At 43.3% G+C, this 144,179-nt stretch overlaps 3 protein-coding genes and 2 long non-coding RNA genes across 7 annotated transcripts; 3 read left to right on the forward strand and 2 right to left on the reverse strand.

Moving 5' to 3' along the window:
* The first annotated feature begins 7,395 nt into the window (after positions 1 to 7,395).
* On the forward strand, positions 7,396 to 25,664 carry LOC142931896 (NXPE family member 3-like). The gene is made up of 6 exons (XM_076076025.1): positions 7,396 to 7,523; positions 8,321 to 8,764; positions 9,002 to 9,300; positions 23,674 to 23,744; positions 24,735 to 24,941; positions 25,024 to 25,664. The coding sequence occupies exons 1-6, from the start codon at positions 7,422 to 7,424 to the stop codon at positions 25,575 to 25,577; spliced, it is 1,677 nt and encodes a 558-aa protein (XP_075932140.1). The 5' UTR covers positions 7,396 to 7,421; the 3' UTR covers positions 25,578 to 25,664.
* Positions 18,929 to 19,888, forward strand: LOC142931942 (uncharacterized). The gene is made up of 3 exons (XR_012947433.1): positions 18,929 to 19,058; positions 19,175 to 19,289; positions 19,818 to 19,888. It is a non-coding gene; the product is annotated as an uncharacterized LOC142931942 (long non-coding RNA).
* Positions 25,665 to 42,721: 17,057 nt separating the features above from the next.
* On the forward strand, positions 42,722 to 62,668 carry podxl (podocalyxin-like). Of its 2 annotated transcripts, none has more exons than XM_076076024.1 (8): positions 42,722 to 43,216; positions 55,769 to 56,326; positions 57,345 to 57,631; positions 57,756 to 57,779; positions 59,868 to 60,000; positions 60,103 to 60,146; positions 60,256 to 60,375; positions 61,445 to 62,668. In XM_076076024.1, exons 1-8 carry the CDS (start codon positions 43,174 to 43,176, stop codon positions 61,634 to 61,636), a joined length of 1,401 nt encoding a protein of 466 aa, XP_075932139.1. In that variant the 5' UTR covers positions 42,722 to 43,173; the 3' UTR covers positions 61,637 to 62,668. The 2 variants fall into 2 exon arrangements, with proteins under 2 accessions (XP_075932139.1, XP_075932137.1); XM_076076022.1 differs by having other exon boundaries at positions 42,727 to 43,216; positions 61,442 to 62,668.
* A 1,329-nt stretch (positions 62,669 to 63,997) lies between these two features.
* On the reverse strand, positions 63,998 to 86,305 carry mkln1 (muskelin 1, intracellular mediator containing kelch motifs). 2 transcript variants are annotated; one of them, XM_076075997.1, is made up of 18 exons: positions 86,186 to 86,305; positions 85,064 to 85,133; positions 81,827 to 81,969; positions 80,707 to 80,795; positions 79,633 to 79,742; positions 78,046 to 78,238; positions 77,816 to 77,893; positions 77,496 to 77,561; positions 75,314 to 75,426; positions 75,006 to 75,218; positions 74,143 to 74,364; positions 73,885 to 74,014; positions 71,867 to 72,014; positions 71,068 to 71,182; positions 70,247 to 70,386; positions 68,914 to 69,016; positions 68,579 to 68,633; positions 63,998 to 67,789 (listed from the first exon to the last, which is right to left on the reverse strand). In XM_076075997.1, the coding sequence occupies exons 1-18, from the start codon at positions 86,263 to 86,265 to the stop codon at positions 67,668 to 67,670; spliced, it is 2,190 nt and encodes a 729-aa protein (XP_075932112.1). In that variant the 5' UTR covers positions 86,266 to 86,305; the 3' UTR covers positions 63,998 to 67,667. The 2 variants fall into 2 exon arrangements, with proteins under 2 accessions (XP_075932112.1, XP_075932111.1); XM_076075996.1 differs by having other exon boundaries at positions 77,777 to 77,893.
* A 1,383-nt stretch (positions 86,306 to 87,688) lies between these two features.
* LOC142931925 (uncharacterized) lies at positions 87,689 to 91,665 on the reverse strand. The gene is made up of 2 exons (XR_012947431.1): positions 89,797 to 91,665; positions 87,689 to 89,416 (listed from the first exon to the last, which is right to left on the reverse strand). It is a non-coding gene; the product is annotated as an uncharacterized LOC142931925 (long non-coding RNA).
* Positions 91,666 to 144,179: the final 52,514 nt, after the last annotated feature.

Here is a 144,179-nt window from a genome sequence, read left to right on the forward strand (position 1 = left end):
GAGGTTCTCCAAAGGCCAGACGGGTTCCCATGAACTGTTCATACCAGTCGGGGAGACGACACTCCATACCGTGGTCTGCTGAGTCCATCTTGGGCCAGATCATTCTGTCACGGGGCATGATGAGGACTCAAACGCAGACAGTCAGGTGTAGTGAAAAAGGTTTTAATGAACCAAAAACAAACAGGGAATCCAGGGACAAGACAAAAGACGAGGGGGAAAATCCGGCAGGAAAAGGCAGAACAGGCAGACAAAACGGGTGGGTAGGTCGGAAAACAAACAATGATCTGGCAGTGGGTGTGTGCGGCAGGGGTTTAAATAGTGAAGGAGGCAGAGTGAGCAGGTGAGAGTAATGAGCTGAGTGTGACTGGCAGGTGCACTGAATGAACTGATTAGGTGAGTGAGGAGCTACAGAAAGACACAAAACACACAGGGCAAAGCCTGATCGTGACAGCAAGGGTCTCTTTCCATAGAAGGATTGGAAAGATATTGATGAGTGACCGGGTGTTTCTGTCAGCTATCTTGGTTTTGAGAAATGTATCTTGCACTTACAACGGCTTGCCACTGAGTAGCAGTGTATGGGATGATGCAATAGCATTCACTGTAGTTGCTGATGTGCAACTATGCCATCAAAACCCATGCATATACAAGAAAACGACATTTGAATAGCTGTCCACTGTAGTGACCTCTATGCATAAAAGGGTTAAGCTGCTGACTCTCCAGCGTGTCCTCTCCTCTGCCAACTCAAACACACACCGGGAGGAGACAGAGAGATAGCAGAGGATCCTGGATCCTGACAGTAAATTGTTGTACAGTGACTTTACCTTGGCTGGATGCTCTCCATGGAAATTCCCACCAGATGTCATCTCCTCGGTTTCTCCAAATACCAGCTGGAGATGAGTTAAGCGTTCATAAAGCACCAGTCAGTCGTTTAGGGGACACTGCCACCTTGTGTACAACTTGTGTAACATGGCAGAGGGGGAAACCTTAAATACAATGTGTCAGGAGTGTCAGGAAGAAAACTATTTAAACGTAAATATTCTACTCTTAATAATCAATACTTGCAGTAATCTGACTTCTGACTGTCATTATTGTTTACAAATTAAAAGTAATTTTGTTAAATCCAGCACATTTTTATGTGATTTTGTGGTTTATAATGCACGCTGTCCTGCCTCCTCGTCTCTCTTTTTCTCTTCTTCTTGTTTCTTCCTCGTGTTGCTTTCTTTCCTCTTTCTAAAAGACAAATGGCAGACAAAGCAGGTCATAGTCGACAAACACCTTCAACAGCCAGAGGAACATGATAAGATCAAAATGTGTTCTTATCTTTTTTTAGTGAGAGGGCTCACAATGTATGCTGTATGCTGTCTCCTGTCCTCGTCTCGGCTGGACTCCTCTTCTCTCTCTGAAAGACAGACTGCAGAAAAGGGATACTTCACCATGAACACTGTTAAATTGTCAGTAAAGGACTACTTAGCCATTTGTTAACTCTTCCTGTGTTGTCTTCTCTGTCCACAGCGGCTGCTCTGGTTAGCAGAGAGAGAAGCGCTGCTGGAGTTAATGTCTTCTCTGGCCTCTGTCTCGTTTGTTCCTGTCTTCTCCTGCTTCTTCTATCAGCCTGTTGTTCCTCGTCGACCTGCCTGTCTTTGGTGGATCAGTAGTGTTGTTGGCTCTGACTCTGCTCCTGCAGCTGTAGTAGTAGGTCTTCTCATTCCTAGCTCCAACTGAAGTCTTGAACTAGCTCCTGTTTAGCTCTAGTCGTATATTTACAAATGTTTTGTATCCAGCCATGTTCTCTTGAAGGAGAATGTCTTTGTTTGTTTGTTTCTTACATGAATTAATGGCTGAGAGGTTTGTATTTAACAGTATATTGTTTGCATCTTGCAATAAATATTAATATGGTTTTGATCACTTTGTGTTGTGTCTATTTGCCTGTTCTGTTCAAAAACTATGTGTTTTGAGACACTGCTGGCCTTTCAATGTCATTTATAAATGCTTTGTAAGGCATAAATAGTCCTCACTTTAAAAAGGTCACATAAAACACTTTACTAACGAGTAGTAACTACCTTAATAAATCATGAATTGCAGTATTAATATGCGTTTATAAAGCATATATTAACATAGTCCCTAACCATTATATATATAAATGCATGAATAATGTACATCTAAATAAGTTATTAATCATTTACTAACACTTTATAAATTATCTTATTAATCATCTACAACTCCTTAATAATTGGTTTGTAAAATATATAATACTTCATTTACAAATGGGGAATCCATCATTTATAAAGTATGAAAACACAATCATGAAACACATAATAGACGAGCTTATTAATCAAGAATAAAACATTTATAACTGTTGTTATGAACTGCATACTAATGAATTATTAATGTAGGAACAATGCTTTAAAAATGATGAATTAGGTGTTTACTCATACTTAACTAATGCTTCATAGTGTGTAGTTATTATAAAGTGTTACCAAGGGTTTTACTGCGCAGATAGACAACATTCTATCTGGCTAAATGTGAAACCAAGGCCTGAGCCTTATTTGCAATATTTTGAATTTGAATTGTGGGTAATTCCCTTGGGCAAAGTCTGCATCTAATGCCGACTGACGGGAAAGGGTTCATAAAGGGCTCAAAATGTCTGCGAGAGACTCAAACACTGTGATTTGACAGTGGGACAGAACTAAACCCTCACGGACTTTACAGGAGCTCGCCTCAAAGTCCGTCAGTAGAGATTGGGATTGGGCCGTAGACAGCATTATTTTTTTTTTGTTACATATAATAACGAATTTTTGTTTTGTTTTTTGTTTTTTCATGAATTTCATCAAGTGACTTAAACTTTACAGTTAAAATGTTTCTTATTTGTATTTTATTTTGTATTAACAGCCTGTAAAAGACACTCTCTATATTGGGGCAGCTCTTTCGTCACATGGGAATGTTGAAGAAAATAAGGCAGTCAACATCTTGAGTCACTGTTTATTTGATTCAAGCTGCGACGGAGATTGAGGATACAGTGCTGTGGGTGGTAACCAGCCTTAAATACAAAACCTGGAAGTCAAGCAAAGAGAACAAAGACTCCAGTAAACCAGCGAGGGACAAAGTTACGGATCACTGTATCACTGTGATAAAATGAATCTCTTGTGAGGTAAGACACTTCAACTACGTTTATTTGAATTTGAATTTTATAATGAAAACTAAATGTTGCCAGTAACCATTCGAATATACTGTACAGTACATGTGGGAAATTTTGAGGTACTTGTATTATACTTCTCCTACTTCTGCTTCATGCTATACTCCATTACTACTTTGTACTCCATCACATTTACTCGACTTCATACTTTGTCGATAACATAAAGTTAAAAACATATGATCAGTCTATAAAAGGCAAGTAAACGTGCAAAAGTATCAGTGTGATGATATACTTCAAGTACGTAAAGTAGAAGTACGCATTGTGCAGAAGAATTATATATTACTGTGTTATATTTTCCCAAAGGTCAATACTGCAGTATCTGAAGGCTGAACTAAACTGAACTTCTGTCTGTTTGTTCTTGGCACATCCTGTCGTAACAGTTTAACAGGACATTTCAGTGCAAACACTGAACAGTCTTTTCACAAGATTTGGGACTTACAAAGGAATTGTATATATATATATATGTGTATGTATACGTATATATATATATATGTATGTACTGTACTGTATATATGTGTATGTATATACTGTATGTATATATATCAGGCAATGAGATTATGCACTGGTGCCTTTAAAACGGCTGCATTACAGGTGGAAATGGGAGAAATGCCTCTCGAAATAAGAACTCAGTTAGTATTGAGTTATTGGGCTAATCATCTATAGGGCCACAGGGCCACAACAAAGAGCACCTAACACAGGACACTTTAAAACCTTGCTGGGAAAAGGAGAGGAGGGAGACAAGAGACAAAAAAAGCAACAGAACTTAACATAGCTGAATTAAATGCCAGTCCAACAGTTCCATTGGCAGCGATAGCACCGTGGATACTTCATGATGCAACATAAGACTTTGCAATATTAATAAAGAAAAACATATGTAGAGGGGTTATTTCCGCTTGCATGCAATACAGGCACACATTGACATTCACCACAGTTATGTCCGGATTTTCACAGACCCGTCCAAGAGTTCAGCAAACAAGGTAGGAGTAGCATTTATTGTTCCAGAATATAATGTCAAAATAGGTAAAATGATCAATGAGGGACTATATGTGTACATTACATTACAATCATTTAGCAGACGCTTTTATCCAAAGCGACTTACAATAAGTGTATTCAACATAGGTATTCAAGAGAACTACTAGTCACCAGAAGTCATAAGTGCATCTCCTTTTTCAAACAAGCATCTAAGAGCATAAACCAGAGCAACTGCACAGTGCAGAAACAAACTAATGTAATAAGTGCAACAAACTAATACGAATACAGTACCCAATAATGTTAGCACTACAGTGGATAGAAGACACAAGACCATTGAGGGCAATCATTTGATCAGACTCAAGTTCATCATTAGCCAGCTTACAGAAAAGCCATTCAGACGGTAGACCAGACATCCTTATAGAAACACGACAAACATACAGAATTCAAATGATGGGTCTGCCAGTCGTGCTCCTATGGGAACCGGCACATATTGGTGTCAAAGGGAATGAAATGGGAGATAAAGCTGCAAAAGATTCCGCAGGAAATAGCTGCACTAATGTTGCAGTCAGCTTCAGTGAATCATAGACCAAAAGCATTATTTGACAGAGGTCGAAAGGAAAGGTGGCGGAAGCAATTGAAGGAAGAAAGAAAAGGACGATTGTTTTACCGACTTCAGAGGAAACGAGGAAAATGAGTATTGGGCGAAGTTAAACGATAACGTTATCATGATGTGTTCACATGTAATCTCGTAAAATGTAATGTTGGTGAGAAACTTGACTAAATCCAGTTGTATGAAGGAGATGTTTCCACAACAACATAAATAGATATTAGAGATGAATTATGAGCTATTTGACTTCCCTCTAGGCAGCGTATAATACATCATTAAAATTGCTAATGACAACATTTGTTTGAATCAAACTGAAAAGGTGTACAGCCTAGCTGCGTAACCGATACACCCTCCCAGTGCGAGTGAAGCGCTGGAAGACGGCTTGTTCAATAACCTCTGACCTAGGTATCGAACGCACCCCCCAAAATCTACATGCGAGACCGTCTTAGCTTGCTTAGGGAGGCAAAAACCAAGATAACTTAATACCACTAGCCACCGTCGCATCACTTATTTCAGGCTAAAAACGTCGGCCTCCCCGACTGCCGGATATCAACTGATTTAGGTGTGTGTGTGCAATAGGTGTGGGAGGACTGGATGTACTCCAGGATGGACCCGCTCTAAAGGGCCACCGCTGGAGGAGGAACCCCGTGTGGTTGGGAACCTGGCTCGGTTATCAAGGGCAGCTTCAGGACCCTGGCCCTAACACCCCTAATTTAAATACCAATATAACCCCTGTTGTTTCCTAATACACAACAGCTAATGTATAAACATTATTAACTAACACTGCAACATCACATGTGATACATTAGCAGAGCTTCAAAATCAATCTGAGCCAACTAAGTTAGTCAATCACAGCAATACTTGAACAACACCATTTTAAGAGAAAAGAGTTTCCCCACTGGGGATTAATAAAGTTTTCTAATCTAATCTAATCTAATCTTTACCCTTAGCTAGTAGCAGGTATGTCATTTAGATCACCTGCTTAATTTATTTACTACTGTCTATCCCAGGGGAAGAGCTCTCTTACCTTGAGGAGACGAGGGCCCCTCCAGAGACGAGCAACACTGGACTTTGGTTGGAATGCACAAAATACAAACCAGTTTTATTTGTTTTTTACAAAAAGTAAGGTAAAAGCTTACAAAAATGAATAATAAAAAATGATGTCGAAGATAATACAGAATGTCAAATGTACCAAGCTCACAAAGAACCAAGTTTCCCAAAGAGCAAGAAACCTCCAGAAGCCTCGATCCTTTGTTGTCTCCTCTGATACACTTCTCTTTGGTGCTTTCTGCCACCTCCGGGTCCATATAAGGTAGATAACAGAACATTCTTAAATCATTGGACGAAACAGCTTTATATATCGGTAGAGTTTCTGATTTTAAAACCTTTCTCCTCTGCTGACTGTCAATCATCAATTCAGAGTGAGTTTAACTCAAAGTTCACTTATTTCATTAGCTTTATCATTCAGTACATTATAAGCACGTGATAAAAAATAGATCGTAACTCATCAAAGACAATGGAAAGTTAAAAGAGGATAAACCATATGCATAAAAAGGTAAGTACCAGCTTAAGATAGGACTCCCTGTCTGGCTAGAGGTCACAGGAGCCATGTTTCATATATGCCAGTTAGGCGTGAAAACCACAACACACCTAAAAGTTTTGTTGTGGAATATTTCTATGACTATTCGGGAGAAGGAAGTGAAGGTTTTCAATCAATATCAAATAAGCAGGGTCTGATGAATGATCAAAGTTGTAAAATCAATTTATTGCGTTGCAAGCAAGGAGAACAGATTCACAGACACGCATTGCAGAGTCTGATGAGAATGCCCCCCTGAATCATCTTTTGCGGTCACAGCAGGTGCTTCCTGTTGCACATCTTACAGAGAAATATGCTGAGGACATGTTAAAACATTTTTTACCGTTAGAGTTTCCATTGTTTCAGTGTCAGCCAGATGCTCAAACCAGGATGCTGCCTTTATGCTTTTTAGGGTCTCACCTCTCGCTCCTCAGACATAAAGGTGTTGGATAGCATCACAGTTCATCTGCAGTATGCAGCAAAACTACAGTTTCACCTTGTTGCAAGTATTTGTTTGATCCACAATTTCAATAAGTCGATTAATCTTTTGGTGTATCAATTATTTTATAGAAAAATAGAGGTATAGGTTTTTGGGGTGTAGTGTGTCTCGGACGTTCTTGGTGGATACCTCAACAAAACATACAATCTTTTATTTCCTTATCATTTGAATTCTGTGTTTTTATGAAGAAAAAAAACCCCACTATAAATGACTACAACAGAGTAAAAGGATAACATTTAGAATCTCTGATGGTTTACACTGACTTCAGTTGTTGAAATTAACTTCCCTCTCTGTGCACCTTGGAGGTATGCAAAGTAGGGTTTAAAATCCCTACTCTGCTACTTTAATAAAAGTGAAACATATATTTTTTCAGTAATAATTGGAAAACTGGCGGTGTCACAATATTTGTATGGAAAGGATCTCACAATGGAGTTCAAGTTTTAACAAATAATATTCTTTAGCATAACAAGGTGCCAGCTACCCCTTTGTTTTTTGACTTTATGTTATAATTCTGTACCAGATAAAGTGGTGAAAGTGATATGCTGCAGCCACAGATGAGGACTGATCACCAATCATGAAGGCCAAAGCTTGTTTAAGAAGGGAGAACGCCGCCATCTTCCTCTTTCTGGCTGTCTTTGTCTTAATCTTTGTGCGACGTCACATGTACGATCTGGAGGTGAGAACTTTTACGTTTTAGTGGGAGTGGGGTTTTAGTGAAGGTGGACCCTGTTTAAAATGTTTGATATTAGTCTGTTTCTGGATATTTTCAAATCCAATGGAGCGCAGCTACGGTAATGGTCTATGTTGTAATTTCATGCAGTTAAATGGTGTTATCACTCTTAATCCTGCACCTTGACTTGTTGACAGCAGCATCTCCTCCAGTTAAAAGATAAAGCTAACAGTATTCTATACTTTAGACAACCTACTGGCTTCCCATTCGTTCTTACTGAAGACCTAAATCTTAAGAAAGGGGTCGCAAATATATAGTTTATAAAAAGCCATGAGATGCCCCAAAACAGCTGGGCACTAAAGGGAGGACTTTGAGGTTTAATGGCTTGAATTCTCTCATCAGTGGAGTTTTTGAAACGAATAATAGTCCCTTTTGTACCGTTAGTGATTCAATCCATTGTATATGCATTAAAAATTCAATGCATCTTTCAGCTATGAAAGTCTTCCACTGTCACGTTAAACCATCGGGTATGAAACATCCTCTGTAGTGCTTCTTGGCCAATGGCATAACATATCCCAAAATATGAATTTCATTTAAAAAGACCTTGAAAAACTTGAACATTTGACCATGGCGGAAGTTGAGAAGGGCGGAAAACATACATTCTTATCCACTCCCCAAAGTCATTTTGAGTTTTGGGGAGGGATAAATCTTCCCTCTTTGCACTTTTACTGCATTTGGTTCATTATTTGTTGCATCTTTGACACCATCTCTCTCTCTCGCTCTCTCTCTTGACCAACTGCCAGTTTCAGCCTAAAGTCAAATCCACCATCATCATGCCGAGAGTCTCCACTGACCCTGACATGAATCGCAGCTTCTGCACCTTCCAGCTACTGTCCCCTAAGGACGCTCTGGAGGAACGCCGCATACTAGACTACACTGCTTGGCCTGAAACTCCACTTTTGCCAGCTCCTATTTCCCTGGAACAGACCAGTGATCCAGCTCACAGCACCTTCACCATTCTCCCAGGGAGGAAAAGGGGACAGTGGCATGTAGGGGATCAGCTGGAGGTCATGATACAAACCTCTGACTCCCAGGGTCGTCCCAAGACGTCTGGGGGGGACTACCTACTCGCCCGGCTGCACAACCGGAAGCTTGAAGCAGGTGTGGCTGGGCAAGTGGTGGATCATCTGAATGGGAGGTACTCTGCTGTATTCTCTTTACTCTGGGAAGGAGACGCACAGGTTGAGGTACCGAGATGTTTTGAATTTTGTTTTTAATGATTGTCCGTGAAGCCCCGCCCACCTTTAGTTAGTTCAGAGGAGGGTTTAAGTGAATAGACAATTCTCCAGAGATTACTGTCTGAGATTAATCTGCTTCACGACTTGAAGACGTGAACCTTTATAAGTGTGGAGCTTCAAGTAGTATTACTGATATGACTGAACATGATTGGACTTGGTGAAAACTCTGGTTCTCTTTCCAATCAGGTGACTCTGGTTCACCCTAGTGAGGCCATCTCAGTGCTGAACAGGCTGAACAGAGAACAGCCCGACAGGATTTACTTCAAGAGCCTCTTCCGCTCAGGCTCACTCTCTGAAACCAGCCTCTGCAACATCTGCCTAAGGCCAACCCAGCAGCCGCTGTGCAACTACACTGACCCCCGTACAGGCGAGCCGTGGTTCTGCTACAAGCCAAAGAGCCTGAGCTGTGATGCCAGGATCAACCACTACATGGGAGGATATAAACAAAACCTACTCAATGCCAATGAGGAGAAGCTCTTTCAAAGGTGAGGGAGCAGAGAGACTGGTATTTTGTGTGACTTCTAATATGTACATCCAGTGTTACCTTTGTATCTGCTTAGTGGAATGTTTCAGAAGTTCGTAACCACAGGCAGTAAGATTGAATATAAAGATGCTTTAAAGGTGATGCAAATCAAACAAACCAGTCTGAATCATACTTTCATTTGCAACATTAGATAGTATTTGCCATGATTCATTTGTGTTTTATTGTAAATTCATTGTGATGTCATATTATTTTGGATGTAGTCTTTTCCTAAATTTTAAGATGCACACTTATTATATTATTATTTATGTTAATAGCTATTTTTGTCAAGCTATTAACATATGATCACCTTGTAAAGTGGATATGGCTAAAATGTGATTAAACACTGGCCTATTCCTTTGGAATTGTGTCCAATATCTCTTCTCCTTTTAACTGTATTTTGGTCTTCACCAACTTCAGAGGGAAAAATCTGCCTTAATCTATATGTGGCTCTATGTTCAACCTGCTGTGGCTAAGTGGATAGCAGGGCCGTCCTTCAATCAGAGGATCGCATGTCGATGTGTCCTTGAGCAAGACACTTAACCCCAAAAATTGTTCCCGTAGCTGTGCCTACGGTGTAGAAATCTGAATTGTAAGTCGCTTTGGATAAAAGCGTCTGCTAAATGACTGTAATGTAATGCTAGACGCTAACATTGTCAATCTGCTGTTTAGTGGTTGGTAATGCGCAATTGACCTTTCAGTTAGCCCCGCCCCCCGCTGAGCTACCATGGAGCCCACACTGTCACTGGGCAAAACTGGCCCAATGTCCCCCCTTACGGACTTTGAGGCGAAGTCCGTGAGGGTTTAGGGATGTCCCACTGTCAAATCGTCAAGTGTTTGAGGGCTCTCTTGCAGACATTTTGAGCCCTTTATGAACCCTTTCCGTAAGTCAGCATGGTATGCTGAGTTAGCCTAAGGGAATTACCCACAAATCATTGCAATGTGACATTAAACACGGGGTAACCAGTGGACGCATGGAGACATAAAAAAAAAGGTAAACAAAGAGGATGGCTCACGTGGGTTCAGCCTGTCATATTAAATTTACACAGAAACATTAAGGGTTAAAGATGGAACAAAAAATAAACATGAAAACAAAAACGAGTAAATAGATTATATGAAGTTCTCATCTTGTGAGGAAAGAGCCTGGAAGACTTTCAAATCAGGGAGTACAAAGTATAAAATAAATACACACAATCATACATCATATTTTTTGTCGTTTTCGTGGTAATGTGATATGTTGCAGCAAAGTGCTGTCCCATTCCTATTTACACCATCTCAAGCCCTCACAGTCTCTCACACTCAACCACTTACCAGGTGACGTCAGTAAGTCCTTGAGGGTTCAGGGCTCAGGGTTTAGGGGGGACATTGGAATTTGGCCACTAACTGCACTCACTGAATACATATCTAATTTTCACAATATATCAGGATGCAAAGTGCATCAGCAGTGAAAACAGGTTAAAAAGATAAATATATAAGCTAAAGCCTACAGATCACAGTGTAGATGTGGAAATTAAGGACATTAAGGTACACCACTGCTCCTGTATAGCCAGGTATGTTGGTATTCAAAGTTGCAATCATTAAAAAGCAAAAGCAGCATGTGTATACATTCAGTTAACCTTTAGTAGCCAGCATAGCATATGTGTACTTGCGGGACAGTAATTAGTTTATATTGACTACCATGTGTTTGCATCCTATTTCTGTCCGTTCCTCTGTCCGGTGGTCACGTAGACATTGCGCCACTCCCAGCTGCCGTGACTCCACTAACCTAATCTATCCTTCTCTCTCAGCTCATGGCGAGCAAGTGGTGGCGGGGGGGCTTTGGAATTGCCAATCGGCAGTGCCGAAAGCTGAGTTCATCTCAGGCTACGCTTCCTTGCTCTCCCTCAACTTCCTTGCTCTAACTGAGACCTGGATCACACCAGAAAACACTACCACACTCACAGCTCTGTCAGATGTGTACTCTTTCTCTCACACTCCCAGAGCTGCGAGGCGAGGTGGTGGTACTGGCCTGCTAATTTCCCCAAAATGGAAATACTCTCCTGTCTCTGTTCCACAGTTCTCCCCGTCCTCTTTCAAAATCCATGCTGTCACTGTCACTTATCCAGTGAAGCTCACCATTGCTGTTGTGTATCGCCCACCAGGCCCTCTTGGTGAGTTCCTGGATGAGCTTGACACATTAGTCTTGCACTTCCATGACGATGGCTCAGCACTCATCCTGCTCGGCAACTTCAACATCCAGACTGATAAGTTAAAACCTCTTCTTTCCTTCCTCTCCTCCTTTGACCTTTACCACTCCTCTTCTCCTCCTACCCACAAGGCCGGGAACCAGCTGGATCTTATCTTCACTAGACACTGTTCTACTGCTAACCTCTCTGTCACTCCCCTCCAGCTCTCTGACCACTATTTCATGTCCTCTCCCTCTCCTCTCCCCCGCTGATCTTTCCTCTGCCCTCCCTGACCCTGAATCCTTCTCTCTCCTATCCCCTGATACTGCTACTGATCTTCTCCTCTCCATCCTTTTCTCTTCTTTGGACAACCTCTGTCCCTTCACCTCCAGGCCTGCACGGCCAACTCCACCTGCCCCATGGCTGTGCATACTGATAGACGGAGCCAAAGACAGGAGAATGGAGAAAATGCAAACTCCCGGAGTATGGAGCCAAATCCAGGTCAATAGTTTTGATCATTTGAAAAATAAATTTTAGCCTGAAAGTTCAAGTTGTGGTCTTGAACATTGAAAAATACAGCAATGTATTCAAAATAAAAATAAGTGAATGAAAAGTTTTTTTGGGTTGGAAGTGGATGACGACACACCACCTGAAGCTCAACCTGGACAAAACCGAGCTACTGTTCCTCCCAGGGAAGGGTTGCCCGCACCGAGACTTGTCCATCACCATTGATGATACCGTGGTGACGCCAACTCGGACTGCGAGGAACCTGGGTGTGACCCTGGACGACCAACTGTCGTTCTCAGCAAACATCAGGAGGATTCGCCCCTTTCTCACTGACGAGAGGTGCTCATCAGGGCTCTTGTCATCTCCCGCCTGGACTACTGCAACTCACTACTTGCCGGAGCCCCGGCGTCAGCCATCAGACCTCTGGAGCTTGGTCCAGAAAGCTGCAGCTTGTTTGGTGTTCAATCGCCCCAAGTTCTCCCACACAACTTCCCTTCTCCGTTCTCTACACTGCCTCCCTGTAAGAGCTTGCATCCAGTTTAAGACTCTGGTGCTAGCCTACAGGGCAGTGAAAGGAACAGCTCCTTCCCAGGTAGCCAGCGGACTCGGCCGTATTGCGGCTGAGTGTCGGCTGACTCGGCTGTGTTCCGGCTCGATGCGGCCAAATGTGAGCCAGCTTTGGCCCATTTCATTTTTGCCATATCTGGCCCAGATTTGGCTGTTACAGACATGGGCCTATTCTGGCTGAGACATGGCAGCCGGGTTTATCGGCAGCCATCACTGAAACAGGTTCTGGCCCGTTGATGGCTGCCAAATCTGGGCCGAATCTGGCATTATAGACGCGGGCCTATTCTGGCTGAGACATGGCAGCCGGGTTAATCAGCAGCCAGCACTGAAACAGTTTCTGGCCCGTTGATGGCTGCCAAATCTGGGCCGAATCTGACATTATAGACGCGGGCCTATTCTGGCTGAGACATGGCAGCCGGGTTTATCGGCAGCCATCACTGAAACAGGTTCTGGCCCGTTGATGGCTGCCAAATCTGGGCCAAATCTGGCATTACGAACACGGGCCTATTCTGGCTGAGACATGGCAGCCGGGTTAATCGGCAGCCAGCACTGAAACAGGTTCTGGCCCGTTGATGGCTGCCAAATCTGGGCCAAATCTGGCATTACGAACACGGGCCTATTCTGGCTGAGACATGGCAGCCGGGTTAATCGGCAGCCAGCACTGAAACAGGTTCTGGCCCGTTGATGGCTGCCAAATCTTGGCCGAATCTGGCATTATAGACTCGGGCCTATTCTGGCTGAGACATGGCAGCCAGGTTTATCGGCAGCCAGCACTGAAACAGGTTCTGGCCCGTTGATGGCTGCCAAATCTGGGCCGAATCTGGCATTATAGACGCGGGCCTATTCTGGCTGAGACATGGCAGCCGGGTTAATCAGCAGCCAGCACTGAAACAGTTTCTGGCCCGTTGATGGCTGCCAAATCTGGGCCGAATCTGACATTATAGACGCGGGCCTATTCTGGCTGAGACATGGCAGCCGGGTTTATCGGCAGCCATCACTGAAACAGGTTCTGGCCCGTTGATGGCTGCCAAATCTGGGCCAAATCTGGCATTACGAACACGGGCCTATTCTGGCTGAGACATGGCAGCCGGGTTAATCGGCAGCCAGCACTGAAACAGGTTCTGGCCCGTTGATGGCTGCCAAATCTGGGCCAAATCTGGCATTACGAACACGGGCCTATTCTGGCTGAGACATGGCAGCCGGGTTAATCGGCAGCCAGCACTGAAACAGGTTCTGGCCCGTTGATGGCTGCCAAATCTTGGCCGAATCTGACATTATAGACTCGGACCTATTCTGGCTGAGACATGGCAGCCGGGTTTATCGGCAGCCAGTACTGAAAAAGGTTCTGGCCCGTTGATGGCTGCCAAATCTGGGCCAAATCTGGCATTACGAACACGGGCCTATTCTGGCTGAGACATGGCAGCCGGGTTTATCGGCAGCCAGCACTGAAACAGGCTCTGGCCCATTGATGGCTGCCAAATCTGGGCCAAATCTGGCATTACGAACATGGGCCTATTCTGGCTGAGACATGGCAGCCGGGTTTATCGGCAGCCAGCACTGAAACAGGTTCTGGCCCATTGATGGCTGCCAAATCTGGGCCCAATCTGGCATTATGAACGCGGGCCTATTCTGGCTGAGACATGGCAGCCGGGTTTATCGGCAGCCATCACTGAAACAGGTTCTGGCCCGTTGATGGCTGCCAAATCTGGGCCAAATCTGGCATTACGAACACGGGCCTATTCTGGCTGAGACATGGCAGCCGGGTTAATCGGCAGCCAGCACTGAAACAGGTTCTGGCCCGTTGATGGCTGCCAAATCTGGGCCAAATCTGGCATTACGAACACCTGCCTATTCTGGCTGAGACATGGCAGCCGGGTTAATCGGCAGCCAGCACTGAAACAGGTTCTGGCCCGTTGATGGCTGCCAAATCTTGGCCGAATCTGGCATTATAGACTCGGACCTATTCTGGCTGAGACATGGCAGCCGGGTTTATCGGCAGCCAGCACTGAAACAGGTTCTGGCCCGTTGATGGCTGCCAAATCTGGGCCGACTCTGGCATTACGAACACGGGCCTATTCTGGCTGAGACATGGCAGCCGGGTTTATCGGCAGCCAGTACTGAAACAGGTTCTGGCCCGTTGATGGCTGCCAAATCTGGGCCGAATCTGGCATTACGAACACGGGCCTATTCTGGCTGAGACATGGCAGCCGGGTTTATCGGCAGCCATCACTGAAAAAGGTTCTGGCCCGTTGATGGCTGCCAAATCTGGGCCAAATCTGGCATTACGAACACGGGCCTATTCTGGCTGAGACATGGCAGCCGGGTTTATCGGCAGCCAGTACTGAAAAAGGTTCTGGCCCGTTGATGGCTGCCAAATCTGGGCCAAATCTGGCATTACGAACACGGGCCTATTCTGGCTGAGACATGGCAGCCGGGTTTATCGGCAGCCAGTACTGAAAAAGGTTCTGGCCCGTTGATGGCTGCCAAATCTTGGCCAAATCTGTCATTATAGAAATGGGCCGAACTGGCTAATTGATGAAATATTGTAATGTAGCCAAACAATCATCATATTGTAGGAGCGCAGGGATTAACCATGTCGACAAGTGTCTCTTTTTGGCTGCTCACCTCTGTCGTCGGTTATTTCAACTCTCACAAACATTTCAACCCGAACACTGCCATCACCTCCTTTAAACCCAACATGACGTCATGTTCCCATGGTTATGCCACTCCCCTAGTCTTGCTGAATTATGTCCTCAAGTGTCTTCAAAGAGTCCACTACATACGCCCCCCCAGAATTCACCAAGACTAGAGAAAACATAAAAAATAACAAGAATCAATGTCTCAGGGCCCAAATCAATCGACCGGGAGCAGTAGCCAGGGCGGCCGTCGGAGGAAGCTTCTGGGTCTTGTAGCGGTGTGCTGGAAGGGTAGGAGGACTCCCCCGCCGTGGGGGTTTGGCCACCCTTACCGGTTGCTCCAGGTCCAGATGTGCTGGTTTCAGGCGATCCACCGACACATGCTCCAGTTTCCCGCCAATGTCCACTTTGAAGGTTTTGTCCCCGGTCTCTAGTACGCGAAACGGGCCCTCGTAGGGAGCTTTTAAAGGGTCCATGGTGGCCATCCTAGCGAATGAACACATATTCAGCTGCCTTGAGGCTGGACAGGATATGCGACTGTGGGAGGCCGTGTTGCAACGTAGGCACAGGTGTGAACACTCTGGCTTTTTCCAGGAGAGTGGCCCGCTGCTGTGTCGCAGACCAAGGGTCTGTGATCTTGGGGATGAACTCCCCAGGGACCCGCAGCGGCTGGCCATAAACCAACTCGGCGGATGAAGCTTGAAGGTCCTCCTTGGGGGCTGTCCTGAGCCCCATTACAACCCACGGGAGCCTGTCCACCCAGCCGCCGTCCTTGAGGCTGGCCCGGAGAGCAGCTTTCATTGAGCGATGGAACCGCTCACACAACCCATTAGCCTAGGGGTGATAGACAGTAGTCCGGTGGAGCCTCACCCCTAGGCTTTCTGCCACTGCGTTTCAGAGCTCTGACGTAAACTGTGGGCCTCGGTCCGAGGAAACATCAGCTGGGGCACCAAACCTGGCGACCCAAGTCCAATGAATGCCCGAGCCACCTCATCCGATGTCGTTGATGACAGCGGGACGACCTCCGGCCAACAAGTGCTTCGGTCTACCAGGAGATGTGTGAAACGCGCTGCTGGCGTGCGGACCATGGTTCGGCCCTCTTACTCATAGCAAATGTCAATGGCTTGTGATCCACAAAAGCTGTGAATTTCCGAGCATCTAGCAGGAACCGGAAATGATGAATGGCAAGAAAGAGGCCAAGGAGTTCTCGATCAAAGGTGCTGTGCTTCCGCTCGTTAGGCTGTCGACTGAAAAAAGCGAGTGGCTGCCATGCACCTTTCACCCACTGCTCGTAAACTGCGCCAACCGCTAGTCTGAAGCGTCCGTGGTGATGGCTATCGGAGCCTTGGGTGATGGATGTGCCAGCATTGTTGCATTTGCCAGAGCTGTCCTGGCATCCACAAATGCCTGGTTCCTCTCCTCGGTCCAGTCAACAGCCTGTTTGACAGCCTTGCCTTTCAGGACTTCGAAAAGGGGCCGGGGGATAAAGCGATGGTAAAAGTTCACCACGCTACCTGACAAGAGGGCAGAAAAGTCCTGAATGTGCGAAACTGGATAGCGGTCCGGGATTGTTGCATCGTTGAGCCGACGATATCACCGCACAGGCGCCACCCGCCACCTTTGGGGCAATGTGCAGGGGTGAACACGGGCTGTTGGAGAGGTGAATGATGCCCAGGCACTCCATGTTGTCAAACTTCTATTGTTTCTGTTTTGATCATATACTGTACAAATAAAAATTATTATTATTATTATTGTAATTAGTAATAGTAACATGGGGGACTACATTTAATAAATTTGCTGTTAATCAGACCACAAAATTAGCTAGCTAGCACACCCTTTTGTCCGTCAGCCTCACTCCCAACTGCTAGATGAAACTATACAGTATATCTGCTCTACGGGACTGTTTGGAATACAGACTGGAACATGTTCAGGGATGGTGCCATCCAGCAGAACAACATTAATCTGAATTAATATACATCACACATCTGCTGTGTCAAGGGCACTTTTGTGTCATTTCTGTATCCTTTCAACACACATGTGTAATATGACAATGGATCAGCCCACACATGAGTGTGTTGTTGAGCTTGGCAAAATATGTTTTTGGGAATTCAGTTTATATAATTTTAAATATTTAGCGTATGAATAAGTCATCTGAAAATGGACTTGAAATAAAATTATTGCTTTCCAAATAAACGCAAATATAAAACGTGTATCCTCCTGAGACTCGGTAAAGCGGGTACAGTGGACTGCCTTGACCAATCACGGTTGAGCTATTTCAAATGTTTCAACTTGCAACCGTCAAACTGCCCTTATCGCTGCTGGCTGCCAAAGAAGATGGACGTCTCAGAGGAGGACATTCCAACACTACCGGTGAGTTGTTGGCGTTGATTATATTACAAAAACAGTGGCTCAATATTTTAATGGAAGTGTGTGTAACGTGGTGTGTGCAGTCCAGCGGCGCCCGGTGAAACTCTTCGCCCCGTGCCGCAGCGCTCGGAGCTCCCCGCCCGCTTGCCGCCTGTGCAGCTGATGGGGGGGAGAGAGCTCCCGGCGCTGCGGTATGGAGCGAACGACTGCACACACTGTGATGACACAGAGCTGGTTGGATATCGGTAAAGATTAATTTAAGTGAGTAACGTTAACATTATATCTCTTAAAATAGTTTGCCAACAGTATCTAGCCATCTGGCTAACATTAGCTATCAGCTATATTAAGCTAGCTAGTTAGCTGAATAACTGAGTTAGTGGTTGAATGAATGACTCTGCTAGCTGATGTTGGATAGCTAACGTTAGCTTGCTTCTTTAACTGCCTGGGTTCTTATGTTCTGGCCATCATGATGAGCGTTATGTCATGTCAAGTTAGTTCATGTTAGCATTTGTGAGCTAGCAAACACTCGGTTGGTCAAGTCTAGCTAGCTTTCTTTGTTATATTTAATTCATTGTTCCGTCAGAAGTGGCGCGAAAGTGCGTAACGTTAACATCAGTGTGTAGCTAAGTGTTGAGGTGTAGATAGACTTAGATGCACTTAGAGCAGACAGGTGTCAGCGATGGGGCAGAGGAAAAGTAAGTATCGTTAAGTGGTTAAGCTGTAACGTTATTAAATGTAAAGCTTGGGTTAACTGTGTTTGATTTGTTAAAGAAACTAAGTGTGCCATTACCTACATGGAACTAATATTAATTAGCTGTTTATAATTGGCTTGAACAGGGACTAGAACAGGTTTTTTAATCACAGTTGACTTTGTAGCAGGGCTTTCCCTGCCGTTATATGGCTATAGGGCGAAGGACCTTTAAGCACATGAATATAAAATCTATGTGGAGAGCTTCAGGGCTGCGAATGTCCTCGCAACCACATTTAAGGATGATAGATGGTAAAGAATTGAAAAGAAAAATGTACAGTGTCCAAAGCAAAAACCAACTTCTGGAAAAGACGAGCAAATTGGGATTTGTCCTTGAAAGGATTTTAAAATTGAACACAGATTACCAAGAGTTTACTGATGTTGATAGTAGCGTACAGATAAGGAACCTTGACACATTCCAAGTGCCCATTTTCAACCTGTTGCAAGAAAAGTCTGTCTAACTCGGGTACATTTTCATATATATTTTTTGGGGTTATGTGTACATCTTGTCAAATTTAGTTCCAAAGAATCTCATGGAAGTTGGTCTAAATTTCTGCTTTCTGCGGCTTTGCTCTTAGTTCTCTTTTCAGCCTACAAAGGAGCTGGATGTACAGGATGGATTGAGGCCTCTCCTCGAAAAGAAAGGAACTCCAAACTCAGGGCATTGTTACAGAAAAAACAGGCTGAAACTCGTCAAAGTTTGCGTCTCTGTCTTGGTGGAGAGGCACGGATTGTAAGTTTTGCAGTCTATAATAAGAGTGATTAAACAAATGTGCTCACTTACCACGATTGGACTTTTAAAATCATGTACAGCACATGTTTATTGTATGTATGTATATCTGCGAACAGGTGGATGCTGTCCATAGAAGGCCGTGTGGTAATCACATATTTACCTCCCATGCCAGATTTCACAACTGCCCTGTCCCTTGAGTATCGGGTGGAAGCAGCCACAACGTATAAAAAGGTATTGTTAAAAATTCTTATGTACATCACGTTTCTTTGCATTTGCATTACCTGCATTTCTCCATTAAAGTCTGCTTGTAGCATTGACCAGGTAAAAATCACCGTACTTGCATTTAGGTGGCATTTGCGGACAATAGAAGAATAGGACTTCTTACAATCAGCATCCATTTGATTTTTTTTTGATGTTTGCCCAATTATTATCTAAAAAGAGTTTGCCACTGTATAGGCTATTTGTCTAAATTCTCAGAAACAGTTAAAGTTATTCCATGCTCATCTGCAACACCACAGTGTTGCATTTTATTCATAAATTATGTCTCCTATCCTGCTTATGGAGTTAAGAAAGAAAATAAAAGATGATAAGCCTGCCCCCACACTGGTGACTCCACCCCATGAATGCCATATTGCCTTCACACCACTAAAGATTCATGTGGGACATTGATCTCCCACAGGTCAAACAATATGCCTTAATCCCTGATCTTCATCCACTCAAATGAAGTTAATTTCTTATTTGCTTTTGTTGTTTTTTCAGGGATCTGCTATTCATTTTGCACTGTGGAGCTGATGGACTGAATAGTGATGGACTCACTAAGAAACAAGGAGCCACAGACCACTTTGCTCAGTGAAGTCACCTCAGTTCGTCCGTGGAACAGGGTGAGCTCTCTTTGTATGTAAAGGGGAAACAGTATTATTAAGATGTTACTATCATTGTTATAAGTTTTAAAGGGAACTGTTACGGATACATATGCTTGGTCCAATTTCCATAAAATATACCAATTGTTAAGTATGAACTGTACTGTATACTAATGTGTATAGTACACTGTTTTTGCAGTTAGCATTAAGGTTTCCATGGAGATGTAATACTTTTTTGTGTGATATTTGTGTATTATATCTACCCAGAAGTAAATGCACAAAAGACTCAAAAAGAGATTTAATACAAGTTGAGACAGCTAGTTACTTTTTAAGCTGTCTACCTCAAATTCCTCCTGTAGAGTAATAATGTTAACTAGGGGTGTGAATCACCAGAGGTCCCGCGATACGATATTATCACGATGTATTACTTTTTAAAACTTCAAATTATGTTCCCAAAGGAAAACTTTGTCAACATGTTTCATCTAATAAGATAAAGTTTTCAGTCTGTTCATCTCACTTCAATCATTTTTATTGCAGCAAAATAGGATTGTCAAGCAGACAACTTAACTGAATGCAAACGTGTCTATAACTTATATAAGAGTTATATAACTCGGTATAACTTGCGATGCGTGGACGTCAAGGGCAGAGAGCCAGTTATGCGCTGCACTCTCCCCATGAGCCTGGCTGCTGGTGGCAGATTTAACCCCCGTTGTGAGACCAGATTGAGCGTGTGAGCGAAACACTTCACATCCAGGAATCCCGCTAACTGAACGGCAACGCCCAATGTTAGAAACGTTGTCGGTTACAACCACCAGGTTTTTGTCGGCAATCCCCCATTCTCGTGCTGCATTTTGCAGGAAGTCTGTAATGTTTGCCCCGGTGTGACTTACGTGTACTGCTCTAGTTTGGAGAAAACGTGAGACAGCAGTCGCCTGAGATATTGTGCTGTTATAGTCGCATAGGAATCCACTGCGCTTGACGTCCACGCATCGCAAGTTAATGCAACCCTTACGGCTGTACTCAAAGATTCCACAACTTTAAGCTTCACTTCTCTGTAGGGCTTGGGCACGGATGTGTCGGTGAAAAAACGCCACGACGGAGTCATATCCATGTGTCATATCCATATCCTTCTTCCCTTCCTTCTTAAAAAATCCAAAATAAGTCCAGACGTCTGATTTAAACGCGGACGGTGCATTTCTGATTTCTTTCTCCGATGTCTCCATCTTTGTTTTGACCAATCACGCTGACCCGGGACCTCTGCTGACCTCACCAGAAAACAACTCCGCACCATCTAGTGGACTGAAAAAGCAATTGATTTTATTTTTCTAGTAGCCTACCAAAAGGTTTATAGTTTATATATTAAAAGATCGATACTTGGCGTCCGTGTATCGATACAATATCGTCACGCAAAATATCGCGATACTATGCTGTATCGATTTTTTCCCCCACCCCTAGTGTTAACTGTGTCACAGCACGTAGTTTATTGGCCCCTTCTTACTATGGCAATTCCTCTACAATCTTAATGTTTAGTAAGATTGGTGGATTTCAGGGGAATTAATTAGTTTGGCACCATTTTTGCATTTGGTTGTGTGTATTCAAAGTGTTTTTAAATGTGTTTTATGCAAGAATAATGTGTGTAATATATTTACCAAACAGTGCATTTTCAATAACAGAATATATCTAAAATTGGCAGAAGAAAAGGCCTCATATTTTTGTGTTGATTTGTTATCACCACGGTTTCAAATATTGCAATATTCATGTTTTTGGATATTAATATCCATCGTTTTGTGATTGCTAATACTGTAAATGTTTAGAGATTACAGCTGCTTGTCAGTTAAGCACATTTCAGAAGATAATTGTCATTGGGTTATCAAAAGAAAACAAAATTCCTAGTCCATTGTTTGTTGAAGCCACTCACAAGCACAGGAATAATGTTATCCTTGCTACTGTTCAACAACTAATAATAAATTGTTAAAAATGTATTGTTTGCTGTCTCCCTGCAGTTATTGTTGAAGCCTAAAAATGTGTGTATTTTAAAATACAGTAATATTAATCAGTACTTTGATATTACTGTTTTATTTTACAGTTTAAACACTAACCGTCAAAACAATTACACTATCAGTACAATTACTGTTATTTATATTACGGTTATAACAACCAAAACTACAGTAAATGCTTTAATTACTTTGTTTGATTTCACAATCAAAACACTGCTAGTGTATTAAAAAATACAATACATGGTAACAATTACTGTTACTTGTCAATAGCTGCCAGTTAATAACTGAATTTCACGGTACGTTTCTTACAGTGCTTACTTAGCATTCGTTGGACTGCTTGTGTCCCCTCTGGTTGCAAAAATGACCAAAATGTTCATTTTAATAACTTGCAAAAAATAAATGTGAATATGAGATGTACCTTTCTTTATTTGGCTAATGGTTTTCACTTAACATTCTTCGGCCCGATTTTGGGGCGTCATTCATCCCGAATCTCAGCCGAGTCGGCAACCGAACCAGACCCGGCCCGACGCGTTTCTTCTGGCGGGCCGATGCTGGCCCTGGTTATTTTCGATTATGGCCCAGTGACGGCAGTGTCGGCATCCGGAATCGGGCCGGTGTATTCGGCCCGATTCTGGGGCGTCATTCATGCCGAGACTCAGCCGTGTCGGCAACCGGACCCGGCCCGACGCGTTTCTTCTGGCGAGCCGAGCTCGGGCCGATGCTGGCCCTGGTTATTTTCGATTATGGCCCAGTGACGGCAGTGTCGGCATCCGGAATCGGGCCGGTGTATTCGGCCCGATTCTGGGGCGTCATTCATGCCGGGTCTCAGCCGAGCCGGCCCGATGCGTTTCTTCTGGCGAGCCGAGTTCGGGCCGATGCTGGCCCCGGTCAGTTTCGATTACGGCCCAGAGACGGCAGTGTCGGCATCCGGAATCGGGCCAGTGTATTCGGCCCGATTCTGGGGCGTCATTCATGCCGAGTCTCAGACGAGTCGGCAACCGGACTCGGCCCGATGCGTTTCTTCCGGCGTGCCGAGCTTATGCCGGATCTGGGCCAGGTCATTTTGGCTACCTGGGTTCCTATCTCCAGACCATGGTCAAGCCCTACACCCCTGCTCAACCACTTCGCTCTGCTGCCTCGCGGCGATTGGTTGCCCCGTAGCTCAGAGGTCCCTGCGGCCGATCGACCCAGTCACAGCTTTTTTCTGTCCTGGCGTGGTGCCCTAGGTGGTGGAATGAACTCCCCCTGAAGTCAGGACAGCAGAGGCCCATCTTTCGGCAGAGGCTGAACATTCACCTCTTCAAGATTGGCAGGACTAACCAACAAGTCAATTGGTTAATCAGCTTTCTGGCATGAAGCAGTTGCCTGCTGCATCTAATAGAATATGTTGATGAGAACGGTGAGACTCAATTTAAAACAGTTTAGTTTGCTGGCCGCAAAACCAAAACTATGAAGTGAAAGATGGTAAAACGTTTTGTAGATAGTAATCATTATCTCTGGGTTCATCACTGCGAGTAGCACCTTGCACATCACACAGGCGCAATTGGAACCATTGCTTATATGACTATTTGAATTAGTGCCATTGAATTTACAAAGTAAGTTTTGTGTGATCTTGAATGAACTTTCTAACAGTTGTTTCCCATTTTCGTGCTTGATTTTTCTAATTTGATTAAATTATTTAAAATGTTTGTCCTCTTGTATCTATGTCCTTAATGTTGTAGTGTTTTTAAGAGATATATTATGTGTACTTTTCTTCAGTGGTGTTAACTTGAAAGTCTACATTCGGGCTTCAGGACCTGCTAAGGTCACCGTGTTGCCACAGAAAGAAGGTAAAGCATGCTATTTAATTTGCTATTTAATACTGTTACTGCCACCACTGTCTATACCAATAATTCAAAACAGAATGTGCTACAAACAATGGTATTCATGCAAGAACCACTTGTACAAACAGTTTTGGTCTTTAGTGGCTTGTATGAGTGATTTAGGAGAACTTTCTTCTAATTTCATTTTTTTTTTCCAACAGTTTTTCCAACAGTTACCTGTCGTAACAGTCAATATTGAGTCTGAAATACCTGTATAAATTACACTTAATAATTATGTTAGCATTTTACTCTGCGATTTCAAAATATAGACTAATATAGTTCTAAATGTATTCATACAGCCTAACTATATCATCATTCATTTGCACAGGCTTTTGATGCTATTGTATAACTCTCCATCATCAATATGACCATCTCATACTGCAAAACAACTTTAACTATTTGACCCCTTTCCGTTGCAGTCATCGATGGCCTCGCTGTGGCGGGACGTTTATCATATGGAACCATTTTTTCTTTATTTCAGTGACAGCGGCAGGTGACACAGCAAAAACATTAATCGTTATTGTTCCCCATCCCTTGACTATAGAGAATTTTCTTTATGGATCTCTAAATGCAGGGCTTCAATATAGGACAAATGAGGCAGGACACAGCCTCATATGGTATTATTGGGGTTACTTATGCTAATTCTTAATTCTCATGAGTGCACACTCATTTATGCATAGGTGGCATTCATCATGTTTACGCTGGTCATTGACACGGTTATCTCAAGTTAAGAGCGTTTGCTGAATCTGTTGTGGCACGAGTTTACCCTACGAAGAAAAGTAAGAAAAAGTTTAGAAAAAGTGTACTACATTCTTCTGGGTAGCATTCTCCTGAAGAGAGATTCACCTTAGCAGTCTTTCTAGTCTCTCAGGAGTAAGGATAGTACTTAAGAGGTTCATTCAATCACTTTACAGCTTGGTTTTGTTTTTTCACCCTTATTCTTTAACTTCCTCTCAGGTCAGCTAAAGGTGAAGAGCAGTACTGTGACATCCGGACCTTCTGGTTATTACTACCAGGGTGTGTGGCGAGCACTAGGGGGCACCACAGTTTGCAAATTCAACACCTCCTCTGCCATCAGTCAGTGTCTGAAAGGCAAGGCGGTCCACATGTATGGAGACTCTACCGTCAGGCAGTGGTTTGAATTCCTGAACGCAGCTCTACCAGGTAGCTGATCCACAGGGATTTCTGGCAACAGATGATTTTGATCCCACTGCAGCTTAACGTGTTCCCCCTGTCATACCTTCAGGTCTTAAGGAGTTTGACCTGCACAGCCCGAAGCAAACTGGACCTTACATCTCCTTGGACTATGCAAACAACATCTTGGTGACATTCAGCTGCCACGGTCCTCCTATCCGTTTTGCCCCCATCCCAACTAGAGAGCTTCATTACATTGCCAATAAACTAGATGGCTTAAATGGAGACCACAACACTGTCGTAGTCCTTGGCATCTGGTCTCACTTCAGCACTTTTCCCATGGAGATCTACATCAGGAGGCTACAGAGCATCCGCAGGGCGGTGGTGCGGCTGCTGAACACAGCTCCAGGCACGCTGGTCGTCATCCGGACCGCAAACCCCAAAGCTTTGACGTTATATGAGACGATGAGCAATAGCGACTGGTACTCGCTGCAGCGTGATAAGGTGCTCAGAGCCATGTTCAAAGGACTGAATGTTCATCTGATCGATGCCTGGGAAATGACCCTGGCCCACCACCTGCCGCATAACCTCCACCCTCCACCTCCCATTATTAAGAATATGGTAAACCATCTATTGTCCTACATATGTCCTCAAAATGGCGGCTAGATATTTGTGTCTTGGGGAGAGGAATGTGGATTTACATGTTATCTCTGTGTTTCCACCAAGTGCTGCATTTTTCCTTCAGCAATCCATGCTCAGACCAGACTAAAAACTGTTGTGATGTGATCTATATGTTAGGATCCCTGTCTGCTCCTAGTGTGTGCTCCTCTGTTTGTGTGCTCCTCTGTTTTTCCCCCTGTCTGTTTTGTTATTGTGGGCCACGTGCTTATGTTTTGTTTTTGTGTCAGCCTACAGCAGGGGTCACCAACCTTTTTTAAACTGGGAGCTACTTCAAAGGTACCGAGTAGTACGAAGGGCTACTTATTTGATACAAACTTCCTGAATAACAAAGTTGTCTTCCTCCTCAGAAACCTGCTCATCCGTCTCGCTATGCTGCTCTATGTCCTCTCCCTCATTTTCACCAAAAATATGATCCAGAACTTGTCTCACTGAAAATCTTTTCATTTTTGCATGCTGCAAATTGGAGATGTGCACTCTGCAAGTCACCAACTCTATACTGAATTGACCTCACATGTCTGGACATGCCCGTCTTTGTTTGTTTTGTTTTTGTGCAGGTATACTGGATAACAAGGCAAAATGAGAATCCCCTAAAGCTCACGTGATTGGGAGAGGAGCTGGCTGTCAGTGTGTTGGCTGACGGTGCACTTATGATTTCAGTTTTGGCTCTAATTATTGCTTTATAATCTTATTTTTATAACTGGGTCGAAACCGACCCTAACAACACAAAGGTCATAATTTCAACCAGAGCATTTTATAATTTAGTGAAAAAAAAATGTTCAGTCAAAAAGCCTTGATGCAATAAACAAATTTTGTTGTGGTTCTTTTATGCATTTAAAACCTAAAATGGGTTGGTGCCGACCCTAACACAAGAGGAAGGTTAAAACACTTCCCGTTGGGTTGCAACTTCAGTTCGCCGTCTCTTCTCGTCATTTTGCCACAACAAGGATCCAAAAGAACTGTCCATTGTTCGTCCAGCAAAATTAAGACTATGACCTAGGTTTTTTTAAAAGCAACAAACGTTTGTCTTGCCTCCTCGCACCAACGCGAGTCAGACGGAACGGCAGTGCGTTAGAGGTTACGCTGGTTTTTATATATTATGCTGTGACGTCAGGCCGTAGAACAGGAAGTCAGCTCCGGTCCCTATGGCCCTCGTCCAATGAGCTCTCAGTGTTGAGTTTTGGATGAAATTCACACGTAGGTGATACTTAATGTCTCCTGGAGCTTGGTGTTATCTTAAACTCAAATCAGGCTTTTGACTGCTCTGCAGGACAAGTAGTCCCAACTCTCTTTGTTCAGGCCACATGGTGAAATCCCAACACGATCGATTTCTAAAAAAAACGACCTTGAACCGTCAGATGGTTTGTTACACAGAACCATCTGAGAAGCTGTCATTGAAAACTTTTTAGAAAAGGGCAGGCACTTTAAAAAAATACTTGGCAGGAGATTGGCTGAACCATCTGTCAATGAAACTCTCACCAAAGTTAATTGGGAGAAAAGCAAAAAGATCTTTTCCATCGAGAATACCTCCAGGGCCGTTCTTTGCTTTTCTCTCAATAAAGAAATACTCTCCAGCTCTGAAATAACTGATGCCATTGCAGCATCTACGCTAACCTCTTTGGGAGCCGCCATTGTTGTTTAGATCTAAAAGTCCCCTCTACGTGTCATCTAACACACCTAAGCCATAGCTGCCAATAGCTCCAAACAGGATGCTGATTGGTTTGTGGTCTGGCACACAAACACCTTAACATTAATCTCTACCCTTACCTTAACAGCCATATATTTATGAAAGTCTCCCTCAAGATAAATGAATGTGTCTTATGGATCAAAAGAACAGAAACCAAGATTATTTTCATCATGTAACAATAATATTTTTAATTGATGTCAACTTTTGATGTGAAGTTTATAAGGGTATTGATGCCAAACATTGTTGACAGAAAAGTCCTCGTGTAGCCTAGTAATGAAGTGTACTCATTGTTAGTCAAATGGTGTGATTTTCTATCAGGAATATAAAAAGAATAGACAAATCAGGGGTTCTGCAAACAAATATATTTAATGAATATGTATGTATACTCAGGTGTTTCATAATGGAATGAATGCACTTAGCCTTTGCAAACTGTGCTCTGTATGTGGACTTTCATTAAAATCAGTCAAAAAATCAGTCAAACCTCAATGATGATGTCATAGACCAGTTAACATGTCTTCCTCTCAACAACTGCGTGTTCTGATGTGTTGACATGAAGAAATTTGAAAACCATCAAGAATTAAAGCTGCGAGCCCTCGCATCCTCCCGCATGCCGGGTGTGCCAGCGGGACACTTCCGTAACGGCAGTTCAGTAGTTATTTAAACCCAAACGATGATCTTTCCTAAAACTAACTCATTCGTTTTGTTGCCTAAACCTAACTCAGTATTTCACAATCTTTTCCTAAACCGAACCAAGTAGTTTAGTGTCCTAAACTTAACTGTTGTTTCCTGTGAAAACAGAGGCTTTCGTAGGAAAACACAGAGCATGTTTACATGCTTTAATGCTCAGAGAACATTCTTTTTCTCATACTGTCTGCCTGAAATGCTCTATTTTGCACCTGCATGAGACATGACAAAGGGAGCCAAACTGAATCGCATGTTTTCTTATCTGGGCAGTAGGGATATTATGAGTTCAATCTACCAAAGCAGTTTATAGTCACATGATTTTACCCAACTGCCAGTTTGCCACCATCATATTCGACGTACTTGTGATACCTCAAAGCCGTCTAGAACTGGGCCTGATGGTAACGGGTCACACAGACCAGCTAACACACAAAACAACCCTTCTACTTAATAAATGATTCAGTCATTGTTTGGCTTGGTTTGCCTCTCTCCTCTCAGAAAATCCACTAGAGGGCGATAAAGGCCAGTGAACGTGAGAACGTCTATTTACAGTGAGTTAATGTATGCTGATGTTTGAATACTTTCTCTAGAAGCATTTTAAAAATAGTAAATATATGGCTTGTGTAAAATATATATTCTACTTTAATTCTTTAAAAGTTACTCTGAGTTGTGTTATTAACCTGCAACTTGTAATATGTCGTTACTATGGATGAACTATACAGGATGTGATCAGGTTTTTTTTCACTTTGTTTGAACACCTCTGACTATAAATGCTAACACACACAGTAACTTGTCTTATGCATACTGGTTTATTAGAGACTAAAAGCAGTTTAAACACAAATCTTTTTCAACATTCAAAGGAGGCGTTATATAACATTAATATTTAGCTATCAGTTATTACATGACACTTGTTATTATCCCTAAAGAGACTGAAACCAATAGTGAATTTACTACAGCCAAGTATTTCCTGTGTTCTGTGGTCTTAAACAACTCCTTGAGAATAACATACAATACTACGATGTAACTACCAAACATGACAAATGCAGCTGTAACACGGATCATCTTCAGCTCAGTCAAATGTCTGATGTTCCTGCTGCAGCAGCTTCACAGAGCATGCTCTGTCCACTCTTCACTGCTTGTGTCGTCTGCTCTTTGTCTCGTCTTCTCTTCGTGCTGTTTCCTCTCGGCTCTCTGAAAGACAAATGGCAGAAAAGGAGAGACACTAAAAAACAGCAACCAAAAAGAATCTGTATTAGAAATTCCGGATAATTAAATTTAAAATAGAGGTTTCACAAAGCATGCTGGCTCCTCTAAAGACATCCCAGTTTTGTTTGTAGAAAAATGATCTTTTCACCCCTTTATTCTCTGTGTCTCCAGGTGGGCTCTGTTTAGGTGGTTTGTCTCATTTTGAAGCTTCCATTGGAGGCCCTCAAAGTGAGAAATTTCCAAATTCATCACATAAGGCTTTGGAGCGCCATTGATTTTGGATATTAAAAGGTGCTAAATTTGAAATTCAGAGAGTATCTATTGCCTCCACACAGCTCGTAACATGGTGCTAACAGTGCAAACAATGGCAACAGTGCTGACAGAATTAACAATGTTAACCCAGCCTATCATAGCAGTTTGTAAAATAGTCACAAAATGCAATCTACTGGTTTCATGTACAGGTACACAAATTGTAAATGTTTTGTGTGTTGCTCAGCAGAAAAACAACACGGTGGACACACGAATCAAACACATCCATGTGACGGTAAGAGCTGGCTACGTATTAATAAATATTAAGAAAGACCGCCCTAATTAAGTGGTTTTGTTGCCGAAACAACTTTAGTTCTGTGGCCTAATGTCGTCCAGACTGACAGTGAAAGGGTTAAAGTTCTTGGACGAAATCCAGCAGAACCTGAGGTTGCTGCCTCGGGGACCAGGGGAGGGTCAAACGGCACTTCGTTTCAAACAGCTGATCAGAGTTTAATGTTCGCAGTCAGAATTTATTCTATAATTAATGTAGCGCATCGACTCTTTTTTCCGATAAAGGCAAAACACTTGAAGCGAGCGTAAAAACTTTTTTGCAAACTTTTGCTCAAATTTATTTTGTAATATGCTTTACGTAAAATGTAACATGCGTCCATTCTGCTTTAAATACATTTTTGGTCTTCGAAAAATTGTTTAGTCTGCTAATCGTTGACATTATGCTTTATTGTACTCAGTCACTCTTGATCAACTAAATACCTCAATGTACACGTAATGTAAATGTAAATGGCATATTTCCTGTGGGTGGCCCCACCTCGGGGGCCCCTAGGCTGGAAATAGTCTCCGCTAAGCCCACGCCCACGACGCTCATTTCCTCCTATAGAACCAAGGGTGCTCCTCCTGGCTGTTTCCTGAGACACTCTGGTGTCCCACATCCCTCCATAGACAAACAGACACACGCTCTCACAACAGACCGGCAGCACATCGATCTTCTGTCTGAGGAGCTGCTCCCAAACAAAGACACAAACACACAGCCCAGCCTCCTCCTTTCCTTTTCCTCCTTGTCTACAGTTGAACCCATTTGACTGTTCATCCTCCCCATCCACCGCTCCCTTTGTTGTATTTAACAAATGTGAGCTATTTTATTGAGTTCCCTTTTAGCGAAATAATCGGAATGAATTTGAATTCCCTCTGGTCAACAGTTACTCAGTGTAAATGTCTAGGGCTTTTATTGTTAAAGGTAAGAACAGAGGGAGTGAATCTGGCAGTGGTGGGCCGTCAGGGCCGGCTTAGCCTTCTCTGCTGGCCTAAACAGAATCACAAAGTTATAGCTATTTTATAATTTTTCACAAATACACTACATGTATTATAATTATTTTCTCATTTGCTTATTTTCTCATTGCACAGCTCCTGTCTTCCTCAGTTGCTCTGCTTCCAGCACAGCTTGTTTTAAGAGCTTTTATCCAATCAGATTCAGCCCCTATGTCTCTATGTAAGGAGAGAGGCCCGAGGTCCTCTAGGTAGACTTTGCAGTTTAAATAAATGGGGACGATATTGTTGATTGTCATAGTCTTCAACCAATCAGATCTTTAGTTTGACATGTTGGGCGTATTCCTTGACGTGCCGGTGGTACCGAGGTAGCCTGCTAAGTACGTCTGCATTAACGTGCGCTGTGATTGGTCAGTGGGCCAGCGTGACTTTTGTCAAACAGAAAGCTAGCTAGCAGATGTTAGTGTTTAGTAAGAGTTCAGGTTGAAACATATGTAAGAGAAGTTATGACATTTTTAGTGTTTTGCTTGGTGTAGATTCTTTTTTTTTCTTTGTTTTTTAACACTCAATGGCTGAAGGAGGAGAAATGGATTTGGGAGTTATAGACTTTGTTAACAAAGAAAGGAGGATGGACTTTGTCTTTAAGTGAACAGCAGCTTTGGTAAAATAACTGCTTTTGTTTTTACATCTGCAGTAGCGTTTCTACTGTGTTCATTTGTCTATGGTGTAGTTTTTATGAATAGTATGAATGGCTCGTGCTCTAGCGCTGCAGTGTTGCTGGATTGATTTGTCATGCTTTGTTGTCATATGAATATATGTGACTGGTTCTTGTGAGTTTGTTCTTGTCATTGTGTTAATTACATTGATTCTGACTTGTCCGTTAATGACTCAGCTGTTTTTTGTTTTTGTTCCGGGTTCAAAAGGTCACACAGCCCGTTGTCTGTGACGTGAGCTCAGTCCAACGAAAACATTATATTTCCCACAATTTAAGCTTCTGCATTTTCCAAATGCACTAATATTATTCAAAGGTATTGTTCGGTTCGTAAGCCTCGTACCGAACGGTTTAATACGAATACGTGTATTGTTACAGCCCTAGAAACAAATAACCGTAGCTCAGTAGGACAGCACAGAAAGCCCAGCTATAAAATGCACGGCCCGCCACTGGAATCTGGTCTGCACTGCCTTTGTCAAGGTTGAAAGAGTAATAAAGTTTATCGTCATGGTCCGGACTATGGAGCCTCTTTGTTCGTTGTCCGTTCCACACAAAATTATGCTTTTATTTGTGGTGTGATAGCTTAGAAAAATGGACCTTTCTTTAATATTCACATTCTGTGAAGCACACTATAAATACACTGTGAAAGGATTAAAGTTCTAAGACTAAAACACGGACAACTCCTAGACCGGGTAACGCCGACTTCCACGTTGGCTTCACTTTTTAGACTCTGAGGTTGCAGCCTGGTTGAGATGCAAATTAATCAAATGGAAAAAAACGCCCCAGGTGTGTAAGGGGCTGATCCCACCGAGATGTGTCGCTGCATGCATGGCCGCTTCAAAAATGCCTTGGCAAAGCAGGTCAGGCAAAACAGCTTGGTGCCCGCCTCTTGCTTGATTTGATTGGCTGCCTGAGTGACTTTGACGAGTGATGCAACGCCAAGGCTGGCGCCGAAAAGTTGAGAATATTTTAGTTTTTAGGTGCATCTAAAATCCGCTAGAAGAACTCAACGCACGGCGTAAGACAGGGGTGTCAAACTCAAGGCTCGCGGGCCGAATCCGGCCCCCCACGTCATTTTATGTGGCCCGCGAATCTGCCAGCAAAAAAAATAAAAATAAGTTTAAAATTAGACTTGATAATAAAAATATCCCATAGTCGAAATGATGAGATAGAAAGTCGAAGTTATGAGATAGAAAGTCATAATTATGAGATACTTAAACACACAGTCATAGAAGCAGCTCTTTGGCTGGTTATTGTACACTTGACATGGAAATGTATTGTGAGTACATTGAAGACTACTTTAAACGTGGCTTTACAACACATGAAATACTTCACGTGGGATTGTGCAAACGCACCCTTGAAAGGATTTTAAGCTTTGAACAAAGTTATTGTAATAACTTGTGTTTGATATTTGTCTTTGCTATTTTCTTTAAAAGTTTGATCTTTGATAGAGTAATGTGGGTTTCTTAACCCTAAATTAAAACGATTTAAGTCATAATAACAGAAATGTGCTGCAATATATTTTTACATTTATATAACTGCATGTACAATATTTTTACATTTCAATAAACAATAATCAAATGCAGAGACAGTTATTTAACAATATGTTAGGAGTAGTTACATTTACACAGTCTTACATTTACAACCGGCCCTTTGAGGGCGACCGTGATGCTGATGTGGCCCAGAGTGAAAATCAGTTTGAGACCCCTGCCGTAAGAGAAGACCATAGGAAAATGATGGGCGTCACATTTGTGGCCTAGTGTGATCGGGGCCTTTCGTTCACAGTTCTAGCACGAGTGAGAAAGAAGACCTTGAGCATAGATTAATTTGTCAGATATACCACATGGTGAGAAGACAGGTATCGGTTTTTGAGCCTTTGCTTCATGTGAAAGTAAATGCTCTGGTTCATTAAGCAAAACGTAATGCCCTACCACACCGTAGAGACGTGACACTGATGGAACACCCATCCATCCATCCATTTTCCTCCACTTATCCAGGGTCGGGTCGCGGTGGCAACAGGCCAAGCAGGCTGACCCAGACCTCCCTCTCACCGGCAACATGTTCCAGCTCATTCTGGGGGATCCCGAGGCGTTCCCAGGCCAGCTGGGAGATGTAATCCCTCCAGCGTGTTCTGGGTCTTCCCCGGGGTCTCTTCCCAGTTGGACGTGCCTGGAAAACCTCCAGTGGGAGGCGTCCAGGAGGCATCCTAATTAGATGCCCGAACCACCTCAGCTGACTCCTTTCGACGCGAAGGAGTAGCGGCTCGACTCCAAGTTCCCTCCTGATGACCGAGCTCCTTACCCTATCTCTAAGGCTGAGCCCGGCCACCCTACGGAGGAAGCTCATTTCGGCCGCTTGTAGCCGCGACCTTGTCCTTTCGGTCACGACCCAGAGTTCGTGACCATAGGTGAGGGTAGGAACGTAGACCGAGTGGTAAATTGAGCGCTTTGCCTTCCGGCTCAGCTCCCTCTTCACCAAGACGGTCCGGGGCAGCGCCTGCTTTACTGCTGCAGCCGCACCGATCCGCCTGTCGATCTTCCGCTCCATCTTACCCTCACTCGTGAACAACACCCCGAGATACTTGAACTCCTTCGCTTGAGGTAGGCACTCCGTCCCCACCTGGAGGGAGCAATCCACCGGTTTCCGGCAGAGCACCATGGCCTCAGATTTGGAGGTGCTAACTCTCATCCCCGCCGCTTCACACTCGGCTGCAAACCGCCCCAGTGAATGCTGGAGGTCACGATCCGAGGAGGCTAGCAGGACCACATCATCTGTAAACAGCAGAGAGGCGATCCCGAGACCCCCGAACCTGACGTTCTCCGCCCCCCGACTGCGCCTCGATATCCTGTCCATGAAAGTCACGAACAGGACCGCTGATGGAACACGGTGAAGGGAAAACGTTCCTCTCACAGAAGGAGGCAGAGCTTTGACATCAATGCACCTGTTCAAAATGAAGCGTCACTGACGTTTGCCAGAAAAAAGGGTGAGTTGGAAATGACCTCGGGAGATTTCTTATCCCAAAAACAGAGCTGTATTTGTCAGGTGGGTGTCTGCTGTGGATCTGGCCGACAGTTTGCGGTGTCAGTCAGAGATGTAGCCACATAGTAGCGCCTCCAGATAAGTCAGTGCTCTGTGCGTCCTATCGCTGGCAGATAGAGATATCTGCCTGTCGGCTCGACCCCTGCTGTCACTGATTTCTCCGAGGCTCCTCGGCCCCGATAGCTTCCTCTCTTTGCGTCTGGAGAATGTTCCTCCAGGGCACGCTCACGCACACACACACACACACACACACACACACACACCATCCTTCCACTCCTTTCTTGGGCTATCCCACTTCACCTCCTTCCTCCCTTTTAACCTTTGACCCCTCGTCCTCCCCATCCATCGCAGTGGCGGTGCATTTGAGCCGAAGGAAGGAGGGGTCAACAACAAAGCTTTTCACGGTCAAAGTAGAGGAAAGAACAGAATCTCCTTACACTGAACCTTTTCCAAAATCCCCTTCAGAAACACACACACTCATACACATACTGTACTCCAGATGCAGTTCCACTTGGTACCAGGCTTCTGATAACAAGGTGCGTTCTGCATCCTATCATTACTCTCATGTCAGGCCTCTCCTCCCACACCACACGTGCTGTGCAGAGTAGAAAACATCGGCAGACCCTTCTTCTGATAAAGGATTTGAAATTCTCACTTCAGCCATCAGCCTTTTAGCACATCCGGGAGTCCTGAGCGGCAGAGACAGAAACATGGGCAAAAGGCAGTGTTCTTGTGTTCACACAACAAAGCTGTGTTTATACATAGCCTTGACAGGTTAGAGCGCATGGCAGCTTAGAATCGGCCCCAGTTTGCCCTGATCGGGTCCAGAGGTGGAATTTGAGTGAGGGAATTTATTGTTTGTGTAAATAACTGGCTGAAAGTATCCAAAAAGCCGTTGAGCCTCCTCAACACCACTGTGCGATACCTCCTGGTGAATCATGTATATTTGAATAGCTCAACTTTAATAATTGCAATAAAAAAACTGAAATCAGATCACATAATTTGAAATTTGTGGTGACACTTTCTATGAAGACACATTATAAGAGCAGTCATAGTGATAGTTTATATCGCTACACTCATAAACACATAATGCTCTCTGATGCACTATATCATAGTCATAAAACATCACAGATGTGACTTTTATTCATTTTGAATCAACTATAATTAATTGCTAGTTCCATGCTCTTGACTAGTTGTTAACTAGAGGTTGACTGATGGGCTTATAATACATGATGACTAACTTTACTCACTTCAACAATCAACTGTACTAAGGACTCAGAGTATAATGAGTATCATTGTAAAGCATGCTGTCTCATTGTTGGTGGTTCATGCATTTAAAGGAATCTATGCTTCATCATAAGTAATTACTACGCAAGACATCAAAATGCAGAGAATCACAAGTAGAATGTGTCTGCTTTAAGAACGGAACCTTTAGTTCTCTGTATATTCAAAGTAGGAAAAAGACAAAACGCAGTATTCATTTTCACTGTGGGATGAATGTTGTGAGTTGTAGCTGCCTGTGTGTGTTTTCATGGTTTGACTCAAATTTGTTTACATTTTATTATGGAACTGAATTCCAGGAGACTTGACACTGAATGTAACATTATGGAAATTGAATCAGTTACCCCTCACTGGAAATTCAACTCTCTCTAAACTTCCACATTCTGTTTTCCCGATTCAAGATTACCTTCAATTTCAGTTTACTGAGACACACATCCGGTTGTTGAGGAAGAGCAATCAAGTGCAGGTTCACAGAGCTCCAGTCCGCGTTTTGGTGTGTTTATTGGATTAAATCAAAAGTTGGCAACAAGAAGAAAATGAGTTTGTCGGGAGCAGTTTGCTCAGCAAACTTTCAAAGTTTGTTCATATAAGGAAACTTCCTGAAGCGGCGCTGGTAAATGTGAAGTTTCTGTTGCTGCGGTTACACAGTCTGTGTACCCATCTGCCCAAGAGCTGTGTCCAACTTCTTCGCAGACTGGCCAATCACAGCGTACCGCAGCCAGCCACTATCCGGCTCTGCTCCATACACTCTCGTGCAATGGTTTCAGATGTTCTTCATGTTCATGCTGCTTTTGTGGATTTGGAGCTCGTCATGGTTAAATGTTGTGTAATAGTGATACTCGTTATCCTGAGAGGTTGTGAGGAGATTTAGACGTGGAGCTAACATTGGTACGTGAGTACACCATTAACTAGTTAGCTCTTCCATGCTGCGCCAGCTACTAAAGGTATACTGAATGTATACACATTCTGCTTCTGCTTTTAAATGATCGTAACAGTGACTTAAATAAAGGGTCCCTACAGAGATAGAACTTTTTGTTAAAGAGTTAAATCGTTTTTGTTTAACCAGCAGCTATCTCTCTCTAGCTAAATACACCAGACTTTATTGACAAAAAACAGCAATCTTACCACATCGTAATTGTTTATTGTTATGCACCACTCACCAAGTCACATTCCTTGTGTGTGTATTTAGCAATAAATGGTTTTGATTCTGATCTGATTACACATAACTCAAACTTGACAAAAACAAAATAGAACTCACCAAAACTGGCCTTGGTTCATATTTTCCAATTCACCTAATCTGGTTTGGTGGAAGTAAACCCTTAATTCACTGCGCTAGGTATACAAAATATTGGGAGAGGAGCAAGATTTAATGCAGGGAATAAAGGATTTATTTTGACCAAACCAGAGCTGGCGATTGACTAACCAAGACGCTTGGTGAGTTTTTTGTTGGTTTTTTAGGTCGACTTTGAATAAAAAATTATTGTTTTTGTCAATGGAGTCTTGTGTATTTGGCAAGAGCAATTTAGCTGCTGTTCTTGCTTCAACAGAAAGAATTTTAGTAATTTACAAACCTTTCAATAATTTTGTCAGTCACATAACAGTCTGCGCCTGTCAGTGGCAAGAACCCACTTGTGATGTGTAACGGAGACATGCTCACTGGGATCCATCAACTCTCAACAATGAGATGAGAACACTTTCACCCATGCACAGACCTGATAACAAGAAATGCACTAAATAATGGGGAGGATTTGAATCTTATCTCTGTGTGATTGGTACTACATCTTAAGAGAATTTCAGAAAGCTGTGACGGTCTGGGAGAGAAGCAGCGAGGAGCACCGAGGTGGGAGGTTTGAGCCGGGAGGGGAATCACATGGGGAGAGGGGAGATGTGTAAGAGGGATGCCATGTCAGATGTGGAGGAGTGTGCGTGAGGGTGGTGCAGAAGATCGAGAAGGTGCTGAAGAGGTTACTGGTGGGGAGTTGGGGGGGTACAAGGAAGAATGCAATCTCACATTCCTGACATTCCCGCCTTATTGTAGAGGGCTAATGAGGCGAGGGAGGGGTGCGATGGCTGCCGCGGGCCCAGAGAGAGAGAGAGGGGACAAAACCACCGAGCTGAGCTCACGGCTGAGGAATTTCAAATCCCCGGACATGAGAGGGCCCGGCTCGGTGCCAGTGGTTTTCTATCAGCACACACACACACACACACACACACACACACACACACACACACACACACGTATACATGTATATCAGTGTGACCCATGTTGGGCTGGTGTGAAAAGTCAAACATTTTTGACACATATCACTGTTCAATTTGTGTACAATAAACCTGAGAGGAAATGCCAGGAATTTAAAGAAGAGCTAAAATATTGCCACAGACCAAGGAGGCAACCTCCGGTTCTGCCGAGTTCAGCCAATGCGGAAATGTTTTAAAACTTGCATTCTCTCTACTGACCAGCAGGGGGCGACTCCACAAAAGGAAGTATGATTGTATAGAAGTCTATGATAAAATGACACTACTTCTCTCTTGATTTATTCCCTCAGTAAACATTGTAAACATGAGTTTATGGTCTCAATCTCTAGTTTCAAGTCTTCTTCAATACAGCATGATGTTCATTTAGAGTCTAATAGACCATAAAGCATAATGCTTTAGGGCGGGCTTACTGTGATCAACAGGTCGCTGCTGCTACCAGAGCCGTATACGGCATCTCTACATGGTAACGTACATTCATTGGTTGCAAAAAAGCCAAGATGGCGGCGGCCGTATTCCAAGATGGCGACAGCCAAATTGCCGCACTCAAGGCTTCAAAACAGCAGTCCACACACCAATGGGTGATGTCACGATGACTACGTCCACTCCATATATACAGTCTATGCCACTAAATTAATAAATAACACTTGGCTGAGGTAGAAGTTGAAATATCATAAAAGAGACAATGAGATTAAAGACTACCGGTGAACAGTTAAAAAAAATAAAAAATACACCTTATGGTTCCTGCTGCTGCCTCTGCAACAAAATTCGAATTCATTTATAAAAACATTAACCAAACAAATGGCATGTTGGACCACTGATATAGTGTAGCACTTACATCTAAGAACACGTCCACTCTTGATGGCTATCCCTAATGTTCTGCGTTCCTTTGGAGTGTTTTAAGCAGAAACTAAATGATACCTCTATAGATTAACAGGGATCTCACATTAACAGTTCAAGTTTCAACGAATTAGAACTGACACATTTTCAAACACAACTCATGTTGCCTGACATGAGTAGAAGTGATTTATTTTTTCTGTTCATTCATGGTGCCTCTTAGGGATGCCTCGATACGGCTATCGGACCGATACTTACTCTAATAGCTGATAATGGACAATCCTCTTTCAATTTATTGCTGCATTAAAAAAGGTTTACACTTGAAATATATATATTTTTTATTTTGTACCAAGTTGCTGTTGCACAACTTATTATTTTAATGTTAAATAACATTTCAGTAATCTATATTTGTTACATTTTGTTAGTTACATTTTGTGGCCCCTTGAGGCCAGTGCAAACAAGCTGTGAACACAACATTGACATATCATCACAATCCAAGTTGATAAGATGAACTTGTTAGCAAACAGTTGCTTATTTACACATCCAGCTGTTTCAGAGCAACATTGAGTTTAAGTGCAACAATCGCTCTCTTTTAGCTCAGTTTTGATCTCCACCAATTAATGCTCCACTATGTACACCTCCAACTATCTGCCCCAATGTTCAAATGGCAGTTAGAAATTCAAACAAAATGGAATACAGACTGGAATTGCAGGGAGAGGTTGGGAGAGGCTGTGCACTTGTACTTCTACAAGACACCCCCTGAAAAATTTGAAAGGAAACAAAACTACCGGTACATTTTGTTTTTTTCTTTCACCATCAATGAGAGGCTGGGCTTCATGATTTCGCATGGCATAAAAGTTTTAAGAAATGGCAGTTAGAGAAATTGATTGGTGTTGAATAATCCAGAATCCATAGCAAAGGTGTTGATATTTTCCTCCAGGCAGGATTGGTGTCGGCCTTTAGATACTAAACACTGGTACGTCCCGCCAACAAGCATCCCGGACACAAAGTGGTTGTGATCAGCAGTCTGTGAGCGGCACAAAGTCAACATCAAAGTGGATGAAGAACATCCTTCCTACGATCCAATGACAAAGGACACAAATTCAGTCCCATTCAGGAAGCTCCCTGACACATCCTTCCCTCTCATCCCTCCTCTCCAGCTGTCATTCTCTCACTGATCTTGGATCCAGCTGGCCTGATGAGGTGCATCGTCCAGGCCACACGGATGTAATGGAGGGGAAAATCTATGAGTCCGACCACACTGTAAGCGCTAGAGCCAACATGACATTCCTCTGACCGGCTGCAAGGATTGGGATGGCTGCTGGCAGTCATGTGTGGAGGCACACTCAGTGTGTTCATCAGTGCTGATCTGACTGTGAGAGTGCAAACACAGCTGACATAACTCCTTCACCTCGCCCCGGCCAGGACCAGCTGGGCCAGGACCAGCTGAACGACACAGTGCTAAAAAAATCAGGCACCTTCTTCTCATGTGTCCATAAAATGATTGTGCCATGAAGAGAAAAAAAGCAAACGAATACATTTAACTCTAATACATTTTAAGCATTTTGCTTCATTTAATGCTCATCATCACGCAAGGACACATGGTCACAGTTTTAAGCAGGCGGTTTGAATACAAACAAAACGACTTGGTCAAAGATCATGGTTTGGGTGATAATAAATAAATAATGTTTCATTGATTGTATTTGTTCACAAATAATAATAAAAAAAACATTGTAACGATAATTTACAGCACCCCGTTCTTGTCCCCCGTGCCGTGCATTTGCTCCCTCACATGCTCTCCACATTGATGAACAAATGAACAAATGAACTTTGCGTAGCATATCCTACAACTTTGTAGGATACGTAGATTTGTTTAACACATCCACTCCGTCCTCCTCCCTACTCCAACTTTCCCGCTCTTTTAGACCTGAAGTCGGCGTGTTATTCATATTCCATTTGAAGAGACCAGGGTGCCTCCAGCTAAATTCAAGCTTAAACGTCACACGGTGACCACAATGAACCTCTACAAGCCAGTCAGTCCAAGAGTTTTAGCCGTGTCCAAATAGGAAGTGAATCATGTTTCATGCGAATGGTCAGCGTGCAGGTGAGAAAGGAGCTACGGGGTTTGAACTCCTCTAAAATACGTAGACACAAAACTCGAAATGTCCTTAAAAGTAGACAGCTATTTATGAGATCACGTTACATGACTGCACAACAACATGTAAGTTGTAGCACCTTCACACTACACATAGAACATGTACAGTATGTGCAATGTCAGTGTAATATGATTATTGTAAATTAGAGTTCTTTGGTGATTGTGGGAATGGGGTAGTGGTATCGAATGTTATGATCCAACGCGTCTGTTAGCAAGAAATGGCACAATGGCACAATGGCACTTAGATGATTACAAAGTCTCTTTTTTTATATAGTTTGTTGTTTTTGGTGCATTTTGCATTCACAGAAGGATCGAGATTAAGTCCACCCGTCAGTCAAGGGAGATCTGGAGCTAATTGAATGGAGGCATAGTAGAAGAGCCCTGAAAAGCCATTCCTGGGACGTTTGTGAATATCTGTCGTCATGGCTACAAGTGACTGAGGCAACTCCGAGGTTCCCGCAGGGCAGAAGTCTGGCCAAACGTCCAGACTTTAATCCAAAAGTTAAACACAACGCCAGCTGGACCAATGTGCCCGTTTCTGGAGTAAATTAAACCGTCATTGTGGGCTAATGGAGAAGGAATGAATTTTGAACTCCCAGCAATAGAAAAGAAACAACAAGGATTGGTTCTGTTAACGTGTCCGTTACTCATGCAGGTGCGACACTTTTAAAATAAGGGATTTTAGAGGAATGTTTCACCCCCAAAATGATCACTTGTATTTCAATTACTTACTCTGTGTTATTTTGAATTCTTGAAGAAAACAGCCATGGGACCTTTGTTGCATGTCGAACCCGCCTCTCTCTCCCAGTTTTTCAATTTGCCACTACACTCTTTATCTGTCCAATAAAAATAATAATAGTAATCTTTAAAAGAAAAAATGTCTCTCAGAAAAAGCCTCAAATCGACATCCTCACATGTGAATCCACACTAAAAACACCTGAACAGCTGGACCACAGCTACGTCTTTTCATCCTCGTCCTATACTTCAGATTATTTAATGTCATTCAAAACAAGATTAGGGAGATGCATTCCACAGCAGTCAAGCCCAAGTTCTACTTGACGAGCCCGTGAGGGTCCACAGGACGTAAATATCATCGTTAGAGGGTGTCCTCCTACCGGTGCTTTGGTGTGACCGCTCGGACCAACCAAACCACCAGGAAGAGTGGCAGGCTTTGAAGTTCATTTGACACGTTCACGTCAAGTTCACATAGTAGCCAAATGGTGGAAATATAACCGTCACGTGATGCTATCGCGCCCAAAAATATGTTTCCCTATAGACTTACATTGGGAAACAGCCGTCTGAATGTCAGCGGATACTTTTTCCTTTTTTAGGTGAATCAACTTCCCAGTACAATGTATGAATATAACTGAGGCTTTATTTTGTGTTTTATATTGTGACGGAAGTCCAAGCTCCAGGTTTTAGATCTGAAGTTCACCCAGCAGCCACATGTTGAACTGTAGCCTGTGGTTTACGTGAAGACACGCTGACTGTGTGAAACAGGCCTTTCCCGTGATCAAACAAATAAAACAAAATCAAACAAAATCCCGTGATCAGTGCCGATTGTGACTTCACCCCTGCGTCCTTGAGTCATGGACCGTTTTAGAAAACGAATCAAAACCGAGGGAGGTGAACACATTGTCTCGCGGCTTCCTTTGTTATTCAAAAATGTCCCGGCAGCAGTGAGTCCAGAGCTCTGGGATTGGACCGGACTGGGTCTGCCCCTGGTTCCTCTTGATAAGGGGAGGCAGGGGCAGGGCTCCGGGGCTGCTGCACTGGCTGCTAACAGCAGAAGACTTTGGCTGAGCACAGCACAGCATCAAGCCACTGTGGGAGACAAGACAGACAGAGAGAGAGCGGTAGAGAGACACTGAGCTACAACGCTACAGCCAAGGAGACTGCAGAAACACTCTCTCCCCCCAAATCCCCAAGTCTGCACAGCGAGGAGAGAAAGAAGCAGTGGAGACAAACAAAAGCATTCTTGGCTTTCAGTTTAAGAGAAGAAAAAGAAGAAGCAGAGAAAAAAAGAAGAAGAAGTGAACAATACATTGGGCGAGATCATTTACTTGAGAGAGAAAGTGAAGGAGAAAGGCGTGACAGGACGGCGTCAGTCAGCGGTTGGGCTCGAGCTAATCATCATCCGCCTCCAGTTACGAAGTAACGGATTGTCGCGCTGCATGAAGGATAAGAAGTGGGCAGAAACAGGATGAGAGCGACTATGAGGATCACGTGGCCGCTGCTTTCACTCAGTGAGTAGAACTTGACTTAAATCTACACCTGGGAGTGATGGGTCTGTGGGTGTCATGATGCTGGAACGTGGCCTTTTCTCTGATAGTTGTAAAATGTCTCATAGGATGTCCATGATTGTTGCTGGGGGAGTGAAAGCAGTTGAAGTGTCTCTGTGCAGCAGCATCATTTAAACGCTGCAGGGCAATACGTCTGCTTTTAAAACAAACAGGTGCGCACTGACTGTTAGAATGATCGATAAAACAGTAGTGATGTATTAATGTAGAATTACTCCATTACCTTTAAAATTATGCATTTTAAATTGTCAATTTATTTTCTAAATAATAATTTAGAAGTATTCTAACAATAATTACTTCACATATCAACAGTAAAATTATACTTTATTTAAGTTAAGTAGCAATACAACAATTTTTTTAAAGAGCCCCTCACCCCCCCAGAAAATATAAAGTATCAAAATAAAAGTAATTATTCTAAAGATAAATGGCCCTGTGACTAATTTTATTAAGTAATATATTACTTTAGATGTTTTATGCTGAACATTCTATACAATGAGGTTAAAAAGTATCCCTTTAATGGAGTAGAAGTATGAAGGAGCGGGAAATTGAAGTATCTCTTAACTGTGCTCGAGTACATGTACTTTCTGTCATTAGGCAAGTGATCGGCCCCTTGCTGTGTTATCTCATCGTATTGTTGGACTTGCTGGTGAACGTGTGAGCGTCATGTCGTAGCTGCTGGAGCTGGAACTAGTTTGAACTACTTTCAATGCCGTTGAGTTTTAATCCAGTGGTTGTTGTTGGGTTGTGGGCTGTCTGCTAGTTTGACCTGAGAGGGAGGTTTTTATTTCTATTCATGTATATGCAGTATTTCACAAGGAGAAATACAAAAACTAAAACTGAATTTTGCGTGACAGAAATATCATTCTTTCCTTTTAATCATCTGGTAGTGACTCCCAGCTTGGGAACCACTGGTTAAAGTCATATTCAAATAGGCTAAATTCAAACTATAGAAGACTTTGTGACTTATGTTTTTTACTGAAAGCAGGATTACATCACCTTTAAAGTGTTTTACAATAACTACCCAAATAATTCAGCTGTTTTTATTAACTTCACAGCTCCACAGATTTCATTAGATATTTTACTGTACAATGTAGGCCTATACTTTACTACCCCATACACTGTTTGTTTTTTGTTTTTTACTTGTAGTTTACGTCATCGTGTACAGCCATTTCATCTCAATTTTGATTATGAAGCATAATACCAGATAAAAGATACACGTTAGTATGTAATACTTAATATAAAATCTCTTGAGGGGGGAAGACGGGAGGGGTGTTGAATGCAGAAAAGCTTCGATGGCTCAGTTTGTGGACACGTTCAGTCTCTAAGAAGCAAAGAGAACACAGAAACCCGTCGGTGGACGCTGACAGAGGAACACTGCCAAACTTGAAACGTGCTGCAAACCAGGGTCGCTGCCAGTAGCCTTTTTGTCTTCATCTTGCTTCTTTGTGCACAAATTGAGGAGAGTGAAATCCTCTGCATTGAACAGCAAACCCCCTACTTTTGTTTTTTTTACCCTCCTATGCGCTACTGTTGACCAGTTTGGGAAGCAGACTGTTGCTGTGTGGACTGTATTGAATCTGTAAGAAAGTAGTAATCGCACAGTAGGAGTGAGAGCTGAAACATCTGCCCCTCCCACCATCCCACCGTTAGGTCCCATCAAAGCCCCCCCCCCCCATCTTCCTCAACATACACACACACTCACACACACTCAGAGAAAGTCCTCCAATAGCTGTGGACACAAGGACCCTGAATAATGAAGCGCACCCCTGACCTCACTCCCTGGCTGAGAGGCGAGGAAAGTGTTTTTCTTTAATTATGCACCTGCCGCTCTCGCCACTACAGTAGGTGGATTCAGATGGGAGGCCTTCACTATATTTTTTTTGATTGTGTGAAGAAAACATGTGACACAGGCCCCAAAAAACTCAATCTGAAGGCTTGTCAGCACTTTTTCCTAAAAATAAAAAAGCCTGACACGGTTTTTGTGCGTTTGTGTGTTTAACGGCCTGTTATCACAAGAAGGGCTCGGAAACCTAGACATTGCAATTTTTTAGCTGAAGAGTAACTTTGTAACTGACCCTTTGTCAGACCTATCTTACCATGGAGCCCACACTGTCACTAACTGCATTCCCTGAATAAGTGTTATTTAGTTTTTGTAAAAATGAAAAAGCGATTTCAGAGAGAAACAGACAGAAGGGTCTAAAATATGTGTTTGAAGTTTATATCCAGGATCAAAACCCTTTAAAAAAAAATCACCTGGAGATCCAGACAGAAGACAATGAAACAGGAACATCACTGTTCCTGTAGAGGTCTTAATTCACAAACACAGATGAAGAGTTGAGGAGGCAGCAAGTAGAGTACAACGATTCAAGGAAGAAATTAACTTACAGCTGCTGGAAGTCCAAAAATCGAATCACAGGTGTGGTAGAAAACAGGCGGGAAAAAGTCAAAGACAGGAAGTAAAAACAAATGGTCAGATGAAGACCTCCAAACCAGGATCATTCCGTGATGATTTTTCCCGACGCACACTATCTAGTAAAGGAGCAGCTTCAGAAATGTGAATCCATTTTTTCAGAGCACCAAAAACCAGCTGAAGTGACTCCAGAATCCACCATATTTGAATGTGCCATATCCAGCTCTCCTAGACAGGGCCCTAGATGTGCAGGCCTCCTTCTTCTCTGGGCGCAGTTACTTCCTGAAGTTTCAGCTGGTTGTCACGGTGACGACAAGACTTCAGGAAGTTTCTGCGCCCAGCCAAGAAAAAGTCCCGCACACATTTGGCTTGTGTTTCCCGGACAGACATGAGATTGGTATCGATCTTCTCATAACTATAGGCAAGAAAGCAAATAGCCAAAATGTTGATATTACTCAATACGATGTAAGATTACTTGGGTTCAAAACTACTCATAAAAGTACAAAAGCGGCAGCATATTTCCCAAAATGTCAAACTATTCCTCCAGCAGCACAAGTTCTGAAAACTCACATTTCTGTATTAATGGGAGAATTGACCTATTTGTAACCAAGTCTTTCAGCATGAGTCCGTTGTTATCTTTAAGTTCTGGGGACAAAATTGTCCAATATAAAGGCTTCGATGTCATCACAATGACTATTGTTTCACTGCAAATTGGTATCATGCTTCCTGCCGGTAGAATGAACATGTATTTCTACTTCTGTCTGCTTATAAACACAGTTTTCAGTGAACATGCCATTTCGCTTTCTCAACTCAGGCTTCTGTAGCGCAGAGAATCTTCATGCTAACTGCAGCTACTTGCATCTGAAAGTTAAAAATATAGCCGGGATGCTCAAATCAAAGATTCAAAACGGTGCAGCCGAATTGAATCATCAAACGCCTGGAGGGGGTTTAAATAAACCATTTGGATCCTGTAGGAAGAAGGCAGGATCATCAGTTATCAGTCCTCTCCAGGACTTCCTAACCCCTACACAGACCGTCTTTCTGGTGCGTTTGCGGGTTCATGACTTGTCCGTTTCCTACAAGATAACAGCAGCCGGGGTTCCCGGCCTGTCTGCACACCAGCGGCCCGGGGAGACACTGCCCATTTGGCACACTCGTCTGGTGTCTGCGCTGGCTGGCGTACATGGAAGAGAATGTAGAACAATAGATGGGGGTGGAAAAAAAACATGATCAACATCCCAGTTCCCAAGGAGGGCGTGGCGGCCGGAGACGGCCTCTCCCACTCAGCCACCGCGAGGCTTTCAATCCAGCCACATGGTGGAAAAACAGGCAGAGGAGAAGTGGGAGAATATGATATTTACAGAGCAGGGTCGGTCAGATTTTTTTCAATATGCCTTTCATGACATGAAAAACAATGTGCAATGACATTATTTGGTATAAATAAGTTATGAGTTATTATGATTAGAATATAAATCATCTGCAGAAAAAGAGTTGTGTTGCTTAAAAAAACCCAAATGAGTCCTGGTAGTTCAGAATCTTTAGGTGTGATTCACAGCAAAAAATATTTTTACATTTTTTTGGTGATTGATAACCATGGATTCAGTCTCATAATTAAAGGACAAGTTTACTAATAGTCAATGGATTGCTCACTTAGCTAATCAAATGTAGTTTTATATCGTTAGCTTGCTAGCATTTACGTTTGGGTCAAAAGGCGTTTTCCTTTCTAATTTGATGAAAGTTACATGATGGAGGCTCGTGTCTTACGATTATCGTGTCTCAGATGAGACTTTTTCCGTTAAATTTTGGAAATTCCTAAACTTTTTTTTTCACCGTGTTTCAACTCACAGTTTTTAATGAGCGGTGCTCAGTTGTTATGGCCATGGTGTAGTTTAATTGTAATTTGGAAAGGTTTTTCTTCATTTTTTACATCATCAACCATCGGGTACAAGAGGTTAATGTTTGTCTGCAGATAATTATCAAATGTTTGATGTCCACGAGTCCTTGAACACCCCATTAAATCAGTCCCTGCTCGCAAAAACAATACTGTTTATTGTAATGGATAAGCTATCTCAACTCTCTGCTAATAAATCTTTACAGCATACTGATGTGTGATGAAAGCAGTCAAATCTAAATCCTGGTATGTTTTGGAAAATGGATGGCAATAAGAAGGATTTGTAGTTGGCGTGACTCTTTATGATTTATAGCAGAATTGATGCTATAAAGAAAGAAAACTTTGTCAGTTATTGTTTTGGTTTACTGTTCAAACCCCTTGGAAATACAACTCACATTCCTGACCTCCCTCGAGGACTCCTGAAGGTCCGAGGCAGCCTTTTTTTTAGGATCTGTGTGCTGTTTAGAATCCAGATGCAGTGGGTCTTGTTTTTAAAGGCCAGGCATGGCTGGCATGTGGAAGTTTCCTTCAGGGAGGAACCTCTGCTCTCTGTAAAGCTGAGCATTTCATCACTGTCTGACGCCGCAGATAAAGAGCCGCTCGCCTTCACCTCTACTGTAACCTCGCACTCCCTGCCTCTACCCAGCATGCCGCGCTGCACACCCAGGTGTCCATTAATCAGGCCCGCGGCTGGTACCGTGGCGGACCTTCGCTCGCCCTCCTCCTCTCCGTCATCCCGGGCCTCCTCATTCCTCTCCTCCCCTCATCTGTTGCTCCGTACTTTCTCAGCACTCTTTTTCATCTGCCTCATCACTTTGTGTGAACTCCCCTCACTTCTCAGGTTTTAGGAAAACAGAAAACGGCTGCTGCTCCATTAGCGGTGAGCAAAGTGTGTGTGTGTGTGTTTGTGAAATGAAACATGCCTACACACACTGAGCCTCTCCGAAAGGATTGGTTCACCAAAAGAACAAAAAACAAACCTTTTATGGTATCTATCCATGAAGATAGTTTTGTTAATTTGGGAGACTTGAACCGTTAACCGTTAGATGCATAGGTGGGTTAAAGATAACGTTGTTGTTTCTGCTATTTTGTGATGAGATATTTCATATTTTATATTCCAGGTGTTTCTCAAACATATTTTTTGAAATCCCCACCAGCCAAATACTCCATTTTAATTTCCTATGTCATTTATAGGAGCCTGTCATCCTTATCAGTTTTCTGTTTATAGATATATGCTACAGTATATATCTACTGTGAACCACACCTCAACTGTCACTGGGCTACTTTATCTTACACAGCAAGACAATTTTATATTTGCTACAATATAACAATATTTTGCAACAATATGTTTTATTTCCTTACATTTTTTAATTGTCTTTCATTCTGTTCACGCATTACAACTATGTAAAAGAGTGTCTGCTCCAGTCATATTTAGCTATAGCTAACATTACTGGTAGTTGCATGTATTTATTACAATGTGGCTTAGTGTATAGAATAGAATATTAGCTAAATAGAGATCTCTAAAATATGCTACTTAAGATAAGTAGCGTATCTTAGAGATCTCTACTTAGCTAGACTTCTTAGGCTACATTGAATATTTGAGACACTCACTCCAACTATAATATTTGCTCTTGTAACAATTTGATCATTCGATAAACCTTCAACCTCAAGGAGCCGCTTGGTTCCTTTTTGCCGACTTTCTTTGCTTTCGATGTTCGTCTTTGTTTAGCACCTTTTCAACTGTCCTTATCTGAAATGCATGATGTCATTTTCCAACACAAACACAGCTGTAAAAAAAAAAAAAAAAGTGGCAACCAAAAAATACAAGAAAAATTACACATGAGCCTATAAATATGTACAAATCATCACAAATCAAATGACGATCGCTCAAACAAAATACATGAGAAAAATATAAGAAATCATATTATAGTCTATTTAGCCTATGTGTAAAGCAATTGTTTTCCAGCTCATTTTTTACACAAAAGAAATCACAAAAAAATTAATATTTCAAGGTTTTAAACATTTCAAAAAGTGTTACAGTCAACAGACATACATTAGATTGTGTGTGAAAGCCCCACATCATCATGTCTCTATTTGATGTGTAAGTAAAAGCTATGTTGCCATAAAATAAAACATGCTCAGAGACTGATCGATAGATGACACACTGTTCATCTGTATATATGAATATAGCACATAGCTGTTAAATACACCGCTGTAGTGGGTTCAGAGACTGTCCTGCTCATTGTAGCTCATTTATCTCAGCGGAGGTGTGTGTGTGTACGCATGTGTGTGTCATGGGGGGGGTTGTTACGGAGCTCTAACATTGAACTTTTACCATCGGCTCACCCCACAGCTCGTATAAACACACATACCAGTCTGGTCTCCAAGGACAGGGAGTGTGTTATTTGTGGATAATGTGTGCAAGGGTGAGAGTGTGTGTGTGTGGTCAGTCATTTCCAGTAACATCCCCCCCCCCCCCGGTCTCTCCTCCCTTTCTCTCGTCTTCTTCTATTCCCACCGAGTGTTTTTACATTCACAGCTCATCACCTCCCTTCACAGGAGCGCACAATGTAAAGCGAGGACCCCTCCCTTCCCCACCGTTCTCCTTCCCTCACCCCCAGTCCCACAGAGAGCTGAATTACCTCTCTCAATGGGACGAGGATGGGGGCAGTCGAAACCCTGAAAAGGACCTCGGCTGCAGTGGGGTGGGGGTGGGAGTAGCCCGTTCTTGCATGGTCGCACGTGGGGGCCGGAGGGGCCTTTGTGTGGGCTGTCACCAAGCTAACGGGGCAGCTTTGTCCCGCCGGAGCTTTGGAGCGACAGCTACATTTATTTATTTACTCTCCTCCGTTTGGCGGGACCAGCGCATGTTCATGCTCAAACGCACATCAATCCGAGGGTTACAGTCAGGGTGGCTGGAAGGATAGCTGGCACGCACACACACACACACACACTGTGTCATACAGCTTAGTAACTCATATGCCCGTTTTACAACATAATACAATCCTATTACAATTATCTCTCAGTAGATTCTACCGTCATGTTACTTATGTTCAGGTGTTCCTGTTATTTTGTCCACCCCATTTAGTTTTTATGATGTGGCCTGTCGATGTTTTTTTGCAGCTATATGGATGTGATGTAATGTGTGTATTAGGGGTGTCGCGTTACCGTGGTGTTAAAAAATTTAATATTGATATCATATTCATAACACACGTTTGATGATATTGTCTAAGTAATCCAGCACCTAAGAAAAATAATTTCATATAGACAATATAAACAATGAAAGATGGGTTTGACTGTATCATGTCGTGATAATATGGCGAATTATTTTGGCCACGATAATGATGTAGTGATAAATCTGATCTCGTGACAGCGCCATTGTGCGACACGTGGTTCTACAGAATCTACACCACGAGGCCAGAAGTATGTAGACGTAGACCAGAGCGGCTCTTCGTCTCTTCGTCCTCTGTTTCTTAAACATCGGACACCGAGAACAATTTTGTCCAGATTATGTACAATTTTACTTTTTTTTTAAAAACGATCTGAACTGAAAATATATAATCTGAAACTGAAAAATATAAGAACTCAAATATCAAAATATATATGAAAGTGAAAAATGAAAAAAAAAAATGTATTCGAAAACAATCCAGAACTGAATCAAAATTATATTCAACCCAAAAAAACTTTTCATTCACTTATTTTTATTTTGAATACATTGCTGTATTTTTCAATGTTCAAGACCACAACTTGAACTTTCAGGTTCACATTTTTTTTTCAAATGAACAAAACTTTTGACCTGGATTTAGCTCCATACACCCAGAACACGGACTGTGAGCCAGACCGGATCACCCAACGGCGGTGTCGGACCTCACTGACGCTCCCGTGGCTGAATGGGGACAAACGATACCACTGACATGAACAGTATTTGCTCAGACAGAGAGCTATAAAACTGTCCCCTCTGTCTCTTCAGTCTTATCCCTTCCATGTTGCGGCCTGTGTGGGGCCTTGTTCCTGCATTGGGGGGCATTTATTTACAACATGGCAGCCAGGGGAAGGGAGGACAATTCAACCAGTCTCCACCCTCTGGCCACACTGTCAGCAGGTTCGCACCGACAGCGGGCCCTCCTACGGGGAGGTCAGGGAGGCAGAGAGCACCCTTTGACCTGCTCTGGACCTCCACTTAGTCTCAGGGAATAATGATCATTTTCGGTCTAATGCTGCAGACAAACTTCCCTATGGCACTAATGATGTCGTACACCTAAACGAAAGTGAGAACAATAGAAACAACTGGCAGAAGACCAACGACAGTCCCTTTAGTCAATGCTTATTACAGATAATCAACAGAAGTGTTTCCTGTCACTGAAGTGAGCCAAGAAGTAGAAGGAAGAGCCAGGGAAAGGAAGGCCCGTCGGTTCTCACACCCTCTGCTGTCTGACCCTCACACCGGGGCAGGTCACACGATGCGACAAACAGCGTAGCAACAGAGACTAGGCTCTAAAGTAAAGGTGTAGCGAAATAGGAATGAGCTCCACACACTCTGTGCAGACTGAGGTCACAGGGTTCAGGGCCCGGAGAGGACGTTCACAAAGCATGGATAGAAAGTAGACAACTTGTTCTTGGACTCTATCTGGGAGTGATACGCAGTGTTATGCTTCTTTTTAGAGTAACTTGGGACTTCTCAAGTATCTACTTTTGCTACTTTAGTTCTGTGATTTGAGTAGAATGAAGTTACTTTTATTGTTATTGATATTTTTAAAGCAGAATATGAGACAAAAAAAAAAAAAGAGGACACAATCTTTCAGTTTTGGTCAAAAGGTTTTTCTTATGTCTCGGATCTTGAGTGGATAACATGATGCTTTTTGAAAAAAAGCATCATGTTTGCTTATTATTATTTGCTTATTATTTTTTGCTTTTCGCTTATTATTATTTGCTTATTATTTTTGCTTTTCGCTTATTATTCAAATACCTCTTTATACTACTGAAAGAAGTATTAGTTGATTTTGGGCCACTTGGGGGCAGTGAAACAACCTGTGAACACAATATTGTTGCATGTCCCCTTGTTTCCTGTCATTTCTACTGTTTCTATCAAAATTAAAAATGCCCCGAAAAATACGTTCTTATACAACTAAACTGTATTCTCAGTTAAGTTTTGAGAGAAATGTATTTTCTCCCTGATTACAGGCGCAGTTTTTTTTAACACGTGGTTAACGTTGAAGAAAAGAAAGAAAACATCACAGTTTGGCTTAAAATGTGTTACATTATCTAAGTTATGGCTGTAAAGTCAAATTAATCAACATTGACTTCCAGTTTCATACAGGACACAAACGGCGAACTCCTGGGTGAAAGTCCTGTGTTTGTTTGGAAACGTACTTGTCATAACTCAAATACAAACCCTGAAAACATATTTGGCAATGCAGTTTCACTGTATGGAAACTTAATGTTTTGGAAACCAGGCTGGCTAGATAGGTTGCTTGCAGTTTGTCCATCCAAGCTTTTTTTTTTGCTGCCTGCTGCCACCGCTAACTTTCACATTACACATAATCATTTCATGGATTGGTCATTTTAAACTGACTAGTGCAGCTAAACTTAACCCGAGAAACTACTAATAATATGTCACTGCACTAATTCCAACAAGAATGATGTTATTGTCAAAGTCATTGTGAGTCACTAAAGTAAACCTCTTTAGATGGCAACAAGAGGGAGGTAGTGTGTGTGTGTGTGTGTGTGTGTGTGTGTGTGTGTGTGTGTGTGTGTGTGTGTGTGTGTGTGTGTGTGTGTGTGTGTTTCCAGAGGTGGTGAGGAATGAGTGGGCGAGTCAAAAACAATCTATGACACTGATAGCAGTCGCTGTTGCCCGCTAAGAAACAGACGCGTCAGTGACAGCTCGGGGTCAGCGGGGGTCGCACCAAAACAAGACGCTTCACCTGGGGGAGGGAGAGCGTGAGATGAGAGACAGCAGGCTGGAATGAGACGATGACTGACTGACTGCGAAGACATCTCACCAGAAAAACAAACTCCTGGCAGATAAAGTGTAGTTAGCAGGAAAGATTTGGTCACTGCAATAACTCAATGTGTCAATCTGCAGCCCTGCGTCATCTTTGGAAAACACACACTTAACTCCAACTTCCGTGGACTGAACTGGGCTCAATCAGTGGAGTCCTCTGAGCGGAGGACTCCGGCAGCCGTACTCTCTTAGTAACGGCGTTTGCGGCAGCAGGCCGAGGGCTGATAAGTCCATGCTTTTTAGAGACAGGACAGCCCCGGCTCCACCGGCCTCCACTTGAATTTATCTGCTTACACCTGACAGCGTCCCTAACGCTGCCTTCACACGCTGTGGGAATTGCGGGCGAGAGGAGCTTGCGAGAATCTCCTGAAACGTTTTCGGGAAACGTTTGTTTATGTTACAGCGACAAAGCCTGACAAGCTGAACATTTGATTCAACCCTAGATTATGAGCTTTATGTGCATTAAGATTTATAGGGATTAAAGGGATTATTCTTGCTGACTGAGGAATTTGCTGCCCTGAATTTAGTTTGTTGTAGGTGATTTGGTGACTAGATGGAGAAGATGCTGTGTTTTCCCAGTTTTCAACATGTAAACTTGAAGATTAATTAAGTGATGTTCTTTATTTTTCTTAATGTCCACAAATCCCATTAAAAGACCAAAACCATACCTGTATACCATCTTCTTCCTTGCGTGCCGTAGACCTCCATTAAAAACAATGGTAAAACTAGAGCACCGAAGGTGGATTAATCCGCCGCTGAAAATAGTCCCCAACAAATGCACATCTGGGAAAATGAAAGCCACCCATCGCCATCCTCCATTCAATGTAACCTAAACACACCATCTTGTTTTCCATGACCACTTGTGTAGCGCAGATTCGTAGGATATCCACTAGCACTTTGAATACGAAGTATTTTGAAAGTCAACATTCAGTCTTAACTATGCAATCAGAAGTTGACAAAACAGTCTCACCTCAAGGTCCATTGAGTAGCTGTTCCGGAGCTTTCAGCCGTGTCACATCGGCAGATTCAGCTCGCTCTGTGACCAACGGAACTGTAGGTGTTAACACATTTTGTAATATGAGAATTGGCAGTCACGGTCCATGAACTGTGTTATCATACATAGTGATAGTAAACGGTACTGTATGTAGGTCATAAGGGACAGGGACTGATGGCAACACTAAATGAACATGGTTACTCATCTGTTGTATATTTGCACCACACTTGTGTTTTTGCATGGTTTAACGTTTTCATCCCAAAGATTGCACACAAACACAGCAAGCAGGTGGATTTCCTATAAGTTGATTTTCATTGTCATCGGCTGCCTAAATGTCAGGCATTCAAGAATCTAAAATAACACCGTGTGGTTTATAAAATGACTGTCAATGAGGGGAAATACATGTGAGTTGCAATAAATAGAATCCAACATGTTAAAAAAAGAAAAATTACATAATGTACATACCATTTAGAATGACTACGTGTAACCGCATGTGTCACCACACATGTATGCTGACGATCCAGCGGGGGGGGGGGGGGGGGGGGGGGGGGGTAAGGCCATTGTTTTCTGGCCGTGGAGCCAGGCGACGATTGTTCACGGGGCACTCCAAGCGGGGCCGTGGTCGCGGGTGTGGTGCTTCCAAGTTTATTGTGTGCAGCATCCTGTGCTGGTCGATATAAATAGAGCAACAGAGGAAGACGAAGAGCTGCGACAGAAGCTTACAGCTCTTTGAAAAAAAAATGCAGGACATGCAGGAGCAGAGGTCGACGTAGCTCAGACTTCAGAGGACTCCGCTAGATTTGACTTTGACTATTTAAAAAAAGGCCATTATTCTAAATTAAAGCTGCACCAATCTGTGTTTTCTATATATCCAATGGTTAGTTAGCAGCTAAAGAGACACATTTTTCTCAGAAGTTGGTGGAGAACAAAACAGAGGAATAAATATCAGACTTGCATTCTTCAGGTAGACAGAAACACTTCTCCAAATAAATGTCACTGCTCCCATGTCTGCTGGACGTGTAAATAGTCAACATATTCATACCAACTTTATGAAGCGATAGTATGTCAATGTTGTGTTTTGTAGCTTGTTGTGCTGCCCCTAAGTAGCCACAAAATCTGTCAATGCAGGTTTCCGTAAACCACTGCTACTGACTGGTTTGTTATAATAAAATAACAGTTATGTTTTGTTCACTCCTTAGGCTTCCTATTTCTCAGCGTCTGTTCAAAAGCAGATAGCGAGAGTACTACTTCTGTGACATCGGCCAGGCCAACTAGTGGCAGTAAGAACGTAACTGTAACGGCTCTAATATCCACAAGGCCAGCTGCTGTGGTCACCACGCCCGCTATGACTGCGACATCCAAGCCTACAGACAAGCCAACCTCTGCCGGACAACAAACGCCCACTGTCACAAACAACACACTAGCACCTCCCATGTCCTCTGGGCCCCCCACTACTATGAGGATTGCCACTGCTGCTGCTACTGTGACCCCGGCCCCCAGCTCACCAAAGAACGTGGTCCCAACCACAATAGCTGACAGCAGCAGCGTTTCAGCTGTAACCACCAAGGCCACCACAATGCAGACACCTGAAGCCTCCGCACCCGGTAACACATCTGGGACTGGAGTGCCCACCACCGGGCTGCCTGGCAACGTGGGGACAATCGAAATCACAAAGGTCTTGACGGTTGCCCCTACGTCGGGGCAACAGTCTGTGACTCACACCATCATCGCCACCAAGACCAGCCAGGACAGCAAAGGTAAATCCCTCTATATGCCAACCTGAGAACAACACACCTCATGATGGGAATGACTGAGGGTTCATTTCAAACTTTTAATGGCCCAAGTCGCCCAAAACAGTTGACTTGAATCAAAACTTGTAAATAAATTAACAAAAAACAAATGCACAGATTGACTTTATAAATATAAATGATTATTGGAGTATTTCGTCTAGTAACTATTCAATCTGGTGGTTTCATCGAGACAAAGAAGATAATTTGAGCTCATTATTTCAAATGTGCATGCCTGCTTTTTCAAAATGACACTGAGCTGACAAAAGAATGTTAAGCCGTTTAAAAAGTGATCGTCACTGATTGGCTCAGAGGGGCCTGCATCACCAGAGGTGTAGACTCAAGTCACACGACTTGGACTCAAGTCAGAATGGAGTCATACATTTGATGATTATAGACTTGACCAAATTAAAAAAATAACTGGGACTTTAACACTAACTTCCCTTTTGACTTGAAAATGCTTGAAACCCTCCCCCAAGCCCAAATATAAAAAAGTTATTTCATTTTAAAAGCGTGCCACGAATCAATTCATCTCCTGAATCAAGTCACGTTAACGCTTTCCACCTCCAGCAAGTCGACACTTAATTCCCCGGTGCACTTTGTTTGAACCGGTTCGACAGCATCCGATCAAGCTGCAGGAAAGAACGTTACGTTATTGTGCACCCGAGAGTAAAGAAATGATTACAAAGATAATTCTGTTCACGTACAAAGACTACGCACTGGTCAACAAGTACGCAAAAGGTGTGGCCGAAAATTACAGTCAGTGATGCAAATGGCATTATCTATTAACATTTGATGAAGAGCACCGTATGACTTGTTTAGGACTTGACACTCAAAGTTTAGGACTTGGGACTTGTCAGTCTTGACCCAGGACTTGAGTACAAAGATTTGAGACTTACTTGTGCCAAATGATCAACAATGTCCCACCTCTATGCATCACTATCAGGGGACAATATTTTTACTGTTGTCGCATTGTTTCTGGTTGAAGGTGGCGAGAAAACAACTGTGGCGGTTACAGGCCACGAGCAGACAGTGGCGAGGGCCACAGAGCTAACTGGGAACACGGTGACCACCAGCACCCCCTCCCCCCTGGCCAAGGCAGGATCTCCTGCACCACAGACCATTGGTACCAAAGCTGGAACCACGTCCCCGCAAACCTCCACCGCCACAACCCCAATCCCCACCGCCACAACCACAATCCCCACCACCAGCAGCACCAGCAGCACCACCAGCACCACCAGCAGCACCGCAGCAGCTCAGCCAAAGACGTTTTTGGTAAGACACACTGTGACAAAAGGGAAGAGTTAGAGTTAGTGTGTTCACTTGCCTTCACTTTACATTAACATATATCAAAAATGCTTTTGACTGACGTACTGTTTTTCATTAATTATTTTTGCAGTATTCTCTAAACAACGGGCATGGGGTAAGATTTTGCTTTATTTGTTATCTGTTTCAGGCATCAGACTGTTTCCATTCACCCAAACAATACATGTGACAATAAACACAGTTTGTGTTCTGAATTTCAACGAGCCTCTGCCATTGTCCTAAGGCAGGCCCACACCCTTTCCACTCCTTTCTCCATTGACATTTACTCCCCAAAGTTAGAGAATAATCGTGCAACATCCTGCAGGAAGAAAAAGAACAATAAGTCATGTTTTATATACTGTACCATCGTGTCCTTTTTAGTGCTACAGCTTTTGCATCAGTTGCCGATGCATTTAGTGACTTATGTTGAACTTCTGCTTATGTGTTATTCTTCAGGTAAGAAAAATGTAATTATGATGTACTTGCTATACTGCTTCACAAATCCATTTACAGCATTTTGCAGCCTATGTGTAGCACTCATTATTAATTATAAATATGCAGCGACCTTCCTAAGGGAAGCATCACTAGAATAAACCTCAGACAATTACACAAAATGATAGTCAATCGACAAAAAGTGTGTGGACACCACATTACATTACAGTTCATTTAGCAGACGCTTTTATCCAAAGCAACTTACAATAAGTGTATTCAACATAGATGTTCAAGAGAACTACTAGTCACCAGAAGTCATAAGTGCATCTCCTTTTTGAGACAAGCATCTAAGAGCATAAACCAGAGCAAAAGTACAGAAACAAACTAATATGAATACAATAAGTGCTAAGTGGAAGGCTCAGGGCGGGTGCATGAGAATTAGATAACCTGACACTTCTTACAGTAATCAACAGCAGAATCAAACATTACCAAGGCAACAACACAGAGAGTTATAAACAATATAAACTCCACAGCGGATGCAGCCACAAACTCACATATTACAGCTAAGGAGAGGCCGCACAGTTGTAACACACCGCGAAGCCGCACAATCAACGGTGGCTGCTGGGCATTACAATGGAGGGAGAGAGGGTGTTGTAGCCTCGTACTGTTAAAGCGTAATATAACCAGTCCACTCAGCCTCTCTGTCCCACTATAACCAGTCCACTCAGCCTCTCTGTCCCACTATAACCAGTCCCCTCAGCCTCTCTGTCCCACTATAACCAGTCCACTCAGCCTCTCTGTCCCACTACAACCAGTCCACTCAGCCTCTCTGTCCCACTATAACCAGTGCACTGAGCCTCTCTGTCCCACTATAACCAGTCCTCTCAGCCTCTCTGTCCCACTACAACCAGTCCACTCAGCCTCTATATCTCACTATAACCAGTCCCCTCAGCCTCTCTGTCCCACTATATAACCAGTCCACCAGTGGCGGGCCGTGCATTTGCAACATGCACCTGTTGATGAGGCAACATCCAAGGTGTGTTCGATTTGGGTCACTCAGCGTGCTCACTGGGTGGTGGATTAAATCTGTCATTAATAAAGGAAGATGCTAACTTGTTTTTAAACTATGCCAAAATACAATAATACTAACTATACCCTGCAGAGGGCAGACACACCAGCAACTTCTTCTGTGCTGCAACTGCTGACTCATCTCCTGTCTTCTGTTCCATTCTAACACGGTGTATCGGGATCTTTAAATGTGACTTTTGTTTCTAGAATGTAAAGGAGCTGGAGAAAAAATGGACATTTCCTCTAAATTATCTCCCAGGTAAATATTTAAGTAAACTAGTCTGAAAAAAAACACGAATACTTCCCACCAGTGAAGGAGGCTCTGGGCGGATCCATCATCAGGAAACAGTGAAGCTCGCTATAAACAAAAAAAGGATTCCAGTAACTGGGTGGAAAAAGTGTCTTCAGTGGGAACCCTTCCTGCCTTTCACTAGTTTCCTTCTTTCCCACACCTCTTTCATATACTCACCCTCTCTGTCTGACGGCCTACACAGCTGTGCCGTTCCATTACACACCAGAAATACCCCACACATCACAGCATAGGAAGATATGACATCAGCCGTCACTTTTGACCTTCCTGTCCAAACTGTGACCGCATAGAAGCTTAGCGTCGGCTCAGCTCGGAGTCATTCATGGAAAAATAGAAAAATGTAAAGGATTTATTATTTGCAGAGATGTTTACAGATGTGCCCCTTTTTACCTTCAGAAAGAGGAGGAGAAAGATCTGGTGGAGCTGTGCAGGCGGCTGATGGTCAATTTGCAAGATGGGAATTGCACCCTCACATGGCAGCACCACAACGGCAAAATACAGGTAGACTGTGTGGAGATAAATGGACAAGGTGAGGCATTGTCCTCTTTGGAAAAGTCACATTTGTCAGGTTGAATTAGAGGCCAACTGAATTTTCTATCTGCTAACAAATACACCTGAATGTATCTCACAGTGAAAACCAGTACTATGAAGAAAATCTATGAAGAAATCACCAAGGTAAGGGTTAACACATGGTATCGTCAGCATATTGAAACACTTGCAGAGTCAGTGACGGGCTCCGCGGTGTTAAGAGATGTCATTCTGTTATTGTATTCTCTGCTTAAAGAAACCAACAGATAGCAAAACCCTGATAGCCATCCTGGCCTCCAGTGGAGCTCTGCTGATCATGATCGTCATCCTCGCCGTTTGTGCCTCTCACCATCGCAAGCCGTACAACGAGAACCAGGTAGTGCTACAAAACGTCCCACAGGGGTTGACCCTCAAGGGCTCACATTACTTCAGGTTTTCTTTTGGTCGGTGTGGACGAATAGTGTTCCCTCTGTACCAACCAGTGGTTGGTCCCGTTTTGATTGATTTTTTTCTATACTAGTGTAACAACATGAGCAAAGATAATACAGCTGTCGGCAGTACTCAACAGTACTCAGCCCTGCTGCACACATGCCGGGACAAACTTCCCCCTTGATTAGAAGATTTATGCATGATAATGAATACAAATGTAACTGTAAAACGTAAAAATGTCAATGCATAGATTTCGAATTAGTTTAAAGTGACTTGAAGAGAAACTTATTTTCCAACTTGGACCCTATTCTTCCATGTTTTTGTGTCTTAAGTGACTAATGGGGACAACAGTCTCTGAAATGGAGTGAGAAGCTGCAGCCGCCATACAGGCTGCAATGTTATTCCTCGCCGTCAATGTACGTCCACTTAAAGTGCTTGTTTTTGCTGCAGACAGGGTCAGATTGTTGTTATTAGTCTCTGACAACTTTACAGAAAGAACTTTGCAGAGATATAAAACCTTTTTCTTTTACCCTTCGCTTGATTCGCTCCGTTTGTCATTGCTTGTCTCGCTCAAGGAGAAGTCTCGTTCTGAAATCTCGCATCGCATCCACATTGTAGAAATCCACTATTCAGCCATGAAGTTGAAAAACAACAAACTCTGATAATACCAGCACTCCTCTCTCAGACTCTCACACCCGTTTACACCGTTGTCTTCCGGCAACAAGTCACCTCTCACCGGATTTACGAACGAGACTTCTCCTCGAGCGTGACTTGGTTAGACGGATCGGATCGGATCAAGTGAAAAGTAAAGAAAAAGGTTCCATTTCTCTGTAGGGTTCTTTCCATAATGTTGTCAGACATTTCTAACAATCTGAGCCTGTCAGCCCCAAAAACAAACACTTTTAGTGGACATACTTCAACCAGACATAGAAAATAAGTTTCCCTTTAACATAAATAAGCAGTATCAAATATGAAGACAGCTTTTAGAGACTTTGTCCCTTTAATCCCTGCAGCAGCACCTGACAGAGGAGCTGCACACGGTGGAGAACGGATACCACGACAACCCGACGCTGGAGGTGATGGAGGTGCAGCCGGAGATGCAAGAGAAGAAGGTGGCGCTGAACGGAGAGTTCAACGACAGCTGGATCGTCCCCATCGACAACCTGCTGAAGGAGGACATAGTGGACGAGGAGGACACGCACTTGTAGAGAGACGACTGGGGACAGAGGAGGAAGAGGAGGAGGAAAAGGAAGAGGAGGAGGAGGAGGAGGAGGAGGAGGAGGAAAAGGAGACGGCGACAGAACAAACGCCAAAACAAACAAAATAATCCAAACCTCTTGCTCCATGCCAGCCCTTATCTTACACTCCTGACCCTGGAGGTTGTTGTCCCTGTAGCTAGAGAAGACAAACACATACTTCCTATACATCAGCCACGCCCCCACATTAATGCTGTCTGTCTGTTTGATATATTTCTACTCTAGTTTGATAGGAAAAAATAAATGAAGATTAAAAGTATCAAAGCCTTTGGGGATGAAGTACCAATCAAATAGTACAAGGTGGCCTTTAAAAAACTCCACTAAATGTTTTGACTAAACATTTGTTTTTATAAGTGACTTCACACAATTCACTCTGAAAACTCTAAGCGCTCCAGACCAGACAAGAAAATTGTGCCTTTTCATAAAAAAAAGAGAGTTGATTTGTACACAATCACCTGTAAATAAAGTACTTTCAAGTTATTTTCTGCGAGTGAGGAAGAGTCAGGTGACGTTGTTAAACGGATTGCTGGCTCCGGAGGCCCAATGAGGAGGAAGCTCAGAGAGGTAACACCGACGCCGGCTGCCTCCGCAGTTCTAGAGTTACTATTAGACGTAGAGGACCTCGGGGCGCTTCTCCGCTTTTGGCTGTGAAGGCGGCGCCGGTTAACTGTTCATTAAGAAAGACGATGTCCACTAAGACGCTTCTTTAGGTGAATAGAAAAAAAGACAAATGGGCTTTTAATCCACAGTGCCACATTTTGAGGCCAGGGTGTACGGAAGTTTTGTTTTGCGCTCTCTCGATACATTTAACGTGAATACAAACGAGGGGAAAAGGTTCCAGCTTTCTTAATAAAATGCGAAGTCCGAAATTGGAGACGCGTAACAGCGGTAACTCGTGCCACTCTCATGTAACCAAACGATGATTTGTGAGAATCAGAAAGACTGAACTTGTTTCTTTATTCATTTATATATATATATATATATATATATATATATATATATATATATATATATATATATAAATAAATATATATATATATATATATATATATATGAAGCGTTATTGACGTTACATAGCCGTCTGCCATCATCTTTTATGAACGCCGTTGTCATTACCGCGTTGCATTCTGGGATATTTATGCCGGCGCAGTTCCCAGTGTTAGCATTATGTAATATTTCACCAGAAATAGTAAGCAATTCACATACTATTGGTTTCAGACATACTGAAACACCTTTTAGAGTGCTAAATAGCATGCTAGTGTGGAACGCTTTGCTTCTGTCCCCTCTGGCTTTCCATACATGGAGGATATCGCTCAGTATTCTTTAAAGAAATATTTCCATTGGTTCAAAAATGTCATGAGCAATAAAACAGAACCTTGATTACTTACGTTGATCTGGTATGAGTAGTAGCTATTCTGCAGTTTTCTAACAAAAGTCAAACAGGAAGTTGACACCTTCAGATATGCATGTTGTACTCTGGCCACATTCATAAAAATGTCTTTAAAGCAAATTACTCGACAGAAATGAAGGGAAATGGAGTTGTTCATTATTCTGTACGTACCACCTGAGAACACACTGTCCTGCGTTAAAGCGAAAGAAAATGATCTCATGTTGCAAATTCGCAGTTTTATGTTACAAATGTATTGCAATTTAAGGACCAGGACACGTATTCTATTTTAACCTCAAAGAATGATCACAAAATAAAGTCCACTATTAGTCAAATGTTGCCAATAAGAATACAACTGGACTGATACTTGCTTTGCTTTTAAAAACCACCTCTTAGGTCGACACTGTAAATAGTTGTTTCTTCCACACCGGTGTTGCTGCTGGAGGGTGGAGTCTCCTGACATTTTAAATTGTCTGACTTGATATTAAAACCCTCACAGCAGAACCTGGGCAAATGTCATTTTGGATTCTGTTCAGTTTGAATTATTTCTTTCCTTTTAAACCCATTAAGAAGTTAATATATATGTACTTATATTCAAGTGAATCCATCACCTTGGGCACTCCAATCATCCTGTTGATTGCTTTTTTATATATTTTCGTTGTGTGTCTACAGTTTCACTTTTATTATAGCTGTGATGTTTTCACTAAAGTACATTATCAGTATTTTTCATGTATTTATGGATTGTTTGCTGCTGAAGGCAAACAACAGGGGTCTGACACACTGGAAGCTGTAAATGGTCGATCGCCTCGGCGGTCATGTTGTTCTAATTGTTCAGATTTGAAAATAAAAAGGCTGTGTTTGTTTTTTCACTTTGGTCCCACAGTTCTCCTGTTCTGCAGACACAGCACGGAGACGGAAGTTACGAAAACCTGAACAAAATACAATCTTTATTCGTTATATACATTACATACAATGCAATACTACAGGGCTTTCTACACATTCACTGTATCCACAGTAGTGCTCACTGATCTGAGAGTACCAGCCTTAAAAACTCCTGAGTCCCACCCAGGGGTCAGGAGAAGGGCAAGATGGAAAAAAATAATAATGAAAATACCACTCCATCCATCAAATATTGTTGTGTGGACCGTATTTCCCCCAAAATAGCAAAAAAGAAAAGTAGCATTTGGCATTTAATTAGTCTTTTTTAACGCAGTTTTCTTCTGTCACAAAATGAAAATAAATGCTACGGCAAGCATGATGTCAAAATATAAATAATGTCCTCTCATCGCATTCTCATTTCATCAGATCTACGCATTATTTTTGTTTTTGCTCTGGTGTCTGGTTTTTCTTTACATCAGCGTTTCCGCTTCAGAACGTTGCTATTGTCATCCGCCGGCAACAAAACAAGAGCACAAAACATTTTTTGGGGGGGGGGGGAAGTGCTGCTCCATCGTGGTGAATTGTTCCAGGTTTTACTTTCCTCCACCGATGAATTTAGGGATGTTTGTGTTGAGTCTGTCGCTCCATCCGGTCTGAAATAACTACTCTCGTCTTAGTGTCGGTGAAAACACACCAGCAGGATCGATGACATGAAGAGCGTATCAGCAGAGCAGCAAACATCGCAGGTTTTACATGTTGAACTTCAGCGCGCATAATGGGAAGCTCTCCGTTGTAGTGTAAACAAACACCTTATGAAATCTAAAGCAGGACGAAGCAAGTGAGGAGGTGAGGCCTCTTGGCTGAATTCACCAGGTAGAGATTTCACATTGAGTGCATTCAATGTAAAAGCATCAAAATATTCCATTCCAAGCTCAAGCAACACTTCAGGACCATACCACTGATTGTTTTTGCAACAACTCATGTTCCCTTAAAGAAGGAGTTGAGATAATATTGGAAAATTTGCTTTCTTGCCGAGGATCAGATGAGAAGATCGACACCACTCTCGTGCCTGTGGGCTAAATATGAAGCTACCGCCAACAGGCAGTTAGCTTAGCATAGCATAAAGACTGGGATAGCTCCATCCTGTACCTTCAAAGATAAGAGCATAAAAGGTGAATCATCATCCAATAAACTCATAAATCATGTTCAATCAACCCTGAATTACACTCGTTTACAAATGTGACGCTCCAGTCAAAGTAGTGTTTAACATGAAAGAGATGTTTCAATTCACCAATAAACTGACTTGGGTCGTTGGACCCAATTCAGCTCTTTTGTTGATGATGTCCTTTTGTCTTCAAGCTCATAAGCAGGGATTGCACTGATCCTGGACACAAATATGTACAAATTGAGGTTTAACAGTCGTAGCAGATGTGCCAGAGATGACAGCGAGTGGCGTAGTGTTCCGATGAAGCCCGGTTTGTTATGAACGCAGCACTGGGAGAGACGATCGGTGTTGATTCAACCCGACCGACGACCTCAGTCAGCGTCCGACTGGGAGTCATGGAAGACAATAGATGAGCAAACTGAGAGAGCAGCGAGCACCAATGAACAAGGACCCCCACACATCCCCCAGTGATGATTGGCTGACAGCAGAGGTAAACCTTTCAACTTCAACACTACGCGCATGTGAGCGGGTGAATCATTAGAGCAGTATCCGACATCAGCTCCACTGTCTGCTGGTGAACTCAAACACTACCCTTACTTTTTTCCGTCTTTTCGTACAGAAGAAAACTTTGTAAAAAACTGGCCTCTCAAACAGCACACCTTTTTTTTTTTACCCTAAATTTTGATCTTGCGTGATTCTTTTTTTAGTGATGCTACAACCAATATTTGACATCATGTGTGAGGGATTATCGGAAACGTGTGAAAGACATTCCAGAGCTACTGTGTTGGTGGGAACCCGCGTCACTTCTTCCTTTACCAAACACAGATCAACTACAAATCAGCAGTGTCACATTCCTCCTAATGAGAGTACATCTAGTGTCATGTTTTGTAATGGAGGACGCTGGTTCTGCTTAAAGGGACCGTGTGGATGTTTAGAAGTGGGGTTGTATGAGGTACTTCTCCATAGTCAGTGTATTACTACAGTAGAAGGAGTTTGAAGAACCAGACCGTACACAGGAGCTGCTGGTCTACTGCCGCCTTGATTGGTTAGTTTCTTTGTGTTATTGTGTGACTTTGGTAAATCCAAACTAACCCTTTAAAACACCAAAGTCACACATAAACACAAACAAACTAACTGATGGAGGCAGCGGTAGAGCAGCAAACCCTGTGTTCTGAGAGCTAAAACTACCGTTTCTGTCAAAGAAGTCTGGTGGCTTTGAAGAGAGCAGAGATAACGGCTATAACTCATGTTTGTTTCTCCAAACTCCATCTACAGCAGGAAATACACCGACTCTGAGAAGTACCTCGTACAACCACACTTCAAAACATCCAAACTATCCTTTTGCCTCTGCTGTAACTTCACAAATGTATTCAGGCCGACTTGTGGGATTTTTTGGAGGAAAAAAAGGAAAATCTCAGCGATTATTTCATCACACTGAGGAACATCTGGTCAACACACTTTGACACAAAATGCCCTTTTCCCCACTCCAATAGTCAAACTGGAATACTGGCACCAGCACTTCATTCGCACGCGCACACCAACCGCTTTGAATTCTTCCCAATAAATACGAGTAATTCAATGTAGAGCCAGCAAGTTGCTGTATGGGGACCCTGACTTTTAGATAAAGAGGAACAAGAGAGATCATGATCCAACACGGAATCGATTCAATTCACACCCAAAAAAATTAAACAAAAAGAAAATCCCTATATGTATATTTACATATTCTGTACACCATTTAGAATTAAGTCCATTAACTAATGAGGGGAAAAAAGCCAGTTTTACAACCCAAACCAATATATAAAGGTATATTTAGATATATATTAAGCTTTATCTCATAGAATCATTCCTCTTTGTGGCCTCTGCATGGCCGTCAGGAATCGGCGCTGAACGTGTTGCAGAGAAGCAAGCGAACCAAAATGAAAGTGTACTTTGGGATCTTGCAGGAGATGCTGAAATGTTACCAAAAAGAACAGAGGATGAATTTTGAACTGGACTTTCGCAATAATTGGCCAGAACGGACGTCACATGTTTCGCTATAAACACGTGAATGGACGCCTGTGGGGGGCTGTGCGTGGGTGTGGGCATCGGTACGAAGCACAAATCCAATACGAAAAACAGGAAAAGTCTATGAAAAAAAAAGAAAGACTGAAAATAAATGCGTGCATATCATGTTTTCACTCTCCAAGTGAAGATGAAAAACACAAGCGATGTTTGGCCGAGTTTAGAGGAGCTTCCAGAAACGTTCATCAGCAAGAGAAAAACCAAAGGGAAAAGAGAAACAGCTCGGGTCGTCGAGTCTCACACATATCCGAATACCACAATGCTGTTAGTGTGTGTGTGTGTGTGTGTGTGTGTCCGACCCTCACCACCGGCCGATGCAGACCGTGGCAGCAGCAGGAAGTCAGTGTGACGGAGTTCCAGATGTTTAATCCCACCAAACGGATTCAGGAGTAGAAAAATAACTGGTCTCTGTCTCCTACGTCCCAACCGGGCGTGCGGATGGGTGGGTGTTGATTCGGTTTCCAGTGGGGAGGGGAAAGGTGTCGGGGGGGCTAGAGTGTGATGAGGTCGACCAGGTTGCCCTTGGGCGGAGTCATGCTGTCTGGGAAGAAGTTGACGAGCGTGTCGAAGAGCTGCGTCCGCTGAGCGTACGTCTGGTCCACGTCTGAGAAACCTGAGAGAGGAGAGGCAGAAAACAGAAGGTCAAAGAAGAGATGGAGGGCTTCCATCATGATTATGGCAAGAGGGCTAGACCAGTGTCACGCTGGGTTCATGCATACGCCAATTATAACTTCCCCACCGTCAGTAAAAGCCCAAAGTATCGGCATTAACATATACTTTAAGTTCCAGAAGTTAAAGTATAGCCATTAGCAGAATGGCCCATTTCAAATAATAGATGTACGCTCAGCTAAAGACACTTTATATCTACTTTATATACATCATAACTAGTCTATATACTACTTAGCAGCCGAACTAGTAACTAATATAGTCAAATAAATGTAGTGAAGGTAAAAGTACATATTTCCTCTGAGATGTAGTATAAAGTAACATGAAATGGAAATACTCAAGTAAAGTACAAGTACCTCAAAATTGTACTTAAGTACATTACTTGAATAAATGTACTGAGTTACATTCCACAACTAAAATATGACGACAGACATTCAAAGCTTCATTCTAAAACCTCAGTAGAAGCTTTGAATGTAAAAAAGTAAAGCGCTATGGGTGACTTGCTAAAATCAACAAATTATTAACTATTTCAGAGACACTAAATACTGAACCTGATTCTTGTTCATATCAGGACACACACACACACACACACACACACACACACACACACACACACACACACACACACACACACACACACACACACACACACACACACACACACACACACACACACACACACACACACACACACACACACACACACACTTTTGTATGAATGAGAGCAGGTTCTTACCCAGAGGGATGAAGTCAGAGCTGGACTTGAAGAGAGCTGAGGGCAGCAGCTGGAACTGAAGCACGACAGGTAAAATGTTTAGACGGTGTGTGGTGAACAAACAAACCTCCCCAGCAGATGGCGCTGCTGCTGCAGCAGGTCACTGGAACACTCAGCACACAGATGTGAGCACAACTGTTCTCTCAACATTTATAAACTCTTTCCTTCTGGTTCATTTCCTCGACCTTGGCTCACATGTTTAGCTTTTTTCCTCACTCCACCAGAAAAAAAAAAAAAAAAAACTCCACTGAAGACCAATAACACAACAGCGTACAGGCTGATGATGAATCCGGTACCTCTTTGGTCTCATCGGGGTCAGTGTGGTCCACCGTCAGTGACAGGTCGTTCTGCAGGTATTTGAGCGCGCTCAGTGGCTCCGACTGGGCTTTCTCCTCGAACCTGGCCAATGAAAACACACGGACGGTGAACACCACAGTGAACACTGCAGTCACAACCAGGAAACACTAGATGGCAGCAAAGCAGAAACAATCCCACTGCTCGGTAGTCAGGTTTCTGTGGCCTCTCTTTGACATTACATCACTAAGTCCAAAGGTCATACATTGACATACTTTCCACTGACATTTTTCATTTCATTTAAAGACTACACTCCTCTACAACATCTGAAGCAACCAACGCTAAATATACTGAATGTAAAAAACATGTTGCAGCACTTATTTTAATCCATCTAACTTCTTCTGTTAATCTACATCTCATCTGTTCTGATAAGATTAAGTTCTGTAAGGATGTTTTAAGGGAACATGTAACCTTCTACTGGGATCGACCCGATAGTGTCCCTAATATTTTGAAACATTCACAAGTTTATTCTTGTAAACCAGGCTGAGGATGCACCAATCGATAACATGAGCAAAATAACATGAGGCTTTAACTACATTCTACCTCCAGTGGTCCTCCAGTGCCTACATTGGTTATTCTTCGAAGAGTATCTTCAGAGGCTTTATTTCCCTAAAATCTGTACAACCTAATCTAGCAGGTTATAAAACTCAATAAACCATAACGATTCATGAAAGTATTGAAATTGGGTCATACATTTTTAAAAAAATGTTGGGCATGCGTTTTCATCAAATTTGAATAAATAAACACAAAAGTAAGAATATAGAAACATAAAAATAAAAATAAAATTATTTGAACTATGACATTTTTGTTTTGTTTTTTGACAGTTCAAAGATGATGCTAGTTTAGTTTAGTTACGTACCTTACATAATGAAAGACAGTCTTCGCCTTTCTGCTCCAAAATAGTATGAAAGCTCTCGCTGTTATGGTTTTGATTTTAGATGAATTTAAACAATTTCATGCAAACAACCATTCTATACAATCAATCTATATACTGTATACACAACATTGTGTCCACAAGTGTTACCAATGTTGGGGGAAAAATGGAGGCTTCACATGCTATATATATATATATATAATGAGCTATTCACATTTAAATGACAGAAGGACGGTGACTCATCATTTTATTTGAACTGGTCAGAAATAGCCCATGTGTTTCATAACTTCAGTATTGACTCTCATAACAGAATATATAAGAATCAAAGACAGCACATGTGATGAGGTGGTGTCGATGGCAGACAGTGGCTGCTGAAATTTAAAAAAAGAGCTGGACCTGACCTGTATTTCCTGATGAGGTATCTGCAGTGGCGCAGCAGGTACTCCTTTGAGGGCCGACACAGTTTGAGGGACCAGAAGTCGTCCAGGCGCATCTTGGGAGAACAAGACTTCCCGGGGTTTCCACCAAACAAGTAATGCACCTGAACACACGCAGGAAATACACACCGGTTACGATGCGCACCGTACACGATGCGCACCGGGCAAAACAAATGTGCAAAACAAATGTGGCAATAAACAACTTTAAAGCCAGCAGGAAAACAGTTGTGATTGTTTAAACAACTCACTTCTAATAGCATGTTTTTGGGGCTCAGTGGTTCTGACTTTAAAGGCAGCGGTGGGTCAAATTTCAAGCTTATCACAAGACTGTTCAAGTCTCAGCCAAGTCAATCATGGCTTCCTAGTTACGCTGAGGAGCTGAGAAATTAATGTTTTTTACGGGATCTGGTGAAAGTACAAAGTTTATTGCGGGCAAGACTTTTATAAAATATCACAATTTTAAGCTTTTGTTCTTGGCTGCTTTTATTGACGGAAGCATTCGTCACACATTATGTGTTCAAGGACCGTCGGACAGATGAAAATCTGACAATAGTGACGTTTGTACAGCTTCTGGCTGTGATAAACAGCTGTTGATTAAAGAAAACATGTTTTTCAATCTCACTGGCTGGTTTTGGGGTTCAAAGGGTTAAATATTGACAGCTGTGACCAAGAAGGCGATCCAGGTGCAGCTCGCCATTAAAAAGTGCTCTGGAGTGTTCCTCATGAGATCGTGTGCGACAGCGTACCGAATAAGAATGTGCGCAGGTCTCAGCTGTGTGTGTTACCTTGTGCATCTCATCGTAGACCAGCTGGTGTGCAAAGCGTGGACACGGCTCCTCCTCCTGCAGAGCCTTGCTTGGGTTTTCTTTCACTGCCTGGTCGTTCTTGTACACACACGACCTGAGCAGGAAGGAGAAAACACACACACACACACACACACACACACGGGAATAAAGAGGAGGAAGCAAGTTTACATTAGTGACGAAAGACTAAACACTTCCTCAAGCCCTCGAGGAAAAGCTGCTCAACAAATACAGTACGCTGCACATACACACACACACACACATACACCACACACCCCCCCCCCCCCCCCCCACCTTGTAGACAGAAACAAGCACACGTGTCTCATTGACTTATTTCACCGGACATTGAGCACAAGAACAGCTACTTAAATCAATGCACTGGAACAGTGAGGCTGCAGCCTGATATCCTGTTCTTTCCCCACCACTGATCCAAACATGACGTGCAAATACAGCACTCGCACGCACACACACTTTCACATTCAGAAACACACACACAGGGAACAGGCCGTTCCCTCATGTGAAGAGGTCAGGAAAGGCGTCGATGTGTGATTACTTGTGTCAAAATATTCGAAGAGTGTTGTGTTTGCATGCATGCTCTCTGCTGTGGTGAAGATCTCGGCTACAAAGAGCTGCTGTGTGAGAAAGTATTTCCGGTGAGTGCGCTGGCTGTGGTGACGATCACAGGAACTTTACTGCTGCGCAGTGTGTGTATGTGTGTGTGTGTGTGTATGTGTGTGTATGTGTGTGTGTGTGTGTGTGGGGGGTCCATTCCCTCTCCTACCAGTTGTTGCGGGCGATGTCGTAGATCCAGAAGGAGTTGCGGACGTTCTCCTCGCGCTTGTCCTTGTCTTTGCTGAGGCCCGACAGCACGTGGATCTCGTTGAGCTCGGGGTCGATGGTGGCTCTCTGGGTGAAGCCCGTCATCGGCACTGTGGCGGCAACAATGGCAACCGTGAATCAACACCGAGTTCAGCTCGTAAAAATAACAACACTTCCTCGTCCAGCTGATTCAGCGGAGATAAGAGCGCGATGATGAGTTTGACAAGTGCCAATAATAGTAAAACTTCCTTCTCCACCAAACAAAAAGCCAAGTTTAAGGAAGTAAAGAAAGCTACTCTGTAACACAGCAACAGGGCGCCATGGCAACAAGGCGCGGCAGAGAGAGACTGAACAGCATGCAAATTCAACCCGATGGGTGATGGATCAATTTCCTGTGTAGATTAACACTTGCAGCATTCCTGGAACTGAAAGCCTCAATCAAATGTAAATAGTGTGCGTTTGAAGGCTGGAGGATTATTCAATTTGTTCATTTATTGTCCGTCAACAAAAAACAGGCTTTACCTCGTGGTTAGAACACGGACTATTTATATCTATGTTATATTGTGATATATAGCGAGATATGAAATGACCTATATCAGGATAGAAGATTTTTGGCACATAGCCAAACCCTGGTATGTTATGGCTCACACAGCAATTATTTTCTCCAATATGGCTGCATTGTTGTGTTTCTATACAATCAAACTTAGTCAGTCAGTTGGATTATACATAACACACAATCTAACAGATGTATTGCTGAGCACAGCTGACTGGCCTCAGCAATATATATATATGTATATTTGAAACCTATTACTGTATCTAGTCTAGCCTCATCTTATGTCAAATAAATGTGTTCAAAAGTGAAGCACAGCTTGGTTCAACAGATTCACATCCAAAGCCTAAACGGAGACCGAGCTGTTTGATGGCAGATCTCTGACCAGTTTAATACTATATATATATATATATATATATAGACTAGACTTCAAATGTCACTGCGGGGAAACAGTCAAAGATGTATTCATTAAAGTAATATCAACTAAATGAGCTTAATCTGAGAGCTCCCAGCTTGGGTTACAGGTCAAGGTGTAAAGAGTGACGTGGCGAGGTGCTGCTGCTGCTGCTGCTGCTGCTGCTGCTGAGCCACGGCACACGTCAACACGCGAGACTGATTATGAGACCGAGAGCGGAAGAGAGAACAGTTTGTGCTTCTTTCCTGCCAAGACACATTCTGTTCTTTCTTGCTCCCTTTTACCCGTGCACGCATTTGAATTGTTCAGCTTCTCTCTCTTTCCTTGCCTCTGGCTCCGGCAGGACAGGGAAGTGAGCGGTGGGCAGACAGAGGGTCTGCTTATGCTGTGTTTGAGGAGGAGGAGTCTGTCTCAAAACAATAATGAAGTCAAATGCTTTTTTTTTTAAACAAAGACACCAACTAATAATATTGTGCAGTGGAGTCTTATGTGCTACTCCTTCATATGAATTGAACTGGTCCAACTGTGATGGAATTCATTTATTCTCAAGTAGCACTGGTGCTCCTGGTTAATATTTAGATCAGATTTAGCCGCAGTGTCTTCAGAAATAGTCACATAATTAGACTTATTGGTCACAGTCTGGAGTCCTGTGTGTGTGTTTTTGTGTTTATGCAGTATAATCCTACTAATATTATAGCAGACTGTATCTGAACCCATCCGTGCAGAAAAGGTGCACACCCTGCAGCCCGCTCTGAGAGCAAGTGACTCAGAATCTGAGCAGTATGAGTGCAAAACACTTTTGCTGCTCTGGCATTTCCTCCCATCACGTTACACTTCTCCGATGAGTTAGCAGAGAAGCACTCTTTGGTGAAAATCAACCTGTCAACAGTGTGAGCGTGTGCATAAGAAATAATAGTGGAAGCTGTTTTTTTAAATAAAAGAACAATTTCAGATTGCCAGAACAACCCGTTTCTTTATAGAAGTGAGACTTTATAAATATAAATGGTGTACTTACCCATGCCTGAGTCCTTCTTGGTGCCATCAGATATGATCTCCACGTGGTCTCCGTCCACATCGTAGCTGAAGAAATCATTGAGGTACGTCTTTGACCTCTGACCTCCAAACACGTACAGGCAGCGGTTTCTCTGTAGGAAACAGAAGAGACAAAAACGGAGAATTAGCATCCACGTTAACTGTGTCTTATTTGATTTGAGCTGGCTGGATTTTTCCAACAGCAATAGAAATTAACCCAAAATGTGAACTCTGGACTCACGGTGTGGAAGAGCATGCAGTGCCCGATGCGGGACTGGACGTCCTCTGGCCCCGCGTTGCACGAGTCTTCCCGCAGGAGGCTCCATGTTCCGGCCTGACAGTGGTAGGTGTACAGGCCGCTGAACTGCGGCTCCGACGTCCGACTGTCCTCCACGCTGCCGTTACACGTCAGGATGCGACCGCCAAATGTGTAGATCATGTGCTTCTCCGAGTCCATGCACATCTGGAGGGCGGGGGACAGGAGACGGAGGAAACAGGAAGTGTGAGAGTTAAGCATCGACTTTATCCAGTTAATTAATGAATGCTTGGCGCTTTTTACAAAAGTCCGTCTTGAAGAAAACAATCCGAGATTCCACTGAAATCTGTTTTGAAACAAAAACAGCTTCAGTTTTTTGCAAAAGAAAGGCTGCATTTCTAGAAACCTTTCAAGACTTTGCAACACCTGGAGCTAGAAGATTACAATGAGATCTTGGCTGGGTAATGTATGACACTTTTAAAGTCTATTTTCCTCTGTTTGACATGTTACTACAGTGACAACAATGACCTGCAATCGATACTGCGCCTGAATGCAACTTGTTGTACAGCTCGTTCTCTGTCACCAACTACAATATATAACTGTTACAATGCTGAACTGCATGGTGGGTACAGCTCGCTCTCTGTCACTCACTACAATAACTGTTACATAATTTCTTTATTCTAAGAGGTGTTTCTAATATTTTGTCCACCCCATTCATATCATTGAGGGTTGACTAAATGAGGGTTGCCTTCACTAGCTAAATACAAATGTAAGCTTTGAATGGGATTGGATGTGTAAATGAAATATAAGAGGTCGGGGAGGTGCAAGCAGAGACGGATTCCAGCTACCTGGTGGTCAAACACTAGCTTTGGTCCGCCGTCCGCGGACGTGTCCTCGCTGAGTAGCGTCCAGGTGTTGGCGTCGATGTCGTAGCGGTAGAAGTCGCTCTTCAGGGACTTGCTGTTCCTGACGCTGGAGTCCAGGTACCGGCCCAGCGTGTAGATCTGACGCCGCTGGGAGTCGATGCACATCTTGTGGCACGAGCGGGCACTGGGACCGCTCTGAGTGGTACACAGGGGACAGACATAGCTCATAGTGTCTCTTGTAAATAACCATCAGAGTTCTTTTTGACAAAATGTTTTATGACCCCACTCACCTCTTTCTCCGTGTCTCTGGAGATGCAGGACCACTGGTTCTCCTGAACACTGTAAGCCCAGAAGTCAGCCAGGTCCTGTGTGCCGTCCCAGCCCCCAAACAGGTAGACTGTCTCTGTGGGGAACAAGCGAGCGGACAAACTTTAAACCTCCTCTCAGGGATTTGCGTTCTGCTTTGGAAAGCACTGCCTGCAGCCGACTGAACTCCAGCGCACTGCCATGCCTGCACTCAGTGGAAACCGTCACACAGTTATTGTGAACAATCAGATTAAGGTTATGCTTAGTATTTAAAGCTCCCAAAGGTCAGCTGGGTTGACATGGAGTCAGTTTTTACAGACAAATTTGTAAATTGCATATTTATACGTTTCCTGATAACTGAGAAAAAATGTGTTTAATTATTCTTGCATACACAATACAGCAAATCCTAATCAGGACTATTTGGGTCAAATTTTAAATCTTGCTTATTTAACACCTTTACTCATTGACAGTACATTAGTACATTTTAAAAGTATTTTTAAATTGGTGGGCCGAAAGCTTACTGCTGAAAAGGGAAGGGGTGCGCTAGATTTACCAACCAAGAGCATCACTGCAAACCGGAATGCGTCACAATGTTCATCTTATGACGATTATCTTGTTTCAATCACAATCCGGTCAATCGGCTCGGGGCATTAATTTTTTGGGATATCCAACCCTTTTCTGGTTCCGAATGTAACTTTCCCACCCATCATCATTTTTAAATATTCTAAAAACACATTTGGGAACTGCTTACAGTCAAGGATGCAGTGGTGTATGGACACATGTGATTTACTATGTGTCTCCTGTTGATAAGCTAGCTAGTCTCTGCTGTGGGTCAAACACAGGACACTGCGGCTCAGGCACATGGGAGTGTGTGTGCGAAGTTGTGATTGTATCTGAAACTTGTGTGGGAGGAAATGAGCTGCGCCATTGCTGCTACAACTCCAAAAACAAGCATGGGCCTGAAAATGAGTTGTGAAAGCCAAAATGAACTGATAAAGATCAATAGAAGATTTTGGGATGAGAAAAAAAAAGAAGATTTTATGTGTGCTCTAGAGTTTGAAAAAGGACCTGCATCATATGACCGGATATGCGTGGCTTAGATTAAAAAGGCCAGAAACTCTATTATATTGTCTAACTGTGAATGACGCAGCATTTCAGCATGAGATCATGATCTATAATTATTAACTCAATATGAGGACATTATTGTTGAGGCTTGAGATCAGGATCTTGAGTAAAAGTGACAGGACTTGTTTTTAACACAAAAGCTATGTGTTAATACAGCCACAGGTTTGTTAGCTAGCTCCATGACAATCAAAACGGAAGATAACCAGGATCAAAGCTCTATAAACAGGTTCTGCATATCAACGCAGAACCTGGATGCAATGGCACAATATTTTGTTATTGGAAGCACTCGGGTTTCCGTTGTAGTCCGAGTAGCATTGACCAAAATTGTTCGAGCACGCTTTGGTTGAATTGATGTAAACAGTCCGTGTTGGAGAGCAAAGGAGGAGGAACGCATTGGCTGAAATGCAATCTGGGAACCCATGGGCCTGACGATGATTTAGCTTTGTATTCTCTTTTTAAAATGCATCAGCATTGAAGCTCAAAACGGACTGTAATCGGACTGTAAACAATGACCGGCACATGGAAGAGGAGGTCTTGGTCTGGATTTAAGGAACCCCCAAAACATCAGCCGTTGCCCCCAGAGGACAAATAGTCGTCAGACCGATAGCCGATGGGTTACGAGATTGCTCAGGATCTCTATGAGATTCAGAGCAGATGTGAAAAGGGTCGGGACAGGACTGGTGACACATAAATCGAGACACAGACCAGAGGGATGCAAGGCCTTCTCTCAGCTCTGACACTAGCTGCAGACAGCGCATCACTGCTCCTCACACACACACACACACACACAATGCAGGCTTTTGATTTTCAGATGGCCGGCGGGGAAATTCGCCGACAGACAGAAAAAAAAAATAGCTGTGTGTCTGTCAAAATAAGTTGTGATTCATGTGCTCTTAGACGAGAAATGCCCTCAGGCCAGTTTACTTTGGAGGAGAAAGGGCTGGAGGGGGAGGGGACAGGGAGGGAGGGTCCATTTCATTAAGCGGTAATGGAGTCTGAGTAGGAGGATATGAGTCATAACACTGGCTGCGTGGGTCTCACCGGTCTGGACGTCAATCACCATTTGATGTCCTCCCCTCATCCCGGGCCTGTTGTCGTCGCCGTCACCTGCGAAGAGGAGAGGGGGGAGGAGACAAAGGGTGGCGTGTGAGCGTGGGAGGTGAGAGATGACGCGGAGGAAAGTGAGAGAGGGGATTGTGGAGAATGGGACGATGGGAGGAGCAGAGGGAAGCAGGGCTTTAGTTACGAGGCCACTTTCACAGTATGTCAAATGTTTGATCAACAAATGGGGGAATAAATCCCACTTGAAGAGATGGTCTCACTGTTCATGTCGTCTCGGTTGACTTCTTGGGCGCTTGTACCTTTGTTGCATTTCGGGATGATCTGACTCCACCGGGGCTTGTACTCCTGCTGGCTGATATACTGGTTAAACAAACCGTCTAGCGAGGAGAGAAGAGGATCGAATACGGCAAAGATCACCATCAACGCAAGCAGAAACCAGGCAGAAATAAAGAAGATTAAGGTACCACTGAAAAATCTAAATAAAGACCAAGTCGTCTTTACTCTAGATCCATCAGGCAGAGCACGATACCTTTCACAGCTTTGTCTATGAGCTCCTCGCAGGCGTCGAAGTCTCCTTGCAGCACCAGCCGGTCGTGCAGGTGGGTGAGCATCGGGTGCTCCAGTGCTATCCGGGTCTTCTTCTGCAGCGACTCAAAGGCCTCTGTGTAGTTATGCTGTCGGAAGTGCTTGAGGCAAAGGCGGATGGCTTCCTGTTCTCTGTACTGCGAGGGAACAATGGAGAGGAAAGAGATATAGGCAGAGATATAGAACAGCGATAGGCTGAAATCACTGCACAAGCACAACCCACAGCTGTTAGCCACAACGTGTCTGGAGCAGTTCACTCAAACAACAGTCCCATTTAAACTGAGGTGACATTTATTAACACCGAAAGCTTAGTTCAAAAAGCTTATTTATCCTTTCAGACGGCACTGATGAATTTAAAGGTGCTAAATTCCAAATACAGAGCATAACTATGATTGCTTGCACACGGCTCTCAACATGACAGCTGAGCTGGCAGCTCAATGCAGTGGGTCGGGGCGGCGTTATCAGCTGTAATCGCCGTATGAGAGCAGTGAGGACTGGTGACGATTAGCTAGCTAGTGGAGCGCACTCACACATTGGTACTAACATGCATCAACATGCAAATGTGGCTGGACCGGCTACATAAATGAAGCACAGGCAATTTGGCAAGGGCCAAAAACCAAGATGCTCTGGCCAAAATGCCGAACTCGAACTCGAACCCTTCAAAAGTCTTTGTCGTCTAAAGGAACAATGGGTGACGTCACAGCCACAATGTCCACTTCTTATTTACAGTCTACTCCACTATATCTTTACATAGATAGACTACAGATGAAAAATAAGCCTATTGGCTAACTCTGGCACACTTACAGCAGTGTTTGTATTAATGTGCACTGTCCCTTATCAAATAAACCAATAAATAAAATGTTTTGATCATTTAGTGCTCTGAATTTGGAATTTAGCCCCTGCTAATCTTAACCCTTGCTAATTGAAAAAGAACAATCAGTCAAAACAAACATATTTGGGCTATTGATAAAAAAGGAATTGTTCTTGCATCGGCATAAAAATATCAACACCTAGCCCCAGTAAAGCCACTTCCATTAGAGCCACGAGGCTGTTAGTGAGGTGTTGGCCTGAAATTTGATCCCACTCAAAACATTACGTTTTATGGGCATAAGAAGATAAGACGTTTGCATTTATTTTGCCTGAAGTTAATAATTGCTTGTAAAGTGTTGCCCAATACAAACTGGGGTCAAACTGAGATTTGTAATGATGCAGTGATTCTGGTCTCAATAAATTACATGAAGGAGTTCAGACTTCGTTCATCTTGATCAGCTAAATTGAAAAGCGACTGCAATTGGGATCATGGGATGACAAGTTAAACTCTTCTATTAATGTGTTTCTGCTGTTGAGCAAATTCAATGTTTTCACACTGGTTTGATGAAAGAAACTGCAGGTGTCTGTGTTAAAGGGACACCTCAGAGTTACATGTTCTCCTGCCAGCTGATTAATCCATCCAACTACAGATTCAGGCCTGCTGGATCTGTTATCCACTCTTTCAGCCCGAGCCCAAGTCTCTATGCCACCGGGTACTTACCTTGCTGTACCAGTTAAGGCAAGGCTGCACCACATCGGGATCTTCGATACCGTGCAGCTCAATGTACCAGATGCTGAAATTAAAACTAGGACCCCAAGACATCAGAGGCACTGAGACACGGAGCAAGAGAAGATGGAGAGAGAGGAAAACCGTGTGTCAAAAGACAGACATGTTAGCCGTGTATCTTTTTACCAACACAAACCAGCAATGGCGCCATTATGTAGTACCAGGGGCCTCACCAGACATGAGCTAAAAAAATGTTTTGAAATATACATTATAATATTAGCACTACTGGAGCCATGAACAATATTGGGCGACAATTAATGTGGATGTTAACGATAACACTTAAAATTCAGTTTGCCCTGATGTCAATGTATGCCAAAGAGGTGTAGTCTCACCCCACTATTAAACCTTACTATTCATACACAACCAGTCCAAGTGGGATCAGTTATTAGTGCAGAACTAAGTCACTAAAACAGCGACGGTGTCATGATCAGCACCATGGACAGCACCACACATCCAACAAGCAGGACTACGACAGCGTGCAGCTCAGGGGGCATTTTCATTTTGCTTTCTCTCGTATCTATAACTCCATACGGGCAAACATACTTTCACATTTTGACCACCTCAAAGCTGGAAGACAATTCAGGAAAACAACTCAGACAAATAGGCTAAGAATAATATGATTGTAGCTTACTTAATTACACTTACAAAGAGAAAGCACCTCTGAAGGTAAGACAACAGCCAGTTTCAACAGTTTTAAAAACCGGTTCTTTGCTAGTTTTTAATTGAGGAGACTGATTTTCTCATGTTGCAGCTGTTCACACAGGCCGTCTTGAGTCTGTCTAGACTTATTGCTGATGCATTGCGTTATATTGTTGAGTTTCAGACTTGATTAAGAGGGCACTACATTCACTTTTTGTCGCTGTCCGTTGAGGGGGGGGGGGGTCTGAATTCATGTTGCCATGGAGTATTGTGAAGGCCCTCCAAAAACGTCCGGAGCCCTGGGGCCCACAGTTATATCAAGGCTCTTCTGAAAACCACAGACACTCGACAAACCACAGCAGCTCTCACCTATTTTGACAAATCTGCAGGGAAACATCTGCTCATCGATCTTGTGCTTTAAGGTGAACGTTTCCTTGTTGTAGTCGTTCTTAAGGCCACTGGAAGAGAGAGAGAGAAAGAAAGAAAGAGCAGAGATGACGCAGCGGTTTCACAAATCACATTAGTGGTTGAGATGCCAACTGCATCCATATGCCGGTACCGTTTGGATAGTCATCTAAATCTGGCTATTAACCAAACTTTGTTTGGCAGCTATAATCTGTCCTCTTCTTGTTTAACAAACAGGCAGTCTGGTAATGGAGGGAAACTGGATTTAGTGAATCACCCATTAAGATAACTTTCCTGGGCTTATTGCATGTGTTTCACTTTCAATTTACTGTACGGTATTGAGGAAAAATAAACCCAGTATCAATTAAAAAGCACAAGGAGTTGTTTCTTCTACTTTCCCACAATACAGCTCGTCCAGCAGTTTGTGATCTTGTTATCACAAGAATTGAATTCAAAGTCAACCAATTCTGCCCAATTCCCATAACATTTTTGGGGATGCTCTGACCAAACTTTTTCCTCCAGATTGCGATACCTTAAGTCATGGTATCCCAATACAGAGTACGGATCCCCTGGCATTAAGTGATAATCACAGCCCATATTTAGCGGTATTGCTGTGTCACCAACAGCCCACCATGACTGAAGGAACGCAACCGATAGGGAAAACATTATAAAGTACTTTATTCAGTGGTGAAAGTAGATTTGCGTTCTTGTCGGTACTACTACCCCAACCTCCATGGCTTCATATAGAGCTCTCTGCGTTTAAACATGTTAGCAAAAACTTACATAACCAACTGTTGTTTAAGTTGAGCTAAACATTAGCAGATGTGGTTTCTTGTTGACAGGTTGATGTGGGTTTGCTGTCCCCTCTTCCCAGTGCTGTGTTCAGACCAAACCGGTCTACTTTCACCACTAACTTTATAGCCAATGGGTCACAGGCTGTCTATCACCCCCAACAAGCTTCAAACAATCAAAAGTTCTCTCAAAAGATAAGAAAACAATGCTACAAATGGCATTGTAATTTGACAATGAAACTGCATCAAACTGCAATAATCACACAAAAAAATGAACTGGCTTAACATCTCACCTGGACAAAAGCTCTGTCATGTTTTCTTCACTCATCCCACCAAACACTTTAAACTTCTTGAGGTTGCACACGTGAGTCTTCTCATACTTCCCAAAGGTGATGCTCTGAACAATTGCCGGCCTTTCCAATTTCAAGATTAAAAACTGAAGAGAGAAGAAGACAGGTGTCATGAAACAGACTGATGGCAAAGAGCAGAGTTATGATTCCATCCGTGCGTGGAGGTCTGCGGGAAGCTGCCTGTACTTACGGCAGGCCGGCCGCCGTCAACTGATTTGCTTGTTATCTCATTATAATAGCCACAGCGGGGTCGATCTACTGCGTCAGGTAAGTGGAGTTACACACATTCTATGAGCCACATCCACGAGTGACTGGTGCTCTAACAAGCCAGGACATCTACCGACAAATCACCAGCGGCCATTAGGCCAGAGCCAGTGGAGAGGCGGGAACATGGAGTCAATGTGCCGTTTAATAAACCCCAGGCACCAATGTTTTCACTCATACATTACATCAATCCATGTCCTCTTCACCAATATTCATCTGACTGGGATGCAACGTTAATAAACACAGTTTAAGTTACGCTGTTTAAGTTACGATTTAAAGTGAACTTCACCCAACTCCCCTCTCCGAGTAAAGTTCACTGTCTTGTTTAGTGTGACATGCAATATCTATTTATATATATATTTAATATAAATCAATGATGGTAGAGAACAGGTTACATTTTTCAAGAAGGGAATTTCTTTTGGTTTTTAAGTACTATTTGATTGCGCTCCAGATGTATTAAGCGACAAAAAAATTAAATGGCCACATACATATCAGCATGTACAAATATCTGAATGACTCAACATTGATAGTTATTCTGTAGCTTCACTCAACTAAGCATTTCAGTTCTCATACCAATGTTGCTTTTCAAAACGGATACTGGCAAACACCAACACACAAGACATGCACAGCAAATAGTTAAATAACTTGTAAATGAATTGTCTGACTGCTGCAAATATGACTAAATTTGAGTTTTCAGCAAATAATATGTTAAGATAAAAAATTACAATAAAACATTAAAAACTCTGCCTATGAAATCATACTGCGTATTTGTTTTTTGCTTATGTCAATTATGTCAATGCTTATGCGTGTTCAACCTGGTGAGTGGTTAACCATTGTTTTGAAATGTTTCATTTCCTCTTGGCATACAACACAGACTTTCAGATTTAACCTCAAACTCAGCTCGTCAGTCAATGAGTTCAAGACACACGATGAGAAACAACTTTTCCCTGTTCACTCAGCCCCTATGTTCCCTCAGCACCTATGTTCCCTCAGCTCCTATGTTCCCTCAGCCCCTATGTTCCCTCAGCACCTATGTTCCCTCAGCTCCTATGTTCCCTCAGCTCCTATGTTCCCTCAGCCCCTATGTTCCCTCAGCTCCTATGTTCCCTCAGCCCCTATGTTCCCTCAGCTCCTATGTTCCCTCAGTTCCCATGTTCACTCAGTTCCCATGTTCACTCAGCCCCTATGTTCACTCAGCCCCTATGTTCCCTCAGCCCCCATGTTCCCTCAGTTCCTATGTTCACTCAGCCCCTATGTTCCCTCAGCCCCCATGTTCCCTCAGTTCCTATGTTCACTCAGCCCCTATGTTCCCTCAGCCCCCATGTTCCCTCAGTTCCTATGTTCACTCAGCCCCTATGTTCCCTCAGCTCCTATGTTCCCTCAGCCCCTATGTTCCCTCAGCCCCTATGTTCCCTCAGCCCCCATGTTCCCTCAGCCCCTATGTTCCCTCAGACTCCAAGTTCCCTCAGCCCCTATGTTCCCTCAGCCCCCATGTTCCCTCAGTTCCTATGTTCACTCAGCCCCTATGTTCCCTCAGCCCCTATGTTCCCTCAGCTCCTATGTTCCCTCAGCTCCTATGTTCCCTCAGCCCCTATGTTCCCTCAGCCCCCATGTTCCCTCAGCCCCTATGTTCCCTCAGACTCCAAGTTCCCTCTGCCCCTATGTTCCCTCAGCACTAGGGCACCCTCTCTTAGTGGCCTGAGATATATTTTGTCAATTAATCACTTTTCGTGCTTTTATCATGCTGAATGACTTATTTCAAACAAACGTATGAGCTGATGATTTGAAGTTGTGCTTTTGTGTAATTATTTGTGGAGGAACAGATCTGTCGATTAAATCACCTGATTGATCAGTCGACAAAATCGTACGAGTGTTAGTCGATCATAAAATGTCTTTGGTCAAGGAAAGTCCTACTCAGTACCTGATGATTTTTTGTCCAAAAATAAATAAATTAGGACCTATGCTCCCTCAATCCCATCCTTGGCCCACATTGAAATCTGTCTAAAGCTTTTTGAGATATCGCGCTAACAACACCCATAACAGACAATCTGGCTAGTCCTTGTTGCCTGCGTTGGTTGGGCTGGTTAGGTTTAGGCATGAGGAGAGAGATTGGTAAAAGTAACGGTAAGAAAAGAAAACAAGGGTAAGCCTATCAGAGGTGGAGTAGGGCAGGTCATGTCATGCCATGGTAAAAAAAAAACATCACCACATGGAAGGTCTGGTGACATCATTCTGCATAACAATAAGCCATGTGCTTCTGTTTATAGTGTTTGTTGAGCATTGGGACTTCAGAACAATTGGCGTCTGTTTTCGGGACAGGTGGGCTTTCGGTCGAATGGGACATTTTTTCCAACCAATGGGGTTTCAGGTCAATGGCATGGCACCGGCGGAGGTACTGATCATGCAGGAACACAGACACTCCCGAAGCAGAGAAAAGCCTCACTACCTGATGGGCAATTTCATTATTAAATCTTAGCCATGTTAATGAGCTGTTTATTATTTGATGATGAGTTTTCCACAAGCAAAGTGCCAGTAAATAAATAACCTACGACAGTAAATTGGCACGTGTTAATTATCTGAATCATTAACATAATTATAAAAATGGCATCACTCAAAACTGCTGCTCCTCTTACATCAAATGTCTGAGGTCAACTAGCCCAGACTTTTTTCTGTCAATCAAATGACAAAAGGTCAATGACCTGAGAGGCTAACAGAGCTTCTAAAGCAATGACAAAGATGTGGGAACTGGTTGTAATAGTGATATCACATACACCAACAGTATAAACAAAGGAACCACAAGCCCCTCTGAAATTCACAGTTTGTTCTTAATGCACACTGACAATTCTGCCGTCATTCTCCATCTGGAGCAGTGAAGTCCAGGGAAGGGACAGTTTGAGCAAACAGCAGTGGGCCTACCTGTGGAGGGTAGTTGCTTTCAGAAGACCACCTGGAAGACTGATCATTAGGTTTGTCCACCAAGATATTCCTAAGAAACACCCACAAAGAAAGGTAGACTTTATTTATCCCCGTGGGACATCACAGCAGCAAAATACTGGAGACACAGCAGACAATGTTCCATCAAAGTTATGAGACAGGAATCACAATTCGCTATGGGGCAGAACCAACATGGGTGTGTGTGATTGAGTGTGTAGCTGTAACACTAAAGGAACCATATAGCAATACTTATGCAGGCCAGCTAAATCAAATGAGTCCATTTTGTTAGTACAGTTAAGTTCATATGAGCTAAGAGACAGTTGTTGTTAGCTAGCTACAGCTAACCTGTGTCTGTGAGAGTGTTGAACCAGCAACAGGCTCTGAAACTATGCGTGACTTCTCTTGTAAATTGTAACATTTCCAGTGTTTTTGTGTATGCCACCCGTAAACCGTTCGTTTCACAACACAAATAAGAAGTATCCGGCAGACGAGCTGATTAGCTATTGCTGCTAAAGCTGAGCTCTTTGGTTAGATAACAGCAGCTAGTTACTTTAGCTCTGAAGTAGAGGGAGCTGACGGGGACTCTCGGTTTTTACATCGGGTGCCTGACCGCACATTGCTGCATAAAATTCAGAAAATGCGGTAGTGTTTTAATATTCTGAACTAGTGGCAGGTCAAAGTAATGAAGGCTGCTGATCCAAAACATGCTCTTCTCAAGAGGAGAAAATAGATAACTGGTGTAAACAAAGTGTGCCTTTAACAGAGGGGCAGTGCACAAGAGACTAATTGTTATCTGTTGAATGATCGAAATGACTCGTTACACGTTCCAGAGCGATATCTCATTGTCGTCTCCTCAGACATACAATCCTTCATATGGTACCATAAATGCTTGAAATGATCAACATCACCATGGGGCGACACCGTATAAATCCCAAACGCCCCTACCGCCACTAACAAAGCTAACGTTTGCTGGCTCGGATAACAGACGAGCTAGGCCAGTCGGGCCGGCTGGGAGAAACATTGTTGCATTGAAGCGATAAAAGTCCACTTGTGTCCACAAAACCTAATGCATACGCCAGGCCAGCTAACATGTGCGTTACTCACTCGGGTAAATATGTAGAGGAGTAAGAGCTCCATTTAAAAACGCTGAAAGTGAGGACTCTGCTCTCAGGAACGACAGCCATCTTGTTGCAGAAAATAACAAGCAGCGGGAGGCTAGCAAGGCGCGAGCAGTGACAGCCCTTAAAGAGACAGTACACCCTATTTTGTTTGATTTGTACAAGGACGAACAGAGAATGCAATATAGTACAGTTAAGCCAGATTTCCCATATCCATGACAATATAACATCAGATGTTTACATTATCATATATATTTTTGATATTATAAACTGTAGTTTAAGAGGAGGTCAGTCCCCAAATAATATAATATTAAAACATAACTACTTGGGCTACATCAAAGTATAATTTGGGAATTTTGTGGTGCTTGCAGCTTTGAAAAAACATTGAAGTCACATTTGAAAAACTAAACAGTTAATGTATAGGACCATTCACAGAAATCACTGTCACTTTGTGGCCAGATTCACCTGCCTGGAGGCCAGAATGAGCTGCTGGGCCTCTTTGTAAGCTAAAAATACTTTGAGAAAGTAAAAGTCTTGGATTCAGATTTTGAAACAGGACCACTCTTCAAGACAGTCTCAAATTCAAGTAAGAAAGCAGTGACACTTTAGGGCCCTTATCATGTCAGTTGAAAGGCCTATTAGCTCAAGAGGGGCACTAAATTGCCACACAGTAAACCTGTTTGTTTTTTTAAGGGCCCCAGAGTACTACTTGCATGCCCAGCCTGGTTGGTAATCCAGTTGTCACTTGTAGTGAACCATTTATTACTGGAGGGAGAACATATTGATAAAATGTCCACAGCAATAACTGTTAGAGACAGTTATCTGAAAAATAGACAATATATGTTGGGAAGTTCTTGAGTTTGAAGGAATAAAACTTGAATTAGTGAGTGTACTCTGTGTCTTTGAACAAACTGAATGTTTATCTAGTGAATGTACAAACTTAGATTATTAGATTTTCACATAGCCAGAGATATCTTGGTAACTACTATAAAGTGGATGCCATGCTCTTTTGTTGTATTTTTCGTGCACTGCTCCAATGACATTTGAATGTCACCTCAGGGATTAATCAGGTGTCCTATCGTGTCTTGTCAGGCCCCATCTTGCCTTGTTTTGTTGTGTCTTGTCCTGTCGTGTCCTATTGTATCCTATCCTTTCAAGCCCTGTCTCGTCTTGTCCTATCTTGCCCTGCTGTGTCCTGTCTTGTCATGTCATAAAGTTGATTAATAGATGTTATGTACTAGCCATTGGCCTATAGATCTGTTTAACATTGCACTGGTTCCTTTCCGAAACAAAGACAGCACAACTGTCTTTTAAAAGCGCCTTTCTGGGTGATCTCAGTGTTTGTGCAGTCACTGATAGCTCACAGTGTGGATGAATCATCTGATGAGTAATGTGAACGCAGCTTCATTCCAGTTAACTGGGCCTCTTTTCCCGGCACTTCCTCTTCCCCCGTCCCCCACTCTGAATGAAGATCAACATTTGCAGTATATGAATGTAAAGAGTGTTTTTTTAATGTTACATTAAATCCCCACACGTTTTTTTTGGTATGAGATGTCATAAAGTCCAATACAGACTGTACATTGTATTGTTTACTTTTATAATTAGGAGCAAAAGTAAAAAAGGACTAAGCTTTCAAGGATCAATATTCAGATTTTCTTTGTAACCACTCTGCCTCATTATAATCTCCTATTTTCTTATTTGCTTATTTATTTAAACTTTTAAATTAACTCACTATGTATAATGATGGTGTGGCAAGAGGCTAGAGGCAAAATAATAAATAGAGTAATGTAATAAAATGATTAACAATAATAGCCAGATAAGATCAGTACAATGTACAAATGCAAAATGTACACAGGAATTTGACTTTGGTGATAAAACCAGTAAATTAAAAGGTAAAGTTAAAAGATAAAGACATTTAAACAAAAGAATTATGGGCAGTTCAAAATGATAAAAATGCTCCATTATGCTACACATCCTTATTAAGTTAAGATTAATAAATATGCTCACAGACACCTGCTCCTGGCTTGTGAGCCACCTGTTGCTTCCTGTTGGTTAGAATCTCTGTGCGCCACACAGATAGGGCGGGTACCTGCAGCTCAAACAGCTTGATGTGCAGACGGTCAGGGAGGAGAGTAATTGATCAGTCAACAAAAACGAATCAGTTACTGTGATGATAATGAAACAGTCATTATCTGTTACAAAACATTTGCTGGCTTGTTATTCTTCAATTAATATCATAACTAACAACCCTGTCGGAAGACAAAATGTTGGCATTGTACATTTTTTGTAAACGGGATATGTTGAACGGATACGTTTAATGTCAACATATAAACCGTGAGAATGTAACATAACAACCGTTACTACATAACTACCATGACAACATATAAACCGTGACAACGTAACATAACAACCGTTACAACATAACTACCATGACAACATATGAACCGTGACAACGTAACATAATAACCGTTACAACATAACTACCATGTCAACATATAAACCGTGACAATGTAACATAACAACCATTACAACATAACTACCATGTCAACATATAAACCGTGACAACGTAACATAACAACCGTTACAACATAACTACTATGACAACATCAAAACCGTGACACTGTATATCTAGCATAGATAAGTTATAACCACCCTTAGCAGACTTTCTTATGTAACCTAACAAGTGTAAAGTCAACTTTTACTTTTGGTTACACACTGGACACAAACAGAGGTCTCCTTGGCATAAGTCCTGTGTTTGTTTGACCATCAACCCTTTTTAGACTATCACTTGTTACGTCACTTGCTCTGACTGAATGCAAAAATATCCACATTCAACATATCCGTGGGTTACAGAAAGGTGCAGTGACAACATTTTGTCCTGGCGAATGGGCTGTAAATAAAGCTGAGAAAGAGAATTGATTATGTAGTTGACAAAAAAAATAGATAAGCAATAACTTTTCTGTATAATATACAAGCATGCAATTGATTATACCTCCTCAAAGAGTCGGCAGCTCCTCAAAAGGAGCCACTTTTAGTTGGCAGTGTCACTTGGTCAGAGGAGCAGACAGCACAAAAAAAGAAGACGGGGGAAGTGGAGAGGTGTCTTTTGTTGGCAGAGTTGTAATCCGTACTAATTCAAACCACAGGGGGTCCGCCAGCCCCTGAGACCCCCGGACCTCTGGTATGTTCACACGGTCCGGACTGCCAGTGAGACCCTCTGTGGAGAAAATCAAGTCAAATAGTGCTCACGACACAAGTGTTTATCAATTTCATTGAATACGTTATTTTCTACATCAATGTGTTTTTATCCTTGTCACAGCTTTGTATTAGAAGTGAGCTCTTATATGTTTGACATATGGGAAGTTATAATAAACCAACTGTTTCTCTTGCTTCAGGTGTTGTATAGAAGTTATTGTAAGAAAATAACAAGATGATTTGCATTGGAAGCAACAGGATTCAAGAAAAGAAACGAAAAATATGCCTTTGGGGATATTCAAAATACATGAAATGACTAGTTAAAATAGAAATTAGCGGTAAAGACACCCAGAGAGGGTGGAAAGTAGCAGCATGGTGCTTCCCAGCATGCTTAAGCCTTACTTTGGATTTTATATCATTGTAGCATTCTGGTAAAAGTTTCTGATGAATCATCTGCAACTGGACCTCCTCCAGACTTGATGACGTGAATGAAGGTGTGGTGTTTCTTCTAAGTGCAGCGTCCAGCCCTGGGCAGAGTCTTTCTTCCACTTATTGCAAATTGCAGAGTGCTGGTGAAGTTTAGTTTAGTTGTTTAGTACTCTGGTACCAAAGTTTTTATTTAGTATCACTCCTGGCTGTTTTTCAAAGTAGTGCATTGTTTTTAAATCAATGAGCGACGTTTTAATGAGGCTGGGGATGTAATACGCACATCTTTTAGTCCTCATGACACATCTTCTGGAGGGGAAGGTGTGCATGTAAACAAGAGCTAATGGTCAACAAGGAAAACTCATTTTTAGAACAAATGTGATATATGATTACAAATGAGATATATATATGTCCTGACCTTTCTGTCTGTCTGTCTGTCTCTGACATGAGATCAGCTGTGTTTCCCCACAAAGTTAGTCACCCTATGATGATGTCACGTACAGCATGAGCTCACTTTGAAAGATATATAGCCAACAAAGAGGCATCATCAACACCATCTTCATCATCACATACACTGACAGTTATCAATATCATCATCATTATCATCATAATCACAAACACTGACAGTTATCTTCATCATCATCATCTTCATCATCACATTCACTGACAGTTATCAATATCATCATCACTATCATCATAATCACAAACACTGACAGTTACCTTCATCATCATCATCACATTCACTGACAGTTATCAATATCATCATCAAACACTGACAGTTATCTTCATCATCATCATCACAGACACTGACAGTTATCTTCTTCATCATCATCATCATCATCATCACAGACAATAACAGTCATCTTCTTCATCATCATCTTCTTTATCATCACCACCACTATCACTATCATCATCATCACACCCAATATCTTCATCATCACAGTTATCTTCTCAATCTTCATCACCACTATTGGCATCATTATTACAGGCACTAATAACAGTCATCATCATCATCATTCCGGTATAAACACAGTGAAACCAGTCTGAGGGCCCGCTGGTTTACTTTTATTAAGGACGCAACATCTTATTTACCCGGGACGCGCACTGCCCGTCGTGAGCGCGCACGAAGCGCCATCACGTGGGAGGTCCCTTTAAGTTTCCACTGACAGAGGCCTGAGCGTGTCACATGAACATGATATAATGAAAAGGCAGGAACACAGAGGCGGAGTGCGCTGAGCTCTCGGACGATGGAGAAGGGGCCCAAATGTGCGCAGCCGTCTGCCGACAACCAGCAGCCCCTTGCGGGAAGAGAAACAGCGGGGCCGGGCCGAGCCGAGCCGAGCCCAGCCGAGCCCAGCCGATCCTGGCCGGGGCGGACCGAGCACCTCATCGGACGGGACCTCACTATTTGCAGCTGCACCTGCCAGCTATGACACGCACTTTAAAAGAGGAGGAAAATGTCGCCTGTCAGTGCGCGTGTTTCTCCCTGGTCTCGGAGCAGAAGAGGAGCGCCTTTTCAGCGTGAGTGAAGTTATTTCTAATAGCTCGGGCTGATGTGGGATCGGCTCCACGTTGCTGCCGCAAGTGCGTTTGTGCGCTAGCGTTGCGCGAACGGTCGGTCTGCTATATTCCGGTGTGAGGACCCACGCATCTCCCGCAGCGTTTGGGAAAAAAAGTGTGTTTTGTTGGAGAGGAAAGCGCAATATTCGCGCAGGGGAGATTCCTCTCGATCATGTGCCATGTGCGTTCTCTCTCGCACCGTGTATGCGCCAGTGTCCGCATTCCAGGTGGTGTTGCGCACATAGAAATTTAAGTTGAAGTAAACAAGTGGGAGTATGGCCTCGCTCCGCAGCTCAAAAAACAAGTGTTTTGATGTCCTGCCTCTCTTTTAAAAGACCAACCCTAAAGTACGATGACACGTGAAGTTCTTTATGATTTTGTGTGACATTTACAGAAAGTTTACAACGAGTTCATCTGAGAGACACTGTTTCTAAAACAAGTTCAAATATTAAGTATGATTGAGCTGTATATAATTGAATGGCAAAGTGGGATTAAACGTTTTATAAACTACGTCTTCATAAGAACATCATTCACGAGTGTGTAGCTTTCAAGCGCCCCCCTGTTTGTTTAATGAAGCCAGCCAATGTTCCTGCGGGGTGTTTGGAAACGTGTCCGTGAGGGGCCGCCAGCGCTTCAATATTTCATACTGAGGAAAAACAAAGAAAACCACCTGCCTGCTGCACGGGCTAATTGCGCAAACACACACGCACGCACGCACGCTAGCGCACGCACGCACCGAGCAACATTTCTGCTGATTCATAACTAGGGCGGTCACTGTGCGCATATGGCACAGAGAGTTCAGACAGCCAATCCGCTGTTGTTGATGCGGATGTCTCTTCCGGAGATGCTTTTCCAGCGGCGGCGGACTGACTCTCCGACTGGGCCGATTTGAGGAAGCATGTAAAAGGCTGGCAGGTAGAAATGTGGATGAGCAGCAGGGACGAATTGGAGAGGAAATGTATGAGAGTCAGCTTTCGAAAATAGTTTCTTTATGACCTTCATCAGCTTTTTTTCTTTAGGCAGTATGATTCAATATTAAGCCACTGTAGCGGGGCCCATAAATTAAGTTTGCCAATTAATCGGTAGTTGTCTAGTTTGGCTTCTAAAATGCCAGGATAGCCATGAGCTAATGTGCTAGCAAACAGCTCATAAACAAACTAAATAATCTCAGGACCTTCACCCAGTAGACCACTGTTCCTGTCCCAATCGAAACCAAGACAATATTGACTTATTTTTCCGTAGTTTTGTTATTCAACTTTCATACTTAACTGATGCCAGGTATGTTAGTCACGTAACCAACATACCTTTATTGTGTACACGGAAGTTTATTTTGAAAAGACACTATGCATGTAAATACGCGGAAATGGACACAACGTCCCTCACACGTCCAAAACTGACACCAGAGAGATACCTAGAGCGTCCTAGTTTGAAGCAGGAGCACTGACCAAGCTTTGGTATTATTATGAGTTGGGAGTTAGAATGTGCTGTAAAGAAGCTGAAATACTCCTTATAAGTGAAGGGAACAGAGACTTATAATTCTCTTTGGGTTTGTCGCATTTATTTCATCCATTGTTAATACTAAAAAAAACATTAAAGCAGCTTTAATTCATTGTAAAATAATCTAAATATTCATGGCAAATGAAAATAATAATTTGTTATTGACAGAAACTGAATGAAAACACCAATATTTCTGTTGAGGCTCACATTTAAGCTTAAGAACTCATCCAATATCGAATTAGTTGCTGTCACCACATGAAAAAAGTAGTTCTACAGGTTCGGGCCACTTGTGAAAGGTCAGCGGTTCCCCGTTTACTGCTATAATAGGACTTTTATGCTGGGACAGACATTACGTAACAGCCAAACAGTGACCATGTAATGCATTATGAACCAACAACAAACCTCTGTCACCACCAGCGAGATGAAAGAAACTGATAACAGTGTCGGAACTTCTTTCATATAATCACTGTTCCTGCTTCAGTAGAAACTCAAAGGCTTGCGTCGCCTGTGAATTCACACATCTGACCCTGCGTCCTCGTTTTTTGGGGGGTTTTCTTCGTCGAAACCAACCAAGTGTGTTTTCTCTGAATTTCATTCCCTGATAAACAAATCAATGCCCCATGTGCCCCCCAACAACAACACGCAGTGTAGAACACGGGCTTTGCCGTCCTCCAGCACTTGCATGATAATGAAATTCGCAATAATCCTGCAGCATTACCCATTAATAACAAGCATTAATCCTGCCATGTTTGGCCTTATTAGCAGAGTAATAAATCCATCAGCCTCTTCAAGCCAACTTTTCGGACCTCTAAGCGGTTATTTCCACCCATTGAGAGCATTACATGGCACCAGCGAGCCTGAACCTCACATAAAGGACATGCTTGAAATGGCTGGAGTGTGTCAGAGGAGTCCGGTGCTGATAACATGGCCCCCCGCCGGTTTGCGCGTGTTCCCTGTTGTGGGTTTGTGGGTGCATGCATATTCTTGCTGGAAACAGACTTTCCCCATCTGCGTCACAGGCTGTGCGTGACGTCCGTCAGATGATTGTGCTCGCCCTGTCTGAAACAAATAGATCTTTTTCATTCGGATACAAATGAGCGTGTGCTGCGTTTTCCTTGTTTCTCTCGGCTGCTGCGCGGAATTGGCCGGCGCTGAAACCAATTTCTCTTCTCTTCACTTCTCTTCTTCTTTTCCTCAATTTATGCAGCTAAACTGTCCTCCCTCCACACTGTCTCCATCTCTCTCCTTTCTCCTCACCAGCGCCGCGTTGCTATTTGTAACCCCAGCATCAGAGGCTAATCTGACAAATGAAGCCCATGACCTTTTCTTTTTTTCTCTGAAGTGCGTATGCGGAAAAAATGAAGTAAATATGTTGATTTTTTCTGTCTGTGAATTATACGCCTCGATGTGAGCATAGCTCAAACAGCCAGCTGTGAAAGTTGTATTTCCGCTTTTGTGTGGTCGTAATTAGCAGCTCCCATGTGACTGAGTGTGACTGTATATGTGTGTGTGTGTGTGTGTGTGTGTGTGTGTGTGACTGTGTTCAAGTTTGTATGTGAGAGCATGCCTGTGAGCAGGGGTGTGCTTGTGTTGACATGACAGCCGTCCAGGGAGGGGAAGTGACGCGGGAGGCGGAGGAGGGGCGAGAGCTGCAGACATCACACGCCGCTGCAGAAGGGAGAGAGAGAGAGAGACAGAGACAGAGAGGAGGGGAAGGAAAACCACAGACAGATAAAAAAAGAGTGAGACAGGAACAAAGAAACTAATGGGTGATCACTTTCCTCCGTCGACTGCAGAATCGTCGCCCTGCCTCCACCCTGCCTGCACCCTGCCGGATCTGCCGAAAAACAAACAGTAAAAATGAGTCAGTGTCCGCGTAGGTTGGGCGAGTGCGCATTTGATTATGAAACGTGTTTACCCTCCGCTCACTATTAAAGTAGTGACACAGGCTGTTGTTTGTCCAGAGCTCTGCCTGTTCCAGCTCTGAGCCAACCTCCCCGGTTGCTACAGTCATCATCTCTCTGGCCGGCTGCCCTCTCAGACCTGAGCAGACTCCAACTTTCCCGTAAAGAAGTCTTTCGTAACAGCTTGGGTAATGGACACTCCTCAAATATTTCCTCAGCAAACACGGGGCTTCCTAAGGCAATGGGAACGGACATGGGAAGATGGTTCTCAAAGCAGCTCGTGAAAGGCCCAATGAGCCATCTGACAGAATGTATTATTCGGGGGGAAGTGGTGATGGGAGAATCTGACATAAATCAGTTTACTCAGCGATTAGGTTTGGAGTGTACTCACCTTCGCTGGCTGATATTGTTGAAACTGGATTCTACTGCAAAGCCCTGCTAGTGTTCCAAGAGACGGCAATGTTCATTGCTTCCGAAAAAACAACCCAATTACTATTTGGCTATTCTTAGAGCCCTAACCATTGAGGCAAAAATGACAACCTTTGGGTGTGGTGTTTCGAGAGCAAAGGCTACAGGATTATCAAAAAGGTTCATCCTCTGTGGAGCATGTAAATCTGCCCTGTTAGGGTATGAGACAAGTTGTCTACCAGTTTCACGACAGTAAAGACTAAGATTAAGACTCTCTTCATCCTCTGGGGAGCAAATTTAACAACGTTTTTTTCCCCCTGGGAGCATGAATGTTCGAAGTAAATGTGATAGCAGTCAGGTCTTTAGATTCTGAGATACAGCGTCTTGTGTCCATAATTTGACGTGTGGTACCACTGTCTGAAAGGGTGAATCTACTTTTTTAACTATTATATATTCGAACTGACCACACTAACCTGCTTCTCTAACCTTTGGGCCACCCCTGCCCAAAGCGTGAATGTGAATGTGCTTTGTAAAATTCATTCCAATCCCCCCATTAGCTTATTATGAGGGTATCTCAGCTCCTTTAGTTCTCAAAAATGGAAAGGGAATATCCCCAGTGAGCATGAATGTGTTAAGTTATTAAGCTAGATATCTTGTGCCTGATGTTGATATTTTATCTCGTGGCGCTTCAGTAAAACTATGGCCTGACGGTGGTGCTAGAGGAAAAGTCATGGGGCCACAGAACGTGGTAGTATTCATTCTTTGGGCATCATCAATATCCAAAGCAATTCTTTTTAAAATCTGGACTGAATTAGGTTTTCATTTTTTTTATTTTTGTCTTTGGCGAAAATGTTTGTTCAGTGGTCAACATAATCAACATAACCTTAAGGATCATCAAAGTGATAACAAGTCATCCTCTGGGGATTATGAATATTAAAAACCACATAGTCGTCCTCACTGAAAAAATATCTTTAGTGCCCGTAGTGATTATGACGGGAGAAATGGAGGAAGTCAGGTGACTTAGTATAAAGCGGTTCAAACAAACACATGACCTTCACCAAGGAGACCGCTGTTGGTGTTTAAACCAAAAGTCAACACGTTAAGTTTTTTACAATTTTAAGTTACATGCGTAACAACTTTACGGCGTTAGTACGCGTAACTATGTTGCAACGTAACCACTTCCCGCACGAAACTTACGTAACAATTTGAACCCAAACCATGAACTATTCCTAAACCTAACCAAGTAGTTCCGTTTCACAACTTTTACCACTTGTTTAAACTGCGACCGTTTCACAATGTTAAAATACAACGGTCATATGTGTTGTTTTGGGATTCATTAGCAAACAACCTATTCTGTTGCTTATGTGTGTGGACCTTGAAATTTGAAGTCAGTTTGGCCAGCTGAATGTATGAATGTACTGACCATTGACCCCACCTCTAGCGTGATGGGTAACGACTGGAGATCATAGACTAAACCTCTTTTATTAACCACTACATTGCTGTATTTTCCTTCCCATGGTATATACACTTCTTTAAGTGCAATGGGTATCTTCTTAGAAGACCTGTGATAAAACTGTGAATGGAGCTGGTCTGGTCAGAGGTGAGCGGCAGATTGCGTTTATAAGCAGGCTGGAGGGTGAGTTGGCAGGGAGAGTCCGGCCTGGCACTGAGCTACTTGGCATACGAGCAGCCTGGGGAGGACGTGAAATGAAACCTCAGCAGTGCTCGGGTACTGGAGGAGAAAACGTCCCAGGTCTTTATTAGAGAGGAGACGAGGGAGGAAAGACGGATGGTGTCGGTATGGCAGAGCTGCTGCACTGTAGGATCATCAGGTCTGGCTTGAACAAAGATGCAACATTTTCTGGCAACAGCCCACCGTCCATATGTCTGCTGGTCATGGCAAATAAACTACAACACAGGGAAGAATAAATTGTTTGCGGGGGCGAGCTATAAACAAGGAAATGTAAAGAGGCTGAGAAGAAAAAAAGGATGGTCAGAGTCGTAGACGTGGCTTAGCCGGAGGAGACCGCAAGCACTTGATTGTTATGTGTTTTCACTTCACACACACACATAAAACACACACACACACACTCTCTCTCTCTCTCTCCTTGTTTGCTTTACTCTGCGTTCGGAACAAGGTGTTCGCATTGCAGACCATGACCGGGAGAGCTCTGCCACCAGGAAGTATTCACAGGAGGAGAATTTAGAGAGCTGAAAAGGAGATTCTTACTGGTTTACTCACTGGGGGGAGATACGTTTAGACCTTTAATCTGGAGGGAGTTAGCTCCGTTTTTAACACTCTGGGGCAAATTTTACTAAGAAGTGGCGAAAGCAAAAGTGTGGTTTTCATCGAGTTTGCAGTGTGTAATTAGCGGCTGGTTTATAAGACAGCAGCTCATTACGCTGTCAACTCCCGGACTGATCCCAGAGCTGCCCTCCAGACGCACTCTGCCAGCAGAGGACAGCTCACAGGTGCAGATCAGCAGAGGCAAGAATTCACAACGTACTGATGTTGAATACAAAATATTTTTAGAAAAACCGTCACGACCACAATCAAAATATTACAAAAAAAAAAGATGATGTTATACTCCTAAAGTTACTACAATAAACTTTTAACTTGTTATGAAACGGACTCAATTTAGTACAGATGCCTTTATATGACCTACATAAGCAAACCGGACCATCAGCGGATTATTTCCCGTTTCCACATCTGCCTAGAACATCTGATTCGTTCCACACCAGGCAGCATCAGCTCCTACTCTGTCCAAAAGCAGAGCTTCGCCTCGCTGCTCCACAGGTCCCCGCTGATCCAGATGTCCTAAGACAAGGAAGTGGTCAGAAGGAGGATCTTTAACATGGGCCCTGCTGCAGCAAAATGAGAGGTTTTCTAAAGGGAGTTTGGCAACTACAGATCTTTCATGAAACAATGTTGGGGGTCGCTCATGAAAACACAACCGCTTTTGCCAACACACAAAATGGCGGTACGTAGACGGTCCGCACAGAGCCTTCACATACACACTGATGATGAAATTTAAGCCACGCGGACCTCCGCGTTCTCACGGCGAGGATAGTTTAACTCAGGCTTTACATGTTGTGGTGCATGTAGCTTGTCTTCACTAATGTTAGCTACCGGTAACAAACTGGCGGGTCATTTCTGTGTAACTGTCGCTCTAGTGACTTGATGACTTTTCTCTACTTGTGCTACTGTTATACTAGCTTTTAGCTTTTACCAATGTCCTCTAAGGGCGTGGTTACTCTTTTCAATGCGACTTTCATGATCAAATGTGCCAGATCGGACATCAGCTGTGTCCACATATATGTGTCCACACTTGACATTGCGAACAGCCTGATTGAATAGTGATCGAATATATTTTGTGGTCAAAGAAGTGGCTGTAAAACGGTAGATGAACTCATTTAATTTCCTATAACTTCCTAACAATAAAAGGTCCCCAGTTATTAGACTGCTACAGCTCTGCTAAGTAGGCCAAAGGCACAGCGGAGTGTCACATGAACCAACGCTGCTATGTGAGCCATTCCCAAGTGTCTCGTTCAGCCACAGATGGGAAGAGAGACACGCAGAGAGAGAGAGAGAGAGAGAGCGCTTAGTGTGCGTCATGTATCCCATGCTGCTCGATGTCAGTGCATGACACCCAAAACCACACCGCTGAAAAAGGGGAAGTGCGTGTTTCCAACGGCCCGGAGATCGCGCCGACCGTGTTTTCCCCCCCTTTAACACTGTAACCGTCGCTGAAGGTCAGCAAAAGTCTGGGAATTTCTCCACGCTAAGGGCCGGCGTCCAGCTCTTATCTGAGGTCACCGGGGGCAACAGGAAGTTCATCCTGGTCCTCATTGTCACGGACGCCCCATGGCAACAAAAACTGACCGGTTGCTTGTTTTCTGTTTACCGCCTGGCTTGCTCTTGCCACCTCCTCCTCTTCCCCAGACACTCTCTCACACCCTGCGAGCCCACCATAGTGAGATGCATCCCCAAGGCAACAAAAGGGATGGCGATTTGCTTGTGGATTTATTCCTGTCTGTTTGTACATCCGTTTCTTTAGTCTGTCATCTGTCTTTGTCCAGCACGAGAGGGGGCCTGGAAGGGGGAAGGCTCTCTCCGCGGCACTAGGCCCCCCCTTCCCGACTGGAACCAAATAGACCGGCCGCACCATAGACTGTACATAAGAAGTGGACGTAGTCATTCATTGGTTTGTGGATTGTCGTTTTGAAGCCTCAAGTTCGGCAATTTCACCGACATCATCTTGGAATACGGCTGCCGCCATGTTGTTGTTTTTTGCTACCAATGAACAGAAGTTATCCTTTTTTGGAATGCGGAAAAGTGACGTAGAGACGCCGTATACGTCTCTGGTGGCAGCGACCTGTCGATCACAGTAAACCCCGCCCTAAAGCATACTCTGCTTTATGGTCTGTTTGACTCTAAATGGACCATAATGTACTAAATGAACATCATGCTGTATTGAAGAAGACTTGAAACTAGAGATTGAGACCATAAACTGATGTTTACAATGTTTACTGAGGTAATAAATCAAGAGAGAAGTAGAGTAAATATTTCATAGACTTCTATATAATCTGACTTCTTTTAGCATCCTGAGGAGTCTCCTTCTGTTGGTCAGTAGTGAGTTTTAAGACACTTCACTCAGCAGAACCGGAGGTTGCTGCCTGGCCCGCACCAGTTCACTGGGCAGGAGGAAGTGCCGGGGTTACGCAGAGATAACAACACAAGATCTCGGGTTTCCTGCGTCTTCGCAAAAACAGCACATGGAAGGCTTTGATTTCTCAGAAAGCCTGTAGATATCAGCCCGGTGCTGTTGCTGACATTGTACCGTTCTTTGCACACAAACACACACACACACACACACACACACACGTGTGCTCGTCCCCCGTCAACCACATCCACCGCCGCACCTTGATGCTGTGACTTCCCTCTTCCTCGCTGGCTTCTGCGAACAAGTGACTGGCCTAGATTGTTGAAAGTGGACCTGGAACACTTGCCGTTTATAGCCTCTCCGCGTGCCTCTCCCTGATGTAACAGCCGAGCACGACTTTCCTAGATGCAGAACAATGGAGAGGCGATGGAGGCTGCTGCGCTTACAGGCCGGACCGATTCTTTTCTGTCGTGCTGGGTATTATTACGGCCACGACAGCGACGCTGGTGTTGTTTTCACCTCGTGGGTCTGTGTGTGTGTGCGTGTGTGTGTGTCATCATGGTGAAATGTGGTCCTGGAGACATCTACTGTGTACCCTGACGCCTACACACTTTACGCCCCTGGACCCCATTCGTTTGAAGTCAACTGTATCCTGGTTTCAATAACAATCACTCCCGTCCACTCTAACACTTGAGGTGAAATTCCACTTTGTGAGAAGAGGTAAGTAAGGACATACATTTACTCCATTCCATGTACTCTAAATATCTTTTGCCGTAAATTGTACTTGTCAGAGACGTTTTAATGCGGCATACTTTTTACTGGTGACAGACTGATATTGTTTTCTCTTAGTGAGTGTGTGTGTCATCATACGTCTCCTTGGTGAAAGGTCTTTTTTGTGTGACCCATCCACAAACCCCTCCCTTCTGCCCTGTGTGGGTTGTTGTGGTCTGGTTGATAATTAACATACAAGATAACATACAAATTGATTTTCGTGGGATTTATATGAATTACAGCATATTCTTTTTTGTAGATTTAGCTATGAATGCTGCATGAGTACAGCCTGCTCAGCAACATGTGGTCCTGGAGACACCGACCGTAAACAGGAACTGTTTATATTTTTGTCTGGGGACAGATTTTGTCACAGGAACAGTGTCATAACCGCTTAAGATGCAGTCACGAAACGTTACAGTAGTGTAGTTGAGGTCAAAATGAAGGTCGAGCTAGGAGATTGGCGTGGTCCGAGCAAGGGCTGGCGAAGGGGCCATTGGCCCCCCCACAGACACTTTATGCCCCTGGCCCAAGATGGTCTCTAGTTATGTTATCTTGCGTTTTGTCTGGACATAAACTCTAAATGCAGTCATCGGTGGACCATTCTGGAATAACAAAGCATTAAGCAATGAAAGACTTCCAGTGTGACACACAAGGTCGAGCATCGTTGTTGTGCCAAAGGAGCGGACACAGGAACAGACCAACATTGTTCACTGCAGCACACACTGACTAAGTGTTAGGCACGCTTACTAAATGATAAGCATTTCTTTACAAATAACAAATAGGCTTGGCTCGTAGCAGATAAATGTGTATCGGTGTATATGTCAGTCGATTAGTAAAAAGAAACAGGAGCACAAAAAAAGCCAAATATGTTTTTTGAGACATATTAGGAACAATGTTGTTATAACATGCTTGTGTTTTTCAACTGTTCTGCTCAGTACACATCTTGGACATCCAGTTAACTGCGTTGCCTCTACTACCACATTGTTCTGCAGCTGCAGTATCTGTTTCGAGAGAGAGCTAAAAGGGAATAAAAAGCTTTTAATGAAGAAATAAATTAGGAATTAATAATAATAATACTGTGGCTTTCACTGATTCAAATGACAGCCATCACCACTGGTAGGTCACATCGCCTGTCATTACTTAAAGTATTTTGAAACTTGATGGCCGGATTGTGTGCAAAACGGTGTCTGTGCTCCGCCAAAGATTGTTTATAAGAGAAGCTTCCCTCTGCAACAGAGTCATAAGTCTTCCATCTAGCAGACCGTGTGACAAAAATGTCACATTATCTAGTTCATCTACATCATATCAATAATTTAACATTATCCACTGTATAGTTTTGAACCAGGACTTTCATTATTTAGATCAAGATCAAGGGGTATCTGTAATATACAATAATATTGCCTAAATAACGAGTTTTTCCTAAACTACTGCAGGTTCTGTGGTGTTGTCATTTCAAATCCGATAACCGCAGTGTGCCATGGGAGCATCAACGGACGCGTGACAAATGAGACGCGTCAGTCATCGCTTTCAGTGCGTTTGAGGCCTTGAGCGTGAACCCAAACATTAAAGCTACTCGGGAAAAAAAAACAACGAGCTGAAAAATGCTTGGTAGAGCTGCGGGGAAACTGCAGAATGGGTGACCATTACCTGGGGAATTTGTCATTACACATTAAATACATTACTATTGCTAAAATATAGATTTGTGCAGCTTTTAAGGATCCTTTTTTGAAGAAAAAAAACACATTTGTTTGCTACAAAATATCACCTGAGGCAGCATCAGTCAGCCTCTAGCTCTCATGTTTGCTTCCATGCAGAAGAAGGAAATGACCAGCCTCGTTCTCTAGCCGTGACTGAACCACCTCAACCGAGTCATGAGGTGCACGCACTCACATGTGTGTTTCTAGACTTTGTTACCCAAATCACACAGGTGTCATATTATTGATTTAATGTTTCTCCTCTTCGCCTTCCTCTCTCTCTCTCTCTCTCTCTCTCTCTCTCTCTCTCTCTCTCTCTCTCTCTCTCTGTCTCTCTCTCTGTCTGTCTGGCCTCTGTCTCCTCTCCACCCCAACCCGCTCCTTCCCCCGTTCCCACGGCAACATGTGGCTGTTGGTTACATAACAGCGGTGCTCGCGGTGCGTGTGTATCTGTGTGTGTGTGTGTCACTGTGGCTGCCCCTGGGCTTGGGAAATCAAACACGGAAAAAAAACACGCAGCTTTCAGGTCTTGCTGGCCTTCCGGCTCATGCGAGTGCATTATTGATAGTGTTAACACTGATTGCACCCGCGGCATGAATACACTTTGCTGTGTGTGTGTGTGTGTGTGTGTGTGTGTGTATGTGTGTGTGCTCTCAATTTACCTTGCTGGAGTCTGTTTGATTTCCACTAGATGGGAACAAACAAAACCGATACGTTGAGAGGACTGATGCATGATGGGTAGTGTACGGACGGTGTTTCATTCAGTATGTGTCCTTGCTGTCTTCGAAGGTGTGAATGGGGATTAGCAAGTGATTAAATAAGTGAGGCGGATGCGTCAGATGAACCACACACACACACACACACACACACACACACACACACACACACACACACATGGAGTCATGTCCTCAGATCGCCTCTAATGACATTAGGCAGGTCCTCGGCAGGGGAGGCCGAGCGGCTGTTGATTTCAATTAGAGCATTGTCAAGGAGCGATCCCACACAGTGCGCTCACTCGACCAAGCTCATTACATATTCATGAGGGAGAAAATGCGAGCAATAAACACTCGCTTAAGACAGTTAAGATGTGTGATACTGGATATTCAGTGTGTGTTTGTGAATGTGTGTTTTGCACGTGCTTGGGAAAAAAGGAGGGAGAACATGAGAGATTCGATTTTTTTTTGCTTGTGCTGGTGAAGTTTGTACTTGGGAAAGGCTGGAAGTTTATTTGCTTAAGTGGATGTGTGTGTGTGTGTGTGTGTGTGTGTGTGTGTGTGTGTGTGTGTGTGTGTTTGAGTGTGTATTCAGCATCTGCAGTAAGCGAGCTCCCTTCTTCAGAGCCCTCAGGGCCCCACAGGAGGAGCTGGGTTTGCAGCACTGGTCTGTGCAGCGGTAGAAGACGTTATTCCCAGCTGTCACATCTTTTACGACCCGCACTGGTTCCCTTGTGTCGGCAGGTTCTGCTCCCGCCAGCAAACGGGCCTCAATAAATCCAGGGCACTGGCTGCATTTCATGTCCTCAGCGCTACTAAACAACCACCTCCTAGTAGAATGAGGCGGACTAGAATTGTGAGGTGATCGGGGTTCACCTGTGATCAGGGCTGAGTTAACCCACAAGAGGGCCATGGGCCCCTAATCAGCCCCATCACCCTCCCTTCTGCTGATAGCGTCTAGATGGATGAGGCGTCCCCCACTTCCTCTCACTGTACAGACGTGAAGCCAAAATGTCCCGGATACAGGAGCTTCCATTTTGCACTTTTGACGTCATTTGTCATTTTTATATATAACTAATTAAAGCCAAACTTATCAGAAACACACTTCAACCTGATGAAAACTATAAGTAAAAAGTGATAATTTGTCTAAATATTTATCAGCATCAATAGGGTTCATGAAATATAAATGAAATAGGTGACAGTGGGAAGTTGTCATATACAATACAGTGGATGCTATATATCTTAATAAGTGCCAAAAGACATACACTGATGCCACGTCCACACTACTCCGTTTCCATTTGAAGACACATATGTTTTGCTACGTTTACGCTGAGCGTCCACACTACGCCGGCGTTTTCGAGCACCAAAAACAGAAGAGTTTGAAAAGGCTCCCGGGGACGGATAAGTTTGAAAACTCCGGGTTGCGTATTCGTGTGGACGGTCGAAAACGGATACGTTTGGAAACGATGACGCCCACACCCGCGTTCGCTACTTGATTGGTTCTTAGCAGTCATGACGTGTCCTTCCCTGATTCGTCACTCCCCTATCACCTGACCCTTACCCGGAAGCTCACAAAAAACAACATTGATTACCGATCGACTACCAGGTTAATTTAACATGGAGAACTAATTACAGGCGATGCTGACATTGTTGTCTTTACTAGCAGCTGTTCTCCAGTTAAAGTCTGCATTATTACGGAGGAAGCAGCTGTTATTGGAGCGATCAGCGACCAGCGGCGTTATCAGACCTACGGAGCGGACGTCTGAAGTCACGGTTAGCGGCTTTAGGGAGGGTGATGGACACAAAACGGAGGACTTTCCTGTCCTTATTAATGCTTATTTTGTTCTGCACAACTATTGTGAAGTCCGCAGATGAACTATAAAGGAACAAAGCAGTAATTGCTCTCCAGTAGGACAGATAGTTAAGCCACCAGCAGAGCTACGAGTGAGAACAGACAACAACGAAACCGAGGAAACGAGTGAGAGACGTGTGTTGACCACATTTATGGACCCATAATCTAGTAAACATTTATCTGTAAGTGTTGATTTTAAAGTAAATTTGACATGTGAGAGAGAGATAGAACAAGACCTGCAGCGCTGTAACTAAGTCTGAAAAATAAAACTTCTAAAACCTTCCACGAACTGTGTCTGTTTGAGTTCATAGAGGAAGATTTTAGAGAAGATCTTAAGTATCAAACACGACCTTTCATTATTAAAGACTACTTTATTACTCTGTCGTATTTTTTTAAACTAAGCAACCAATCTACTTCCTGTTTACATCGGCACCCACGTGCATGCCCAGTGTACGTGAAGAGTCACGTGATATTCATTTTCAGGCGGAGATCGTTTTTGTTTGAAAACTCAAACGAAAACGGCGTAGTGTGGATGTAGCCTTAGAAGCGGACATTGAATAAAAAAGTTTGTTAACTTGGTTGTTTTATTACTGTTTATTAGCCGATTCTAACGCTAAATTATGGATCTGGGGAGAAGCCTAATATTTCAAAAAAAAAATTTTTAGGGGATGTTTTGTTTCTCATAAATTTCCGTTTTTTCCCCAGAATATTACTCCCTCCCCCAGCTCCATTATTTTTATTTTTTTCAATCAAGAATGGACCTAATACACTGTGGTAGATTCTTAAAGGATGTAACTTTTGAAAGTAGAGAAGACACATTCTTCCTCATACAAATGAAAAGTTTAATTCATAAGCAATAAGACACACACACACACACACACACACACACACACACACACACACTAAAAACTGGATATGCTTTGGAAACAGGTCTGATTACATTCCGGCCTGTATCAGTCAACGACAGCATGGTGTGTCAGAGTTTAGCTCAGGATGAATCACAAATAAAGACTTTTGGAGGTTCAGCTAAAAGTCGAACATGCAAAAGCAGTTGATGTGCAAATGCTGTTCTTTCTGGCGTGACATTTCTTGTGTCAAGGCAACATGTGGCTGAGAGCTATTTATTCGTATTCACTTCCTCATTGCAGAGAGTTAGAGGTGGCTGTGACCTGTGAGCTCCAATAACCTGCTCTCAGGTCCATTTAACCTGAGTCATGGTGACACTGAGTCGGGAAAGCGGGAGGGGAGATGGAAACTTAAAAAAAAAAATCAATAAAGAAAAGAAAAGAGAAATTGGCATATCCACTCATACCTAAAAGTTATTAGTCAAATGGAAAGCATGCAAGTTGTGAGGCATTAATCTCTATCTTCTTGATCTCGCCACACGATTGGCTCTCTGAATCGGCCTTCGGTCCTCCTGGCAGCGTGTGATTGGCCCGGATCCACAGGTTCTCTCGGCGACTCAGTCCCCTCAGAGAGGCAAAAGCACTGCCTCTTAAGGCGTGTTTCCATAGCAACCGCACAGCGGGGGGGTCAGGCGCCGGTGGAACGCATAGGAGCCATTTCCGAATAAACTAGGTTTTATTGTCTCTCTGTCCGTTTTCTCCTGTGTGAAATGCAAACATGCCTTAAACTAAGAGAGAGAGAGAGAAAGGAGACAGAAGAGAGGGAGGAGAGGAGGCATGTTTGAAGGGAGGGAGAGTTTATAACTGCTCTCCTTTCTCTTCTACACGTGTTGCATTCACTCTCCTCGGGCTTTATGAGAGTTGCTCTGTCCTTGACCCCTCTGTCCACAGACATTATATGCATGCTAAGTGACAGTAAAATGTACATAAAGTGGCAATCAAAGCTGGGTTTAGGTTTTTAAACCTGCAATAGCAATAGAGTTTCTGGACACGACACTTACACATGATCAGCTTTTATGCTGATATGGAGTGTTCCAGCCGTTATGGAAAAACATAGCATTCATTTGGAGTTATTTTTGTATCAACCTCAGGAATGTAAGTCCAATATTCTCTCTCTTTTATCTCTATTTTTGGTCTCCACCAACTCCTGAGGAAAATATCTGTCTCTTTAAGTGTTAAATGCTCCACTATGATCAGTAGCTAGTTGCTACTGTCAGTTGTTTGGTGCTGGTTAGGAATTGCACAGGGAGTTATCAATAAGCTAAGGCTTTTTACACACGAATAAACGATGCAAATTTGCGACAATTGCAAAAAAAATTTTATAAAGGTTTGACTAGATTTGCTCAGGCAGAGGACCAGCTACCGGGATATTATTGGCCCAGAGCAGTGTCTGGCAGTCTTTCTGAGCTACATTGTTGTATAGCTTAAGCTACTGTTAGCTATTTGAGAATCCTTTTAGTGAATTTGAGTTCCCTCTGATAAACGGTTACACAGTGTATATATCTAGGGCTTTTATTGTGAAAGGTAAGAATATTAGGAGTGGACCTTTGTCAAGGTTTAAAAAGAGTAATAAAGTTTGCCGTATTGGTTCGGACTACAGAGCCTCCACGTTGTTGTACAATGTAGTGTACGTTTTGAGTATGTCCGTTCCGCACAACGTGATTGGTTGATGCTTTTATTCGCGGTGTGAAAACTCAACCTCTTTCCAGAAAAAAAATGATGTTGCTTCACAGTCTGTGTGAAGGTACTGATGAAAAAAAACAACAGATCAAAAATATATTGACCCGACACACCCTTGGTGTGTAAAGGTCTTTTTGTTGATTTTTTTTTTATGTCAAATGGAAGCAGAGAGAGTAATTGCTTGTAATTTGGGCAATTTTGTTCGTAGCTGAAAAGAAAAAGCAATTTAATTTCTGTTGGACTTAAAGTGTACCGTGAAGCAATGTTTGATCTTAGTCCAAATATTATGAATATTTGAAATCATATACTACATCCTGGAGAAGACTCTGTTTTCTTGCTGTGGGTGTCAGGTGATTGACGGGAAGTCAAGCGTAACGCAATGCAGCACTGATATGAAAACACTCAACCGAGGCACGTTGAAATAATGAGAAAACAGAAAGATGACTGAAAGACCATCTCGCTCCGTTGATTTTCAAGTCTGTTGGAAATTGTTTTTGCCCACGCGATCCGCTAAGCCTCTCATTAATGTTATTTTCTCATTTGGGAGAATTTCTGTGAAGATGGAGCATGTCTGGATGGCTGAGCGGCTCCAGAGACAGTCCTAGGATCAAGGTGTACAGGTCCAGGGCACTGATGTGCATCCAGTGCAACGTGAGGGAAATGTTTGAATCCATTGCAGGAACCTTTTGCCGCAATGCAAATTTGACAGTTTCACTTAATAGTCACTAGGTTACTGATCCCCTTGAGGCCTTCAAAAAATAAATGGCCCCTGGTGTGTACACAAGTGGCGTATATTGTTATGTTTTAAAAGGTCCCAATTTGTACATGGGGCCACTTCGATCTTCATGTCGTAACCAATGAGGAAATGAATAAAACATTTGAGCGAATACTGTACATTTTCACAGGTCACACAAGAACTCTATCTCTTGTCTCAAAAATGCAGTGTGTTGTTTATATAAGTACATTGCACAGCCCGTCTGATATCAACAGCGTCAAGGCAACCGTTTCTGTGCATCAGTCCAAGGGGAAGGCTTTGTGTGGGAGTTCTTCTGACTGTTTGTCCTAACCTGCTTGGAGTCTTAGAGATATTTCATTACAACACAAAGTGCGTGTCAAGAGTGATCTTTTTTCTCTTTAAACTTCCAATACCTATATACGATTTGTTCATGCTGTGGTGTGGAAGTGTTGGCCTGTGAGCCTGTTCATGTCAGAGTAGAACCGGATAACTTTATCTGACTCGCTGTCGACCCAATTGATCCGCTCCCACTCTGCTACCAGTCGAGGCTCGATCATCCGTTGGGCGGGTATGACAACGAGAGCTGTCATATAGTCTGCCGAGCACCGCCTTGCTGTGTTCTCCCTTGTTCTTAAAGTATTCACAGTGTTTCTCTCAGTTTCACAATTAGCAAAAGGGGACAGTTATGGATAAGGGGCTTATTCATTTGAAAGGAAAACAACTAGGTTTTCTCTCTCAAACAATGTTCTGCTTATGAATAATCCGTTTTTAAATAAGCTATCTCAAACAGCGGTGACTCATGTGTGGCCATGATACTTCCGTTAACCAAACAGAACCCTCTAGCAGGTGCTGTGTGTGTTTGTGAAGGGTCGGTCCTCTTTCCCATGCAGGTTTAGTCTTGGCTTTCCTCGACAGCCGATCGCGACCCCACATACCTGCAAATCTTGCCAAAAAGGAAAAAAAAGGGAGAGGCATTGATGTGGCTAACCTGGGCGAGGCCTTCCATGGTAAGCACTCTGGAACATTTCTTGTGAATTCCCCAAAGGATTGATTAAAGGGAAATGTCTGCGTGCGTCTGGGAGCCCCGTTAACTGTTGGAAGGAGTTCTTCACAGGCTGACAGCGAGCTGGGATTTCTCAATTATATATGTCCCTGTACCGTCCAGCTGCTTAACATGGACCCAGTCAGACCAGCATTTATAAGAGTTAAATACTGGGTGATGCTAATTTCAAAGGAACTGCTCATGGGGGCAAAGTAAATTGAATTGGTATGAGTTTGACTTTGGTGAACTCTCACATGCAAATAACTTGCCTGCTCCACAAAAGCAATAGGTTTGCAGTCGGCCGTGACAGCAGATGGTACAAATTCGTCCCTCGAGACTGTTGACAGCTGACTTGCTATAGACCTCATGTTTTACAGTTGATACCGTAAATGTTTCAAATGTATTCCAGTTAATTTCCTGTCATGTATTCCAACGGCTGTTCCTGTTGCATTGTATGTGAATGAGATCAGCTGACAGGAGGTAAACATGGACCCCAGCTGTTGGCTAACAATGCAATTCCATCGAAACGGTCTATCGTAACTGGCTAGCGCTAGCATGCTGCCAGCTAGATAGCATGCTGCCATTAAACAATCATGAGGGGAAGATTTGTTTCAGGACTGTTATATTTAAAAAAAGTAAAAAAAAGTAAATTATGTACCGTTCCTTTTTTTGGTAAATATCCAAATGATCTTATTGTCTGTCAATAACACTAAATGGGATTTTTTTTTAGAGTTGTAAACACGCAGAAATTACCTATTTCTAATTATTTTAGACCACTTCCATTATTATTGTTAGCTGTGTAACCAGTTTCATCTTATTGTAATAATTTGCTCGATCAATATCTTTGAATACCATGACTATTCAGATAATTTTAGAACCTCTAATGTCCATGTTTGAATGAGTCGCTCTGATGCTGATTCAAGTTGGTAATTTTATTTAGTACGTTTTTTGCTGAAGTGGCATACTTAACTACCCATGACATCACATCAATCAGGGGAGTACACGATTTCTTGAAAGCTCTGAATAAGCGTTGGAAAACTGGCAGTTGTAAATCGGCCAAATGTGGAGCTATTTGCAGTGTGCGGTCAATTAGCTGAGTAGAGTGTTCTGTCTCTGTTTGTGCACTTTATGTGGAAATTTGTAATCTTTCCAATTGAAGTAGTTTGAACTCTGTGGTCCTGTCCTGTCCTCAGAACATTTGTAACGGTTCACCGAGCTCACGTTCACCTCATCCAGCCGGTAAAAACCACACTAGTGGAGCAGACGTGTGGCTCCGTGCGCTCTGAAACCTAAAGTACCTGACATGACGATAGTAAACCATCACTGTCGACTCTGTTTCTTTCTCTCTCTTAATGTGTCATCATTGGGCCTTCATCATCTCTTTTATATGTAAAAGGAACTCCGGTTGTGATTCAGAGGACAACGTGATTTCAGGAAGGTTTTATTTTAGTCAGCGAGAATTGAGATTGTGGAATTTGGTCACGTCGGTGTATTTAGAATCTGGAAGCTACACATGAGGAGTTTCAGTTTACCGCAATGATGAAGCAACACACACACACAAACACACACACACACACACACACACACACACACACACACACACACACACACACACACAGCACATGGAAGACTTCAGTGTCTAGAAGGGTTTTCAGTTAGCACTGAATTATTTTGGTGTTGTAGGTTTTTGTTTTTTCTCTTAATTGGACTCATCTTGTAATTAAAAGTACAAGTTTAACAAGCATCCATATCATGAAATGTTAGAAGTTTTGATTTAAATGGATTGTGATTCAAACAAAATGATATAATTAGTAAATTGTTTTGCAGTGATATAATTGATGAGTTCTCTCCAGCTCAACTTCTCATGAATGAATTTAATATGGAATAACATGACCCATTCTGCACAATTCTTCAGGCAGCTGTTTTCAGTGAAACAGCTCTGATTAACCCACTCTACCTTACCTGTAGCAGCAGACAGACAGTTAGAGATTACAGCTGGTGAGGATAGTGGAGCATTTAGCAGCTAAAGAGACACATTTTTCCCTCTGAGTTGGTGGTGACCAAAAACAGAGCAAAAAAGGAAAGTGAATATTATTCTCACATTCGCCAGGTGTCCAGAAACACCACACCAAGTGAATGCTTGTGTTGCTCCGTGTCTGTTGGATGTGTAAATAGCCAACTGTTTCATACTATGATCAACTGCGTGAGGCGATAACATGTCAGTGTTGAGTTAACAGCTTGCTCCCTGCCCCCATGTGGCACAACAATTCAATGAACACAGGTTTAAATGGTCAGTGACAGTGAGGATGCAGCCACTTCAGACAGGAGATGAGCTCGACCTTGCTTTTCTCTGAGTTCGGCAAATTGTCTACTAGCTGCGAGTAATAATGAACTAATGCATAGGATAATAATAAAGAAAACGGATGAACATACACATATGGCCTGTAGCCCAGTAAGAAGAGGGGACAGAAATGAGGGAGAGAGGGTGACAAACACTTGTGGAGCTGATCAGGAGAAAGAGTCCAGTCGGAGATGTGCATCAAGAGCGTAGAACTGTGAAACCTCAGACCATTTCCTGTCAGCTCATCTTTTTTTTTAAACATCCCACTTCCTGTGTAAGCGATCCGAGAGAACCAGACCTGCCGCGAGTCATAAAGTGATCGAGATATGACCCCCGCTCTGACGTGGGCTGTTGGGTCGGTTATGATGTGGCTGTTGGCCCGAGGTGTCGTTCAGAGGCTGAGCACACCCTTCAGCGACCGTTGATGCAGCATACCAACGTTTTTTTTTCTGCTACTTCAGGCTGCTCTCCGGTGATCTCCCTTTAAAAAGCCTGGGTTGCATGGAATTTGATCCTAGAAATCGGGTGAAATGCCAAAAAAAAGGATCCCCCACTCCTCATGGCTGTGGTTTTGCACCATCATTTTTATTTAAGTGACATTTTATGAATTTTAAAGGGAATTCCTCACCCTTTTATATCCCCGCAATTTGAATACCCAGTGTGCGTATGTGTGTGAGCATGTGAGTGTGTATGGCTTCACTACATAGAAACATAAGTTCAGGGCCTGCACCCTTAAGTGGTTTTGCATATTTAGCACTTAAACTATAAATTGCTGCTACTTCACTTCACTGCCGACCTTTTTGATTTATTTCTGCCAGGCTGCATTCATTATAGCTTTGCATACTGCAGAGACTTGAAACTTCATTGAGATACTATAGGTATGCACCTGCTGGCAGCAGAAAAAAGGGTGACAGAAAACGTGACAGAAAACATCCTCAGTTACTGCTGTTATTTATCATTATTGAACAATTTAAAAGTGCAAAATTCAGAGCATATCCATTGCCTCCACACAGCTCTCAAAGTGTGTGAGCTGGTGGCTTGCAGCTAACACCGCTAACAGTGCAAACGGGAAAAGTGCTGACAGAGCGAACTGTGTTAACCTGAGGCGGGAACAGAAGGGTGGGTGCTACGCTTCCGGGACAACGCTGTCAGTCGGGATGGCGTTAGCTGTGCAGAGCGGCGGGCCATGAGCTAGCCAGTGTGGCACGGTCACTTGCACTACCATGCATTAAAAGGCATGCGTGGCCTGTTCGCTTATGTAGCAAACACACAGAGGGAGGAGCTACTATCCATCGGGGCTAAGTAAGCATTCACACCCATTTACACACGCTCTGATTGAAGGATGACCCGCTCTATCTCTGAGCCACAGGATGGGCCCACACTCACAATGTCACATGCAACGAGTGAGAGGAGACAACAATACGTATGCCTAAAGCTGTTGGCAGTGAAAGAGGATGGCACAAATTTGATGTCAAGTGGGGCCGACTGCCTGTTGCCCCCGCCGCAGTTTGATTGACTGTTTGCCAAGTACTGCTGTCTTCATTTGCTCATATAGTTGGCAGAAGTTAGTTTCTAAAGATGGATGGGTTTCACCTCTGAGCAGCTCTGTGACCTCCCCGTTTTGCTGTAATGACACCAGATTGCACCATCCTCCAGCAGGAACAACAAGTTGGGCAACATGATTGACAGCTCGCCGATGGCTCCGCCCTGCCTGCTGCCTATTGGTTCTCCTGGGGCCCCCAAAAGCCAGATCAGATCTGCTCGCGTTTTAGTTTTTTGTGCAGCGTGGTTTTGGAGGCTGCTCTCAGCAGTTGCTCAGAGGAGAAAAAGCTACGACTGCGTTTGGGGACTTTTCTTCCACCTCAAGTTAGGGCTGATGAGGTTGACTGGTCTTTCTTTTCAATAACAAACTTGTTTTTCACTTTGTAGGGTTTGGAATGACGTCAATCAGCCGGAGCAGCGCAGGTAATTGCATTTTATCTTCCTCTGCTTCTCCGTTGTCTCCATCTACCTGTTCATCATTAAATATGCGCGTGTACAAGCGAGGGTCAGACCCTGACCTCCGATCCATCCTCTTCCTCTGCCTCGTTGCTATGATTCATCCAGTCAGCTCGGTGAACGCCGCGCTTCAAACAAACACGCACATGCACGTAAGCAACATTGGCTTACTTGGAACTCTTTGTGCTCGTGGTCTGTGAGTGGGATGGCCATCTGTGAGTCATGTTCCTCTTTTCATTCATGACCGCGCAAGGCAGAGAGAGAGTGTGATGTCAAAAGCAGCAAGGAGCAGAGATTTCTTTTTAAAAAAGGAGGAGAGGATCCGCGGGGAAAACATGGATAATATCACAAGCTGATTCCTACTGCATGCTGGGTAAAAAACACAGCCGGTCCGTGAGTACATCGTGAGCTCGTTCTGTTTGCCTGGTGGCTGTTTTTCAGGGCTGTTATTTAGAGATCAAATTGTCTTGTCAGCTGCTGGAGTGTGTCTTTTCTGCCCCTTTCAGGCAAGTGTGACTGGGAGAGATGGGAGCAGGGCTTCGGAGTCAAAGTGCACATGTGTGTTTGGAGCAAGCATCCTCATAGATCAGTTCAAGCATCAGTTTTGTCTGGTAATGATCTCAAGAACCCCACTGATCAAAGGTCCTGTATTCTGTGTTTTAATCGACATAATTTACCCCTAGGAAGTTTATTTGACTTATTAGCAACATTGTCCTGCAGATTAGCGCATACACTTCATGATGCTATTACACTTTTTAAAAAGCTGCAACATGAAGGAAGTTGCCATGTGGGGTTTTTTCAGGTTGAAAGGGTTTTTTAGAAGCTCTGCATTTCAACTGTAGAGGTTAAAAGTAACACATTTATCATGTTCCCATTATGTGCCATATAATGAGATCATAGGACCCTGGGAACATAGGAATGACTTGTCAGGACCAGAACATATCAAGTTGTTGAGTGAATTTTAGTGTGACATACTTGCATTCTGTTTTCATAAGCATAGAATGAATATCAAACTATAAACCAATTTATGATGCTATTACAAATAATATATTTGTACAAATGTACCATGACTCTATCTGCAAGTAAAGGCCCTGTGTGGAGTCCAGGACCTAAGGGTGAGTAATTGCTGGGATTTCGGGTTAGGGTCTGGAGGATCAAGTGAGTCTGTAGTAGTTTAGCGCCTAACAGTGGGAGTTACATTCACAAGCAGTCATCCGTAAAGGAACTACTCTAATGAGTGTCGGGGTTCATCTGTTGTGTTATGACTCAACTTTCGGCGTGCTGTTAGATCAACTGCCTACACTGGGGTTTTCACCAGGGACTTGTAATGTCACACACCACCATGTATTCATTCATTAGACCTTTTAGGCATCCCCTAGCCACAGCATAGACATGGAAACCCTTAGGCTGTGTTCGCCTCAGTCAAGACACTCATGTCATGAAAATGGCAGACCTTGTAGAGATGATACAGAAACCGACTATTATGACAACCAGGGAGGTAGCCAGGGTTTTGTCCAGAATTATTTTTCTTTTAATGGAGATTATTCACTGCATTCCTGGCCAGGCAAAATCAATTGAAGCTGGATTGTAGAGATTAAATATGGGGATGACTGTGGCTCAGTCAAAGAGCGGGTCGTCCTTCAATCAGAAGACTGGCAGTTCGATCCCTGGCTCTGCTAGTCCATGTCGATGTATATGCAAGATACTTAACCCCAAATTGCTCCTGAATACCATGCCTGCTGTGTGTGAATGGGTTAGTTACTCCTGATGGGCAGGTGGCACCCTGCATGGCATGCCCTGCCATCAGTGTATGAATGGGTGTGAACTGGTGAATGACATGCGGTAAAAGTGCTTTGAGTGGTCGGAAGACTAGAAAAGCGATATACAAGTACAAGTCCATTTTACCAAATGTGAGATTATACATTTCACTTCATATCACAGTTATAGATCCACATTATGATTAACGTTCAAACCACAACCCTGTCTCCTCGGTTTCCATGCAACTAAACTGCACGCTCAATTAGAGGGAATTGCGTTATTTTGTCAATCTGAAGCAAAACAAAAGAAAGCCACAAAACCACTTGGTTATGTTTTGTAAAAAACATCATGGTTATCATCATGACTACAAAACTGAAACAAAAGAAAACAAAAATGCAACAAAAGTACTTGGTTCATATGGGAAACGATCAGCCGCCTCCTGGGTGAAAGCGCTGTGTCTTTTGACCACATTGTGACCAAAATAAAATACTTAGAAAAACGAATAATTCTTAATTTAACCATTTAATCAAGAAGATCTCCCTTGAGAAGGACCTTTATTTTTCTAATACAGACATTATTTATCAGACTTTGGATTTAGGGAAATTAGATTTTGATTAGATTTAAATCACTGCATTACTAGAACCAATATTGTGTTGCTTGCTGATTTGACTTTTTGTTATCGTATTGATTGTTCCTGTAAATAATCATTCAGTTATTTTTATATCTTCAGTTGAGTTTGATAGCAGAAACAGTTCATCCGCAGTACAACATATATGGGCCGAGTGTGTATGTATGTGGGGCATCACTGTACATTTGTTTTGGGGTGTTTAGGAGCCAGAGAACCCAAATTTGGGCGGCAGGTTGGAGCCCAAACATACCGAACATCATGAATGGGGGATTACAACACATTGTTTTTGTGGTTTGAGTGTGTGTGCATCACCAGCATTTCCTCGCCAAAACAAACAACTGTGCAGGTGAAAAGGCACGGGCATAAGGAAAACACTTGTGTGTGTGTCTACATGTGTGATAGAGGGAAAATAGATCTGTGTGTGTTTGTGGGGGGGGGGGGCAGTCGGCGGTTCAAGCCGATGCCAGGAAGCACATTCTTTGGCAGCAGACAAGGCTGCTGTCAGACGGCACTCAGGAACACGATGTACGGCACTCTGGATGTAGCAAAACCAGCGCCCTGAGACTAAGCGGCAAACACACACACACACACACACAAGCCACTGAGGTGGTTGGCAGAAAACAAGCTTTGTCATAGTGCTGCGGTTACATCATCAAGGAAACTGTGGTTCCTTATTTGGCATTGGTGGTGATTGACGTCTCCCTCCAGCCAGTGGGATGCTGACTTTTCCCTCCTGGCTCCAGCCCTTAGCACTGCATTTGCTACACCGCACTAATGCGCTGGAGTCACGCGAGCCAATGAGATGCTCTCTTTCCCGGCTGTGGACCTCGTCTGTCAAACCCGGTGGATAAATGGCTCTGAGTCCAAGGGCAACAGGAGCAACGCGAGCACTGTGTCGCTCTGTTTCGCTCTGTGTCGCTCTGTTTCGCTCTGCGTCCAGGGCCTTGTGTGCTCCCTGCTGGCCTGGCAGTCCCTTCGCTGTCTGTTAGTCAAACTCTGCAGGGCCAGGCCCCTCAGTGTGGGAAACCAGCAGCCAGTGGTGGGCATAGACCATCCAACAAAATCCTATCTGTCAATACCCCACTGAGTGATTTATACGGGTTAGACAGTGAGACTGAAATGAAGATCCTTTGACTTTTACCCGGAAATAAAGTACTTATGTTTCCTGTAGTGCTGTTTATCGATCGAGTGTTGTAGATATATCCGCCGTAGAGTTGTCTGCCTTCTCTCCAATATAATGGAACTATATGACATTTGAAAAACTCAACAGCAATGTCTCTTTCCAGAAATCACCATGTAGGAACTATTTCCTTTCTTTCTACCAAACTACACCCGCCAAAAATGTCACCAGTTTGTTTTACATTTTGATCAAAGACGCTCAGTGACAGAACGATGTTGCATTGGATACAGTTAGATCTCCAGCTTGTGTAGCTTCTACTGTTCTGACTGTGTGAATGTTCCCATTATACTGAAGCTCAAGCGGTGGTTACTGCGATTCCCCTAAGCCCTGCTGCTTGGATTGCACTGCTTAGGGGAAATGCTTCCAAAAAACTCCTTGGGCCTTTCTGGTCTTCCCACAAATGACTCAGCAGATCACCGTTATGTTGACATTCGACCATAAAAGAAGGTGGCGGCCTAGTTCTAGTAGATGTATTAGTGTGATGTGATGGTAGGCTAGAGGTGGCATTGTGAGTTGTAGGTGGTTCAAATTTGAATCAAATTTAAAGTGCTTGTTAGTGCAACACTTAAAGCTGCAGCTCGTTAAGAGCCTCTAGTGCCCGTTAGAGGGAACTGCAATTTGTATGTACTCTTAAAATGGGACATTATTTACAGAAAATTCTTACTTACAGTGCAGCTTAAACCCCCAGTTGCCAGAGGTGGTAGACTGTAAGTATACTGGTTTAGTGTTGCTGAGGAGTGATTTGAATAGAAAGGAAACACAGTATAATCCTCCTGCTTTGTCCACAAGGGGGCGACGTATCGGCTAAACAGAATTTAATCCATCGCCATGTTTGTGACTTAATAGGACCAGGCAGTGTACATTACATTAGTGTGTGCACGGCATTATAAGTCCACGAACCAGGCTGCATCGTTGTGGTGTACTGTGTTGGACTCACAGCAGCTGTCGGTAATGAAATGTGTGTGTGTTCCTTGTGACACTCTTGCAGGTATCACATTATGGAGCACAAGGGAGGAGCGGGATCATTAGGCAGGTTTGAAGAGCAGATGTTGAGCCAGAGGGGACAGAGTTGCCCAAAAAGATGAGCTGGACATTGTTTGTTGTGTCAAATATATACACACATACAGATACGTCCTGACATTGTCCCGTGTTTGTGTGCTCTTCCTGTCCTTCTGATTTGCTTTGTGTGTCTGCTGCTTCTCCTCAATCAGACAAATGATCAGTGTCTGCTGGACTGAAGCGCATCCATTAGTTCATCACTGATCCAAGACCAGATGTCTGTGAGCCAGGAGAGTGACTTTATATAATCAGTGGACATGGTTTGTCCTCAGATCTGACTTTCAGGGGCATTTTCCTTCCTCATATTGCATTTTGGCAAATAGAGAGAGATTCGCCCTTTACAGGTCCAGTGTGTAGGATTTAGTGGGAACTAGTGGTGAAGTCGCACATTGCAACCCCTTCTTTACCAATCGTGTAGTAGAAGAACGGACAGTGGCCTTCATGTGCGTTTGCGTTGCAGCGGCCAAATCCAAGCTGCCACTTCAATGTGAAAATGTTCTCTATCCATCTATGTTCTTCATACGTTATTTTCACTAGTTACTTGCATGTCTGCAGGGATTATAAACCACCAGAAAGTCACAGAGATCGGCTGGGAGAGGAGACAGACCGCCATCTTGGCTCAAACTTCACTTCCAGGTTCAAGCAAGCTTGGGCTCTTACTGCTTCAATGCACCCAGCAGATGGCGACATGCAGCAACGAGCCTGATACCATTCTATCCTGATTTAGATGAATGTAATGGGACCTGTGGGCCTTTGCATCCTTCATTTATCTGCCTGTATAGCATTAAGCTCTTACTATTACTATTTCAATGTTTTTGGGGAGATTTGTGTCTTCTACATGGAAATAAATATTGTTTTGAAATAAAACTCTCAGTAAACAGTCAACATAGACAAAACATGAAGAGTGCCTGAGTATATCTTTATAAATTGTGTCCTAAATGTTGTATTTTAGTGTATTTGTATCAAATGTACAGTCCTAGATGTAGTAAAGAATAGTAGAAGAGATTTAGTTGCATCAATATCCATAGAACTTGTTTATTTTAATGATGATTTTGCCTTTGAAATTTAGATTATATACTACGTGAGAGTGAAAATCCTATTTTATTATTGCATCACCATTTACCCTGGAATGGTAATAGAAACGGGTTTACTTACAATGGATTTGTTTTCCTTAGCTTCTTACTTTTCAAAAGAGACCAGAAATGTGCATATAAGCCTTATGGTTGAGGAGCTATTTCTGATTCATTTTGGTTTTGATACTTTAGCCGTTTTTTCCGAGGGATAGGGCTATTAAGTTTTGAAATTATCAAACACATTCTCAGCAGACGCCACTGGAAATAGATGCTCATCTGGAAGCTCGTGTGTCCCTCCAGGCTAAAGTTCACCATCAACTGCATTTCCCTGCTCTGAGTGATGCTTCATCTAATCTCATTCCCATCTTCAGCGTGATCTCATCCTAAACAACTACAGCACCAGTTCCTTTATGGGCAACATAAATAGAGATCTTATCTACAGATATTAATCTGTTCAACACACGTGTGTGTAATTAATGGCTCTATATCTTGTGTTTATCTATGCTGAATGGCATTTTATGTAACGTCTCTCTCTGTCTTTTTATTTTTTTTCCCCCTGGGACCACGAGGCTGGTTTGCTGTTGATCACCATGGACAGGCAGTAAAGAGATGCTGTCCATCTCACAGGGACTTCTTATGTAACCATGTGGTCTCTATCTCTCTCTCTCTCTCTCTCTCTCTCTCACACAGTCCTCACTGGAACTTCATGTATGCTGCACATGCTTATGGGCTTCAAATTTGCAAGCAGGATTGGTGTGAACCACTACTGGCAAAAAGGTACGAGTCTCTCTCCGTGTGTGTGGTTAATACCTCTTGGTGCTTCTCCCCTCTGGACCAAATTGTTTCCCTGGTTTGGAACGAGAAGAATGTGTGTGTGGGCGAACAGCGTGATCCTACCTGTTGTGAAAGGCTGTGTGTGTGTGTGTGTGTGCGTGTGTGTGCGTGTATATCTCTGGCCCTTGTACACCGTGCCGCTCCCTTTTGCCCTGAACTTTGCCTCCAAACCACATTGTGTGGCCTTCACAGCTCCGTCTGGGTGTGTGTGGATGTGTGTGTTTGTGTGTGTGTGTTTCCCCTGCAGTCACCTGGCAGTGATGTATGCTGGGAGGCACACAAGCAGGATGGGAGGATAAACAGGTTGAGAGATAAATGGAGGGAGGAAAGGAGGAAATGAGGAGAATGAAGCCTATTGTGTGTCTAATAAAGCATAAGGAAGTGCTAAGAAAAGGTGTAATATGTAACTTCTCAGAATTGAAATTAAAATGTCTAAGACAACTAGACCTACATGATATATTTTGAGTTGTGTACTTATCAATAAAGTAGTATTAATATTTAGTATTAATGAAGTTCTATCTTACTTACATTATCCCAAATGTTTCAAACAATATTGTATTTCAGAATTATACATTCAAATTTTCCAAAATACTAATGGATTGACCCAAACGTGGATAGTTGAAAATCCACTTCCTGTTTTCAGATGAAGCATGAAACCTTTTCCGAGTGACAGAATCCGAAGCAATTCAAGCACAGCATTGCACATTCCATGCATATATTTTTTCACATGGATAGTCTATATTGTAATTTTATTATGTCGGTCCATTCTGTTCACGCAACATCTATTGCACGTCCCTCCAGGGAGAGACATCCCCCCTCAGCTGCTCTCCCTGAGGATTCTTCCATTTCTCCCCCTCGGGGTATTACCTCGAGGATGGGAGGTTTCTCGTTTGCATGTGAGCTATTTAGAATAGACAATGAAAAACACTGCACTTTTCCCCGAACGTGAAAGAGAAAGAAGCAGAAAGTGAAACATTGTGACCGGCAGCTTGGGATTGTGGTTTAAAAAGGTGACGCGGGGAAGGTTCACGATGAGTAGGGGTATGAGAGGACACACACACACACACAAACATATACAGTATACACACACACAGGGTCAGTGGTGACGCATGATGATGAATATGTTGTGTGGTCTGTGTGTGTGTGCGTGTGCGTGTGCGTGTGTGTGTGTGCGTGAGCGTGCGTACACTCATGCAAAATGCCCCTCAGTGGTTTCCCGCCATCGAAACTGAAGGCACCTCTCTGAATTCCTGACCACTAACTCACTTCCTATTGTGAAATAGCACCTGTCAAACACACACATACACACACACACACACACACACACACACACACACACACACACACACACAGCAAGCCACAGTGTGTGAGGATAAACCACAGGCATGCGTTTTATGTTTTATGTGCGTTTGAGACAGTGAATTTTGTGTACAGTAGTAGCAACTAGTTAAGGGCCGTCTCCTTATGTCTCTCTCTCACACATACCTACACTCACATACACACACACTCATAAACTTTCTGAAAACACCCTTTCTTCTTACATCTCTATTACAGATTAGATAGCTTGTTTGTTGCCTGTTGAGTCAGAGCTTTGATGGCATTGCGGTATGAATGACGGCACAACACGGGGTGACTCACAGATGCTGTGTTGAAGGTAAAGAGGACGGACTGAAGAAGAAGACCTTCATATCTTTTCATTTCTCTCTCTCCTTCTCTGTGAGAGTACCGCAGACATAGTGAGCACCTTCCAACGTTTTCTCTGGTGAGTATAGGTGTGTGTGTGTGTGTGTGTGATTTATTGTTCTGTCAGCTTGTTTCACGAGCTTATTGATTACATTTATTCTGATAATGTTAGATAAGGCGTAGTTGGTTACTGTTAGTTGGGGTTCAGAGAGATTGTTTCACAATTTGCAAAATTTAAACCATTTAAAAGCTAAATCATCGTCAGACGATAGCCGTTGGGTTCCGAGTTTGCATTTCAGCCAATGTGTTCCGCCTCTTTTGCTCCACATGGACTGTTTAGCTGCATTCAACCAAAGCTTGAACGTGCTTGGTTAACTACAAACGTTACCAGAACGCTTCCGATGGCACAATCTTGTTCCATTGCCTATAGATTCCCTGTATGAAAGCAGAATCTGTTTCAATAGAGATTAGCTCTGCTCTGCAAAGTGTGAAAAAGTAGTGGCGGTTAAAAGTAGGGGCTGGGTGTGGCACTTCTGTACCTTTGCCCTGCACTGCAACACCATTGCATTCACAAAAGCTTTATTACTCCCCACCTCCGACATCTTGACATCCAGTAAGCTGACAGGTGGGGGCTGCTGCTGTAACGGGTGTGGTAAGGACCCAGAAGCAGTACGACAGACACACTGAATAGTTGGAATCAAAACATTATTCTGGACTGAACACACAACAGGTAACAGTCTAGGATATGCACAGGTGTAGAATCCCACACGGTGGAACGCTGAATCTCTGCGGGGGGGTAAACTATCACTCAGCCTCATTAGCGAGAAACCTGCTCATCGCTCAGGTCACACGTGTGCGCTGTCTCTCTCGCTCTCTCTCACACACACACACACACACACACTCGTAAAAACTTCGACCCAGCGCGTGTGTGCCGTTCGCCACCATGGATCATGCTCTCTCTAATTGGAGACGCTCTCGCCTCCCTTTCTGAGCAGCTGTATTTATGTTTACTGCTGTGGCCCAGATACCTCTGCCACACGCCGCAGATGGATCGCTGTGGCTGGTTGATGGGACAGTTCACCCGCCAAAAAAACACAACAAAACTTCTTATCTTATCGTTTACATATGAATAAAAGCAGCCAAGGTTTCTCATTTCACTTTGCTTTATCTTGATTAGCAAAAGAGGCAGAAACCTTGGCGGTAGAAAAACCAACAGAGTTCAGCCATGGACAGTGTAAACAGATACCTCTGATCGGTGGGAGGAGTCAAAGACACCAGAGCCAATTTCTCCTCAGTATTGTGAGTATTGGTCAGCAGTCTGACTGTGAGCGAGTGGGAAACCTCACAGGGAGGCCATGTGAAGCGCGCCCGTTTTCCCACAATGCCTCGTGTGTGCAGAGGGGTCGGGGGGCACTCAGACAGAACCGCTCTTTACCTCTGGCGTCGCCATGGAGACCAGGGGGCTCCTTTTATTGACCGCCCCCCCGGCTGCTCGCATACTCCTGCTGTTTGCCATTCACTTCATATGTTGGAGGCTAACGGAGCACGGGGGGAACCGGGACTTCTTATTTGACGGATATGTGTGTGGTCCTGCCGGGGTTGTCGGTTCAATTCCTGTGCACTGTCAATTTGTGTAAAAGAAACACTAGTATTCCACTCTCTCCCTGTTATCCCTCCGATGTTGCTGGAGTCCTGCACAGCTGCCTGGCAAAACTTCAAACACACAATTTAAACACACTCAGTTGGGTGCAAAGTGTGTGTGTGTTCAACAAGGAAGTGAGTCAAGGAGATGCTGACAGAGAAACAGAAAGAAAACGCACACAGTCACACCCACCGAATGCACACACACACATGCAGTCCGCACGTGGGTGTGCGCTTCCTCCTCCTTACTCACATTTTTCAGACTTGTTTCAAGGAGACGCACCCACTTTGTTTTGTAGGACAGGACACACACACGCACACACACAAACACACACACAGAGGAAGAGAGAGAGAGAGCAGCATGGAACTCTGTCACTGTCAGGACACAGTGAGAGGCAGGAACCACCACTGGCTCAGTTGGAGGATGGTGTAGGACGAGACAAAGTAAGAGGGGAAACACTTTACTCTGATGGAACGCTGTCATGGCCAAATTCTGGTGAAAAAAAAGGAAGTTTTGGCTCGCAAATGTTAGTCATGAGAGGAAAACTGGGAGGAGAGGACAAGGAGACAGTAAGTAAAATGGTATTATTCTTGTATGGGTTTATGTTCTGCAGGTCTGATTCTGTCTGGCTTTTGGCTTGTTCCCAGTGCACAGGCAGGTGGGTGTGCGTTCGAGTGCTTTACTACTGCCCCACGCAGCACCCGCCTGGGTTTGTTTACCTGCCTGCATGCTCTCCCACATGAACGTCGCCATAATAGTCTCAATAGTGCACAGGGAAAGGTTGTCAGACAGGCAGAGGTTGATTGGAAAGTGTGGGAGTATGACAGGAATTAAATGGGCATGATGTCTTTCTAAAAATACACACTGTAAGTGTTTTCAAAGTTCTTTGGGATATCTGTTTCTTCTCAAACTTCTTGTTTTGTTCCCTGGTGATAATATTCTAAAGCCACTACGTGTGGTATGGTGGTTATCTGCACTTTTCCAATTGTAATCCAGTATCAATTTACATATAGGAATATTAATTTATAACATCCTCATAATTAAAAAATCGAACAATTATCTTGAATTGTTCAAGGTATAATACAAAGGATTTTCCTAAAAATCAAAACACTTATGACCCACTTGAAGTGTGTTTTCTTATTTATTCATTTATGGGTGTCAACCTTTGGGCACTGGGTGTGTAGCCCCCAAAAGCATGCATCCAAAAGAAAGCTACGAAAATGACGGAAAAAACGCAAAAATAGCGAGACTGAATCCGGGTTCGGCTGTCACTTATTCTGCGGTATATGGTGCTGCTAGTGGTACACTGGACTGTGTTCTGGCAACCGCGGTCAGGGGGCGTGTTCCTCTCGTGTTGTTGAACCTGGTGGAGGCGGGGCCAACTTTGAATGCTGCGTCTACAAACGTAAGCAACATCTCCTGATGCCTATTCCTAAGTAGTATATAGTGCATATGGTTCCTCTTATGTACATAACTTAATTCATGGCTGCTTTTGGTCCTATAGGATCTATATAGTGTATATATGTTGGCTGAGCTGGTTTGGGATCAGTTTGGTGTGTGTTATAACTTGTGCAACAGGTTGGAGGCATATAGTGTATACAAGAAGTGGGCGTAGTTAGCACTGACGGTCATCCATCGGTTTGTGGACGGACTTTTTGAAGCCTCCAGTTTGGAATTTTGGTCTACGCCTTCTTGGTTTTTGGTCGTTGCCATCTTGTTTTTGTGCAACCAGAAGTCACAAAGGAGGGTGGAGCTAAGTAAAACCGAACGCTAAATAAGACATTTTTAAGCGCCCCCAAATGTAACTTTTGAAACTTTAAAAGTTAACTTTCATGAACTAAAAACACACTGTGGAAGGGTTGAAGATCTAAGAAGAAAACAAAAGACAACTTCCAGACATCTTGGTCGCGAATTTGACTCTAAATGCACCCTCATTCACTAGATTAACATCATGCTGTATTGAAGAAGACTTGAAATTAGAGATTGAGACCATAAACTCATGTTCACAATGTTTACTGAGGTAATAAATCATGTGAGAATTTCTCATAGACTTCTATACAGTCAGACGTCTTTTTACAACCAGAGGAGTTATGCTCCGTAGAGAGAATGCCCTTCCGCAGACCCGGCGGTTGCCTCCGGGTGGAAGTTGAGTAGTTCTGGGATGAGAAACAAGCCGTTATAGCCTGTCAATGGAACTGTAATTACGATACATTGCCAGCAAGACACACATAAACAGGAAGCTATTGGGACCTTAACTTTGTATGGATGAAATTCATTGAAAGGTTTGGGGCTTTCCCCAATCACTTCAGTACAACGTGCAGAATGAAGTGTCAATTTTGCTTTTAAAGTTGTAGCATGGAAAAGCTGTTGGGTGGCTGTGCGTTCACTGTAAGAAGCAGAAACCCATAGACACTCAAGATTAGACTAAACCAGTCGACACTTAGACAGACTCCGGAAAGTGCTGCCTGTGTTTAGGCTACCTTCTGCTCACTCTAAGTGTGTTTTAAATCAAGTTCAGTGTAATTTTGTCCTTCCGTGTTCTTCCCCATTGGGCCTTGCTCTGGGCTGCATTTTATATTTCCTACACATCAGGGTCATTTAAAGTACAATACCAGTGACATATATAGTTATACGCTATATGTGTGTCTACAGGTAGTTGCTTTTGCGTCAGTCCCTTTGCAGTGCATGGCAGATGTACGCACACTGGATTTTGTCTTATTTGCCAGACAGTCAACAAGGGAATTTCCACTCAACGCTGATCACTGATGCATTCGTCAAATTGCCCAACCCTAATTCCTCTCCGCTTACCTGCTCAGCCTGTCCAAGGCAAGTGATCGGAGCTGAGAACATGTTTTTCACCAAACCCCGCTAACATTTGATACCGCACCATTAATGGGCGTCAAAAGGAGCGCCCTCGGGCTGAATCCAGAGGTGGGACCCGAGCCTAACTCACTCACATCATTTCCTGCCAGGGCGGGAGCTGGCAGCATCCCGCGCCAAGCACTTTGTTTCAGTTGGAAGTAGCTGCAGAGAGCCTGTGTCACAGCGAGGGTGTGTTTATGTGCCGTGGCGGGCGTCGACGTGCCGTGAGAGGGCCCTCTGACTCGTCAGCTCTCGGTGGAAGCACAAGCACCTCTGAGGAGCAGGAGCTGTGATCTCATGCTGTTGTCTGATGTCTGTGTGTGTTTGTGTGTGTGAGTGTGTGTGTGGTCATAGTTGCGGTTTGGATCAAAATGTTCTTGGTGAGGTTGTAGAAGAAACATCATTGTGAAACTGAAACAGTTTGAACTGCATCAATGGTTCCAGAGCTGATCCTTGCTCAGGTTTTCTAAAAGTCCAGTCATACTTGTTTACAGGCCGTTCCGATAGGGGGAGTGATGAAGGGATGGCAAGGGCTCTCCCTCAAATCAGATGAGGTCAGACAAGATTGGAAGTATGAAATGTATTGGCACGCTCTGGTAAGAAAAACAGGAAATGACATGGGCAGGGCTGACAACATTTATGTTAGCAGGCTAACAACAGCATTCCACAAGTTTCAAATTATGCAAAAGATTAATCCAACCCTAATGCTCTAACTGGCTGGATATGAGTTCCTGAAATTCTGACAGACTGAACTTGTGAGCTGAGTGAGTTCAACGCGTCCATATCTATTCGCGCAAGAAGGTGATCCTCCTCTCCTCCATTGAAATTAATGTGGACCAAATGTTGTCATGCCTATAGAATTAGGATGAGGTGTCAGCATACGTCATGATTTATCAACCATATTAAAGGCAGGGCCATCTAACCGGCGTATCTTCTGTTTACTCCACCCATGCAGAACAAAGAGAAGACATAAGCGGAGAGGTTGAGATGTGTGAATACATGTTGAACCAAACTAATGACCTGCAGCTGAAAACAGGAAGCCATATTGTTGTATAGTATATACATAATCTATTTTTTTTATACTATATATATATATATTCGACAGATAGGGTGACGATACTTTCCCATTAAAAATAGAGAACTACAGTCTTTGCAAACTTGTGGGTCTTTGAGACGACACACTGTGATTCGAGGCTCAATATTGTCAAAATGTTGCTGCTCCTAGTTGAGCTAACCATAGCCGTGCCCACCGCTCACGCAGAAGGCTAAACAATTAGAATAAAGGAGAGAAAATGCTGCTAATAGTTTAGCCTTCTGCTAACCGTAGCCGTCACAGCTGCACAGCAGTGAGCTTACAGCTAAACTATTAGAGAGATAGGGAGAAAATGTTGCTAGTTTAGCCCTCTTGCTAAACGTAGCCATGCTCACCGCTCATGCAGACGGCTAAACTATGAGAATAATAGAGAGAAAATGTTGCGACTAGATTAGCGGTCTGCTAACCATAGCCGTGCTTTTTCTTCTGTTCCTTTGTTTAGAGTTGTCACGACTTAATCTCTCCCATAAAAAAAGGTTCAGTTGAATGACGGATTATGTCCACGCTGTCTAAAATTGAGCCGGCTGTTGATAACGTCCCTCTGCGCCTACCACTCTGTCATCACCGCCAGGGCGCCATTGTTGTCTTCGAAACCTCGCCCGAGTCGGGGTGTCACGACGTGACGCTGCTTAGCAAAACCCACAGTTCCTGTTTCCATTAAACAAAAAAGCCTTTTGTCTGACACACCCTCACATGTGTAAAAATACACAATTGTGACATTTTGACTCCGGCGTAGGATGCCACTTCCTCAAATACGAAAGAAAGAGAATGTGAAAGCGACCAACAGACATTATGACATTAGTGTGTCAGACTTTGGCGGGGGGGGGGTCGTATGACTCAGCAAGATGGATGTTGCTGGCATTACACCAACCAAGGTCTCTCTCTATAACTGTAGTTTCTTGCTGGACTAGTTCTGTTATTGGGGCTAAAATGTCACAGTCAATAGTTCCAGGTCATCAGGATTAATCAACCAAGTCTCCAAACAAGTGTATGTGTGTTTGTACAGTATCTGTGTGTTGGTTATCAAGCTTTATGACATGGGGGACATTGGATATTGAACTTGTTAAAATGAAGGCCTCAGTATGCTTGGAACAAAGTGATTGTTGGATTGTCAAACTGTATTGGAAGCCGATTTCGACATTGGGGCTGCGGGCGAAAATGTTTGGACACTTATGCCTTGTATGCAAATTCTGAACTTCTCTTCTTATAATCTTTTTACATCTACTTCTGTAATTTTCACATGTATGACCATGCATAACATGATGAATTTTTTGATGAGAGGCTGTCCGAACAGACTTATTGTGTCAAAATCAGAAAGACACACAAGACACAGAGTTCTCAGAGTGGGATCGGGGAGGCTTCTGCCTCCGTGATCGGACGATACATTATATGGAATAGTTTGTTTCAAGCATACTGAAACCTTGGATTTCTCAGAGGTTCATATGCATCTCAGCCTCGCCTGTCTGACACGTCCACATATTCCAAACTTACATTAGCATCCAGTCCTGATTCATTCACCCTCAGCTTTTATCAGCACCTGCCGACAGTTTCTCGCTTTAAGACATTTCATATCCAGCTGCCATTTCTCCGACTGCATCAACCAGGTGAGGTGTGAAAGCACCCACGAAAGTCAGGGTCTTACATGATGATACTCAAATTTCCAGTTGTATCCAAAGAATTTGCAAGAAAGAATCAGACTTCCAAAATCTAATGACATAGCTCCTCAAGTAGCATCAACAGGGAATATCCATTACACTTATGACTGTCCTTGCATGCTTTCAAACTGGGTTGTTCACTTATCAATGTGTCCCTGCATTTCCTCAATTGTTACTGCTCATATTTGCTTTGTGTTCAGTTTTGCCCTCAATTAACTGCCAGGACTCACATTTTTGACTTCTAGTGGGTGATCACTGAGGCCGCATGTGGTTTGTGCTTGTCTTGGCTCTATATTCCTGACAGCAGAGCGATATTCACCTCATTCATATTTGAAACTAGAGATCTCAGGTGGTTCCAAAAGTTCAGTGGCTATTTGTGGATGTTAATTATTAATGAATGTGTGCCGAATGCGCACACCCACACACCGGTGTTTTTCTCAAGGTGTGGAGGCCATTGAAACAGAACTCTCCCTGTGGTATGGTATCGTTTCCATCCTGGGGTCTGGTATTGCAAAGTGGCGTGATGGGAATGACAGATTGTGATGCGCGGGACGTTATTGATTACTGTCAGAGGGAAATGGCTCAGGAATGTTCCGATCCTGCTCGGCCATCGATTGTTGAGACACAGAGAGTTGGCATTGGTACTCGTGGGAGTGGTTCGCTGTTACTGGGCAAATGCTGCTCAACTTTGATGGAAACCACCACTCCTGAGTTGGAAGAGGCTTAGAGAGTAAAGAAGATTGACCTTACTGTATGTATTCGTGCCTCGGGATGCTGTGCTGCACTGGGTGTATTTCATTTCATCGGATTTCTGATGAATCTCCCCCAAAGGTGAAAAAAGCCAATAAGGAGAGAGACAGATAAATAATTTGTGGGTCTCAAAGTGAGGAGACTTTGGTTCTGACATGAGATAGCCACCTTTTGAAAAAAGCGACACTTTAGAAAATGATTAACGCTAACTTCTTTGACTATACTTGGATTTTTGGAGAAATGTGTATAAAATACTGCAATAAGACATTTTCTTGTAGGATATTTGATGCTGCAGCCATACTAATTGGCATCTTGGATACAACTGTGATTCAGCTTTAAAGCAGCAATATTTCTGCCAGTTGGGAGCAGCAGAACAAGCTATAAACACAACACTGACACATTATCATCTTGCAAAACTGTAGAGGCTAACAAGTTAGCAAACGGTTGCCTATTTGCACTAAATGCTAACTGTGTCGGTCTGCTGTTTGGTGTCTGAAAATATCTTCGATGGAAATGAGGTTGATGAGAACGCTGAGGCTGAACTGAAATGCCATAAAAGCAAAACAATGAGCTGAAAGATGCCTAAACGCTCTGTTGAGCTGCAACTAACGACCATTTTGACGGTCGAAAAATCGAATTTTTTAAACAAATAATTTGAATTATGAAATGCACACTCAATGGCTCTTCTTTAACTATCAGCTTTTAAAGGTACAAATTAGATAGGGGACATTTCGATTGCCTATCAACGGCTCTCAACATGGCGACGCCTGAGCCGGCGGCTGTTAGCTAACGGTGCTAACAGCGCTGTTATCACTACACCGACTAATTGATATTTAAATTTGACAACTAATTTGGTCATCTAGCCTGGCCTGGGAACGCCTCGGGATCCCCCAGAATGAGCTGGAACATGTTGCCGGTGAGAGGGAGGTCTGGGTCGGCCTGCTTGACCTGCTGCCACCGCGACCCGACCCCGGATAAGCGGTGGAAAATGGATGGATGGATGGAACTAATTTGGTCATCTATTTTTGTCGTCTCTGTCGATTATTGGCCGCAACCCCGAATTGCAGAGTGCGTGGTAATTCTCTGTGGGTTTGACACTATGACCCCTTTCACACTACATATAGTCATTTTACCCCTTGTTCGTATTAAAGAAGATTAGCTTTTTGGGGAATAACATTAACAGCTGCTTTATTAGGGACAGCACATAACATGGGCTGTGTTCACTGTGAGCATGTGGGACTGATGCTCACATAAAGCTGTTCCTGGATCATATTTTTGTAGTTTCAGCCAACTCCAGTTGCTGAGATCTGATGGTTGTGGTGACATCGCTAAGAAGAAGTCAGACAGGGTTAGAAACACATGCAGAAAACCAAGTTGATCCATGGGACTGTTACTTCTTGGTTCAACTTTGACCTACTGTACTTACCGTAGTTACTCACTTGCATGCATTTTTTCCAGTGCAATGAGGAATCCGATGTGTCGGCAGACAGGCATTTCCAGGAACGTAACGGCTCTTACTGTAACGGGCTGCCCATTGTGGGAAGCTGTCATGGCACGGAGCCAAGAGGGAAGCAGAGGGGAAGTTGAAGATTTACAATTTGGCTTGCGGTTAGTGCTTTTGCTGACTAACTCTGAGTGTATGTGTGTGTGTGTGTGTGTGTGTGTGTGTGTGTTCAGCCTAAATGCATTCATCACACAGCTGCTGTGTCGGCCCGGCAGCGAGGCCAGAGTGTCTTAGTGAGAGTGAGTTACGTGACGAGGTGCTTTTGGCACCACGTCACCAGTAAAGGCTGCTCTTTGTAATCTGTGTGTGTGTGCGTGTGCGTGTGTGTGAGAGTGTTTTTCTGAGTCACTCCGCTTTGTGGGCTTCAGGAGAAGTGTGTCATACTCAAAACACAACTGTAGTGTAATCCAGAAAGGTCTCAGGAGTGTTTTAAATGTGTGTGTGTTTCAGTGTGTGAGGGGGATGAGTAGGTGCTGTTATTTGCAAAGAAATGACTAAATATGATGCTTTACCGTAAGTGGGTGATGTGTCAAGATTAAGTCATGACCTTTTTCACTCTCTTGCATGAACACACACACATACATACATGCACGCACACACATACACACACACACACACGCACACCAACACTCACACACACTCTCACACACACTCTCAATCACTCTCTCTTTTAAAACCACGAGGCTAAAAGCAGAATCCTCCAAACTCTGAAATCCGCCTGTATTCCGGCTTGAGTGACTCAGATTGTTGTCATGGCAACATACACATCCACCCCACCCCTCTTTCAGTGTCACCAAACATCACAACACCCCATCCATCCATCCATCCATCCATCCATCCATCCATCTATCTGATATGAGTCTTTACATCCCTCCTTCACTCTGTCTTGCGTCCTCATTGTGTAAGAGGTGAAAAGCTCTCCCTGCCCTGTTTTCCAGTTAACTTCAGATCCATGAGCGGCAACATGCTGCTATTTTTAGCCCCGCCTCAAATTGGCCTATTAAGATAGTTTATCCGTGTCCAGGGAGGAAGGCCTCCTGGCCAGGCCGTCTGGCTGGCCGCCGCAGCGCTGGGAGTGGACCGGGGTTGTGATCTGTTCCCGGAACTGAGCCCAAACAAAGCCAGATGTTTGAAATTCTCCAGAAGGAAAGATTTTTGTTTTGTCCTCTCTCCTTCCCAGGACGGAAAATAGGGTGAGGAGAAATACGTCAGCCATGTTTGTGTTTTAGAAAAGACAGGAACTCTTGAGGCTTATCCTGTGATGTGGGCTTCCTTTCCAAAGGAATATTGATGGCCTGTGGGCACTGTGGTGTTCACTCAAGGGATAGTATCTGTGATTTTTGTTTGTTTTGACTCTTTTAATTTATGCCTATAATGTAGATCGTCCGTCATTTTGCCATTCTGGCAATGTTAGTCATTCAGTGGCTTTGGTTCAAAAGCACTGCTACAGGCCCGATTGCCATGAACTTTGGTTGATATATTCAATGAATATTATTCATTGTCCCCAGAGTATGATTCCTGGTGACTTATGGATGTTATATTTACTTCCATCATCAAGTCCATGCTTCCCCTTGCCTCATTTGTAACCTCAGCACTCCATACATTACACACATTACACATATTGGTCTCTACGCAAACCTCAGGACAGATGTCTACTCGGCCTGGACTGATGAAATATTCAGTATTCTTCAATATAATGTACTCTAAGGTGATCCAGTCTTGGTAAACATTGGACATAAATATTCAGCAAACATTTCATCTTTGGGTTTGTTACTACAAGCAACACCTTTATATTACAACACAATACAAATAGATCTATAGATCCTATAAAAAGTATGCAGCTTTAAGATGAGTAAAGATTACATTAATAACACTAATGCTTCTGAAGCAGCCAAATATATTTCAATCAGGAGAGACAAGTGAATGATTTATTATGACAGATGCTGTGTTAATGAGTTACACAGAAATTCTTTGGCGCTTGAACTCGACGAGGAGATTTGTGATCGAGTTGTGATTGCCCTGAGCGGCAACAATATAAATCCCCCCGTGGAGTCCAGACACTGGTGGTGATGGTGGATGATGAGGTTGATAAAATGATGAGTTGATAAATCTGCGAAGATTGGGCAGATATGGGGAGGTGGAGGGTTGCGTAACAGCAGCTTGAACGTACTGAAGGTAGAGAGACAATCATATTTAAGAGAGACAGCAGCAAGATGATAGGCTAACGATGTCCTTGTGTCATTGTGCTATTGGCTAGAGAGACCAGCTGATCTCAACAGCTGATCATGATTGACAGCCCCAAACAATAACAGCAAGGATGTAATGAGTGTGCCTGCATGAGGAGTGATGGCAGATGTATGGTAAATAAGCTACGGCCTTAGGCATGCAAGAGTATAGTCTTCCTGTCTGAACTTACGCTAGAGCTTCATATGGGGTTGCATTTTGTTTGTTCAGTCCAACACTTTTGAAATTGTGGGGATGGTGAACCTTTTTATCCAATCAAGTCCACTGTGTGGATACCGATATGACAGCAACCCGGTCTCACTCCCAACTTGTCAAATATCGACGCTTGGTCAGTATAGCAAAGGGGCGACTTTGGCTAAGGGGATAGCAGGGCCGTCTTTAAATCTGAGGATCGGCGGTTCAAACCCCGGCTCTGGCTCTGCTAGTCGCATGTCGATGTGTCCTTGAGCAAGACACTTAACCCCAAAATTGCTCCCGTAGCTGTGCCTACGGTGTAGAAATGTGATAGAATCTGAATTGTAAGTCGCTTTGGATAAAAGCGTCTGCTAAATGACTGTAATGTAATGTAATGTAGCAGCTGGTCTATAAGGCTCCAGACTTTCTTTTCTTTTGCCACCATCCCAAAAATCATTTAAACCGCTCTGAAGCCAGTAAACCATGAACAATTCTAAACGTTATCCTTTTACTTTGTTATAGTAATTTGTAGTGTTTTTTTCGTCATAAAAACACACAATTCAAATGATGAAGGAAATAAAAGATTGTATTTTCATTGCCCAATTCTCATTTTCACTGAACAGAGCCTGAACGCATCATAATGTAACTGAACTGAACCTTCGTTCGTTGTCCATTAGCCACGTTACTCTCCTCCAGTCAAAACACTGATTGGTTGTTTACAATGTAACATTATCAGAGATCTGTGACTAGAAAAGCATAAATGATGTCCTGATTGCATATTTTACTGAATATTGGCAGATAACGATCATCAGTAAAACTTTATTTCACACTGTGATGGTTATAGTTAAACTGTGTAATTAATCTGCGGCTCATGCCGAACCGTGAGGGGGGATCAGTACCGATCAACAGTGGTCCGTTACACCACTAGTGAATAGGGCCACTAGTGGGATTTTTGTTTACAGTATTAAAAACAGCTTCCACATTGTGGGACCTCAGTTTATCTCGTCAGAGTTTGTGTTTCATTCGGATTTCATTGTGCCTGCTTTAAATGTTTTCATATCACTGCCGTGCTACACCCTCGCACCTGACATCCACAGAAAGAAATGGAAGTCTCCTCCAGGAAATAACCATCATTCTGAATCGTCACATTCATGTCATGGGTCGCCTTTGGTTTTCCACGACAGCAGCTGATTGTAAGCGGTAGCAGGTTTGAAACCACGCCATGAAATACTGCGTGAGATGCAGAGTCGACAAAGGCCACGGTAAACTGTAAAATCTACTGTTGTTCTGCTTAAGTGCGTCTCTGCCTGTGCAGTATCTTTGTCAGCTGTGTGTCAGCTGCGTCGAGAGAGTGTGTGTGTGTGTGTGTGGCCCCTGTGAGGCGTAGCAGCCTTGCTGACTTAAAGTGTTCTTATGCTCCTTAGTTGAGATTTATACTCTCCCCTGCCGCCGTCAGCAACGCTTGCATTAGCATAACTCTGCACAACCATGCCTCATGCCTGCCTCCCTCCGGGCTTTTAGCTGTGTACGACATCCGCCTGAACCGGCACCGCTGACGAGCAGTAACGCACGCAGGAAGCCGGGGCTGTACACACTGCTACGGGATGAGCCGCTTTATGGTAATGTCACTGATGAGAGAAACAGCAGTGGTCTGTCTCAGAGCCTGACATTTATCTATAAATCCAGACGTTGGTTAGCAGACACAAAAGGGCCCTATGGCCAAATGAATGTGGGATAACAAACCAAGGTAACGTGTCCAAGATAAATTGTACCCAGAGACGAGGCATTCCGTTAGCCGGACGGTTTCGGATTGTTTGTCATGTTTGGATTTAGTCTCGGCGGGATTACGCATTTTGGTTCCAGGTCATCAAGCCATAATACGGACTAGATTGAGGAGGCCATGATAACAAGGGGTCAAAACTTTAAACCTAAACATGATGCCTGAGATTTATTTAATGTTATCAGAATTTGATAAGTCTTCCAGAGATGATGGGGATGCATCATTTCTGGGATGATGATACTGATCCAAGTGGCCTAATGGTGGCACAATAATTACAGATTACTCTAAAGTGCAAGATACGAGATTGGCGAGCATTTCGATTGCCTCTCAACGGCTCTCAACATGGCGACGCCTGAGCCGGGGGATCGTAGCTATAATGATGCTAAAAGCGCTAACAGTACAAACTACTAGTAAATGTGCTGACAGTGCAAACATTGTTTACCTGAGGGGGGAACCAGAGGGTGGGTGCGACGCTTCCACGGCGACGCTGTCAGTCGAGACGACGTTACCAGCTTCAAAAGCCATATGAGAGCAGTGCATGCTATGAATGACAGTTATTGCTCCCTGAAAGACAAAGGATATATCTCAGAAACGGAGAAGAATCTGAGGCATAATACATTTGGACACAGTTTAAGTATGTAGTACTTCCATCAGCCTGATGGGGGTGAATGAATTCAAAAGACACATCTTTGCCACAATCCTAGCAAAACTGAGTAGATTTTGTCTTTGATTGTTGTTTCTTTTAAATTATTCTGAACGCTTGAGGAAGCATGTGTTGATTGAAGCAGTTAGCACAACAATGACATAACACCTGATCAAGTTGTAAAGGCAATTTCATTAGCAAACACTTGCTTTTTTGCATGACATTAGCATTGATTTATTTACCCTCTTTTTTGTCTCTTTTTTGTTCTCACCAATTCCAGAAGGAAATATCTGTCTCTTTAGCAGCTAAATGTTCCACTGTGTGCTGTTTGGTGCTGAGCAGGTTAGTGTGCAGTGGGTTCATCAGAGCTTTGGTGCTGAAAACATCTGTCTGTTGTGGCTTGGAATGGGATTGATGAGATTGAGAGTGTTGAAATTGAACCAAACCAGTAACGTTGTGGGCTAACAACAAACAATGAGTGGATGGATACTATGAAGCCCCATGGAGCTGTGGCGACCAGCAGAGTTGTCTGTTTATTCACTGTGGATTTGTCACTTCCAGCAATCCCTTCCGTAACCCGCAGTCATATGACCCATTATTCATTTAGAGAAAATCTGGTTAGTGCAGCTTTAAGCAATCCCAGTGAAAATTGGTGCAGACTGTGTTTGCTTTCATTGCCTTTTCTGACAGAAAATGAAAGTTGTTTAACAGTGTAATAACTACAATAATGTCACAAAGTAATCTGCTTGTAATGTGTGCTTGTACCTATGTGATTAACCAATGGTGAGGTGACTTGGCGTGTAACTTTTTTTGCCAAAGCCGTCTGCGTCAGGACCCTAATCATTATAAACAGATTCTGCAAGTGAACGTAGGCTGCAGGTATCTGAAGCGCTATGGGTTTGTAAGTCCGTTTGCAGACGAAGAGTAGTATTGACCAATTGCGTTGGAGTGGGCTTTGGTTGCACGCAGGTAAACAGTCCGTGTGGAAAAGTGAAGTGACGGTACGCTTTGGCCGAAATGCAATTTCTGAACCCACCGGTTATCGTCTGACGGCGATTTTAGCTACTTGAAAAACAATCCCATCGTAGACGTCGTCTCTCAAACTCAAACTACATTCTTACATCTCAAGTTGCTAATCAGACTGTGAACAATGCAACGCACGTAAGAGGAGGTATTGACCCGGATATCAGCTGGCTACTCCGGAACCCTAGAAATAGGCATCGTCAGATTGTCAGGACCCTAACAGCAACGCAGTCGCCTAATTAAAAGGATGAAGGATGCTGTGTTTTTTTTAAATATTGTGCTAATGTTGGACTGAACCGAGTCATTGTTGCAAAAACCAGCACATATCTGGTTGAATACAAATGGCAGCGTTGTCGGCTACTGTTATAACGCGGCCTAATTGGCCCATAGGAGGCCTGCATCGCTCTTGGGGGACTTTATCATTTCGTGAAATACCTCATTGATTCAAAGAGCAGAACAGTCATTTGCATGGTTGGATAACAATTTGAGTTTGTGCACTTTACACACACACACACACACACACACGTGTTGACACACATTCTCCCCCATATTGCAGACACCTGTATAACGTAGCTGGTTTCCCAATGATGAATGGTTGGGTTTGAGCCAACTTTCACTCTCCGGTCACAGGAAACCCAATCACCCCAGACCACAGAATGTTGGTGTTCTTTAGGGAATTTCTAGAGGATGGTATTTTTGGTTTAAACAATTCCGGCGGCTCATCGGTGACGGCTCTGTGATTAACGCATCAAGCATACATGGTGTTGAGCTTCTCTACTTTTCCTGGAACAGCTACATATGAACAAGATGGCTCACGTGGGGAAGGGGGGGGCTCGACGGGAAGGGAGGATTAATGGTTTTTCATACTGCACGTGCAACCAAGTCTGTCCTCTCTCTTATAGGAACAGCTGGGTGGTTTCATTCCACAGTGCATGCCTCCTTTAGGAAATGAATGTTAAGTGATATTTATTGCAAGCAAAGATGATAGTTACTCAAGGCATTAGAGCCTAAACTGGGGTCCAGGGACCTCCACTTTATGAGAAATAGATTAAGTTCTCGCTCATTTTACTCGCAAGGAATCAGAGCCAAAGTAATGATATGAGATTACAGGAGCCACTGTCTCTGTAATTTCCTCCAAAATCTAATTATCAACATTAATTGACAAAAAACTCCTCGGGTGGATTTCCTTGGGACACAATCTTAACAAAGTGTGCTTCATGGTCCCAGATGTCTTGTGTGTTGATCTGTAAAAAACTTTCCCTTGTGGGAAATGGTGTTTGTTTAAGGACGTTACAGTTCATTCCCGGTCTGTGTGTGAACTGTCAGGTTGAAGGGCTCTGTAACTAGTGTTGTCACAGCTTAATTGAGTTATGAATCACTTCCTAGCTTACACCATTATTTCCATAGGTTAAAATGTATTTGATGAGCATTGTTGGACATTGAATGGGTCCTTAAAAGGGACTTGTGCGACAAACCACTTGTGTTCCAAGAAAAGCTTTCAGTAAAATTTAATATTTTCAATTTGCCAGATATTCCCTCGAAAATGCGAAACCATCTCCATAATGGTGTTCTTTTTTGTTAAATAGTCAGAAGTATTTATGCCTATTATACACAACTACAAAAACTATAAGTAAACTGTGAAAATATTAAATTAGATGAATAATTTCTTATTTTCTTACATCGTACACAGATATCCAATGATTATTTCTGGGTCACACGTATGCTGATGTTTGACAATACGATGAGGTGTGTGCACGCTTCATACTGGTGTGCACTACGGGCCCTCCGTAACTTCCATACACCACTGGTTTGAACTGTAGTACCAGACCAGAGAAAAAGCTGTGACGCAACTCGGTATGACGCTGAAGTCATTATGTGACAAATATGTGACATTATGTGACAATTTGGATATTTTTACGCTCCAAGTTAACACCAAGTGTGTCACCTCAAAGAGGTTAGAGAGAGTCTTGCTGCAATCTTTTCATAATCGCCATAATTGCGAGGTGACGAGGCTTCAAACACTGAATTGACCAAGCAGTTGTGTTGTTTTCCAGTGAAGCTCGTCACAGACAGTGTGACTAATGCTTGTTGCTAAATGGCGTGAACATCCTGAACATATATTTGATTCATGCTGCGGCTCCCTCTCCCACAATCACCTTCCCCTCCCTCCATCCGTTTACCCATTCACCATTCCACTTTCTCCCATCCTGGTCTACTGCAGTGCGCTTGAAAGCTGTAGTCGACGGTAAAAACGACGATTCAGAAAAGACCCCAACAAAAAAATACAGTTGATATGAAAGGGGCCGATTATCAGCGCAGTGGACTATTGCACCATGATTCAGTGAAACTGGAACCAAGGGTCCAAAAAAATAAATCTTACATAAACTTGCAATCGTCATCATGTAACGTAATTTCTACCTCTCTCCTTCCAGGCACAGCGGGAGCGTGGACGGATGGAGCGGCGGGGAGGATGACATCACTGTCACCTGTGGGAGCTGAGGGCCTGAAATTCATGCCAGGGGTGTGTGTAGATGTGTGTGTGTATCTGTGTGTGAGTGTGTGTGTGTGTGTGTGTGTCTCTGTTTGTCACTTCCTGGGAGAGAATAGAACAGGAAGTCGGAGTGAGAACCAACAACAAGCGCTCGCCTCACCTCCACAAGGGAGCCTTTCTCCCCTCACAGCAAAAAGGAGTGTGTGTGTGTGTGTGTGTGTGTGCGTGCGTGTGTCAATACTTGTACAGCTATCTTTGTGAGGACCAACTTGAGTTTAAAAACCCTGAGAGTGAGGACATTTTTTCGTCATAATTCAATATAATTCTCTGGTTCATCATTGCATGTAACAATGCAACCTTGAGTCTCTGATAACAGTGTTTAGAATATTTGTCCTCATATTTGCTCGTATTTTATACACAAAAACACGTTGCCTTACACTGAAATGCCTTTAATTACGTGTGTGTGTGTGTGGGGGGGGGGGGGGGGGTCTTTACTTACATATCACTGTTATTTTTCACAGCTTATAATCATAAAACTGACAAAATAACAGGAACATTTGTGAATGTCACATGTGATGTTGAGACTTGACTCTATGTGTTGGATTGCAAGGACGATTACAGCTGACCCTGACCTTTGACCTCCCTAAACTAAGGGCGGACGAGACGAGAGCCCCCCCCTCCCCCTCCACATACAGCCACATCACCATAGTAACCATTTATCATAGGGTTGCACGGGAGCTTCTAGATGTAATGTCGCCCTCTTGTGCCAGTGAGCAGAATCACAGGATTGAGGCAGTGTTCAACCACATGTGACAGCATGGCAAAATATTGTGTGGTGGATTTAAGTGGATGTCGGTGTGGGGGGGGGGGGGGGGGGGTCGTATCTGTTTGGTTAGGTCAGCTGTGAGACGCTGTCCAGCCTCTTCCTCGTCCACTGTCACTGAACCCCCGAATACAGATTGTCCAACCATTGCAGCTGCCCCCACCCTCTCACTCATCAGCCGTTATGGGTCATCTTACACCCTTCAAACACCTGTAAGAGCCGCTGGGACAAAGCGGCATTTACCGTAGCCTTGTTGTCATGACGATGGCCGGTTACATAAGTGCCGGGCGCCGGTTTCCACAGATGGATGGCGCACGTAGGTCTTTGTGCTGTGACATGAGACACCACACTCACACACACACACCCTGCCACTGTTTGTACATTCCTCCAGCTGGATGTGGTCCTCTGCTCGTATGTCACGGAGGACACGGAGCTGTGTGACAAGCCACGTGAGCCAACGTTGACGTCTGAGATCCGATTATTTTCTTCAAGCCAGTGGGGAGGAATCGCCTGCTGGGTGGCACAATGCAACTCAACAAGTTCCTTATCATACCGGATAAATCTGACATTTTTTAACGATTTTGTCACTTAAAAAAGTGATCTCACTGATTTTCTTAAACTGGACAGACACTGCGATTGTATTAATCTACTACATTGCATGAACTCGCACAACAGTCGCAGTTTTAATCTGCCTTTCTGCCAGAGCCAGTGGCTTTTATGCTCACATTGTGCAGACCAACGTAAGCATGAAACCCCTCGTTATTAATTGACATTTAAAGATTATTTGGACACAATATTGACAAAGGTGAGAAACAAAATATGAAGCTGCATTCTCTGACAGCAGCGATGAGATGAATCAGACAGAGGGGTCCAGTATTTCTATTTCGCAAAGCCTTCGTTGCTGATTGGCGCCGGCCAAGAAAATTATGATTGGTTATGCCAAAGTGTTCCCCCCCCCCCCCCATCTATAGACCCCTTTACATTGCATTCGCCATCTTTGGTGGTGAACTGGCATTCTGTTGCCAAACTACGTGCATACACATACATTGGTCGTCATTTAGTACTGTATTCCCCCACAATGTGGAAGCCTCTCTTGTGGAGTTAAAACGGAAAATATGACGTTTAAAAATACAGCCAGGGTTAACTTTTTGTATATTATTATAGAATATTGTATTTCCTTATCATCAATGGCAGCGAGGATGAGGCTGAGTGCCCAAACGTGGTTTAGAACAAAGTCAGCACACATCATTCTGCACTCACATCATTATATAAATACATATGTTTGTGATGTCTAAAATGAGACCGCGCTTCAGTATGTCGCTGACAACACCAGCTCTGAGCTGTCGTACGTTGTCAGCCTTGTTTGCTGTGATGTATGTTCCGTTTGAATTCCTCCGTGCTGCTGGAGGCGAATTTTCACGTGCCAGCTGTCCATGCCGCCGTGCTGCCATAGCAACCACATTCATGTTTGAGACAAATTTCCTCTGAATAAGAAGCGCTGTCACATTTTTCCTCCTCTGACTTGACGGCTCATGTGCTGACAGAGGACGTACTGCAGGGAGGATGTCGGTCTGAAAGTAAAGGGTGACGACCAATGATGTGTGGGTTTTTGAAGCATAGCTTTTCTTAGTGTCCCTGTTATTGTGGTTGAATTTTTTTATATTATCGTGTTGTACTTTAGACAAAGAATAGGCCTTAATATGCACAGTATCTGGCTGTCATTAATATTATTATGTAGCATTAGTAATACCTAGAAAGATGCACTCGGTAGAGGGTAGATCTCTGAATACAACCCTCAATTGGCTAAACCCTCGTCTAGACACCAATAGGCTTCAAGGCATCGTAAAAGGCACTTCATTGAAATTCAAAAACAAGCGTCGATGTATGCAGGCAATCGGATAGAAGTCGTTGTATAAGACACGTCATACAAACAAAATTAAACTCACCAAGCTCTCTTCGCGCTTTGCAGTGGCTGAGTTGTGGCGAGGTACAGCAGTGTGTGTGCTGGTAGTTCCGTTAGCTGTTCGCGATTAGCCAAACATACCGTCCAAAACACTAAAAGTGAGAAGAAGAGCGGCGGCCGAGAGGTACGCAGCAAAGTGTGTGTACTGCTAGTTCAGTTAGCTGTCTTTTTCAAAGAGTCCACTATGTTGCACCGCCACATTTCTACAGTAGCCCAGAACGGACAAACCAAACACTGGCTCTAGAGAGAGCCTTTCACATTTTGATGTTTGTAGATCTCTGACATGTTTAGGAAACTGCTGTAACGAGAGCAAAGCCATGGTACTGCCGGCTGCTGTCTGACTTACGTTGCTTCTAAAGTAGTGTTTTCATGGTATGGCTGGTCTTTGAGGGAGGTGAACGGTGATTCCGCGGTTCTAAACTCACATTTACGCAGTCTTGGAAAGGGAGGAGTCAGCGGAGGGGGTATTCAGTAGGTTGCAATTTGCAACCACACCACTAAATAGACTACACACTGTCCCTTTAAATGCATCTTCATTTAAGATCTTCTTAGTCGAGGCTTTCAACTGGATCTCACTGTCTTCATTGGCAAATGACACGCGAGCGAAAGCTCCGGTCAAACTAGTAAGTGGACATTGATTAATGATATTTTTTGTCAATTACCTTACTTTGAGGTAATTTACAAAGTATTTATTTGTTTGTCGCCTTACTTATTCACTATTTACTTATTTATTTTTCCATCAACTCTCCTTTCCTGATTAATCCCTTCCTTTACTTGTATCCAATATAACATTCTTGAAATGAAACTGTTAATGCTCTTGAACCCTTTGGATTACTGTCATGATCCGTGATGGATTAATTCGTCCATATATTTATTCAAAGTGGCGCAAAAATGGTAAAAACAAAACAAAAAAAACAACTGTTTTTTAATCCCTACTTTTCTTTTAATGCTTTGTTTTGTTCTGTATTCACTCCTGTCAGAAAATAAGCGACTGTCATCACTGTGATATTGGGACGATGGTTTACACAGATAGAATAATGAAGCTATCTGTCAAACAATGTATACTTTGTACAGTTGAGTGAGGATTCAACTGCATGCCATCGCCAATAAGGTAACAGACCCGTATTAGCCCCTTATTCTCCTTAAGGAGCTAATACAATATATTAAAAATACATAGATGGAACTAGTGACTACCTCATCTCACCGCTGCAGCTGTGGCACCACAAAAACGTCTTCCCCCAGAAGCTGGTTTCACATGGTGGTTTAGATGTGTGTTCCCATTGTCTAGCACCATTTGAAATCAGTGTTCTTGAGGACAGGAGGACAGCTCCGGCAGTGAGTGAGCCTCAGGAGGACAAGCGCAGGACTGTCCTTCCTCCTCCTCCTCCTCCTCCTCCTCTTTCTCCTCTAAAAGATAACTGATTTCTTCTGGTGCATAGAGCCCGCTGCAACCTTCTAGCACCATTTGAAATCAGTTATGAAACTGTGGATCAATGCATCTGTGAGTCTTCAGCAAAGCGCAGGACGAGCAGGAGAAAGTAACTACGGCCTTTTTGTTCCTGGACTCAAGCTGGAAGTGATCCATCAGGAGTTTGAAGGCCACTCACGGATGTTGTTTCTAACTTCTACCAATCATGGATAACAACTAGCTCTAATAAATATTACTTGTGTCTTCTATTAATATAATAAATGATGGGAGTTCATGACCTGTGTCATTTACACTGCCAGCAAC

This window comes from Anarhichas minor, unplaced genomic scaffold (assembly GCF_050575085.1).
Source record: "Anarhichas minor isolate MPS153535 unplaced genomic scaffold, ASM5057508v1 ptg000055l, whole genome shotgun sequence".
NCBI lineage: Eukaryota > Metazoa > Chordata > Actinopteri > Perciformes > Anarhichadidae > Anarhichas > Anarhichas minor.

What these genes read in the sequence shown, in the direction of transcription:
- LOC142931896 (XM_076076025.1), top strand. Translation starts at nt 7,422, where the DNA reads ATGAAGGCCAAAGCTTGTTTAAGAAGGGAGAACGCCGCCATCTTCCTC. An exon ending in GTCACATGTACGATCTGGAG is followed by an intron (nt 7,524 to 8,320) that starts GTGAGAACTTTT and finishes ACCAACTGCCAG; the next exon opens with TTTCAGCCTAAAGTCAAATC. An exon ending in AAGGAGACGCACAGGTTGAG is followed by an intron (nt 8,765 to 9,001) that starts GTACCGAGATGT and finishes CTTTCCAATCAG; the next exon opens with GTGACTCTGGTTCACCCTAG.
- podxl (XM_076076022.1), top strand. Translation starts at nt 43,174, where the DNA reads ATGAGAGCGACTATGAGGATCACGTGGCCGCTGCTTTCACTCA. An exon ending in GTGGCCGCTGCTTTCACTCA is followed by an intron (nt 43,217 to 55,768) that starts GTGAGTAGAACT and finishes TTCACTCCTTAG; the next exon opens with GCTTCCTATTTCTCAGCGTC. An exon ending in AGCCGTACAACGAGAACCAG is followed by an intron (nt 60,376 to 61,441) that starts GTAGTGCTACAA and finishes TAATCCCTGCAG; the next exon opens with CAGCACCTGACAGAGGAGCT.
- mkln1 (XM_076075996.1), bottom strand. Translation starts at nt 86,265, where the DNA reads ATGGCTGTCGTTCCTGAGAGCAGAGTCCTCACTTTCAGCGTTTTTAAA. An exon ending in CCAGAGACACGGAGAAAGAG is followed by an intron (nt 75,219 to 75,313) that starts GTGAGTGGGGTC and finishes TGTACCACTCAG; the next exon opens with AGCGGTCCCAGTGCCCGCTC. An exon ending in TACCTCATCAGGAAATACAG is followed by an intron (nt 69,017 to 70,246) that starts GTCAGGTCCAGC and finishes TTCATTGGCCAG; the next exon opens with GTTCGAGGAGAAAGCCCAGT.